This window comes from Pipistrellus hanaki, assembly GCF_964339955.1.
Source record: "Pipistrellus hanaki genome assembly, chromosome: 16".
NCBI classification, from domain to species: Eukaryota; Metazoa; Chordata; class Mammalia; order Chiroptera; family Vespertilionidae; genus Pipistrellus; species Pipistrellus hanaki.
In genome coordinates, this window is record NC_140518.1 from 37,599,230 (window position 1) to 37,742,995 (window position 143,766).

Genomic DNA, 143,766 nt, shown 5'->3' on the forward strand with positions numbered 1-143,766 from the left:
ATGTGGTATAAAAAAAATCAAGGAGAAAAGAAAACATGAGAAGTATATCCATAATAAATTAGAAATAATAATTTGCACTTATGATTTGGTATAATGACAAAGACTCAGTATCATACTGACTCCTATGTACAACAGTCAGAATTTAGATTTATGAATCAGGATTATATTTGGCAATTTTAAAAGCCTGTCATCTATTATTATTAATTTTAAAAACATGTAACAGGGTAAAAGGTCAGACCTTGCAGAATATATCAGTATCAGAGCAATTTATTTTGTGATTATAGGTTGGGTGGTTCAGGGATATATACTGTATGTTCTCATATAACTCTACTAGGGTTGGCTAGTCAAGGATAGGAGATAAAACAGGTCTGGATTTGATGAGGCTTAAGGAGATGTGGGTTTGTGGACATGCACTTCCTCTGCTCCCTGAACTCCAAATGAAACAGAACAGTGGCAAGAGGTTAATGAACTACAACAGGAACCTCAGCCAGGAGCTCAGCTAAAAGACAAAGTGTCAAAGCATCACAGGCTTTGACAATGATGGCCACTGAAAAAAAAACCCTCAGGATTTAAGAATCAGTGGGCCATAAAGAAGCTTTAGGAGAAGGTTCGTAGAAAACTAAGGCCAGAAGCCAACACCGTAGGCTCAAACAGAGAATGATGGTTAGTATATGAATCAGCGAGTGCTCATGACACTTTCTGGGACCATCCACCTGCGTTTTGGTTGATTTGGGAACTTCTCTTCATCTCTTTGAACTCGAATGTCCTTATTTTTAAAGATGTGGTACAGCAATAGCTACTTCACTGATTTTTTTTTCAAGGATTAAATGAAAGGCATTATATATTTTTGTTCTACAAGAAAAGGTTTTCCTTCGGAATGTTGGTGGTACTTAAATCACATAATTGAGAGAATCACTCTCTACTTCCTTCCACTTACAACTGGAAAGATGATGGCAAAGAATTGAATTTGGTCGCCCAAATTCTCTGCCTTTTCTTTATGCTGCTCAAACAGTAAATTATCAAGTGGTTTCAATTCTTCTATAAAATAAACTCACTTAAAGTTAAACAAAAGATTTGGCTATTGTGTATAATTCTGCTGTGGTTATAAGTGGGGAAGATTTTATTGCTTTATTTATATATTTTTAAATAATATTTGAAGTAGAAATGTGGAGAAGGGGAGCACTGTGAGAGTGACTAGAAATTTAAAAAAAGAAAAGAGTGAGAGACCTAAGCAACATGATATGTGTGTGTGTGTGTGTGTGTGTGTGTGTGTGTTTGTGTGTGTGTGTGTGTGTGTGTGTGTTTGGTGTAGGTAAAGTACTGGGAATAAAGACAGCAGAGGGAAATCCTGTTGTCAGGAGTAGCCATAAAACATTTTAACAATATGTCTTACAGTAAGTGTCATTGCCCTGGCTGTAGTAAGTGATGAAATAATCCTTCACTCCATTATGGCCAACTTTTAGAAAGCTTGTGTTGTGTGACTACATGAGCAATAACATTCTGGGAGGAATAACTTTGGGTCATTGGGGCAGAGCAGAGATCAACACCAGTAGGCAAGTAATGAGTTAGGTTGAGAAAATAATGAGGGTAAGATATCAGAACAAGAGTCAATGAATTGATGAAAGAAGAAAAAAAAAACAAAACTCATGGACACAGACAGCAGTATGATGATTACAAGAGGGAAGGGGGGATATGGGGCAGGTGGAAGAGGGTAAATGTAGGATAATAGTGATGGAAAGAGACTGTGCTTTGGACAGTGAAGCACGCAATGCAATGCACAGATGATGTATCACAGAATTGTACACTTGAAATCTATATAACTTTATTGACCAATGTAACCCCAATAAATTCAATTAAAAAGAGCTGATGAAAATAATTGTAAATAGAGCTTGGAACTATAAGCAGAGAACCCCCAAGTCAGGTAGTCTTTTCCCCCACGGCAGCTGCGTAGGCTCCATCCTCATTTGGAATTTAACCTTGCCTGCCCAAGATGGAAAGAGAAACCTAAGAAGGTCTGGTGCTGCCATTCTGGCTCAACTCTGGGACTGAGATGTCTGGGTCCCTGAGAAGTAGAGTACATCTAACATCTGCATATTTCCTTATCATTCCCCTGAGAACAGGTTTAGCTGTGGCAACCACAACTTGGCAAGGGACAGGTTTTATTTTATGTTCATTAGTAAAGTCTTAGAAGGAGTTAAGCAGCTGACATGCCTCATTCTATTGGGATTGGTGATCTGCCATGGGCCTTGAGTGCCCCTAGGTCTTCCTGCTGGGTATGCCAGAAATGCAAAGCCCGAGTCTCTTTACATGGGGCTATTTATCAAGGTTGTTTCCGCAGTGAGCAACCCTGAGTGATGAGGTCATGTTCCTGTAGACAGAGAATGGACATGGGTCTGCTTACCACAAAAGTGGTAAGTCCCCCAAACTAACAGTCCTCTCCTATAATGCAGCCCACTGTGTGTGCTGTTATTCATCTAGACTAGGGGTGTCGAACTCAATCAGAGAAGGGGCCAAAATCTAAAATCCAGCCTAAATCGCGGGCCGAATGGTTTACTGAACAGTCATAAACTGACAATGTCATAAACTGACAGCGGAGTGCAGTGATGACAGCGCGGTGCGGGCCACATTGCAAGGCCTGGCGGGCTGGATTTGGCCCGCGGGCCTTGTGTTTGACACATGTGATCTAGACCCACCTGCATCACACTCATGAGACTTGGGAGGGCATAAGGAACTGATGTGAATGTGAGCTGTGGCTATTGATTTTGATCTGAGTAATAATGTCACCTTTGTTACTGAACTTGAAGTTTTGTGTGTTCTGCCACCATCGATCACACAGCAATTAGACAAACCTGAGTAGTTTTTACATTGGGTAAAATTCCACACCAGCTATTTTTTTCTTCAAAATTAGACCCATCCTATTGGCAAAAATTAAAAAGTGATAACTTTCTATGCTGATAAGAACCTATGGTAACATGCTACAACCTTTTATGGAAGCAATTTGACAATAATATTCATTGGTGTATACTTAATGGCAAGCTTATTGAATTGTACACATGAAATATGTACAGATTTTACATCTCAAGTATACCTCAAAAAAAAAGTAGTTTTTAAATATCAGAACATCTATCTATATATACACTGAGTGGCCAAATTATTATGATCTCTGAATGCATAATAATCTGGCCACTCAGTTTATATATATTTGAGGCCCAGTGCATGAATTCATGCATGGGTGGGGTCCGGCCAGCCTGGCCAGGGAGAGGGAACATAGGCAGTTGGCCAGCCTGCCTGCTGGTCGAACTCCTGGTCAAGAGGACAATTTATATATTAGCCTTTTATTATATAGGATATACACTGAGTGGCCAGATTATTATGATCTCTGAACACCTACAGCTATTTTCTGAGCAGCCGCACACTGTCTCTAGACACACATTGTAGTGGTATCTGAGCTCTCTGGCTCAGCAGCTTCTCCTGTCTCCCCTACCCAGCACAATGGCTGTTTAACATAGTAGCTATATCTGAGCACTCTATGAGCTCTTAGCCTTACATGGTACCAGCTCTCAACACTGTTTGAGCTCTCTAGCCTTTTCCCCTAGCCCACTAGCTGGTTAACAACATGTATATTACTACTTAGACAAAAGAGACCTCTAGCCAACAATGACATCAATCATTTGGATTATAGAAGAGAACAGCAACCATGAGATTGTTGTGCTTGCACTTGCTTATGGATCTAGCCTTGAACATTTGATTAAGATTCCTATGTTCAGAGTAGCCTTGGCAATCCAGCACACTAACAAAAAGGCCTCCACACCCTTGACTATCTGGAGACTCTGGTGTGGTTCCAACAAATGGGTACAGAGTTTCGATTGTGGAAAATGAAAAAAAAAAAAAAATGAAAAAAAAAACTCTAAAGAATTACAGGCCCACCAATGTCCATATACTGAATGACACTAAACTGTAAACTAAACAAATAGTTAAAATTGTAAATGTTATGTTATGTTTATTTTACCACAAAGGAAAAAGCAAAAATGTAAGTACTTTATAAAACAAATAAACTTTAAGTCAAATAATAATTTAGACTGACCCACAACAATGCAACACATTAAATGATGAAATGGTAAAAAAAAAAAAAATAATAATAATAATAATAATAATAATGATAATAATGAATGAAAACAAAACCAGGGAAAGTATATTTGTAATAACTCAGAAATAAAATTCTACATGTATGGTGTAATTTGGTATAATTACAATGAATCAGTATCATACTGACTTCTATATACAACATTCAGATTTTAGAATTTTGAATCAGGCTTATCTTTGCCAATTATAAAAAAAATCTACCATCTTTTGGTATTTATTTTAAAAACATATGAAACAGGATAAAAGTGCAGACCTTATGGATATGCCAGTATCAGAGCAATTTATTTCATGATTGTAGGTTGGATGGTACAGGGACATACTGTATAATCTCATGCAATGCTTCTAGGATTGATTAGTCAAGGACAGTAAATAAAACATATCTGGATTTGGTGAGGCTTAAGGAGATTTGTGGTTTGTGGGCATGCACTTCCTCTGCTCCCTGAACCCCAGGGGAACCAAATGAAACAGAAGAATGGCCAAAAGTCAATGAACTACAATAGAAACTTCTGCCAACAATTTAGCTAAAAAACAAAAAAAGTCAAGGAATCACGCCCTTTGACAACCGTGATCACTGAGAAAAAAATCAGGATTTAAGAATCAACAGGCCATAAAGAAGCATTAGGGGAAGGTTCAATAGAAAACTAAGACCAGAAGCCAACACCCATAGGGTCGAATAGAGAATGGGTGGTTATAATATGAATCAATGGGTGCTCATGACACTTTCTGGGATAATCCACCTGCATTGTGGGTGCCTTGGAGGACATCACTTCATCTCTTTGATATTGAATGTTTTCATTTACTTAAAAATGGTACAGCAATAGCTACCTCAGTAAGTTTTTTTCAAAGATTAAATGAAGGATTCTTTTTTTTTTTTTTTTTGTCCCACCAGAAAAGTGAACTTAGCCATTTTTTCTTTGAGAGTGTTGGTGGTGCTTATATCATATGATTAACAGTATCACTTCCTACTTCATTCTACAATCCTGGGAAAGTGATGATGGCAAAGAATTGACCCTGTGAATGGTCTCCCAAACTCTCTCCCTTTGCTTTATGCTACTTAAACAATAAATGATCAATTGATTTTAATTCTTCTATAAAATAAAATGGGAAGAACTTTTGCTTTCCAATAATATTTGAAACAGAAATGGGAAAAGGGGGAGCAATGTGAGAGTGACTAGAAATAAACAAAAAGGAGAACAGAATGAGCCACATGGGGTGTGTCTATGTGTGTGTAATAGGAGGAGAACTGGGAATAAAGACAGCAGAGGGAAAGCCTGTTATCAGGAATAGCCATAAAACATTTAACAATGTAAATGCCTTACAGTAAGTGTCATTGTCCCGGCCATATTAGGTATTGAAATAATCATTCACTCTATTATGCCAACATTTAGAAAACAGGTGTTGTGTCACTACATGAGCAACAACATCCTGTGAGAGATAGCTTCTAAGTTTGGGAAATCAGGACAGAGCAGAGACCAACACCAGTAAGCAACTAATGAGTTAGGTTGATAAAATTATGAGGGAAAGATATTAGAACAAGAGCTAATGAATCATTGAAGGGAGTAATATATAAAAAAAAAAAACAACCCATGGACACAGACAGCAATATGGTGATTACCAGAGGGAATGCTGAAGGGAGGGGGTGGGCAGGTGGAAGAGAGTAAACGCAGATAAATGCTGGTAGAAGAAGACAAAATTTTGGACGGTGAATGCAAGATGCAATGTGCAGATGGTGTATTACAGAATTGTACATTTGAAACCTATATAATTTTATTGACCAATGTAACCCCAACAAATTCAATAAAAGTGAGTTAATGAAAATAATTATAAATAGAGCTTGGTACTATAAGCAGAGACTCTTCCCCTAAATCAGGTAGTCTTTGCCCCCTTGGTAGCCTCAGAGGACTCCATTCTCATTTGGAATTTAACCTTGCCTGTCCAAGATGGAAAGAGACATCTGAGCAGGTCAGTGCAGCAGTTCTGGCTCAGCACTCAGACTGTGAATTCCTGCCCCAATCTCTCATATTTCTCACTGCATTCTAGCCCCTCCTTTCACTATAACATCAACGTGACCTTTTATTTGTCTTGCCTGAAATTCAATTATTTATAGTTGTAGGAATTTTTGTGTGATTTTTATCAATCACAACATTATGTTCAAATATCCTGCTGACTCGAAAGATTTGTAGTGAAAAGCAACAATCAATCCCTAGCCAATTCCCAAACATAAGATCAATGTTATGTATGGCTCATGTGCTGCAATTGTTTCTGAAGTCACTTGTATTTCATTTGTATGTCTCATGTTCTCTCTTTTCATTGCTTGTCGTGTTTATGGTGATGAAATAAGATTATCTCCCCAAATGTATATTGATATTTATTTTCTGATGGTTTAACATGTTTCTTTATTCCCTGTACTTCCTACATGCTAGTAGTTATATCTATAGATTGGATGAGAAACACTAACAGTTTTACATTTGAAGGAGGCTTTTGAGTTGGTGCAAAGTATTTCTACCAGAGGCACATAATCATTGGCAATGTCTGTTTTTGTGCATTTAGCCACAGAACTATTTCTTAGATGTATTATTTTATTAGGGCTTGCAAACTGTTGATATTCTAACTCCATCATTCCTCAGTCATTTATTAGTTGGAATGTACTTAGAAGTAAAGTATTGCATAAAGATGTCTGGATTAGAAGTTGGCAAGAATGTGGAATTGGAATTGGCTTAAGGTCAGTCTATTGCTGAGTCTGCAAGAATAGGTTTAAGGGACATAGTGAAGATCAGACATAGAGGTCTGGGGGAGTGAAGTAGCTGTGATTCCACGTTGAGTCCTTTTTCTCGCGGAGGCATGCTAGATGTTCAGTGGTCACAGTACTCATGCAGAGTGCAGACCCACCAGGGCAGAGAGCCTGGGATAATAGGCTTGCTGCTTAGCATTAGATTCATGGAAAGGTGTGGATCATGCTTTATTAAAACTTAGGAGATCACCATCTTAATGTGTTCAGAACTTTCTTCTGGCCACATCTATTACTGCCTCTTTTTCTATGTATTTCCTCCTCATCACACTTAAAGTAAGTTTAACTGTGCAAACCACACCTTGGTGAGAAACTTGGGTTTTATTTTCTATTCATTATGAAGCATTAGATGGGGTTAAGCAGCTAAAACACTTCATTCGATTGGAGTTGGTGATCTCTGATGGACCCTGAGTGCCCCTAGGTCTTCCTGCTGGGTGTGTCAGAAATGCAAAGCCCTGACAGATCATTACTATTTATTTATTAAGGTTGATTAAGCAGGGGGGACCATGGAAATGAGGTAATATCCTGTAGACCACATATGTCAAACACAAGGCCCGCGGGCCAAGTCCAGCCCTCCAGGCCTTGCAGTGTGGCCCGCACCGCGCTGTCATCACTGCACTCCGCTGTCAGTTTATGACATTGTCAGTTTATGACTGTTCAGTAAACCATTCGGCCCGCGATTTAGGCTGGATTTTAGATTTTGGCCCCTTCTCTGATTGAGTTCGACACCCCTACTGTAGACAGAAAATGGACATGGATCTGCTTACCACAGTGGCCAGTTCCCCAAACTTACGGTCCTTTCCTATTGCAGCCCACTGTGTGTGCTGCCACTCACCTCGGCCCAGCTGCATCACTCTCGCTGTACGTGGTAGGGCATGAGGAACTGATGTGAATGTGAACTGTGGCTACTGCTTTGCTCCGACTAATAATATCCCCTTTGTTACCAAACAAGAAGTTTTGTATCTTCTGCTACCATTCCTCAAGTAGCAGGTAGTCAAATCTTACTGGTTTTTAAGTTGGTTAAAATCACAGACCCTTCACTGATCTTGAAAATTACATTCAACCTATTGACAAAAATTTTTTTAATTTAAAAAAAAAGCTTTCTATGCTGGTGGAGATGCAGATAAAAGGACACTCTGGTACAGCCTTTGGGGAAGCAATTTGACAATAATATATATTGGTGTACACTTATTGGCAAATTCATTGATTTTATACATCAAATATGTGTGGACTTTACATGTCAAGCATACCTCAAAATCATGGTTTAAAAGGGATAGCCAATATACAATATATACAAGCATTTTACTATGAAATCTCATTTCTGGGAATCTATCCTATGAGGGTGCATATACAACAGTGTTCATTAAAGCACTCATCACAATTAATACTGAAAACCATCAAGAGAGTAATCCTTCAAGCTTGTGAAGAGAGCAGTTAGATCTCCATCTATTGATCTGAAGATAGTCTCATCACGAATTGTTAACTGTGGAAAGCAACTTCCAAGAAAATAAATGTATAGTGTGACCATTTTTGTGGAAGAAATTACATAAATCGTATGAAACAATCTGATGAACAGGAAGACGTGGAGAAGCAAAAACAGTAGATATTGACATTGGTTGTCTGTCTAGGATGGGGGTGTGGATAGAAAACATCCGTGATGTTGAAACAGGTTTGGCTCAGTGGATAGAGCATTGGCCTGTGAAAGGTCCCAGGTTCAATTCCAGTTAAGGGCAGCATGTACCTTGGTTGCAGGCACATCCCCAGTAGGGGGTGTGCAAAAGGCAGCTGATTGATTATTTTCTCTAACTCTCTAACCCTCTCTCTTCCTCTCTGTAAAAAATAGATGAAATACATTTAAAAGAAAGAAAGAAACAAAGAAAGAAAGAAAGAAAGGAAGGAAGGAAGGAAGGAAGGAAGGAAGGAAGGAAGGAAGGAAGGAAGGAAGGAAGGAAGGAAGAAAACATCCTTGATGTCTGTTCTAGGATTATGGAGATTGCCACCTCAGGGAGAAAAGTAATGCATTAGCTACTCTAGGTGCATGGGCGCCGAAAGTCTTATTACAGGAAACACTCTGACTTATCCCTGACCTCTGAAGTTTTGCAAGAAGGGCTTTCTGTAGCCCACAATGGCAATCCCAGTGCCCCTTTGGCACACAGACCTGGTAGGTGAATAGAAAGTGAGTACAGTTGCCCAGGGGCACCAGAAACTTCAAGAAAGAAAAGGGATGGCACCCACGACCCCTTCAGAAAATGTTATTTAATACAACCAAGCGGAGGGGGGAAGGGGAGGGGGGGGGGGAGACGGGGGGGGGGGGGGGAGGGGAATGAGAACCTAGAAAGAAACTCTGGTGGAATCTCCCTGCCCCTCTCCCTCTCTGCTCCACCCAGGCTCAGCCCCTTATCTTCCTCCTGGCCTCACTTCTCAGCACTTTGCTGAGAGGAGCAGCCGCTTTCCCCCACCCTCTGGGCTAATTCCAGGTTCTGGTTCTGATGTGTCTGGGGTGGGGCCAGTCCTGCAGTGGGCTGGCACACGGAGTCCTGCTTTATTAAGCCCTGGGCTTGTGCTGAGGCAGCAGGATCAGGCCTGGCCGAGGAATCTTTGGTCCCAGTAACGAGACCTCTGCCACCCAGGAGAGCCCACCTGCTGCCATGGGCCGCTACCGCATCCGCGTGGCCACCGGGGCCTGGCCCTTCTCTGGGTCATTCAACCGCGTGCAGCTGTGGCTGGTGGGGGAGCACGGGGAGGCGGAGCTGGAGCTGGAGCTGCGTCCGGCGCGGGGCCAGGTGGGCAGGGGAAGCTGTTCAAGATACCACAGGCCTTGCCCGTGTCCTTCAGCCTCCTGGTGCAATGGGGCGTCTGAGACCCACTGGGCAGGTGTTGGGAGGAGGCAATGCTGTCCCTGGAGGCCCTGTCCTCGGACTCCACAGAGGACCCAGTTAAAGGTCCTCTCCCGGGTTCCCACTACTAAGTCTCACCGGGTTCTGGTCCCCACAGGTGGAGGAGATTGAACAGGACGTTCCCCAGGACTTGGGGCCACTGCAGTTCGTGAAGTTGCGCAAACACCACGCCCTGGTGGACGACGCCTGGTTCTGCGACCGCATCACCGTGCAGGGCCCAGGAGCCTTGGAGGAGGCCGCCTTCCCCTGCTACAGCTGGGTGCAGGGCGAGGGCCTGCTGACCCTGCCCGAGGGCACTGGTGAGAGGCCGCCTCTGGGAAGTGGGTGCAGGGCCTACGGCCTACTGGAGGTGCGGGAGCAGGGGATAGCACTGAGGAAGGTCCCAGAGGGGCTGAAAAGTACATGCTCAGCAGGTTAGATGCACAAGACAGGAAAGGGTGGAATGTGTGGTTGGGGGAAATGAGAGCCTAGAAAGGAAACTCTGGTGGACTTTCATACATAGAATGAAAAGGACTGGAAGTGGGACTGGACAAGGAAATGAGTGATGTGTGTAGATCCCACCTCTGAAAAAGGTGATCACAAGGAATGGGAGGGGCAGCCTTGCTGGAAAACAGAAGAGCCAAAGTAAAGGGGAAAGGAGATCTTTGTGACTGCGAACAAGTTAGGGCAGGAACAGGTAAGGCTAACAACACATGTGATCCCCAAAAGGAGGCAGAGAAGGGAACAAGAAGACATGAAGAGCTGGCTTGGCCGTGAAAACATGGAAGTCATCTTGTGAGGGCAGGGAGCACACTGATGGGGTGAGGATGAATGAGGACAGCAAACAGAATCTGCTACCTTAGGAAATAAGTACGAGAGACAATTGAGGGAAATTACCAGTAAGAATGGAAACATGAACTAAATGTCTTTGAGGCACAAGTAAGTAGAGGTACCGAGGAGGCAGGATTAAGCCAGGTTACCAACCATAAACTATGTGAAGTCGAGGATAGGTGAGGTGAAGCCAGGTAAATGCAGCAACATGGATCCACTATTTGGTTTGGCACACAGAGAATACCTTGTCCCAGGGAACAGGTGACTGGAAGTAGGCTGAGGTCAAAGAATGTAAGTGTGCCTAACTTGAAATATGTCATTTTGGAGAACAGCTTAAGGTGAAGACAGGGAAGGACCAGAATGGGGGAAATTAACAAATGAATGTTTGATAATATAGGATAGATGTTGAGATTTCAGCTGATTAAGAATGAAATTCATAGATAATGAATAAGATATAGATAGATAGATAGATAGATAGATAGATAGATAATAGATAGATAGATAGATTAGAGTTAAGTATTACATTAGGTTTCAAAAAATGGGATTTTCCTCTCAGGACAAATATGAGAACGAAGATTGGTAAAATGAAGAAGAGTGAGTGAAGATGAATGATTAGTAAATTACTAGTAAGTAGGGAGACTGAGCCAGTGGGGGGGAAAAGGGAGCAGGGAAGAGTATGATGCCATGCAACTAAGAAATAGGAGATTAGCCAAAACCGGTTTGGCTCAATGGATAGAGCATCGGCCTGTGGACTGAAAGGTCCCAAGTTCAACCTGGTTGCGGGCACATCCCCAGTAGGGGGTGTGCAAGAGGCAGCTGATCAATGATTCTCTCTCATCGATGTTTCTAACTCTCTATCCCTCTCTCTTCTTCTCTATAAAAAACCAATAAAGTATATTTAAAAAAAAAAAAAGAAAAAAAGAAAGAAAGAAAGAAAGAAAGAAAGAAAGAAATAGGAGATTAGAAGTAGCCAGAGCATAGCATGAGATTGCAGAAAGCATTGAAGTCAACTGCCTTAATGTCTCCCCAGCCCGCCTGGCAGGAAACAATACTTGGGATGTGTTCCAGAAGCACCGAGAACAGGAACTGGAGGAAAGACAGCAAATCTACTGGTGACCACCCTATTACAAGCCTCCCAATTGTAACCCCTTCCCCGACAACTTCCTCTCCCCTTCATTAACCTTTGTCCCCATCTGCTAGCTGGGCCACCTGGAAAGAAGGGTTACCCCTGGGAATAGCTGCAGGCAGTAAGGAAGATCTACCAGCAAATGCAAGATTCCACGGGAGGAAGAGGCTGGACTATGAATGGACAATGATTACAGGGTGAGGAAATGGTCAGAGTGAAGTGGGGCTGGTGGATCCAGAAACAGGTGGGATTTGATAAATTGATGGCTTCATCCTTGATGTCTGTTCTAGGATTATGGAGATTGCCCTTAAACATGTTTATTCCCTCGTGAGATCCTGGAACATCCTAGAAGATTTTGATGAATTATTCTGGGGACAAAAGACAGCCCTGGCTGGTCAGTGGTTTCCCCAGGTCTCCATAACAACTTGATGGCCCTGTTAATGAGCTGTCATACTCCATAGTCCCCAAAATTGCTTGCCAAAAAAAACACAAAAACTTATGCATGGGGATCTCACAGATGTCTCAGGCATGAAAACATGGGTATGGAGGAGCCATGTAATTAAATCCCTGGGTTAGAGTCTGGGGAAGAGAGAAATTGAGTTGTGGTGAATACGCTCCTCCTAACCTCCACTCTGACCCCACAGAGAAGGTTCAAAAGTGCTGGCAGGATGATGAGCTTTTTGGCTACCAGTTCCTCAACGGTGCCAACCCCATGCTGTTGAGACGCTCCACCTCTCTGCCCTCCCGGCTGGTGCTGCCCTCAGGGATGGAGGAGCTTCAGGCCCAGTTGGAGAAAGAACTGCAGGTATACCCTCCAAGCCTTTATTGTCCTTTTGTCTGGGTGAGGAGTCAAGTGGTGAAGGGGAGGGACCAAAAGTGAATCAGGGAAGGGAGGCTGTGATGAGCCACTGTCCTTGGATACAGACTTCTCTGCTAGAAATCCTATTGGAGATAAAGTATGTAGGGGAAAGCACCAAGGCTTGATACAGCCAATAAAGAAGACCATTAGGAGATATTAGGGAAAGGAACTTGGGCAACTTAACAAGGGAAGAGTCAGCATACCTATGGTACACAATCAACTGGCATACCTATACTTCTAAAACTACCTCTGGCACCAGTAAGCCACATGTCTCTAGGGAAGGTTCCTTTAATTGGGGTCCTAGCCTCCTGGTAATATGGGAGCACTTGAACCTGATGCTCCAGTGCTTCCTTCACGTCTGCCACTGGGACTCTGGTGCTGATGTAGGATAATGGCAAGAAAAGAGAGTGAATGTCTTTACATTTCTGCCCCTTTGCCTTGGCCGTGTGGAGGTATGCTTTCAACTATAACCACGGATATGGTCTTCTGTTCCTCAGAGTGGTTCCCTGTTTGAGGCTGACTTCATCCTACTGGATGGAATTCCAGCCAATGTGATCCAAGGAGAGAAGCAGTACCTGGCTGCCCCCCTCGTCATGCTGAAGATGGAGCCCAGTGGGAAGCTGCTGCCCATGGTCATCCAGGTGAGGTGATATGGGTATCCTTCTCCTAACACAGCTCTGTGTTCATCCCCAACTTCTGGCAAGGGACAAAAACAGCTGACTCTTGTCATCTACCCCTACCTCAGTCAGTGAGACCTGTCCTCATCTCCAGTTTCTCATTTCAACATTGCAACCTGCCCAATACTCACCCCAATTTGCCTTTTTAAGACTCATAATGGTCTCTGTTGGTACTCACCCTAAGGCTAATCTCTTTCTGACCTTAGAATGTGTGTAATATTCCTTCTTTCTTAGGCATCTTTATTCCCTTGGTTTTAATACATTTTCATTTTTACTGTTCTCTTCAATCAATTGGTGAGAACTGTCAGGTATTTCACACATCCAGCTTCTCTTTCCTGTTCTACCATACTAACTTACACCCTCATCAGGTTTCTCTCAGTCATACTGGACACCTCTTTCCAATTCCTCTGGCTTTGAACCTGGCCAGTAAGGCACTCACACTTCCCCACAGCTATGGTAAGGATGAGTGGATTATAACCCTCTGAAAGATAACAATCTTAGTGACCAGTGTTTCCCCCAGAATACTGAGCATGGCATCTAACCTGTGATAAGATTAATGAATGCTTAATTTATCTTCATTGCAGATCGAGCCTCCCAATCCCAGCAACCCCACCCCACCACTGTTCCTGCCCTCAGATCCTCCCCTTGCCTGGCTCCTGGCAAAGATCTGGGTCAGAAGTTCAGATTTCCAACTGCATGAGCTCTACTATCACATTCTGAACACTCACCTACTGACTGAGGTCATCATTGTGGCCACCATGAGGTGCCTCCCAGGACTGCATCCTGTCTTCAAGGTACATCCTCTACCCTCCATGTCCCATCTCTCTCACATACCAGAGAGAGGAAACACAAACTAATTCTCCCAGATTTAAAAAGTCTTAAGCATCTGGTTGGGAACATGTTAACAATGTTTCTTCTAATTAAGCAAGTGTCCATTTTATTATAACAAAAATCTTTATAGGAATGTGTAACTAGAGAAGAAGAGATGGTTGTTTCAGGACCTTGAGCCTTGTGGCTTTATTTCTAATGTTTAAATTATCTTTATTTTGAGATTATCATAGATTTTCATGCCGTTTTAAAAATAATACAGAGAGATACCATCTATTGTACTAAGTCAAATCACTTAGTATATATTCAGCATTTATTATATGGCAGCTCTGACATTCTCCAGCATAGTCTATTGTAGAGTAGGAGTATAATTTTTTTTTTAAGTACAGTATCTAGAAATAGACTTTGAAATAAAGAGAGAAAGCAATAAACACTATATTTTTATGGAGAATGTTCCACTACAACTTGGAAATAATTAAGTAGAAGACCAAGTGAATAAAAGAGCAGCCCCATACATTATTTATCCTGCCCCATGAGAGGTGCGTGGCATAGTCGTTTGAGCAATGGAAAGGAAAATGCAAAGACCTTGTGATGAGAGGAAATAGCAGATGCAGCATGCCTGGGTGCAAGATTGGAAAGAAAGCTCAGAGGTCTGAGCTTCTGCATTAACTGGGAGCCCCCTGGTAGATAGAGTTGTACTGATCTAGAAATATTGTGATTTTATAAAACAGTGAGTTTAGAATCTATTGCTAGTGAGAAGGCAGCAAAAATAACCATGTGCTTGCAAAAAAAAATGTTTTGAAATCTTGATGATACTTCACACATAGTAACAGGAGGAAAAAATGATACAGGCTTATGAATAGGAGCAATTGTCAGAAACAATGCAATAAAAAAAAATCCAGTTTGTTGGTGAAAGATAACATGTTCAGTTTTAGGTACATGGAGTTTGAAGTGGTAGCAATATATGTTAGCACATGCTAGGTAGAACATCTGAATTGTGCTTCCTCCAGGAGATCCTGTCTTTATCCCCAAACTTGTCCATTGGAAGTTATGACTCCTTCGGGTACTAGAGTAACATAGACATGGTAGACACTAACAGAATTCATTGATCTTGGATTTGATTGACTTTATAATACCTTTGCAGCACCATCTTCTGGATATCTTACTCTTCTAAATCCCCTTTTCACAGCCCCATCTACATGTGTCTCTTCTCACCATAACAACTTCTTCCTATGGCGGGCCACCCAGGAGGGCTAAGCCTGCCCATTTCATCTATTTACCTGTGCCAGCTCTGCATTCAGGCTGCTGGGATCTGAATCCTGGCCTCAGTTCTTACCAGATGTGTTCTCAGTGTTCTTATTTCTAAGTGGGGGTAATAGGAACTGCATCATTGAGTTAATGAGGAACAACAGAACAGCAGCATTGAACGAGCTAAATGCTACAAAAATTGGTAGTTCTCGCTATTATGATTAGCTCTTTGTTTCCTGATCTACTCTTGATGCAGACTTGGGGCTTTCTGTGAAACTCAGCATCTTTTTTAATCTTTCTGAAGTTTCAGACCAATGTGAGTTGCCTTGATATGTTGATGCCAATGATATCAGTTGGGTCCTTTCTTCTCTGCAGCATCACTAACTCACATAAATAATAATAATGTATGAATAGTCCCTCTCAGGATGAAAACAAAGTTGTTTAACACAAAGCAAATGCACATGAGGATCAGATGACTTTTTTATAATGACCAAGGGAAAGCAGGAGAAATGAACAGTGCCTAATTGGTGGTGAGAGGAGGTTTGACAACAGCCCCTTGGCTGATAAAGAAGATATGGTTCCTTTAATTCTGTCTGAAAGTACCCTACCCACGCAACCCCTAATCCTGAAATTCTAAAAAATGTGAGTAAAACAACTAGAGGTTAGAGGAGCAGCTTTGAAAATTAATAGAAAGGCCAGCCAGTTTAAACTGTAGGGATGTGTATGATAGAAATAATTATTTTTAAAAATCAAAAGTTAAAGGACTGATTCTCAAAGAACATCTATACTGAAGGTGGAAATAATGAAGTTAATGATAACAGCTACTATTCAAGGACATCTATGTGCTAGCCGATGTGTTGAATGCTCTCATACATTATACACAAAAACATCACCACAGCACCCATAATGCGACCATATTGTCATCCCCTGTAAAGAGATAAAGAAATGGGCCCTTAGAGTGTTTATTATCTTGTTCAAGTATGAAAGTTAGTGGTGAAATGTAAATTAAAATCCTGGTCAGTCAGACTCTAAAGCTCAACTCACAGAGCAATAGGAAAAGATGAGACTAAGAAATCAGAGAAGAATGAGACCAGCCTGCAAAGGCACTAGCAGGTAGATAAGCATCAAGAGGACAGAAAGTCTCCATGCTGACTCCCACTCCCTAATAAAGAAAGATTCAAGATGTCGTACATAAACCACCCCCTCCACCCTTCTCCATCCAGCTCCTGATCCCACACACCCGCTACACTGTGGAAATCAACACCCGGGCATGAGCTGGACTCATCTCAGATGGAGGTTTATTTGACAAGGTAAGGAGGTAATGGGGTGGCCACCTAATCATCACCTCCTGTCACTTTCAAGCTTCCAGTCCCCCTTGTGTGTATGTCCTGACCCTTAAACCCAGGAGCCTTGTCCCTTTATGCCAATGTCACTGAATCGCAAAAGCCCACATCTGACCACTGTATATGCTATGCCACGTTCTCCAGCTCTGTTTCTCCCCTCAAGACCTTTCATGTCTATTGGCACAGACAGGAAGCACAGGTGGAGGGGGGCATGTGCAGTTGCTCCATCGGGCCATGACTCACCTGACTTACCGCTCCCTCTGTCCTCCTGATGACCTGGCTGACCGGGGCCTGCTGGGAATCCCAAGTGCTCTCTATGCCCATGATGCTTTACGCCTCTGGGACATCATTGCTCGGTGGGTGAGAGTGGGAGCTGAGTAAAAAGGGGGCATTAGGAAAAATGAAAATGGGGTTTGGCCTAAGGTCAGCATGGGACAAAAGGAACATGAAATAAGAAGGTCCAGACAGGAGGAGCAGAGGACTCAATCCTGAGAATAAGACGACCGTGGATGGGATCTGAAAATGGGGAGATTGAAATAGCCAGTGTAAGTAGGCAGAATTGTGTGGGTGGGGATTTGGTAGAATCAGGGATTTTATTATGAAGAGTGACTATCAACCATATATATGGAATTTTTAAATTAATGATCCACATTTTCTCCCTTTCTAAACTAGTGTGTAGAAAGAACTAGGGGATGTCCCAAAGGCAAGTCTTGTAAGATCTGTCCCCAGATACAGTGAGAGTCAGATGGATAGATGCCACAGAAAAGGAGTAACAGTCAGAGGCTAGAGCCTTCTCCTCTCAAGGAGCTCAGCTCCCTTCTCTGGGCAGGTACGTGGAGGGGATCGTCCACCTCTTCTACCGCGGGGATGACGTCGTGAGAGGGGACCCTGAGCTGCAGGCCTGGTGTCGGGAGATCACTGAGGTGGGGCTGTGCCAGGCCCAGGACCGAGGTGAGATCCCTCCCCAGACAAGAGAACTCCTTTAACTCCATCTCAGTCTTGCCCATCTGGGGACATAACCCTAACCCCTCATCATGCCCATTCCTCCACACATAAAACATCTGAATCTTATTCCCATCTCCTAAGACCCAGGACAATTCTAGAAACTCAAGGATTGTCCTCCTCAGAGACCTTCATACTTTCTCATAGATGTCCTTAACTTTCTATAGGGACTAATGAAGCCATAACTACAGCCAGTAAGGAATCTGCCCAGGCCCTGCCAGGCTCTCTCCTAATGGTTGTCTATTTTCTTACTTAAGGATAAAAATGGAGAGATTATCCCCACCAAAGCCCATGACAGCCCATCCTAGATTTCCCTCCCTTTTCCTCCTTCCTTCTACTGTCCAGCACACAGAAAGAATCCAGACATCACACACACCTGCCACAGTGCGAGGTCATTGCTAAATGTAGTCTCAATACTGTATATATTTTGACTTAACCCCAAACTCAGTGTCATGATCCTTGGGATTCATGTTCCTTATGCAAAAGTGCCCTACTCACTGGTTAACTATCTTCAGGTCCCCTTCCCCATTTTTTATCCATAATGAAGAAATAGCCTTTCTTGAGCTCTTCCAAGATTAATATTTAAGTCCTTTAACCATTTTGAATTTATTTTTGTGTATGGTGTAAGTTGGTGACCTATTATAGTTTGTTTTTTGTTTTTTGTGGGGTTTTTTTGCATGTATCTGACCAATTTTCCCAGCACCATTTATTGAAGAGACTGTCTTGACTCCATTGTATGCTCTTGCCTCCTTTGTCAAATATTAATTGAGCTTAATGGCTTGGATTGATTTCTGGGTTCTCTGTTCTGTTCCATTGGTCTATGTCTGTTCTTGTGCCAGTACCAGGCAGTTTTGAGAACAGTGGCTTTGTAAATAGCTTGATATCTGGTATTGTGATCCTTCCAACTTAGTTCTTCTCTCTCAGGACTGCTATGGTTATTCAGGGTCTTTTATTATTATTATTATTATTCCAAATGAATTTTTGGAGAGTTTGTTTTAGGTCTGTGAAATATGCTGTTGGTATTTTAATGGGGATTGCATTGAATCTATAAATTGCTTGGATAGTATGGCCAATTTAATGATGTTGATTCTACCAATCCATAAACACGGTATGTTCTGCCATTCGTTTATGTCTACCTCTATCTCTTTTTGCAATGTCCTGTAGTTTTCTAAGTATAGGTTGTTTACATCCTTAGTTAAGTTTATTCCTAAGTATCTTAATTTTTGTGTGTGTGTGCAATGGTAAATGGGATTGTTTTTTTTTTTTTAGTTTTTCTTTCTGTGAGTTCATTATAGGTGTATTTAAAAAAGCCATAGATTTCTGGGTGTTAATTTTGTATCCTGTTACATTGCCAAATTCATTTAGTAAGTCTAGTAGGTTTTTTTATGGAGTCTTTAGGGTTTTCTATGTATAGTATCAAGTCATCTGCAAATAAGGACAGTTTTACCTCTTCTTTTCCAATTTGGATGCCTTTTATTTCTTCTTCTTGTCTAATTGCTATAGCTAGCATTTCCATTACTGTGTTGAGCAGGAATGGTGAAAGTGGGCATCCACCTCTTGTTCCTGTTCTTAGAGGAAATGGTTTTAGTTTTTGCCCATTGAGTATGATGTTGGCTGTAGTTTATCATACGAGGCTTTTATTATGTTGAGGTATGATTCCTCTATTCCCTCTTTACTGAGAGTTTTTATCAAGAAAGGGTGTTGGATTTTGACAAATGCTTTTTCTGCATCAATTAATATGATTATGTGATTTTTGTCTCTCAATTTGTTTATGTGATGTATCACATTTATTGACTTGCAGATATTGTACCATTCTTGCATCCCCGAAATGAATCCCACTTGGTCATGGTGTGTGATCTTTCTATGTACTGCTGGATCTGATTTGCTAGAATTTTGTTGAAGATTTTAGCATCTACGTTCATCAGGGATATTGGCCTGTAGTTCTTTTTCTTTGTGGGGTCTTTACCTGGTTTAAAATTAGGATAATGCTGGCTTCATAGAAGTGAGGAAGAAAAGTTTGGCAAAAAGGGAAAAGTGAGATAAAGTAAAATAATGATAAAAAAAATAAAAATAGGATGTAGAATACTAATCAAAAAAATAAAAGATTAATAATATTAATAATAGAAGTTAAAATAAAGAAAAAAACTTTTTCTTCCTTAAGTAAAATAAAAAAATAAAAGGGTGAAGTAGTGAAGTTTCAGCTGAGTTTTAATGTCCCATGGGGATGGGTTAAGACCCCTCTCTACTGCTCTGTCTGCCACTTTTCAGTTTCCTGTTAGGTAGTCAGGACCATGTTGAAGTTCCCAGAGACCTTCTGCTCCTCTGTGTCTGTCTTCAGAGGCTTGAATTTAGACATGCAGGATCAATCTGCCCGCTTTGTTTATCTCGCTGCTTTCAGTCGTATTTACACAAGTGTCTATTTCTGACACAGGCCCTAGGCAGCAGTGTTGCTGTATTAGTTTCTGGGGCCACTAGGAGGGGCTAGCTTTTCTGGATAAAAATGGATGTTTAGGGTTAGAGGGACCAGGCTGTCCCAGAGCTGGATTCCTGGTCGCCTCTCCCTGCTTTGCTCCCCAGCCTCCACCAAATACACCCTCGGTGAGTATTTGTAATTGAAAGATCCAATGTACAGGGTTTAGCTGGTAAAAGCAAGGAAAATATAAAAACAGAGCAACTGCGTCACTGCACAGTTCTCTCCCCCGCACTGCACAACCAGTGCAGAACTTCAGGCTGTCTTTCTGGGCTCAGCCTTCCATGGCTGTGGAGTTAGATCTAGTCCTCCACTGCCAGCAGCCCTTTGGACCCACTTCCACAGACAAGTGTTACATGTGTTCCCATGGGGTGCTGACTTGGTGCAGCACAGTTTCCTTCTGACCCTCTAGTCCCTGTGTTTATGTATTTTTTTTTCTCCAGCCCAGATCCCTGATCCTACCATTCTTTAGGCCACGAATTGTTTCACCAGCTGTGTTTAATTTGCCAATTCCAGGTGGATGCTATTCAATTTAGTTGTTTCTTCTGTCTGCTCTGTGGGAAGGCACAGGACACATCTGCCTATTCAGCTGCCATTTTGTCTCACCCTAGACAAACTTTTAAGGAGCTCGTGACCGGGGAGGCTAGAAGCTCTGTGTTACTGGGTTCACAGCCAAGGTAGCAGGTCCCTGCCTGGTGTGGCTGTAGGGTCCCGGGTGGTGTCTGCAGGCTCCCCAGGTGGGGGTGAGGCTGGGCTCCCCATCACAGCATCTCTCTCCTTCAAGATGGTGAGGCCTCTGAGGCAGAGTCAGCTACCCTGGGAGAGACTGCAGTGGTGGAAGAGGCCACCCACTTAGGGGAGCCTGGTTACCAGCCCCCAAAAGTCCTGTGGAATATAATTGTCACACAAGCGTGCACATGTGCATACACACACACACACACACACACACACACACACACACACACGCCCGGCAGCGCCCATGCACTCCCCTTTCGCTCCCTCAGTCACTCACACCCTCTCCTTCACTGCAGTCCTCTCGGCTGCCATTTTGGATCTCTAATCATATTATTCCATTTTGTGAATATGATAGACTTTCTTTTCTCCCATTGATGAGTATTTGGGTTGTTTCCATTTTGAGGCTATTCATGTCATTGCTGCTGTGAACAATGCCATGTGTACAATTCTGTTGGGTATGTATCTAGAAGTGAAAATGATGGTCATAGGATATGTGTATGTTCAGTTCTAGTGGTTTCCGACAGTTTTTCAATGTACTTGTATACATTTAACTCCCTCTACAGGGTATGAAGTATAGTCAGTATCTTCTCAAATATTTGAAAAAATACTTTGGTCACATTGTGAATATGTAGAACCAAAGAAGCCGAAACCGGTTTGGCTGAGTGGATAGAGAGTCAGCCTGCAGACTGAAGGGTCCAAAGTTTGATTCCAGTCAAAGGCATGTACCTTGGTTGCAGGCACATCCCCAGTAAGAGGTGTGAAGAGGCAGCTGATTGATGATTCTCTCTCATCAATGTTTCTAACTCTCTGTCCCTCTCTCTTCCTCTCTGTAAAAAAAAAATCAATAAAATATATTTTTTTAAAAAGAACCAAGGAACTTGTCCTAGATTTAGTAGCCACATGGATATCCTCCTTTGTGCAGAGACTGTTACTCTTTTGTGCCATTTTATTTTGGGCTGTCTACCTTTCTCCTGTTGCTTTTACCACTTTTTGAACACTGGATAGTTGACCAACCTGCCTCTCAGCCCTACCCACTCTCAAACTTATAACATATCTACAATGGGCTGAGGGGGTTTATATAGACTATATCCATGGACCATCCCTATATAAGGTAACAATCACTATCTCTATTCTCAGAGTAAACTAAATAGCAGCTCAGAGAACCTAAGAAGGAAGTCCAAGGTAATGCAGTTAGTCAGCAGCAAAGCAAGGACTGGTCTCTTGACTAAATTATTAACTATTCCCTTTACATCTCATATATCCTTTTCCTGCCTTACTTATATAGTTATCACTATCTAACAAACTGTGTGTACATTTTTCTTAGTTATTCTGTTTATTATCAGTCTTCACTACCACAGTCTGTTTTGCCTACCAGCATATTCCCAGTGCCTATATAGTGTCTGGTACATACTAGTTCATGACTTTTTGAATGAATGAACACTAACTAGTTCTAATATATAGACATGCCAAGATATCAGCATTTATATCCTTATCTATTTTGGAACTGCAGTTTCTAAGCTTTGCTCTTTTCTCTAGGTTTCCCTGTGTCCTTTCAGTCTCAAGCTCAGCTCTGCCATTTCCTTACTATGTGCATCTTCACATTTACTGCCCAGCATGCAGCAGTCAACTCAGGCCAGGTATGGACAACTGGAAGTCTGGGTCTCTGAGAGAAAGCATCTGGTCTAGGGGACACTTGAAGGAGAAAGCTTGAGTATAGGGTCCTGAATCAGAGTTTCTGAGTGACTCCAGATTCTTCCTCCCCCAGTTTGACTGGTTTGCCTGGGTCCCTAATGCCCCGTGCTCAATGCGGATGCCCCCACCCACCACCAAGGAGGATGTCACAATGGACACAGTGATGGGCTCACTACCTAATGTCTGGCAGACCAGTGTTCAAATGTTTCTCCCATTGCTCCTGAGCCGGCCGTCACAAGACACGGTGAGAGGGACCTCTAGAATTTTGAGGGGACTGATGGCTGACAAGGAGACTTAAGGGTGAGGGACCAGAGTTTGGGTTCCTTTGTCTTAGAAGTAGAAGTTGATTGGTCATTTATTTCTGTTTCAGGTACCACTGGGGCATCACCAAGAAGAGTATTTCTCAGGTCCTAAACCCAAGGCTGTTTTAAGGCAGTTTCAAGCTGATCTGGACAACTTGGAAAGGGAAATCGTGGCCCGGAATGAGCATTTAGACCTTCCCTATGAATACCTAAAGCCCAGCCTCGTAGAGAACAGTGTCACTATCTGAGCCCAAATTGGTCACTGTTAAAATACTTGAGGCCCCCACCATACTTAACATTTCCCTAATTTTTATTGTTTTCATGGGTCTGAATTGCTATGGCTCTATTTTCTCCTTTTGATTTCCCTACCTAAATATCTAACTAGTTTGAAGCATTGTCCTAACTTCTAGTTTTCCTAATATAATTATCTTTATCTTAAAATTGACTTCCTTAGAAATCAACTATCTATTCATATGACATTTTCTTTCTTCTGGAAATTTTGTCTTCTCCATTTGTCATAAAGTCCTTATGTAATCATATTACATTATCACTGACATAAGTGATTTAAAAATTTGTTTTATAGGTAGAACTAATATTTTAATCCAGTTGGATAAAAGTAAATTCAATGTCTTTTTTTTCTGCCCTGGATAATCAGTTACCGAAGTACTTTTCATTGAAAATCCCATTCTTCCCATGAATCTATAAGCTGACATAAATCAAGTTTGCATCTATGAATGAGTCTAGTTCTCAGCTGTCCTGTTATTATACCACATTCACATAACTACTACAGCTTTATACTTAATGTAGCCTACCATTTGATGATTTTTTCATCTAATTTGTTCTAGCCTTCCATAAAAATATTAGGATCAGCTTTTCTAATTCCAAAAATAACACTTGTTATGATTTCTATCAGAATTGCTTTGCATCTACATAATTTTTAAAATCTTAAGCCAATTTTGAATTTTTGAAAGATATACACTGTTACCTATAAGCATTGTGAATTGAATTTACTTATTTTGTTTACATACTTCACATTTATGTTCATAAATAAAATTGGGCTATAATTTTCTCTTCAGCTATCCTTGTCATTTTTTGTTTGTTTGTTTAAGAAGGCTGTCATTTCCCCAAAGAGTAGGTAGGGTGGAATTCCTCATTTGATGTCATTTGGGAACATCTATATATATATAAAAGCCAAGACACTGGAACAATAGAATGACCGGGTATTTTATGCTCACTAAGGTGGTCAACTGGCCCAATCAGGGCCCTAATCAGCACCCCCACCCTTCTGTAGCTGCTCCCCCTGGCCGGCCCCACTCCCAATTGGCCCCTCTATCCCAATTAGGGTTGGGGCCAGCTGGCCAATCTCCTGTGACCTCCCCCCACCAGCCCTGCATCTGGTTGTGCCCTCCAATCCTGATCTGGGGCAGGGCCAGTGGCCAATCTCCAGCATCCCCTCCACACCACTGGCCCAGCCCCAATCAGCCCCCATTGGGGTTGTCCAGACCCCACATGTGCACAAATGTGTGTACTGGCCTCTAGTTTTACAATAGATTTGAATTACCTTTTCCTAGAGAGTTTTATAGAATTTTACCTGTTTCCATTATCTAGGTATGGTGGCTTTTTTTATGAGAAGATTTAAAAATACATATTAACATTCTTTAACAGTTATAGGGCTATTCAAGTTTTCTATTTCCTCTTCAGTTATATTTAGCTCTACCTTTTCCTTGATTTTTTTACATTTGATTAAATTTATTGTCATTTTATTTTTTCAATATTCTTTTATTAATTATCTGCAGCAACTGCTACCATGGTTCCTTTTCATTGTGACTATGGCTGTTTTTAACTTCCTTTTTTCTTGCTCAATCTTGCCTCAGTTATACTGATATTCTGAAAGAACCAATATTTGGCTTTTTTGTTTCTTTCAACTGTGTCTGTTTTTAAATGTGTTAGTTTATGGTTTTATAGTCACAATTTCTTACGAGACCAGTGCTCTAACCCCTGAGCTATGGAGCCTATAGTCACAATTTCTTCCCCCTATACTTGTTGGGATTCTTCTTTTGTTATTTTTCTAATTTTATAAGTTAGATGCTTAATCTTTTAAAAGTGTGACTTCATTGTTAGAGGGTGTGGTAACTGGAAAGAGAACTGAAGTGAGTAGAGGGACATTTAAGATAAGGAAAATTAACATCATGCTTTAGTGCTGATGAGAATGATCTAAGAGAGACAGAAAGACTGGTGATTGCATAGGAAGCGTTAGTGATGTCTTTGAGAGATAAGGGGACCTAATTTACAAATGAAAGGTTGACCTATTTTCTGATAGGGATATTTCATCTCTAGAAAAGAGAGAGAGGGTAGCATATATCAACACTCTTTACTCATCAGGAATGGTGATAATAGTATTAGGGATAGAATTCATGATCTAGAAATAAAATATTCAAGGAATAAAGGGAATTGATTTGAGAATAAGTAGATAATTACACATGGTGAAATAGTAGTTGGTAGAAATTGATTAAAATATTCAGAACTGTTATGTTTAATAAGGAGAAAGAGGAAATGATCAAGAAGTGTCAGTGATGAACAAGGACTGTGGTATTTTGTTGTAAAAACAAAGTATACAATTCTATAACTAGATGTTAGAAATTCATTTGTTAAAACTTTGCAGTCATCCCATATAAAGCATCTAAGTAAAATATAAATATAAAAAAACTTCCTGTCTCAGTCTACTGGGATTACTATAACAAAATACCACAGACTGTAAGGCTTATAAACCACCAAATTTATTTCTCACAGTTCTGGAGACGGAAAGTTGAAGATCAGGGTGCTAGCATAGTTAGGTCAGGACACTCTTCCAGCTTACAGACGCGTATCTTCACATGGCAAAGGCACAAAGAAACTCACTAAGGCCTTTTTATAAAGGCACTAATCCCATTCATAAAAACTCTACCCTCAGGACCTAAGAATCTCCCAAAGGCGCTGACTCATAATTTCATCACATTGGGCATTAACTTTTCAACATACGAATTGAGAGAGGAAAGGTGAACATTAACATTTAGCCTGTAACAACAATTAGTCTGCCAGAAGACACAATATTAAAATTTCAACACTGGAGAAAGAGAATTGATGGGAATCATGCAAAGGGATGGACATGAACTCCTGGAGATTAGAGTTCAGGAAATTGGACTCCTTGTAACCAATTATATAAACAGGATACAGAGTGGGAAAATATTAATCTCAGTGATACAAAGGCAGATTAAGATGATGAGGTTTTAGAATGTGAGAAAGTAAGATGTAGTCTCACTTCTCAGGAACTCACTTGAAGACTGCTGACCCAGGCAAAGGGACAGTCTTATTCCAGAGCCTTGCACTTCCCTAAATCAACTGCTGCCAAAGGAACCTGGAAGAAGAGTGAACTTACTGCAAGCACTATGGAGCCATGGAGGCCTGCAGAGGAGCAATATCAAGCACTCTGCCAAAAGATTTATTGCCTTAATCAGAAAAAAAATAAAAAATACAATTTTATAACTAGATGCTAAAAATTTTTTTCATAACTATGCATCCATCCCATATAAAGCATCTAAGAAAATAGAAATATATGAAAATTTCCTTAATATGACAATATATGTAAGAAATGAATTGAAAATGTTATATTAACCAAAATCATTTCACTTAAAATCAGTACTAGGATAGAAAACACTATTCTCTCCTTTATTATTTCACATTTTTGGGGAGAATCCAATCAGGGCAATAAGAAAGGAAAAGAAGTACAGCTCACCTAGAACAACAGGGGGTTAGGGGCACTAACCCCCACCACAGCTGACCCCAAAAATAACTTAAAACAAATAGCCTTTTGTTGACCAGAAATCTTACCAAAAACATAAACAGTCAATAAACACATATTTTGTATGTTATATGTAATATGTGCTATATTATTATAATAAAGTAAGAAGAGAAAGAAATGTTAAGAAAACAATAAAGAACAGAAATTATATTTCTGCAATGCCATGTATTTATTGAAAACAATTAACATATACATAAACCCTTGAGCAGTTCAAAATCCATGTTGTTTAAACTTCAATTGTAGTTAAGTTTAGGAAAACAAACTAATAATCATTTTGAGAATATAATTATGACAAAGTTCAACAGACTCAATAAAAGATATCAGAACTAATAAGAGACAGGATATAAAATAAATACTCAAAACAATATACTAAATAGACATATTTTAAAAGAATAATTTTGCTTTTAGTTAGCAATAACCAGTTAAAATCTTGTAGGATTGGGCCTAAACAGGCAGTCAGACATCCCTCGAGGGGTCCCAGATTGGAGAAGGTGCGGGCTGGGCTGAGGGACACCCCCAACCCAGTGCACAAATTTCATACACTGGGCCTCTAGTTTACAATAACCAAAAGGTGAAAGCAATCCAGTGTCCATCAGTAGCTGAATGCATAAACAAAGTATCATATATACATATTAGAGGCCCAATGCATGAATTTGTGCATGGGTGGTGTCCAGATGGCCTGGCCCTGATTAGAAAATGGGGGGCAGGCCTGTCAGGAGGAGGAGATGGTGGGAGGTTGGCTTGTGGGCCTGCCCTGATTGGGCCTGATCAGGGCTAGGTTGGCTGGGTGGTGGGGAGACCATGGGCAATTGGCTAGCCAGCCCCACCCCTGATTAGTGGGGGGAGGGGGGCAATCAGGGGCCAGCAGCTTGGGGGAGGGACCATGGGTGGTTGGCCAGCTGGCCCTCCCCCTGATTGAAGTAGGGGGGTGGAGGGATCAGGGGTGGAGCTGGCAGGGGAGAGGGGCCATGTGTCAATCAGGGTGGTGGGGGCCCATCTGGGGTGGGGCTGGCGGGGGGAGAGGGGGGCGGCTGCAGGAGGTTGGCCAGTGGCCCTATCCCCTATTGGGGAGGGGATCCATCAAGGGTTGGGTTGGCAGAGGAAAGGAGCTGCAGGTTGATCAGGGTGGGACAGGCCGATCAGGGGCAAGGCTGGCTGGAGGTAAGGGCCATGGAGAAGGGTTTGGCCACCAGCCTCGTCCCCCTATCAGGGTGGGAGAGGCTGATCAGGGGTGTGGCTGGCTGGGGGGAGGGGCCACAGGAGGTTGGTGGCTGTCATAGCAACCAGTCATTCTGGTCATTATGGCATTGGCTTTTTATATACATAGATAACAGAATATTGTTCAGCCTTAGAAAGAAAGCAAATTCAGACACACGATATAACATAGCTTAACCTTGAGAACATTTCAAGTAAAATCAGCCAGATATACAACAGATACTGCATGTTTCCATTTACATAAGGTACCTAGTGTTGCCAAGTTTATGGAGATAGGAAGTACCATAGTGGTTGATGTGGTCAGGTCAGAGGAGGAAATGGAGAGTTTCTGTTTAATGAGTACAGAGTTACAGAAGATGAAAAAAGTCCTGGTGATGGACGGGTCCACCAATGTCAATATACTTAATGCCACTCAACTGTAAACTAAAAAGTAGTTAAATGGTAAATTTTATGGTATGTTTATTTTACCACAAAGGAAAAAGTAAAAACCTTCAGCGCTTTATAAGACAAAAAATTTGAATAATAACTTAGACTAATGAATAAGAATGCAACATAAATGGTGAAGTGATAAAATAGATCAATTAAAAAGAAAACAGAAAAAAAAAGATTATATATTTAATATTCAGAAATAAAATACTACATGTATGCTTTGGTGTAATTATAATGAATCAGTATCATAGTGACTCCTATATATAACACTCATATTTTAGAATTGTGAATCAATTTTAAAAGATCCTACCATATGTTGGTGTTTATTTTAAAAACATATGTAATCGGGTAGAAGCATAGACCCTGTGGACTATATCAGCATCAGAGCAATTTATTTTGTGATTGTAGGTTGGGTGGTACAGGGATATATACTGTACATTCTCAGATTACTCTTCTAGAATTGGTTAGTCAAGGATAGGTAATAAAATTGCCTGGGATTTGGTGAGGCTAAAGGAAATGTGGGTTGTGGACATGCACTTCCTCTGCTCCCTGAACTCCAAATGAAACAGAAGAGTGACCAGAAGTCAATGAACTACAACAGGAACCTCACCAGCAACTCAGCTAAAAGACAAAATGTCAAAGCTTCACAGGCTTTGACAACCGTAATCACTGAGAAAATAACCTTGGGATTTAAGAATCAACATGCCATAAAAAAGCTTTATAAGAAGTTTCAGTAGAAAACTAAGGCCAGAAGCCAACACTCATAGGGCCAAATAGACAATAGGTGGTTATGATCTGAATCGGCAAGTGTTCGTGACACTTTCTGGGATCATCCCTCAGCATTTCAGGTGGCTTTGGGGATATCTCTTCATCTCTTTGAACTTGAATGTCTTTCGTTATAAGAACTGGTACAGCAAGCAACCATCAACAAAATGAAAAGGGAACCCATTGTATGGGTAAACATATCCACCAATGATATATCTGATCAGGAGTTCATTTCCAAAATATATAAAGAACTTGTACAATTCAACATTAATCTAATTTAAACATGGGAAAAGGACCTGAATAGGCACTACTCAAAAGAGGACATAAGGATGGCCAATAGACATTAAAAAAAAATGCTCAACACAACAAATCATCAGAGAGATATTCTAAGAATACTGAAACACCAATCAGAAAGAATATATTAACCCCTATCATAGCAGCACTGTTCACAATAGACAAGTTCTGGAACCAGCCCAAGTGCCCATTAATAGTCAAGTGGATAAAGAAAGCTATGGTAACGTTTAAACAATGGAATACTATGAAGCTGTAAAAATAAAGGAACTCTTACCTTTTGCAATAGCATGGATGAACCTGGAGAGCATTATGCTAAACAAATAAGCCAAGTCAGAGAAAAACAAGTACTATATGATGGCACTTTCATGTGAATCTAATGAACAAAATAAACTAGTGAATAAAATAGAACCAGATACATTTATACATGGTACAGACTGACAGATGTCAGAGGTGAGGTGGTGGTGCAGAGAGGATGAAAGAAGGTGAGGAGAATGGCCTAAGTACATATACGCATAGCCCATGGGCACAGACAACAGTATGGTGAGGGCCAGAGGGAGGGGAGGGCAGAGTCTCCGTAGCGGGTGGCAAACTGGAAGGTGGAATGGGGAACATCTGTAATAATGTCAACAATAAAAGTAAAATATAATTTTTAAAAAGTGGTGCAATGAGAGCTACCTCACTGAGTTTTTGCAAGGATTAAATGAAAGGTATTTTATATTTTCGTTCCATCAGAAAACAACGTAGCCACTTTTTCTTTGAGAGTGTTGGTGGTGCTTAAATCATACAATTGGGAGAATCAATTTATACTTCCTTCTACTTACAACTGCTGGGAAAGAGGTGATGGCAAAGAACTGACCCTGTTAGTGGTCTCCCAAACTCTCTGCCTTTGCTTTGTGCTACTCAAACAATAAATGGTAAAATTATTTGAATTCTTTTTTTAAATAAAATGGGAGAATTTTTGCTTTCCAATGATAATTAAAATAAAAATGGGGAAAGGGAAGCATTGTGAGAGTGTCTGGAAGTAAAGAAAGAGAAGAGAGAGTGAGAGATCTGAGCAACATGGCATGTGTGAGTGTGTGTGTGTGTGTGTGTGTGTGTGTGTGTGTGTATGTGTGTTTGGTGTAGGGGGATTACTGAGAATAAAGACAGCACAGGGAAATCCTGTTGTCAGGAATAGCCATAAAACATTTAACAATATAAACATCTGATAGTAAGTGCAATTATGCTGACTATATTAATAAAAGCATAATATGCTAATTAGACCAGATGTCCTTCTGGACAATCTTCCAGACAAAGCCAAGACTATGAGGGAAGCCTGCCAGTACCCAGAGGAAAGCCCAGGTCCCAAGTGCCGAGAGAAGCCTGGGCCCCGTTGCCAGAGGGAAGCCGGTGATGGCAGCCGGGGGAAGGAAGGCCTACTCTTGCACGAATTTCAGGCCGATGCATCACTTACAATACCATGTTCAAACATTCTACTGACACAAAAGATTTGTAGTGAAAAGCAACAGTCCCCTGCCAACTCCCAACCCTACAATTATTGTTCTTTATGGCTCGTGCTTTGCAATTGTTTCTGAAGTCACTTGTATTTCATCTGTATGTCTCATTTTCTTTCTTTTCATTTCTTGCCATGTTTATGGTGATGAAGCAAGGTTGTTTGTCTCCTCAAACAAATTTTGCTGGTTATTTCCTGGTGCTTTAACATGTTCCCTTATCATCTGTACTTCCTACACATTAGTGGTTATAGGGGAAGGTCAATGGAGGAGGGGGAAGGAGATATATATACTAATATATGTGATACTTTAAACAATAAAAATAATATTTTAAAAAACTCAGGGGTTCACCTTCTTAATGTGTATAGGAATTTCTGTGGACTACATTTCTATACTTCCCTTTTCTACATGTTTCCTTATCATTTCACTGACAGCAGGTTTAACTGTGTGTGACAACCACACCTTAGTGAGGAACTTAGGTTTTATTTTATATTCATTAGGAAGCTCTTAGAAGGGGTTTAGCAGCTAACCCATATCATTCTAGTGCGATTGGTCATAGGCCTTGCATGCAGCTTGGTCTTCCTGCTGGGGATGTCAGAAATGCAACACCCTGACTGCCTTTACTTGGGTTTATCAAGGCTGTTTCCGCAGTGAGCAATCATAAGCAATGGGGTCATGTCCCTGTAGACAGAGAATGGACATGACCTGCTTACCACAAAGGTGCTGAGTCCCCAAACTCAGTGGTGGCCCACTGACTGTGTTGACATCCACATACACCCACCTGAATCATTCTCATGGGACTTGGAGGGGCATGAGGGACTGACGTGAATATGAGCTGTGGCTATTGCTTTTGCCCCATAAAAAATGTCCCCTTTGTTACTGAACTAAACATTTTCTGTCTTCTGCTACCATCCCTCAAACAACTAGTCAAATCTAACTAGTTTTTAAAGACCCTTCAATGTTCTTGAAATTACACCCATCCTATTGGCAAAAACTCAAAAGTAACCACTTTTTATGCTGGTGAAGATGCAGAGAAAAGCACTTGTGATAGTTAATACTGAACACCCATCAAGAGAGTAATCCTTGTCCTAGCTGGTCTGGCTCAATGAATAGAGCATCAGTCCTTGGACTGAAGGGTCCCAGGTTCAATTCTGCTCAAAAGCACATGCTGGCATTGGGTATAGATAAGGGAGAATGAGGGCCTCAGAAGAAAATTCTGGTGGAATCTCCTGGCCCCTCTCCCTCTCTTCCTGCACCCAGGCTCAGCCCCTCATCTTCCTCCTGGCCTCACTTCTCAGCACTTTGCTGAGAGGAGCAGCCAGCCTTTCCCCCACCCTCTGGACTAATCCCAGGTTCTGGTGTGTCTGGGGTGGGGCCCAGTCCTGCAGTGGGCTGGCACTCCAAGTCCGGCTTTATTAAGCCCTGGGCTTGTGCTGAGGCAGCAGGACCAGGCCTGGCCGCAGAATCTTTGGTACCAGTAACGGGATCTCTGCCACCCAGGAGAGCCCACCTGCTGCCATGGGCCGCTACCGCATCCGCGTGGCCACCGGGGCCTGGCTCTTCTCTGGGTCTGTCAACCCCGTGCAGCTGTGGCTGGTGGGGGAGCGCGGAGAGACGGAGCTGGAGCTGCAGCTGCAGCCAGTGAGGGGCCAGGTGGGCAGGGGAAGCAAGGACTCAGACACCAGCTGGGTTTGGGCTGAGAGCCTGAGGGCCTGAGGGCCTGAGGGCCTGAGGGTGGGTGGGAAACAAGAAGCTGGGAGCCAGCTGCGAGAGCAACCAGGTGGGCTGGGACTATTTGGATGAAGGGACACCTGCACCTGAGCATGTGAGAGGTTCAGAGTCAGGGCCCTGACTAGGCTCAACCCCTTTCTCCCTGTCCCTTACTTTGGTCCACTCAGCCTATACTACTTTCCCAATTAATCCCAGACCAGTGTCATTATGGGTCAATGGTCAAAAGCAAGGTCTTAGGAGACCTCGAAGGCAGGAGAGTTCAGTTAATGGACAGGAGAGTTTAGCTAATGGACAGGTGTGGGTGATGATGCTCAGTTTTCAATTCAAGACCCTGGTCTTCCCTGTGAGATGGGCATCTGAGAAGGTGCAGGTGTTGGGAGGAGGCAATGCTGTCCCTTGAGGCCTTGACCCCAGACTCCACAGAGGACCCCGCACCCTCAGTTAAATGTCCTCTCCCGGGTCCCCGCTATTAAGTCTCACTGGGTTCTGGTCCCCGCAGGTGGAGGAGTTTGAGCAGGACATTCCCCAGGACCTGGGGCCACTGCAGTTCGTGAAGTTGCGCAAACACCGCCCCCTGATGGACGACGCCTGGTTCTGCGACCGCATCACCGTGCAGGGCCCAGGAGCCTTGGAGGAGGCCGCCTTCCCCTGCTACCACTGGGTGCAGGGCGAGGGCCTGCTGACCCTGCCCGAGGGCACTGGTGAGGGGCCGCCTCAGGGAAGTGGGTGCAGGACCTAAGGCCTACTGGAGGTGGGAGGAGGCAGGGGTAGCATTGAGGAAGGTCCTAAGTGTTGAAATAATGCGTGCTCAACAGGTTAAAGGTGGCCAAGGCGAGAAATGAGGGGAAAGTTACACATACAATTACAAAGGCTGGAAGTGGGACTGGACAGGGAAATGAGTGATGTGTACATCCCAACTCTCAAAATGGTAAGCACAAGGAATGGGAGGTACAGCCATGCTGGGAAACAGAAGAGCCAAAATAAAGGGGAAAGGAGATCTCCATGTGACTGGGAACAAGTTAGGGCAGGGACAGGTAAGGCTAGCACATGGGATCCCTGAGAGGAAACAGGGGAAAGAAGTAATAAATGATATGAGGTGAAGAGCTGGCTTGACTGTGAAAACATGGAAGACAACTCTGAGGGCAGGGAGCGCACTGACTGAGGTGGGGATGAAAGAGGACACAGCAAACATCGAATCTGTTACTTTAAGAATTAAGAATGAGGGACAATTGAGGTAAAATGCAGGTAAGAATGGAAACCTAAACTAAATGTCTTTGAGGCACAAGTTAGTATAAGTATAGATGTGGTCAGGATTAAGTCGGGATACCAACTATAAACTATGTGAAGCTGAGGATGAGTGAGATGAAGTCAGGTAAAGTAGCAATGTCAAGCCATTTCTTAGTTTGTCACACATAGAGTATCTTATCCCAGGGGAGAGGCGACAGTGGAGATAGGGAAGGTCAGAGGAGGTAAGTGTACCTAACTGAAATATGTCATTTTGGAGTAGAGGCTAAGGCGTTGACAGGGGGAAACTAGCACATGGGAAATTAACAAAGTAACAAAGGATATTGTTGGATAGGTGTTGACATTTCAGCTCATTAAGAATGAAATTCATGGATCATGAAGAATAGGGATAGACAGGTAAATTTGAGTTAAATGTTATAATACAGTGTCAAAAGTGGGATTTTCCTCTCAGGACAAATATGTGATCAGAGATTGGTGAAATAAAACAAAAGGTAGTGGGTAGTGAAGATTGATGATGATGGAATTAAGCAGGGAGTCAGATCCAGAGAAAAAAGCAAAAGAATATGATGCCATATAGTTAAGAAACAAGAGACTGCAATCTCACTTCCAGGAATATATGCTAAGAAGCCCTACACACCAATCAGAAAGAATATATGCACCCCGATGTTCATTGCACTATTATTTAAAATGGCTAAGATTTGGAAATAACCAAAGTGCCCATAGTTAGGTGAGTGGATAAAAATACTGTGGTATATTTATACAATGGAATAATATGCAGCTGTAAAAAAAAAAGAAAAGAAAAAAAAAAGGGATTTCTTACTCTTTGCAAAAACATAGATGGACCTGGAGAATATTATGCTAAGTGAAATAAGCCAGTCAGAGAAAAGCAAATATCTCATGATCTTACATTCAAGTGGAATCTATGAACACACAAAAAAACTGATTAATAAAAAAGGTCAGGAGGCATAGAGGCACAGAACAGACTGACAACTCAGAAATGGGGTGGGGAAGACATGGGAAGAGATCAACCAAAGAATTTATGTATGTACACACATAACCAATGGATATAGCCAATAGTGTGGTGAAGGCCTTACATGGGTCAGGGGCTCAGAAGAAGGGAGAAAACAGGGAATAATTGGGGGACACCTATAATACTGTCAACAATTTTAAAATAAAAAACATTAAAAAAGAAGAATGGAAAAAGCCAAGGTGTAGCATGAGACTGGAGAAAGCATTGAGGATAATTGCTTTAATGTCTCCCCAGCCCACCTGGCAGGAAACTCCTTGGATGTCTTCCAGAAGCATCGAGAAAAGGAACTGGAGGAAAGACAGCAAATCTACTGGTGACCACCCTATTACAAGCCTCCCAAATGTAACTTCCTCCATCAATGACTTCTACCCTCTCCATTAACCTTTGTCCCCATCTTCTAGCTGGGCCACCTGGAAAGAAGGGTTACCCATGACAATTGCTGCAGACGGTATAGATGACCTGCCTCCAAATATGAGATTCCATGAGCAGAAAAGGCTAGACTTTGAGGGGTCAGCAATTGCAGGGTGAGAAAATTGTCAAAGTGGAGTGGGGCTGGTGGATCCAGAAATGGGTGGGATTTGGTAAATTGATGGTTTCGTTCTTGATATCTGTTCCAGGCTTATGGAGATTGCCCTCAAATATGTTTACACCCTCCCAAGCCCCTGGAAACGCCTGGAAGATTTTGATCAGATCTTCTGGGGACAAAAGACTGCCCTGGCTGGTCAGTTGTTTACCCAGGTTCCCATAACACCCTGATGACCCTATTAATGAGCTAACTGTCATACTCCATAGTCCCCAAAACTTCTTGCCAACAAAGAACTTACACCTGGGGATCTCACAGAGGCCTCATGAATGAAAACATGTGGGCTGGGTATGGAGGAGTCATGTGACTAAAGCCCTATAATAGAGCCTAACGGAGAGGAACATCAGGTTGTGGTGAATACCCTCCTCCTAACCTCCACTCCGACCCCACAGAGAAGGTTCACCAGCGCTGGCAGGATGATGAGCTTTTTGGCTACCAGTTCCTCAATGGCGCCAACCCCATGCTGCTGAGACGCTCCACCTCTCTGCCCTCCCGGCTGGTGCTGCCCTCGGGGGGTGGAGGAGCTTCAGGCCCAGCTGGAGAAAGAACTCCAGGAACAGCCTCCAGCCCTTTAATGTCTTCTTCTTCTCTGTGCGAGGGGGGAAGTGGTGGAGGGGCGGGACCAAAGTTGAGCCTGGGAAGAGAGGCTATAGTGTCCATTGTCCGTAGGTGAAGAGTCCTCTTCTAGAAGAACCTAGAGGTGATAATGTCGGAAGAGCATCCATAGTGGATTCTGCCAATAAAGGAGACCATTCAGAGATGTTGGGTAAAGGAGTTTGAGCAGCCTGACAAGGGGAGAGCTTGGCATACCTGCGGTACAGAATCAACTGGCATACTTAACCCTAAAACTACTTCTGCCAGACATGAGCCGCATGTCTCGAGGGAAGACTCCTTTCATGGGGTCTTGGCCCTCTGTGCAAAATAAGGGAACTTGATGCTCTGGTACTTCCTTTCGTTCTACCACTGGTACTCACGTAGGATAATGGCAAGAAAAGAGAGTGAACGTCTTTCCCTTTGCCTTGGCCGTGTAGAAGAATGCTTTCAACTCTAACCATGGGTGCATTCCACTTTCCTTAGAATGGTTCCCTTTTTGAGGCTGACTTCATCCTACTGGATGGAATTCAAGCCAACGTGATCCAAGGAGAGAAGCAGTACCTGGCTGCCCCCCTTGTCATGCTGAAGATGGAGCTCAGTGGAAAGCTGCTACCTATATCATCCAGGTGAGGTGTCCTGGGCAATCTCCTCCCAACACTGCTCTGTGTTCATCCCCAACCGCTTCCACTGGACAAAGACAGCTGGTTCTTGTCACCCACCCCTGCATCATTCAGTGATACCTGCCCTTGTATTCAATCTCTCCTTTATACCTTGCAGCCTACTCACTACTCACCTGGAATTGCCTTTTTGAGAGGCATAATGGTCTCTGTTGGCTACCAATCTCTTTCTGACCTTTTAGTGTATGGAATACACTTTCTTTCTCAGATGCACTTTCTCCCTTGGTTTGATGTCTTTCATTCTTATTGTTTTCATCAATCAGTTGATGAGAACTGTCAAGATCTCACATGTCTAGCTTCTCCTTCCTATTCTACCATCTTAATTCATACCCTCATCAGGGTTCTCTCAGCCACACTGGAAACCTCTTTCCAATTCCTCCAGCTTTGAACCTGACCATCTTGGCACTGACACTTCCCTCACAGCTAGTGAGAGCATGAGTGGAAGGGCTTCATTCCTCTTATTAGTTTATAACCCTCTGGAGACAATCTTAGTGTTTCCCTCCAGAATAATAAGCATAGTTTCTAAATAGGATGAAGTCAATTAATGCAAAGTTCCTCTTTGTTTCAGATCCAACCTCCCAGCCCCAGCTGCCCCATCCCACCACTGTTCCTGCCCTCAGATCCTCCACTTGCCTGGCTCCTGGCAAAGATGTGGGTCCGAAGTTCAGATTTCCATGTTCATGAGCTCCAGTATCACTTGCTGAACACTCATCTACTGGCTGAGGTTATTGCTGTGGCCACCATGAGGTGCCTCCCAGGACTGCACCCTGTCTTCAAGGTACATCCTCTACCTCCATGTCCTATCTTTCTGATATCACAGAGAAATGGAAAAAAAATCCAACAGCTACCTAAGATTTTAGAAGCCTGCCGAAACAGGTTTGGCTTAATAGATAGAGTGTCGGCCTGTGGACTGAAAGGTCCCAGGTTCGATTCCGGTCAAGGGCATGTACCTTGGTTGCGGGCACATCCCCAGTAGGGGGTGTGCAAGAGGCAGCTGATCGATGATTCTCTCTCATTGATGTTTCTAACTCTCTATCCCTCTTCCTTCCTCTCTGCAAAAAATCAATAAAATATATATATATTTTTTAAAGATTTTAGAAGCCTAAGCCTTTTAGTTGGTAACATGTTAAGAAAGCTTCTTCTAATTGAATATGCCCATGTTATGGTAATTTAAAAAAAAACTTATAACAATTTGTGAACAGTGAAGAGAAGATTATTGTATCAGGATCTTAAGTCTTATGACTTTATTTAATGTTTAAATCATTTTATTTTTAGATAATCATAGATTCTCATACAGTTTTAAGAAATAATATAGAGACATGCCATCTACTGTAATAAGTCACTTAACATATATTCAGCACTTATTGTAAGGCAGCTGTAATATTCTCCAGCAGAGTCTGTTATAGAGCAGGAATATAATTTGACAAACAAAACTATTTTTCTGATTTCATATAGTTAGTATTTAAATGGCAACACAAATGGTACACATAAAAAATGATCAGAAAACAGAATCTCAAAATACAGTTTGAAATCAAGAGAGAAAGCAACAAACACCATATTTTTTATGGAGAATGTTAAGCCACAACTTTGGATTCATTAAGTAAAAGGTCAAAGGAATAAAAGAGCATCCCAAGCAGTTATTTATTCTTCCCAATGAGAGGTGATGGCATGGTACTTAGATAAATGAAAAACAAATGCAAATACTTTGTGATGAGAGGAAATAGTTATTGCAGCATGCTTAGGTGCAAGATTGGAGAGAAAGCTCAGAGGTCTAAGCTGCTGAAACCACAAGAAGCCTACTAGGTAGATATGGTTGTACTGATCCAAAAATATTGTAATTTTATAAAACAATGAGCCTAGAATATACTACTAGCTAGAAGGCAGCAAAAATAGCCTTATGCTTGATTTAAAAATGCATGTTTTATTTTATTTAATTATTTTTTAAAATATTTTTTTATTTATTTAAGAGAGGAAGTGAGAAAGAGAGATAGAAACATCAATGATGAGGGAGAATCATTAATTGGCTGCCTCCTGCACATCCCACACTAGGGATCAAGCCCACAACCCAGGCATATGCCCTGACCAGGAATTCAACTGTGACCTCCTAGTTCATAGGTCAGTCCTCAACCATGCTGCTTCACACATAGCAGCAGGAGCAAAAATGATACAAGTTTATAGACCAGAGCAAAAACAATACAATCAGGAAAAGCCAATCTGAGGTCAATGACGAGATGTTCAGTTTTAGGTACATGTAGTTGGAAGTAGTAACAAGATGTGAGTGCATGATGGGTAAAACATCTGAATTTTATTTCTTCCAGAAGCCCAAACCTTTATCCCCAAACCTGTCCATAGTGATGACCTCTTTGGGTTCTGGGGTAAAATAGACAAGGTAGACACAAACAGAATTCATTGTTGGATTTCATTGATTTTATGATGCCTTTGCATCATCATCTCCTGCGTATCTTAGTAGTTAAGCCGACTTTTACACTTCAATATCCCCTCTTCAGAGACCCCTCTACATATATCTCCCCTCACCATAATTTCCTCCCCCTGTAAACAGTTGAGTTGTTATCAGGCCACCCAGCAGGGGTAAGCTTGCCCACTTCATAAAGGTTACCTGTGCAGGCTCTGCATTCAAACTGCTGTGTCTGGATCCTGAATCCTGGCCTCAGTTCTTATCAGATGTGCGCTAAGGGTCCTCATCTCTAAATGGTGATAATAGAACAGCATGGCACAGGCTAAATGTAGCAAAAAAAAAAATAGTATTTCTTGCCATTATGAATAGTTCTTTGTCTTATGATATTTCTCTCCTGAAGAAGACTTCGGGTTCTCTACGACACTCAGCATCTTTTTCAATCTTTCTAAAGTTGCAGAACAATGAGAGTTGCCTTAATATGTTAATTCCAATGAGCTTAGTTGGGTCTTTCCCTCTCTGCAGCATCACCAGCTCACATAAATATCAATATTGCATGAATCCTCCATCTCAGGATGAAAACAAAATTGTCTAAGACAAAAGGAAATGCACATCAGGATCAGATGGCCTTTTTTAATGGACAAGGGAAAGCGGGAGAAAGGGGCTCTACGTAACAGTGCCTAATTGGGGATGGGAGGAAGTTTGACAATGGCCCATCAGCTGATAAAGAAGCTAGATCAGTATGGCTCCTTTAATTCTGACTAAAAGTAACCTACCTACCCCAATTCTGAAATTTAAAAAATGCAAGAGAAAAACAACTAGAGATTAAAGGATTAGCTTTGAAAATTAGTATAAACTGTAAGGGTATGTATGATAGAAAAAAATATTTTTACAAAATCAAAAGTTACAGGACTGATTCTTAAAGGACATCTATCCTTAAGGTGGAAATAATAAAGGAAATTATAACAACTATTATTCAAGGGTATCTGTGTGCTAGGCAATTATTAAACACTCTCATACATAATACACACAAGCATCACCACAACATTTGTGATGAGACCCTATTGTCATCCCCTGTAAACAGATAAAGAGATGGACCCTTAGAGGGTTTATTATCTTGGTCAAGTATCAAAGTAAGAAATGAAGTGTCAATTAAAATCACGATCAGTCAGACCACAAAGCTCAACTGACAGGGCCATATGAGAACATGAGAGTAAGAAATCAAAAAGGCAAGAGGGAACCAACCTGCAAAGACTCTAACAGGGAGAAAATGGCCAAGAAGAGAGGGAGAGAAGGCTACCATGCTGAGTGCCACTCCCTAATAAAGAAGGATCCAAGTATTTCCTCCATATACCAACCTTCTCCATCCAGCTCCTGATCCCACACACACGCTACACCATGGACATCAACACCCGGGCACGGAACCGACTCGTCTCAGATGGAGGTTTATTTGACAAGGTAAGGAGGTAATGGGGTGGCCACCTAATCATCCAACTCCGCATGACCTCCTGTCACTTTCAAGATTCCAGGCCCCCCCCCTGTGTAACTGTCCTGACCCTTAAACTCAGAAGCCTTGTCCCTTTACCAATGTCATAAAATCTGAAAAGTCCACATCTGACCACTTTATATACTATGCTATGTTCTCCAGCTCTGTTTCTCCCCTCAAGATCTTTCATTTCAACTGGCTGGCATGGCTCAGTGGTTGAACATCAACCTATGAACCAAGAGATCACGGTTCAATTCCCAGTCAAGGTATATGCCTAGGTTACAGGCTCAATCCCCAGTGTGGGGTGTGCAAGAAGCAGCTGTTCAATGATTCTCTCTCATAGTTGATGTTTCTACCTTTCCCTTCCTCTCTAAAATCAATAGTATACATATTTTTCTTATTTTCTTTTTTTTTTTTTTTAAGACCTCTCATTTCTATTGTCACAGGCATGGAGCACAGGTGGAGGGGGCCATGTGCAATTGATGCATCGGGCCATGACTCAGCTGACTTACCGCTCCCTCTGTCCTCCTGACGATCTGGCTGACCGAGGCCTGATGGGAATCCCAAGTGCCCTCTATGCCCATGATGCTTTACGCCTCTGGGACATCATTGCTCGGTGGGTGAGAGTGCTAGCTGAGAAATACAGGGACATTGGGAACAGTAAGAATGGAGCTTTAACCTGAGTTCACCATGAAGGCAAAGGAATACAGACCAAGAAGGTTGAGACAGGAGAAGCAAAGGACTCCATCAAGGAGAAATGAGGAACAGTGAGGAGGTAGTGGGCCAAATCTGAGAGTGGGAAAGCTACAGGAGACAGCAGGCACCGTTGTGTGGGTGAGTAAAACCAAGGGGTCTGGTAGAATCAGGGTTTTTGTTATGAAGAGTGACCATCAACCATGTGTATGGAATCCTTTTATTTATTTATTTAATATATTTGTACTGATTTCATACTATGACATAGAGGAAGGGAGAGAGGGAGAAAGAAACATCAGTGATCAGAGAGAATCATTGATTGTCTGCCTCCTGCCTTCCCCCATACCCACTGTGATCAAGCCCGCAATCCAGATATGTGCCCCAACTTGGAATCAAAAATTAACCACCTGGTTCATAGGTCCACACTCAACCACTGAGCAACATCATCCAGGTGGAATTATCAAAACTAATAATATAAGTTTTTTCTTTCTAAACTAGTTTTTAGAAAGAATTAAGGGATGTTTCAAAGGCAAGTCTTGTCAGATCTGTCGCAAATACAGTGAGAATAAGCTGGATAGACACCACAGAAAAGGAGTAGCAGCCAGAGGCTAGAGCCTTCTAATCTACAGAAGCTCAGCTCCCTTCTCTGGGCAGATACGTGGAAGGGATCATCCACCTCTTCTACCATGGGGATGACGTCGTGAGAGGGGACCCTGAGCTGCAGGCCTGGTGTCAGGAGATCACTGAGGTGGGGCTGTGCCAGGCCCAGGACCGAGGTGAGATTCCTCCCTAAACAAGGGAGCTCCTTGCCAGCCTTGCCCTTCTGGGAGCATGACCTCAACCCCTCATCACCTCCTCTCCCTTCACACATGGAGTACCTTAATCCCATTCCCACTTCCTAAATCTCAGGATAATTCTAGAAACTCAAGGACCCCATGCCTTTTCACAGATGTACCTAACATACCTTAAGGACTTATAAGACCAGAACCACAGTCAGTGAGTCATCTGCCCAGGACCTGACAAACACTCTCCGAATGTCTGTTTTCTTACTTAAGGATAGAAATGGGGAGGTTAATACTACCAAGGCCCATGACAGCCTATACTTGCTTTCCCTCCCCTTTCCTCCTTGTTGCTACTGTACAGCACTCTCCAAGGATCCAGACATCCTTTACACCTGCCACAGTGCAGAGTCATTTCTAGATGTAGTCTCAGTATTGCATATATTTTTTACTTATACCCAAACTCATTGCCATGATCCTTGGGACTCAAGTTTCTTAGGCAAACATGCCCTCCTCACAAGTGAACTACATTTAGGTCCTCTACCCCATTTTTTTCCATAACAAAGAAATAGCCTTTCTTGAGCTCTTCCTAAGTTCATATTTCCCTCTAGTACACATAGGCCAGATGGGACTGTTTTTGAATCATCCTTTAGCTCCTTTCCACTTCATGCCAATACCTTGAATCCCTTCCATTCCCTCCATGTGATGATTGTAGCCAATAGCTAAGAGCTATTACCTGTAACCAAGCCCTGTGGATGCAAACATCAGTAAACCACAAGCCAACCATGGAGTGTAGTAACACCTCAAAGTAGCTGGGGCAAACCTTCCGCATTCATCCAACGGCACCTTGTCAGCTCTTCCAAGACCAAAATCTCTGTAGTATGTCTCAGTTCTGTCCATCAGGCTCCACGTGCTCCAAAAGACCCTCTCATTCTCTCTTTCGTGCTTCTCCCCATGAAATACCCACATCAGAGCACTTGTAAAACTTACTTGAGTATAAGCTTTAACCTCTTGCACCCACACTATATCTCTGGCAGCTTTCATGGTTCTCTTTGTACCATCCTTCTCTCATCACCGTACTAAAGGCAGAGTGTTAAGATTTTCTCTTCCCAGACCTATGGCTTGAAGAAAGTTATTTAATCTCTTTGGCTTTTAATATACTTTCTCTAAAGTGAATGTATTTCTTGTCCCAAATGAAATAATGAATGTGACAATGTTGTCAATGTAAAATGATTGTGATCATATGTCCCACTCCAAAAAATTATTCCATATGATCAGCAACTATAAGAGGTGAGCAGGTGCTTAAACTTCCTGAGCAGCCTCTCAACTGTAAAGAGTGGTTGGGACAGTGGATTTCATGCTGTTTCAGTTCCAACATCAGTCTATAACTTCTTTTTTTCTGCATTAGAGCCCAGACCTGAAACTACTTTCCAGGAATGGGAGGGCAATCTCAGTATTCTTAACCACTTTAGGGGAAGGTGGAAATTTTATTAAAATAATATAAACATAGAGAAAAAGTTAATGTTATAAATCATTGGCCTACAAATTGAACGTTTAGTAAGGTGACACACCTATGTAATGAGCACAAAGAACAAAAAACATTACCAGCTCCTATAAAGTCCCTTGTATGCTATTCCAGTCCTTTCCCATCCAAAAGTAACCACTTCATCTGCACAGGTTCATTTTCCCTGTTGGAACTTTATACAAATGAAAACACAAATGTGCATTCATTAATGTCTCCAAATATGTTTGATATATACCCCTGCTGTTGTGACATGCAGCATGTGGTTCATTGTTCTCATGTATGTTATTCTATTTTGTGAATATGACAGGCTTTATTTTTTTCCTTCCTGCCATTGATGGGCATTTGGTTTGTTTCCATTTCGAGGCTATTAATGTCATTGCTGCTGTGAACAATGTTGTGTGTACAGTTCTGTCGGGTATGTATCTAGAAGTGAAATGGGTGGTCATAGGATATGTGTATGTTCAGCTTTAGTGGTTTCTGACAGTTTTCCAGTGTGCTTGCATACATTTAAACTCCCTCTCCAGAGTATGAGGTAGAGTCAGTATCTTCTCAAATATTTGAAAAATACTTTGGTCATATTGTTAATATGTTATGTTTTCACATTATGAGTTTAAGTTGTATTCTCCCAGTGACTGGTAGAACCAAGGAACTTGTCCTAGGTTTAATAGCCACATGGATATCCTCCTCTGTGTGGAGCGAGCATGTTATTCTTTTTGTAACATTTTCTTTTGGGTTGTCTACTTCTCTCCTATTGCTTTTAACCACTTTTGAACACTGGATATTTGAGCAACCAACTTCTTGGCCCTCTTGGCCCTGCCCACTCTCCACCTTATATACATAGCTACAGTGGACTGAGGGGCTTTACATGAACCATCAATTTATAAAGTAACTTTTATTAAAACCTCTATTTTCAGAGTAAAAAAAATATAAACTCAGAGAAACTAAGCAATTTATTAGTACAATTAATTAGTCAGGAGTAATCAAAGACTGGTCTGTTGGCTAACTTATTAACTACCCCTCCTTGATTTCTCATAGCTCCTTTTCCTGACTTACTTATATTCTTATCACTAACTAACTTTTTACGTAGTTATTCTGTTTATTATCATTCTTCACTACTACAATATGTTTTGCCCACAAACATATTCCCAATGCCTATATACTGTGTGATACATACTAGTTCATGACTTTTTAAATAAATGAATGAATGGACACTCACTAATTCTAATATATGGATGGACATGCCAAGATATCAGCATTTGGAAATGCAGTGTCTATGCTTTGTTCTTTTCTCTAGGTTTCCCTGTGTCCTTCCAGTCTCGGGCTCAGCTCTGTCATTTCCTTACCATGTGCATCTTCACATGCTCTGCCCAGCATGCAGCAGTCAACACGGGCCAGGTCTGGGTCTCTGAGAGAAAGCTTGGGGATACTTGAGGAACAGAGCTGGGGTCTAAGTTCCTGAATCAGAGTTTCTGAGTGACTCCAGATTCTTTCTTCCCCAGTTTGACTGGTATGCCTGGGTCCCTAATGCCCCAAGCTCAATGCAGATGCCTCCACCTACCACCAAGGAAGATATCACAATGGACACAGTGATGGGCTCACTACCTAATGTCTGGCAGAGCTGTCTTCAAATGTTTGCCACATGGCTCCTTAGCCAGCCACAGCAAGACATGGTAAGAGGGGACCTCTGGAATTCTGAGGGGACTGATGGCTGACAAGGAGACTTAGGGTGAGGGACTGGAGTTTGGATTCCTTTGTCTTAGAACTAGAAGATGATTGATCCTTGCTTTCTGCTTCAGGTACCACTGGGGCATCACAAAGAAGAGTATTTCTCAGGTCCTGAGCCCAAGGCTGTTTTAAGGCAGTTTCAGGCTGATCTGAACAAACTGGAAAAGGAAATCGTGGCCCGGAACGAGCAGCTAGACCTTCCCTATGAATACCTGAAGCCCAGCCTCATAGAAAGTAGTGTTGACATCTGAGCCCAATTGTTCACTATTCAAATACTTGAGGCCACCACCATGGTTAACATCCCCCCTACCCCACTCTTCTCATGCATCTGAGTTGCTAAGGTTCTATTTTCTCCTCTTGGGTTCCCTACCTAAATATCTCACCTGCATGAAGCATTGTCCTTACTTCCAGTTCCCTAATAGGATGATCTTTAACTTGAAACCAACTCACTCAAAGAAATCAAATAGCTACTCATATAATGTTTCCTTTCCTCTGGAAATTTTGCCTTCTCCATTTATCAATAAATCATTGTATAATGATATTATATTTTCATTGACATAAGTGATTTAAAACATATGTTTTAATGGTGTACCTAATGTTTAATACAATGAGAGACAGAAGTTAATTCCATATTCTTTCTTTTTTTTTTTTTTTCCTGCTCTGGACGATCAGTTATCACAGCACTGTTCATTGAAAAGCCCATCCTCCCTAATCATCTATGATGCTGACATAGATTAAGTTGCCATCTTAGCTTTCCAGTATTTATACCACACTAACATAACTGTGACAGTTTTATACTTAACATACCCTGCCTTTTACTTTTATGTTTAAGTTCTTTTTGTCAAGGTTTAAAAAATTTAAATACTGAAACCATTAATTGAGGTGGCATTCAGCTTCAAACAAGAATGACTCTAGCCGGGACCGGTTTGGCTCAGTGGATAGAGCGTCGGCTTGGGGACTGAAGGGTCCCAGGTTCGATTCCGGTCAAGGGCATGTACCTTGGTTGCGGGCATATCCCCAGTAGGGGGTGTGCAAGGGGCAGCTGATCGATGACTCTCTCTCATCGATGTTTCTAACTCTCTATCTCTCTCCCTTCCTCTCTGTATAAAATCAATAAAAAATATATTTAAAAAAAAAAAAAAGAATGACTCCAACAGCAAAAGAAACCATCAACAAAAGAAAACTCACTGTATGGAGAACATATTTGCCAATGTTTCACTGATAAAGGCTTAATCTCCAATATTTACAGGGAACTCATACAACATAACAGAAGGAAGATAAACAACCCAATTAAAAAAAAGTGGGCAATGTGCCGGAGCCTGCCGGCTGATCGACCAGATAACCTGAATGAGGGGGTGAGGCTGAGAAAGAAAGACAAGAGACAGGATGGGGTTGGGAGGACTGCAGCTCAAGACTGCAGCAACTTTATTAGTTGCAAGCGTACATTTATGAGGCTTTTCTGGGCATTTCTCCAAGTGCCCCTTTCCCAGGACAAGGCCGCCCGTCAGCCCCTCAAGACATTCTTGGAAGAGATACATAGAGCAAGCGTCTGGTTAGATATCATTGAGAACAGCCTAGCTGAGAACATCCAGATAAGTCGTGCATCACGCGCACTCTCTAACAATGGGGCTATGGTCTGCCCTGTCCTTGGTTGACCCTGAAGGCTTAGGGGAGAGCAGGTAGGCGTCCCTACCCTGCGCTCAATCCCCTGTAGGAGAGCAGGTAGGCGTCCCTACCCTATGCTCCATCCTTGCCCTTGGGCCCCACGGAACACGGCTTCCCACAGCTCCCCCTTTTCTATTAATTAAGGCTAGACTCTATGTATAACTTCCAATTCCTTGGGTTTGGAAAGCAAATGCAGTTCATGCATTGCTATCTTAAGAGCTGCTACGTCTCTAGCCAGCAATCGGATAGCAAAAGGGAGCAGCAGCATTCCTAATAAAACTATCCCTGCCAAGCTCAGGAGGGCCCCCATCCCATGTTGCCAATCACTTAGCGAGGGAAATCGAGCCTGAAATCCTTCAACCATTTGTCTGGCCACTTCGGCTATGGAAGTATCCAGCTGGGGGGCCTGTCGCAGAGCAAGTATATCTTGATGTAGCTCTAACAGGTCAAGGGAAGTAGCCCCACAAGCAACATAAACAGAAACTTACATATAGCCCTTAGGCAGGAAATAACAGAAACTTGTAGATTCTGCTTCAGCTAACAAAATCTCAACTAAAGGTTAGAGCAATTAAGGTTTTTGACCAGCCTTCCTGGCTTCCTGTCAATATCTCTTTTTCAGTGGAACTGATTTGGTTTCCAGCATCTCCCCCGTTTTCTTTCCTTAAAAAATTTTGCATATGTAGACTAGAAATAAACAAAAAATGAAACAAGCAATGCTGAGAGTCAAATGAAATCAGTCTGCAGTAAGTTTCCTTCTGGGCCAACAGTTTTTGAATCCCAGATTCAATGTCAAACAGTTTTTTTAAGTCCAAATTTTAATGTCCAACAGTTCTGAGTCCATGTCAGCAATGGTGGAAAAATAGTGGCAATGCAGGTCCGACCTCTGGTTTGGTCCTGGACAACCTGCAGCGACGCACATCTGCCGACTGCTAGTATGGCAAGGCGTCGTCAGCATCTTCCATCTCTGGTCTGTTTTTCCTCCTGTCTTCATGGCTCGAGCATTCCTGCTAATTCCTCTGTTGCAGGAACCCACATGGTCTTGGAGTTTTCTGAAAATATACAAACATATCTCGACCAAAATTAATAAAGGAATCTTTTTCTATAAATTTTACTTGGGATACTTTTAATTTTTTGCCCAAACAATTTTTCTTTGACTTATTGTGGTACTATGTGTGTTTTTCATGGCTGTCTTACTGTTATCATTACAAATGAAAATTGGTTTTCAAAAGAAGAAAAATTTTTCTAGATGTAATTTACTTACAGGACATTTTTTCTTACATGGTATTTTCCACTATCCCCCTTTTTTCTATTTAATTATTAGGAGGCTTTTGGAAAAAATTTTTATAATGCTGTTTTGATAACTTAAATTGTAATTTTTTGTACAAAAACTATGACTGCTTCAGGGTTTATTGTATGTTAAACAATTTTACCATGAAATGGACTACCAATAGAAATTTTGGTTAATACTTTAGGAACAGCCTGTTGTACAATTAAATTTTCTTGAATATTAACTCACTTCATTTAGCCAATTTAAATTAATCTGAAAACGTGACTATTTTACTATCAAATTTAATTCCTCAACAACAATTTTAGTTTACTCTGTAAATATTAGTGGAAAAGATTATATGCATCCTTGAGAAAGCCCTGAGCACTCGTAGATTTAGGCTGGATTTAGATGTAGGACAGTCGCCATCAGCCACTTCTCTGTTGCCTGGGTTTCAATAAGAGCCGTGCCAAGTCTCTTGTTTGTAGCTGGGTCTCAATCTGAGCTGGACCAAATCTGTTTGTTGCCTGGTCCCAATCTGAGCTGGGCATGGGAAGCGTGAAGCAGCCATGGGGCAGGAGACATCCCTCAAAAGGGCGAGTGTTCAAGCCCCTACAGCGTTGGGGGGGTGAGGATCTGTGCCCCACCTCTGTTGGCCCCCAAGTTCTCTCCTGATGGCCCTCTGCGGCTGTGCCTGTCTTAGGTTGTCCCTCCCTTGAGGAATCTTACCCGTCATTGGCTAACCAGCCATCCTCCGGGGCCAAGCAGGGTGATGTGAGGTTCAGTTCTGTCTCCTTGGTAGCCTATGCCCCTATGGCCTCCATGCCCAGTACTGCCTTGGGATCCCCTCGCCTGCTGGCGGGGCCCCGGCATTGATCACATATCTTGGGGAACCCAGGTTTCTTCTCCAGGGAGGTCCCAGCTCACGCCATTGGGCGAGAGACGGATCCATGGTACCAGCCACCACGAGGCTTTAACCTCAGCATGAATTGAAAACTCAAGCAACAGCTGTGGGCAATTGGATTGTGACAAGAGGGTCCCTCTTTGCAAATAAGGCAAGAAAGGCCAATATAGAATGCTCAAGTGCCTTTCCAGTGAGGCTTTCCACACAGTGGAAGGGATTAAATCCTTTCATGTTCTTTTAAATTGCTTGGAGGAAGTTTATAGCCATTTAAATGCAAAATATCACATTCCTCAGCTTACTGGGAGAGTGGTTTTCCTTATTGGATCTCTACATGTCTCCCTTCTCCCAAATCCTCCTTGCTCTGGGGGAAGTTTCAGCAACAATTCTGGCCACACATGTTTTCATGCTTAAAAGATAAAGACAGGTCTTAAATTTTTTCTTTCTTTTTTGCTTTCTGAAGTAATAACTAGCACCCAATTTGGCCAAGATCAGCATTTCCCTGTGAGTTCTCTTATAATTTTTAAACAAGGCATTAAGTAGTCTTATTGCAAGTAATCTTAATGTGGGAGAGCAGATAGCCCTTCCCTCTTCAGCTGCCTGGAGGGGGGACAGCATCACTGGCCTAGCCTGCACCTTCCCCCATCCGGGATCATTCTTTTGTCCTGGCCTCGCTTGAGCCATAGCAACCATTAGCCTTTCCTCTTCCTTTAACACCTTCACCTTCTGAGCATACCCTGGTCTCTCATCCTCAGTACCGGATTCTGCCTCTGTGCTCTCCTCTACAGACTCTATCCCTGAACTCGCCGAGCTCGCCCCTCGGTCGTGACGGCTTCTTCTAGAGCGGGGGGCCCTACCTCTGGAGCTGGAGCTTGCCCTGCTCTCCTTGCCCTTTTTCTTCCCGCTTTTTTCCCCTGAACCTTCTTCCAGCTCCACTAACGGGGGTCCCTCCAGCCCGGCCATCTGCGAGGGCGTGGGCGTTGGCGCTCGAGCAAGGATGTTTTTCTGCGCTTGCTGTACCGCAGTTTGCAGTGCTTCCTGCAGCTGCCTAGTAAGCTGCTCCACTGCCTTCTGCATAGGATTTTCCTTTGTCCCTGCTTCCTCAGACAGCATGATCAAATCCTTTTCTCTCTTATACCGGGCAGCAGCCTCCTCTAAGTCCTGGGCGTTCTTAGGATCTAACTCTTCCCCAGCGGCCGACCCCACCACCGGAGCAGGTGGGGCGGTAGGGACAACCGGAGCCGGGGGAGTTCCCTGCGCAGCCAGCTTCTCCTTAATCTTAAGCTCCTCATGCCGGGGGTCTAAACAATCCCTCACCAGAGCCCAAAGAGAGAACGTCTCCACCGGTACCTTCTGAGGACCGTGCGCCTGATAATACCCCTGAATTCTTTCCCCAACCTTTGTCCATGTTTCTATACTGACCGTTCCCTCCTCAGGGAACCACGGACACACTTCCTCCACGAACTGCAAAAAAGCTTGCAGCTGTGCGGTGCTCACCTTCATGCCCCTAGAACGGAGCATAGCTTTAAGAACTTGTGCGAACAGCATTTTGCTATTCCCTTGCCCCATGATTTCTTACTCCCAACAATCGCGCTTAGCCGCTCCCCGAATTCTCCTTACCTTTTCAAGCGTGCAGCTGCTCCCGAGCGGCGGCCTCTACCGTTCTCCCAGGTTTTCAGGTCCCTGGTCGGGCGCCACCTGCCGGAACCTGCCGGCTGATCGACCAGATAACCTGAATGAGGGGGTGAGGCTGAGAAAGAAAGACAAGAGACAGGATGGGGTTGGGAGGACTGCAGCTCAAGACTGCAGCAACTTTATTAGTTGCAAGCGTACATTTATGAGGCTTTTCTGGGCATTTCTCCAAGTGCCCCTTTCCCAGGACAAGGCCGCCCGTCAGCCCCTCAAGACATTCTTGGAAGAGATACATAGAGCAAGCGTCTGGTTAGATATCATTGAGAACAGCCTAGCTGAGAACATCCAGATAAGTCGTGCATCACGCGCACTCTCTAACAATGGGGCTATGGTCTGCCCTGTCCTTGGTTGACCCTGAAGGCTTAGGGGAGAGCAGGTAGGCGTCCCTACCCTGCGCTCAATCCCCTGTAGGAGAGCAGGTAGGCGTCCCTACCCTATGCTCCATCCTTGCCCTTGGGCCCCACGGAACACGGCTTCCCACAGCAATGGACCTAAATAGTTTCAAAAGAAGACAGAGGGAAGGCCAAGAGGCATAAGAAAACATGCTCAAAGTCACTAATTATCTGAGAGATGCAAATCAAAATGACAATTTGGCTGAAACCAGTTTGGCTCAGTGGATAGAGCATGGGCCTGCGGACTGAAAGGTTCTGGGTTTGATTCCGGTCAATGGCATGTACCTTGATTGCGGGCACATCCCCAGTAGGGGGTGTGCAAGAGGCAGCTGATCGATGTTTCTCTCTCATTGATGTTTCTAACTCTCTATTCCTCTCTCTTCCTCTCCGTAAAAAATCAATAAAATATATTTTTTTAAATGACAATTCGGTACCATCTCACACCTGTCAGAATGGCCAACATCAACAAATCAACAAACAATAAGTGCTGGAGAGGATGTGGAGAAAAAGGAACCCTCTTGCACTGCTGGTGGGAATGCATACTGGTACAGCCACTGTGGAGAACAGTATGGAGTTTCCTCAAAACTCTAAAAATGGAACTCCCATTTGACCCAGTAATCCCACTTTTAGGAATATACCTCAAGAAACTAGAAGCACCAATCAGAAAGGATACATGCACCCCTATGTTCATAGCAGCACAATTCACCATAGCTAAGATTTGGAAACAGCAGATGAGTGGATTAGAAAACTATGGTACATCTACACAATGGAATACTATGCTGCTATAAAAAAGAAGTAATTCTTACCATTTGAAGCAGCATGGATAGAACTGGAGAGCATTATGCTAAGTGAAATAAGCCAGGCAATGAAAGAAAAATACCACATAATCGCACTCATTTGTGGAAAATAATTAACATTATAACCTGATGAATAAAAAGATAGATACATGCCGAAACCGGTTTGGCTCAGTGGTAGAGCATCAGTCTGCAGACTGAAAGGTCCCAGGTTCGATTCCGGTCAAGGGCATGTACATTGGTTGCGGGCACATCCTCGGTAGGGGGTGTGCAAGAGGCAGCTGGTCGATGTTTCTCCCTCATCGACGTTTCTAGCTCTAGCTCTCTCCCTTCCTCTTTGTAAAAAATCAATAAAATACATATTTTTTTAAAAGATAGATACACAGGCAGAGAAGCATCAAACAGACTGTCAAATTACAGTGGGAAGGCTTGGAAGTATTGGGAAGTGAGGGGGTGGGGAGAGAGAGATCAACCAAAGGACTTGCATGAATGCATATAAACACAACTAATGGACACAAGACACTGAGAGGTGAAATGAGGGCATGTGCCAGTGGGTAGGAGAGGCTGGGGGGAGGTCAATGGGGAAAAAGAGAAGATATATGTACCACTATTTGTAATACTTTAAACAATAAAATAAAATTTTAAATAAATAAAAGAAGAATGACTCCAGTAGGCAAGTGGTTTATTTTTGTTATGTAACCTATCTGCAGTGAGCTGTCCAAGGGGATGTCATGGCTCCTTCCATCTTACAGATCTATTGTCCTTTGTGGATTTCATCTTCATGATTACAAATGGCTTCTGAATCTCTAGGCAACATGTCCATATTACATGCAACTCTCAATGATTGAGCATCAACTTATGAACCAGGAGATCACTGTTCCCCTGCAGGCCTGGCAGAGGAAGGAAGTTGGGGGCAACTGGGTCTGCAGGAAAGGGCAGTTCTGGGGGACCCAGGCCTGCAGGGGAGATACATTTGGGGGGGGGGGGGACCAGGCCTGCAGGGGAGGGCAGTTAGGGTTCATCAGACCTGCAAGGGAGGGAGTTAGGGGTGACCAGGCCCAGTGCACAAATTCGTGCACATTGAAATGAAATTAATTAGAAGAAATATTTTAATATCACTATTTGCCCTTTATCTATAATATGTCAACCAAATTCACAATAGATAATGACAGATCAAAACACACATGTACAATTGGCACCAGCATGAGCTTTATATGTATCGCACATGTGTGAGTCAACTTAGCTTTTTACATATATATAGAATAAACTTGCTTAATTAAGCTTCCTTTCTGATTTAGCTAAACTTTTTCCAGCCCAGTGAATCACCCCAACTTCTCTTTTAGGTAATTTTCAGCAACACAGCAATAAATATCAAGATGAAGCAGATTATTATTGTAGATCATGCGGGGAGAACAAAGGGTGGAATACTTAACTGCAGCAGTGTTTGACTATATTCTGCACAGTGAGAAAACCTGAAACCATTTTCAAGGTCCACCATTTCTTACTTCTTTTCAGTCAGGTCAAGTTTCTAAGTTTTCTAAATCTCCGTTTTCCAGCTAATGAAAATAGGATTCCACCGAGTCTCTTATCTACCTACTCCAAGACTTCTGTGAAGATCAAATGAGTTTGAGGCACAGGAAAAAGCTTCACAGACATTTGGTTAAAGTGTAAAATATTTGCACCTGGCTCTAAAGCAACTGGTGTTCCTGGGCTAAAAAGCTGCAAGGAGGCTAGTAATCACTAGAGAGAGGGAGCTGGCCGTTGTGACATAATGTCATTACTGGCACCCACAGCCACCATTTCTGGGCTGGGCTGGACTGTGGGCCACATTTTGTGCCATGGGTCTTGGAAGCAATGGCTGCAATTTGGTGGGGTGTTGCTCTGGGTTGGTGGCAGGGCCTGTGTCCCACTTGGGGAAAGCCAAGTATTATTTCATGGGCATCACGCCCGTGGTGCTGTTTCTCTGTAAATGGCCAGTGTGCACCATGGCTGCTCCTGCATTGAGTGTCTGCCCCCTGGTGATTAGTGTGTATCATAGATACCAGTCAGATAGACACTTAGCATATTAGTCTCATATATATAGATAATTGTAACAATCACTCTCTACTTTCTTCTGCTTACAACTGCTGGGTAAGAGATGATGGCAAAGAATTGACCCTGTTAATGGACTCCCAAACTCTCTGCCTTTACTTTATGTTGCTCAAACAATAAATGATCAAATGATTTGAATTCTTCTATAAAATAAAATGGGAAGAACTTTTGCTTTCCAATAATATTTGAAATAGAAATGTAGGGGCATTGTGAGAGTAACTTAACATTAAAAAAAGAGTGAGAGACCTGAGCAACATGGCATCTGGGTGTGTGTGAGAGAGAGAGAGAGAGAGAGAGAGAGAGAGAGAGACAGAGAGAGAGAGAGAGAGAGAGAGAGACAGAGACAGAGACAGAGACAGAGACAGAGACAGAGGAGGGGTAGAAATACTGACAATAAAGACAGCAGAGGAAAATCCTGTTATCAGGAATAGCCATAAAACATTTAATAATATAAATGCCTTACAAGGTTGTCATCATCCTGGCTTTATTAGATGTTGATATAATGCTTCACTCCATTATGCCAACATTTAGAAAACTTGTGTTGTTTGAGTGCATGAGCAACAACATTCTGAAAGGGAAAGTTTCTAAGTCTGGGTCATCACAGCAGAGCAGAGGCCAGCACCAGTAGGCAACTAATGAGTTAGATTGAGAAAATAATGAGGGAAAGATATTAGAACAAGAGCCAATGAATCAATGAAGAGAGTAAGATAATAATAATAATAATAATAATAATAATAATAAAAAAAACACCTCATGGAACAGACAACAGTATGGTGATAACCAGAGGAAAAGGGGGGAGGTGAAAGAGAGTAAACATGGATAAATGGTGATGAAAGGAGACTAAATTTTGGATGGTGAATGCACAATGCAATGGGCAGATAATGGATTACAGAATTGTACATTTGAAACCTATATAATTTTACTGACCAATGTAACTACAATAAATTCAATAAAAATGAGCTAATGAAAATAATTATAAATAGAGCTTGGAACTATTGTATAAACAGAGACTCCTTCCCCAAATTCAGGTAATCTGCCCCCTCTGCAACTTTAATAGCTCTCTTCTCATTTGGAATTTAACCTTGCCTGTCCAGGATGGAAAGAGAAATCTGAGCAGGTCAGTGCAGCAGTTCTGGCTCAGCACTGAGACTATAAATCCCTGCCTTGATCTTTCATACTTCTCGGTGCATTCTAGCCCCTCCTTTCACTATAACATCAACGTGACCTCCTTATATTCATCTTGCCTGAAATTCATTTATTCTTTACATGAATAGGAATTTTTGTGTGATTTTTATGAATCACAACATTATGTTCAAATATCCTGCTGACTCAAAAGATTTGTAGTGAAAAGCAACAATCAATCCCTAACCAATTCCCAAACATAAGATCAATGTTATGTATGGCTCATGTGTTGCAATTGTTTCTGAAGTCACTTGTATTTCATCTGTATGTCTCATGTTCTCTCTTTTCATTGCTTGCCATGTTTATGGTGATGAAAGAAGATTGTTTGTCTCCCCAAATGTATATTGATAGTTATTTTCTGATGGTTTAACATGTTTCTTTACTCCTACATGCTGGTGGTTATATCCATATGCTCCAACTCAGCCTCAGGTGGGAACTTCTGCACAGGTGACTGGGGTCCCTCAGCCAGAGAACTGGACTTATACGGGTTGCCCACAGTACTTAACTAAAATTGACCGAGCATAAACTAAACACGGACACAAGAGTTAAAATGCATGAATACCAAGGTTTATTTACCAGAGTCCTGGTGGTTTCCAGAAGTCTAGGCAGGTCACCTGGAGATCCGCGCCGACAGACACGCACACTGGTCAGGAACACGTTGCTGCAGCGTCTCGGTCAGGAACGAGGCCTCAGAAGTTTGGCTCACAGGCAGAGTGACAGCTTCACTCAGGCAGAGTCTCATGCAGTATTTCGAACAGGGAGAAGAGAGTGGGAGAGCACGTCGGGTGGAGGAGCCTTCATGGTCTCTGCCCAGTGCCTCTAGGTCCCTTCTTTTATGGCCATTTCTGGGTGTTTCTTAATTCCTTCTGGGTGCAACCAATAGATCTTCAGTGTGTCTAATCGGGCGCTCTCCAGGTACCTTTAGCCTCAGTTTCCAACTTTTCAGATAAACACTTGTTAGGGCGTTCACACAGTTACAACTTTCCAGATAAGGACATGTTAGGGCGTTCACACAGTTAGGGGCTCAAAGTCAGTTTTAAAACTCAAGTTTTACAAAATGGATCCAAGTCACATTATATGGAGTTACAATACTTATACTAAGCCTAAAACACATTTCAAATAATTTCTTTTACTTAAAATAAAATCAGAATAAGATCAGAAATACAATTCACACTTAAACTATAAATCACTCATAAAAGTAAATGCTTTCATTCCTATTTTAAATCACACAAGTAATTATTCTTACACTGTTTTAAATCCTTAAATCATAACATTAATATAACTAAACACCATAGATTGGATAAGAAACACTAACAGTTTTATATTTCAAGGTGGCTTCTGAGTTGGTGCTGTTAACGAAAAAAAAACATTGAAACCTGACAAGCTCAGGAGAGGCCTGTGTGGCAGTCTTGCAAACTCAGAGACCTACAATAACCACAAAAGATGGTTTTAAAATTAAATATTTAAACTACAAACAGGTTATAGTGGGTAGTCATGTCCTAGGCAGATATTTTCCCTAACAAAGATCAACTTAGATCTTTACTGAGCCCATTTGCCTTCTGGCCTCTAAGATAACATATCTGTGAGATGTCTGGATAACTTGTAACTTCCCTTTTTTCTGGACCCAGGGGACACAACAAATGGCCTGGAGACATTCCCTCATTGTTATTGTTATCAAGTTAATTGTCAACTGTTAATTCCGTTAGAGTATCCTGTATCCATCTCTGTGAAAGAAGCTCACGTCCATCATTTCACCTTTTACCCTATCCCAGAGGTTTCTCCACTTTGCTCCGTCCCACCTCCCTAATCTATCACCAATGAATTTCATGTAACTCACCTACGTCCCTTTCCTTTGATTGCAATGTATAAATATAGATGTAACCCTGCATTCTCCCATATCTCAATCCATTGAGGTTGTGCTTCTTGGCATATGTCGACACTTTGGCTCAAATAAACTCACTAAAATTCTTTACAGGTTCCAATGTTGTTGTTTTTTATGTTAACAGTGCCAACTATTTCTACCAGAGGCACATAATCATTGGCAATATCTCTTTTTGTGCACTTACTGGTAGCAACAGAACTATTTCTTAGATATATTATTTTATTAGGGTTTGCAAACTGTTGGTATTTTAACTCCATCATTTCTGTGTCATTTATTAATTGAAATATACCTAAGAACTAAAATATTGGATAAAGATGTCTGGATTAGAAGTTGGCAAGAATGTGAATTGGAATTGGTTTAAGGTCAGTCTCTTGCTAAGTCTGCAAGTATAGGTTTAAGGGATCAGGCATAGAGGTCGGGGGAGTGAAGTAGCTGGTTCCAGATTGAGTCCTTTTTCTGATGGAGGCGTGTTAGAAGTTCAGTGGCCATGATACTCGTGCAGAGTGAAGACCCATCAGGGCAGAGAGCCTGGAATAATAGGGTTGCTGCTACAGCATTTGGTAGATCCATGGAAAAGTATAGTTCATGCTCTATCAAAACTCCATCTTAATGAATACAGAACTTTCTTCTGGCCACATCTATTACTTCCTTTTTTCTATGTATTTCCTTTTCGTTACACTAAGAGTAGGTTTACCAGTAACTGTGCCAACCACACCTTGGTGAGGACCTCGGGTTTTATTTTCTATTCATTATGAAGCTTTAGTCAGAGTTAAACAGCTAAAGCACTTCATTCTATTGGGGGTGGCGATCTGCGATGGACCCTGAGTGCCCCTAGGTCTTCCTGCTGGGTGTGTCAGAAATGCAAAGCCCTGACAGATCATTACTATTTGTCAAGGTTGTTTCAGCAGGGGGGAACTATGAAAATGTTCCTTTTGACAGAGAATGGACATAGATCTGCTTATCTCAGAGTGGCAAGTTCCGCAAACTTACAGTCCTCTCCTATTGCAGCCCATTGTGTGTGCTGCCACTCACCTCCGCCCACCTGCATCACTCTCGCTGTACGTGGTAGGGCATGAGGAACTGATGTGAATGTGAACTGTGGCTACTGCTTTGCTCTGACTAATAACATCCCCTTTGTTACTGAACTAGAAGTTTTGTGTCTTCTGCTACCATTCCTCAAATAGCAAGTAGTCAAATCTTACTGGTTTTTAAGTTGGGTAAAATCACAGACCCTTCACTGATCTTGGAAATTACATCTAACCTATTGGCAAATTAAAACAAAAATTATAGCTTTCTATGGTGGTGGAGATGCAGAGAAAAGGGCACTCTGGTACTATGCTACAGCCTTTGGGGAAGCAATTTGACAATAATATACATTGGTGTACACTTATTGGCAAATTTATTGAACTTTATACATCACATATGTACAGACTTTACATGTCAAGCATACCTCAAAATCATGGTTTAAAAGGGATAGCCAATATACAACATATACAAGCATTTTAATGTGAAATCTCATTTCTGGGAATCTATCCTATAAATATAAGGGTACATAAGGGTATATATATATATATATATATATATATATATATATATATAACAGTGTTCATTAAAGCACTCATCACAATTAATACTGAAAACCAACAATCAGGTAATCCGTCAAGCTCATGAAGAGAGCAGTTAGAGCTCCATCTATTGATCTGAAGATAGTCTCATCACAAATTGTTAACTGTAGAAAGCAACTTCCAAGAAAATAAATGTATAGTGTGACCATTTTTGTGGAAGAAATTACATAAATCGTATGAAACAATCTGATTAACAGAAAGAAGTAGAGAAGCAGAATCAGTAGATATTGACATTGGTTGTCTGTCTAGGATGGGGATGTGGATAGAAAGCAAAAGGGAGAAAAGTAATGCATTAGCTACTCTAGGTGCATGGGCACCGAGAGCTTATTACAGGAAACACTCTGACTTATCCCTGACCTCTGAAGTTTCGCAAAAAGGGCTTTCTCTAGCCCCCAATGGCAATCCCAGTGCCCCTTTGGCACACAGACGTGGTAGGTGAATAGAAAGTGAGCACAGTTTCCCAGAAGCACCAGGCACTGCAAGAAAGAAAAGGGATGGCACCCAGGACCCCTTCAGAAAATGCTATTTAGTATAACCAGAGGGGGGGGGGGGGGGGAGTGTGTTTGGGGGAAATGAGAACCTAGAAAGAAACTCTGGTGGAATCTCCCTGCCCCTCTCCCTCTCTTGCCCCACCCAGGCTCAGTCCCTCATCTTCCCCTAAGCCCCATTCTCAGCACTTTGCAGAGAGAAGCAGCCGCCTTTCCCCCACCCTCTAAACTAATCCCAGGTTCAGGTTTGTGTGGGGTGGGGCCCAGTCCTGCAGTGGGCTGGCACACGGAGTCCTGCTATATTAAGGCAGCAGGAGAAAGCCTGGCCGCTGAATCTTTGGTACCAGTAACGGGACCTCTGCCACCCAGGAGAGCCCACCTGCTGCCATGGGCCACTACCACATCCACGTGGCCACCGGAGCCTGGCACTTCTCTGGGTCTTTCAACCGCGTGCAGCTGTGGCTGGTGGGGAAGCGCGGGGAGGTGGAGCTGGAGCTGCAGCTGCGGCCAGCGCGGGGCCAGGTGGGCAGGGGAAGCTGGGATTCAGGATCTGGAAGGGCTGGGCTTGCCGCATAGGTCGCATAGGTCGGGCAAGGGATGCTCGGAGCCAGGAAGGGAGCATCCATGCTGGCTGGGACTCCCAGTGAGAAAGGATAACTGCACCTGGATACTTGAGAGGGTCAGAGCCAGGGCCCACTAGGAGCTCAATCCCTTTCTCCCTTCCCCCTCCACTCAGCCTCAACTCCTTTCCCAAGTAACCCCAGACCAGTGTCATTATAGGATCAGTGTTCAAAGCGGGAGGGTGCTCTGAGAGCACAGGAGCAGTGAACTAAGTTAATGGACAGTAGTGTAGGTGACAACGCTCATTCCCCCATTCAAGACACCACTGGCCCCACCATACGTCCCTCATCCTCCAGTTGCTGTGAGGCGCAGGTGTTAGGGGACGAAAGTTGTATTTGAAGGCCTTAACCACAGACTCCACAGAGGACCCCACACCCTCAGTTAAGCGTCCTCTCCCGGATCCCTGCTACTGGTTCTCACCGGGTTCTGGTCCCCGCAGGTGGAGGATTTTGAGCAGGACGTTCCCCAGGACCTGGGGCCACTGCAGTTCGTGAAGTTGCGCAAACACCACTCCCTGGTGGACGACGCCTGGTTCTGCGACCGCATCACCGTGCAGGGCCCGGGAGCCTTGGAGGAGGCCACCTTCCCCTGCTACCGCTGGGTGCAGGGCGAGGACCTGCTGACCCTGCCCGAGGGCACCGGTGAGGGGCCGCCTCGGGGAAGTGGGTGCAGGGCTTAGGGTGTACAGGGAAGAGAAAGATAGGGGATAGCACTGAGGAAGGTCTTAGGGGGTTAAAAAGCACGTGCTCAGCAGGTTAAAAGTGGACAAGACATGAAACAAGGGGAATGTTATACACAGAATGAAAAAGCAGGAAGTGGGGCTGGACAAGGAAATAAGGGATGTGTGGATCCCACCTCCCAAGGTGTGCCCTGGGAATGGGATGTGCAGCCATGCTGGAAAACAGAAGAGCAAAGTAAAGGGGAAAGGAGATCTCCATGTGACTGGGAACAAGTTAGGGCAGGGACAGGTAAGGTAGCACATGGGACCCCTGAAGAGCTGGTTTGGCTGTGACAACATCGAAAGACACCTGGGAGGGCAGGGAGCAAACTGACCGGGTGAGGAGGAATGAGGACAGCAAAGAGAGAATCTGTTACCTTAGGAAATAAGTATGAGAGACAATTGAGGGAAATGACAGGTAAAAAAGGAAACCTGAACTAAATGTCTCTGAGGCACCAGTAAGTATAGGTACCGATGAGGCAGGAGTAAGCCGGGTGACCAATTATAAACTATGTGAAGTCAAGGACAGGTGAGGTGAAGCCAGGTAAATGCAGCAACATGGATCCACTTCTGAGTTTGGCACACAGAGAATACCTTGTCCCAGGGAACAGGTGACTGTGGAAGTAGGTTGCTGTCAGAGAATGTAAGTGTATCTAACTTGAAATATGTCATTTTAGAAAACAGCTTAAGCTGTGGACAGGGAAGAACCAGAACAGGGGAAAATAACAAAAGAATTTTGGATAATATAGGTAGATGGTGACATTTCAGCTGATTAAGAATGAAATTCACAGATAATAAAGAATGGGGATAGATAGGTAAATTTGAGTTAAATATTATGATCGGATGTCAAAATGGGATTTCCCTCTCAGGACAAATATGAGATCAGAGATTGGTGAAAACAAGAAAAGGGAGTGGGTGAACTTGAATGACTAGGAAAATAAGCAGGGGAAACAGAGCCAGAGAAAAAGGCAAAAAGGTATGGTGCCACGCAACTCAGAAATGGGATATTGGAAGAAGCCAGAGCATAGAATAAAAGTGGAGAAAGCATTTAAGTCAATTGCTTTAATGTCTCCCCAGCCCGCCTGGCAGGAAACAATACCTTGGATGTGTTCCAGAAGCATCGAGAAAAGGAACTGGAGGAAAGACAGCAAATCTACTGGTAACTGCCCTATTAGAAGCCTTCCAAATGCACACCCCTTCCCTGACAACTTCCTCCATCAATGACTTCTACCCCCTCCATTAACCTTTGTCCCCATCTGCTAGCTGGGCCACCTGGAAGGAAGGGTTACCCATGACAATTGCTGCAGACGGTATAGATGACCTGCCTCCAAATATGAGATTCCATGAGCAGAAGAGGCTAGACCATGAGTGGTCAGCAAATGCAGGGTGAGGAAATGGTCCGAGTGGAGTGGGGCTGGTGGATCCAGAAACAGGTGGGATTTGGTAAATTGATTATTTCATCCTTGATGTCTGCTCTAGGTTTATGGATATTGCCCTCAAAAATATGTATGCCTTCCTGAGACCCTGGAACAGCCTGGAAGATTTTGATCAGATCTTCTGGGGACAAAAGACAGCCCTGGCTGGTCAGTTATTTCCCCAGGTCTTCATAACACATTGGTGGCCATATTAATGAGCTATCTGTCACACTCTCTAGTCCCCAGAACTGCTTGCCCAAAAAGAACTTATACAAGGGAATCTCACAGAGGCCTCATGAATGAAAATATATGGGCTGGATATTGAGGAGTCATGTGACTAAATCCTTGGGGTAGAGTCTCAAGGAGAGGGACATTGTGCTGTGGTGAATACCCTCCTCCTAACCTTCACTCTGACCCCACAGAGAAGGTTCACCAGCGCTGGCAGGAAGATGAGCTTTTTGGATACCAGTTCCTCAATGGGACCAACCCCATGCTGCTGAGGCGCTCCACCTCTCTGCCCTCCCGGCTGGTGCTGCCCTTGGGGATGGAGGAGCTTCAGGCCCAGCTGGAGAAAGAACTCCAGGTACACTTCCCAGCCCTTTATTGTCTTCTTGTCTGTGTGAGGGGGTGAGGAGGAGGGACCAAAGGTGAGTCAGGGAAGGGAGGCTGTAGAAACCATTGCCCTTGGGTGCAGAGTTCTCTGCTTGAAAAACCTAGAGGTGATAAAGTATGTAAGGAAAAGCATCAAGGCTTTATATTGCCAATAAAGCCAGCCATTAGGAGATGTTGAGGAAAGAAGCTGACAAGGGGAGAATGTGGCATACCTGTGTTACACACTCAACTGGCATACCTACTTCTAAAACTACCTGACACCAGCAAGCCCCATGTCTCTAGGAAAGACTCCTTTCATGGGGTCTTAGCCTCCCGGTAAAAATGGGAGCACTTGAACCTGATGCTCTGGTGCTTCCTTCACTTCTGCCACTGGGACTCTGGTGCTGATGTACAATATGGCAAGAAAAGAGAGTGGATGTCTTTACATTTCTGCCCCTTTCTCTTGGCCATGTGGAGTTATGCTTTCAACTATAACCGTGGATATGGTCCTCTTTTCCTCAGGGTGGTTCCCTTTTTGAGGCTGACTTCATCCTACTGGATGGAATTCAAGGCAACATGATCCAAGGAGAGAAGCAATACCTGGCTGCCCCCCTTGTCATGCTGAAGATGGAGCCCAGTGGGAAGCTGCTGCCCATGGTCATCCAGGTGAGGTGTCCTGGGTATCCCATTCCCAACACTGCTCTGTTCATCCCCCACTCTGCCAAGGGACAAAGACAGCTGGTTCTTGTCATCTATCGCTGCCTCACTCAATAAGACCTATCCTCATCTCCAGTCTCTCTTTACAACCTTGCAGCCTGCTCAATACTCACCTGAAATTGCCTTTTTCAGAGTCTTTGTTTGTTCTCACCCTAAGGCTACCAATCTCTTCTGACCTTTGAATCTCACCAATCAATTGATGAGAGCTATCAGGTTTCTCACACGTCCCGATTCTCCTTTCTATTCTACCATCCTAACTTATACCCTCATCGGGTTTCTCTCAGTTCTACTGGTCACCTCTTTCCAATTCCTCTGGCTTTGAGCCTGACCAGTAAAGCACTCACGCTTCCCCACAGCTAGTGAATGGATGAGTGGAACGTTCCTCATTCCTCCTACTAGATTATAACCTGGGAGATAACAATCTTAGTGACCAGTGTTTCGCCCAGAATACTAAGCATATTGTATAACATATACTAATGTTAATGGATGCTTAATTTATCTTCATTGCAGATCGAACCTCCCAATCCCAGCAACCCCATCCCACCACTGTTCCTGCCTTCAGATCCTCCACTTGCCTGGCTCCTGGCAAAGACCTGGGTCCGAAGTTCAGATTTCCATCTACATGAGCTCCAGTATCACTTGCTGAACACTCACTTATTGGCTGAGGTCTTCACTGTGGCCACCATGAGGTGCCTCCCAGGACTGCACCCTGTCTTCAAGGTACATTCTCTACCCTCTATTTCCCATCTCACATCCCAGAGAAAGGAAATGTGCAACAGTTCTCCAGGATTTAAAAAGCCTAAGCCATCTGTTTGGGAACATATTAACAAGGTTTCTTTTCATTGAGCAAGTGTCCATGTTATTGTAACAAAAAAAAAAATCTTTATAGGAATTTGAGAATGGAGAAGAGGAGATGGTATTGTCAGGACTTTGAGCCTTGTGACTTTATCTCTAGTGTTTAAATTATCTTTATTTTGAGATTGTCATAGATTTTCATGCAGCTTTTTTAAAAAAAAAATGCAGAGAGATGCCAACTATTGTATTAAGTCAGCTCACTTAGCATATATTTTGCATTTATTGTAAGGCAGCTCTGATATTCTCCAACAGAGTCTGGTGTAGAGAAGGAATATAATTTGATTTTCAAAAAGTATTGCTCTGTGTTCAGAAAGTTAGCATTTAACTGGGAAAACAAATGGTACACATAAAAAATAACCAGATGACAGTATCTAGAAATAAACTTTGAAATCAAGAAAGAAAGCAATAAGCACTATAATTTGGATAGAGAATGTTCCACCACAACTTAGGAATCATTAAATAGAAGATGAAAGGGATAAAAGAGTAGCCCAAGAGGTTATTTAACCTGCCAATGAGAGGTTCGTGGCATGGTAGTTAGATAAATGGAAAGGAAAATGCAAAGACCTTGTAATGAGGAAATGGTAGTTGTGGCATGCCTGGGTGCAAGATTGGAGAGAAAGCTCAGAGGTCTGAGCTGCTGCAACCATGAGGAGCCAACTTGGTAGATACTTTTTAACTGATCTAGAAATATTGTTGTTTTTTTTTTTTTTTTTTAAGTGAGCCTAGAATCAATTGCTAGCCAGAAGGCAGCAAAAATAGCCTTACACTTGAAAAAAAAAAAATGTTTTTGGAATCTTGATGACACTTCACATATAGAGCAGCAGGAAAATAATACAGGCTTAAGATCAGGACCAATTAATTGTCAGAAATAATACAAACGAGAAAATCCAGTTTAAGGTGAAAGATGAGATGCTCAGTTTTAGGTACATGGAGTTTGATGCTCACTGAGTCTGCCTCTTGAATGCGTCACTTATGGATATAAGGAGTTGAAATCTGGTGTCATCTCACACTGACCACTAGGTACACTGGCTTCTGGATCTCCAATGGGATGCAGGTCAACTACTGTCTGAGGCCACCCAGCAGGAGCTACAGCATGATCTGCAGATTTGTCCTCTTTGGTTGGAGGTTTTGGAGCTGTCTGACCAGAGCTGCAGTTTGTTAGGTTAAGTTGCGATAGGGTAGGCTATTTATATGCAAAAGCCGCTGTGCAGGGCTTGGGTGGGTTTGTAAATTGGGCGGGGTGGGGTCTCAGGGAATCACTAGGTTAGGGCGTGGCAAACAGCAATGGCTGTCAGTCAGCCGTCTTTGAGTCTCCAAGTTTCCACACCCCAACGCAGTAAACAATGATTTCTGCACACACCTCTGCAAGAAAGTCAGCCTCACTTTCTGACCTGATGGCAGACAGTCCAGCTTCTCCCCATAGGAGTTTGGGTTCCCAGAGTGTCACCAGAAACTGGAGTTCAGAATAATGGAAGCTTGTGTCTCCCCTCTGGTTGAAAAAAAAACAAAACAGCATGTCCAGCTGCCAGCTGCCAGCCCAATTTGCAAGATTCACATGCCTCCCGTACCTTAGCTTTTTGGTGCCTGTGCATGTCTCAATGCTCTTTTCTCTTTCCTTCTAGTTGTCTGACTTCTACTCAGCCAGCTTTCAGAAGGTTCTGGGTGATAGACGTTTTGTCTTTTAGTTGTAGTTTTGGTGTGGTTGTGAGAGGCAGCATGTTCAGGTGTATACATTATGCCGCCATCTTGGTTTTTTTCTGGTTCCTTTAATTCTAAAAGTACCCTACCCTCTGCCAGGGCCAGCCTGACAGGTTGGACCAGGCTGAGGTAGGGAGGTGGGAATTGAGAAAAGAAAGAAAGTCAGGAAAGCGGGATCAGGAGGACTGCAGGTAACCATTGACCGACTGCAGCATCTTTATTTACTGTGTAATGCCTTTTATACACAAACACTTGAATAGGAAGTCTGTCAAGAGGAATGTACTCTTTGTTCCTCTTAATATTTAAGGGAGAGACAGAGCAGAAGGACAAATTCTTGGTATAGCAAATCTCAGTAAATAGTTACAGACTTCTTGGCAAGCCATGAAAGGTTGTTCTCATTCTACTGATAGTCACCATCCAAACAAGTCTGGAAAAACTGTGTGGGTAGTGGGCTAGCTTTGCTAGCCCCATTCAAGTTCAAGGACCCTGTCAGCTTACACCCGGTCTCCAGCAACCCACCCCACCCCTTACCCTAAAATTTAAAAAATTCAAGAGTCTGTCAGCTTACACCCAGTTTCCAACAACCCATCCCACCCCTTACCCTAAAATTTTAAAAATTTAAAAAAGTAAAATAATTAGAAATTGAAGGAACATATTTGAAAATTAGTAGAAAGACCAGTTGAAACTATAAGGGTATGAATGATAGAAATATTATTTTTTTAAATCAAAAGTTAAACGGCTGATTCCCATAGAACATCTATACTCAAGGGGGAAATAATAAATGTAATGATAACAGCTATTGTTCAATGATGTCTGTGTGTTAGGCAATGTACTGAACACTCTCATATGTTATACAAAGAAGCATCACCATAGCGCCTGTGATGAGACCTTATTGTCATCCCCTGTAAAGAGATAAAGAGTTGGATGCTTAGAGAGTATATTATCTTGGTCAAGTATCAAAATTAAGTGGTGAAGCGTATATTAAAATACAGGTCTCATATGCCAAAGCTCAAGTCACAGGGGAATAGGAGAACATGAGACTGAGAGAACAGAAAGACAAAAGCAGACCCGCCTGCAAAGGCACTAGCAGGTACGAAAGTATCAAGATGAAAGAAAGTCACCATGCTGAGTGCAACTCCCTAAATAAGAAGGACCCAAGTATTTCCTCCATAAACCACCCCTCCAACCTTCTCCATCCAGCTCCTGATCCCACACACATGCTACACCCTGGACATCAACACAAGGGCACGGAACCAACTCATCTCAGATGGAGGTGTGTTTGATAAGGTAAGGAGATAGAGTGTGGGAATACCTAATCATCCAGCTCTGCATGACCTCCTGTCACTTTCAAGATTCCAAGGCCCCTGGGTGAATGTCCTGACCCTTTAACCCAGGAGACTTGTCCCTTTATCCCAATATCTTTGAATCTGAAAAGGCCACATCTGACCACTTTATATACTATGCCATGTTCTCCAGCTCTGTTTCTCCCCTTAAGACTTCTCATATCTATTGGCACAGGTAACCAGCTCAGGCGGAGGGGGCCATGTGCAATTAATGCGTCGGGCCACAACTCAGCTGACTTACCGCTCCCTCTGTCCTCCTGACGATCTGGCTGACCGAGGCCTGATGGGAATCCCAAGTGCTCTCTATGCCCATGATGCTTTACGCCTCTGGGACATCATTGCTCGGTGGGTGAGAGTGCTAGCTGAGAAATACAGGGACATTGGGAACAGTGAGAATGGGGCTTTAACCTGAGTTCACCATGAGGGCAAAGGAATACAGAACAAGAATGCTGAGATAGGAGAAGCAAAGGACTCCATCAAGGAGAAATGAGGAACAGTGAGGAGGTAGTGGGCTGAATCTGAGAATGGGAAAGCTACAGGAGACAGCAGGCAGCGTTGTGTGGGAGAGTAAAACCAAGGGGTCTGGTGGAATTGGGGATTTTGTTAAAGCGACTATCAACCATGTGTTTGGAATTCTTAAAATTAATGATCCACATTTTCTTCCTTTATTAACTAGTGTGTACAAAGAACTAGGAGATGTCCCAAAAGGCAAGCCTTGTCAGATCTGTCCCCAAATCCAGTGAGAATCAGATGGATAGATGCCGCAGAAAATGAGTAACAGTCAGAGGCTAGAGCCTTCTCCTCTCAAGGAGCTCAGCTCCCTTCTCTTCTGGGCAGGTACGTGGAGGGGATCGTCCACCTCTTCTACCACGGGGATGACGTCATGAGAGGGGACCCTGAGCTGCAGGCCTGGTGTCGGGAGATCACTGAGGTGGGGCTGTGCCAGGCCCAGGACCGAGGTAAGATCCCTCCCCAGACAAGAGAACTCCTTGGACACTCTGCTGAGAACCCCTTCTCAGTCTTGCCCTTCTGGGGACATGAACCCAACCCCTCATCATTCCCATTCCTCCATACATGAAACATCTGAATCCTATTCCCATCTCCTAAGGCTCAGGACAATTCTAGAAACCCATGGATTGCCCTCCTCAGAGACCCTCATGCTTTTTCATAGATGCCCCTCACCTGCCAGTGGGAATTATAAGTCAAAAACCACAGGTAAGGAATCTGCCCAGGCCCTGCCAGGCTCTCTCCTAATGATTGTCTATTTTCTTACTTAAGGATAGAAATGGGAAGATTATTCCCACCAAAGCCCATGACAGCCCATCCTAGATTTCCCTCCCTTTTCCTCCTTCCTTCTACTGTCCAGCACACAGAAAGAATCCAGACATCACACACACCTGCCACAGTGCAAGGTCATTGCTAAATGTAGTCTCAATACTGTATATATTTTGACTTAACCCCAAACTCAGTGTCATGATCCTTGGAATTCATGTTCCTTAGGCAAAAGTGCCCTACTCACTGGTTAACTACCTTCAGGTCCCCTTCTCCATTTTTTATCCACAATGAAGAAATAGCCTTTCTTGAGCTCTTCCAATATTAATATTCCTCTCTCTAGTGCACATAGGCAGCTGGGACTGTTTTGAAACAACATTTAACTCATTTCCCCTTCACACTTCACACCAATACCTTGAATCCCTTCTACCCCCTCCATGCTATGACTGTAGCCAATAACTTAGAGTTTTTACCAATAACTGGGCCCCAGGATGCTAACATCAGTAAACCACATGCTTACCCTAGAGTGGAGTCTTACCTCAAAGTATTTTTTTTTAATCAATCTTTATTGTTCATATTATTACAAAGGTTCCTCATTTCTTCCCCCCTCCACCAGGTTCCCACCCCACCCTCCGCCCCCTCCCCATCCCCCATTGTCCTCATCCATAGGTGCACAATTTATGTTCAGTCTCTTCCTCCCTCCGTTACCCCGATAGTAAATCCCTTTTCAGATAGTAAATCTGTTACTTAGCATTTTCTCATATCAATAATACCTCCTCATGCCCAATGATACACTTCACACAAAAGACATTTCCAAATAGGTCAAACAGCCTCATCCAGGCCCCACCCAAGGTACTCACAGATCAACACCCCAGCGCTATACTAACTCAACACAACCAGATCTAAGCCTTCATCACTTGATTCAGCAGACCCTCGAGTTCCCGCAAAAGTTTCCAGTCATGTCTGAGAGGCAGCTGTGGGGCAGGGGCAGGCAAGGAGCGAGCTGTTCCGGGCCTGGCTGCTCCGAGCATGGCCTCTGTTGCTCTGGTTCGTTCCACAACCAGCTGCTCTGGGTCTGGTCACTGCCGTTCCCGACCTAGTTGCTCTGGACTTGGCCAATGCTGCTCCAGGCCTGGCCACACCCGACCAGGCTGCTCTGGGCCCGGCTGCTCCGGGCCCGGCCGCTCCGGGCCTGGTCGCTCCCAGCCTGGCAGCTGCTGCTCCGGGCTTGGCTGCTCCCAGCCTGGCAGCTGCTGCTCCTGGCCTGGCCACACCAGACCTGGCTGCTCCGGGCCTGGCCACTCCCAGCCTGGCAGCTGCTACTCTGGGCCTGGACACACCAGACCCGGCTGCTCCGGGCCTGGCCGCTCCCAGCCTGGCAACCGCTGCTTCAGGCCTGGCCACATCAGACCCGGCTGCTCCGGGCCTGGCCGCTCCCAGCCTGGCAGCTGCTGCTCCGGGCCTGGCCGCACCCGACCCAGCTGCTCCGGGCCTGGCTACTCCCAGCCTGGCAGCCGCTGCTCCGGGCCTAGCTGCTCCCAGCCTGGCAGCTGCTGCTCCGGGCCTGGCCGCACCAGACCCGGCTGCTCTGGGCCTGGCCGCTCCCAGCCTGGCAGCCGCTGCTCCGGGCCTGGCCACACCCAGCCTGGCGGCTGCTGCTCCGGGCCTGGCTGCACCAGACCCGGCTGCTCCGGGCCTGGCCGAACTAGGCTCGGCTGCTCCGGGCCTGGCCACTCCCAGCCTGGCAGCCGCTGCTCCGGGCCTGGCCGCTCCCAGCCTGGCAGCTGCTGCTCCGAGCCTGGCCGCTCCCGGCCTGGATGCTCCGGGCTTGGCTACTTCTGTTCTGGGCCTGGCTGCTCCCAACCCAGCTGCTCTCGGCCCGGCTTCTCCGGGCCCGGCCACAACGGGTCTGGGTGTTCCTGGACTGGCCACCCTGCGCTTGGCCACCTCCGCCTCAGGCCTGGCTGCCACTGCCCCAGGTCTGGCTGCTCCAGTGCTGGCTGTTGATGATCTGGTTCAGGCTGCTGCTGCTCTGGGGCCTGGCCGTTGCTGCTCCAGGCCCGGCTGCCACTGCCTTGTGCCTGGCCACTCTAGGCCTGGCCGCCACCGTTCCAACATTCTGTCCTTTTTTTTTTTTTTTTTTAAAAAACGCATTTATGTTGCAATGTTGGCTGGTGAGTTGAGTTCTGACTTAGTCTTTGATTTTTCAAGATCTTCTTTGTATTCTTTCTTAAGTAATTTTACTATCTTTTGCTCTCACTTGATTTCTTCACATTGAGAACTTCTTTGGTTTCTTCCTCCTTGTCCTGGGAGCTCAGCAGGTTGGCCTGTGGCACCCCTTTGTTCTCCGCGGGCTCCTGCACTGCTTCAGCCTGTTGCTGGGGTCGGCGCCACCCAGGAAGCAGCCCCCGGCCTTGGCTCCATTGCCTGCGCTCAGCGGTCGAAGGCTCAGGGGCACCCCCCCCCGGGGGGGCCCCGTCGCCCAGCTCCTTGCTGGTGCCCGGCTGGCCGGTGTCTGGCAGGGGCTCCTGCTCCTCGTCGCATTCCTCCAGTCTGGAGCTTTTTTTCTCCTTCCTGCTAGGGGAGTCTACGATCAGAGTCAACAGACTGTCCTCTGCGCGCAGTGTGCGCGACCCCGGGGGCTCCGCTTTTCGCAGCTCCCCTGGGATTCCGCCTCACAGCATCAGTCAACATTCTGTCCTCTGCATGCATTGTGTGCGTCTGCGCGCAGTGTGTGCGACTCTGGGGGCTCCGCTTTTCGCTGCTCCCCTGGGATTCCGCCTCACAGCCCCATCTCCCCCTGCCTGAGCCTGGGTCCCCAGGGTCTGGCCTAGGACTGGGGTTCAGAGCAGTCGAAACTAGGGCCCAACACCACCGGAGATTTTGTTTCTTCCCGCCAGGGCAATCCCGCATCAGAGTCAACATTCCTTCCCTTGCAAGCAATGTGCGCAACTCCCGGGGCTCGGCCTTTCGCCGCTCTCCCAGGACTCCACCTCACAGCCCCGTCTCCCTCTGCTTGAGCTTGGGTCCCCAGGGATTGGCCTATAACTGGGGTTCAGAGCAGTCCGGACTGAGGCTCAGCGCTGCCGGAGGCTTTGTTTCTTCCAGCTAGGGTAATCCAGCATCAGAGTCAACATTCAGTCCTCTGCGCGCAGTGTGCGCACGACTCCGGGGGCCCTGCTTTTTGCTGCTCCCCTGGGATTCCGCCTCACAGCCCCGTCTCCCCCTGCCGGAGCCTGGGTCCCCAGGGTCTGGCCCATAACTGGGGCTCAGCGCTGCCGGTTCGGGGGTTCAGCCCAGGCTGGGGGTTTTATTTCCTTCCTGCTAGGGAACGCCAGGCAGCACCCAGCCCTCTCCTCCTCTCCGGCTACGACCTCTCCGCGCGCACGCATGCGTGCAGGCGCGCAACATGTCTCCGTACCTTAGGCTTTTTTTCAGCTCCTCTGATTTTCCTTCTGGTTTTCTCTTTCCTTCTTGTTGTAGAATTTTCAGTCAGTTGACTACCTGTAGCTCTGGGCAATGTCCACTCTACATTTTAGTTGTATTCCATTGAAATTGTTGTGTGCTGCTGCAGTTAGATGTCTACCCGAGCAGACATCTTGGATCCTCCTCTTACCTCAAAGTATTTAAGGCTGTACTTTCACCATTCATCCAACAGCACCTCAACGATCCTTCGTGATCAAAATCTCTGTAGTATGTCCCAGTTCTGGCCATCGGGCTCCACATGCTACAAAAGACCCTCTCCTTCTCCCCTTCGTGCTTCTCCCCATGAAATATCCACATCAGAGCACTTGTAAAACTTATTTGACTGTGAGTTTTAACCACTTGCACTCACAATCTTCTCCCTGAGCTTTCATGGTTCTCTTTGTGCCATCATTCTCTCATCATTCTCATTAGAGACAGTGTGTTAATATTTTCTCTTCCCAGACCTATTTATTGAGAAAGCCATTTAATCTCTTTGACTGTTAATATCCTTTCTCTGAAGTGAATATAACTCTTATCCCAAATGAAATAATGAATGTGAAAAGTAGACACATGTGTAAAGCGATCAATGTAAAATGATTGTGTTCATATGCCCCGCTCCAAAAACTTACCTCCCCAATTTGACCAGCAAATATAAGAGGTGGGCAGGCCCTTAAACTTCCTGAGAATCATCTCTACTGTAAATTGAGTGAATAGGACAGTGGGTTTGGTGCTGTTCCAGCTCCAACATGAGTCTATGACTTCTCTTTTCTTCTGCAATATAGCCCAGATACCTGAAACTATTTTCTGGGAATGGGAGGGAAACCTTGGTATTCTTTTGTTTTTGTTGTTAATCCTCACTGGAGGATATTTGTCCATGGACTTTTAGAGAAAGTGGAAGGGATGGGGAGAGACTCAGAAAGAGAAATATCTATGTGAGAGAGACACACTAATTGGTTGACTCACACACATGCCAGGACCTGGGTGGGGATCAAGCCTGCAACTGAGGTACATGTCCTTGAAAGGACTGAACCCAGGACCATTTGGTCCATGGGCCCATGCTCTGTCCACTGAACCAAACCAGCTAGCACAATCTTGGTATTCTTAATGACTTTGGGGAAGAGTAAGACTTTTATTAAAATAAAACAAATATGGAGAAAAGTTAATGTTATAAATCATTGACCTACAAATTGAACTTTTAGTAAGGTGACATACCTATATAATGAGCACAAAGAACAAAAATCATTACCAGCTGCCCAGAAAGCCCCTTGTATGCTATTCTAGTCCTTGCCCAACCAAAGGTAACCACTTCATCCTGCACAGGTTAGTTTTACCTGTTTGAACTTTACACAAATGAAAATACAAACATGCAATCACTAATGTCTCAAAATACTTTTGAAATTCACCCATGCTGTTGTGACATGCAGCATGTAGTTCATTGTTCTCATTGTATATTATTCTATTTTGTGAATATGACAGGCTTTATTTTTTCCTTTTTGCCATTGATGGGCATTTGGATTGTTTCCATTTCGAGGCTGTTAATGTCATTGCTGCTGTGAACATTGTTGTGTGTACAATTCTGTTGGGGAGGTGTCTAGAAGTGAGCTCACTGGATCGTAGGATAGTGTGTGATGTTTAGTTTTAGTGTTTTCTGACACTTTTCCAATGTGCTTGTATACATTTAACTCCGTCTACAGAGTATGAGTTATAATCAACGTATTCTCAAATATTTGAAAAAATACTTCAGTCATATTGTGAATATGTTGTCCTAGGTTTAGTAGCCACATGGATATCTTCCTTTGGGTGAAGCCTGTTATTCTTTTGTGCCATTTTATTTGGGGGTGTCTACCTCTCTCTTACTGCTTTTAACCACTTTTTTTTTTTTATTTCCATTTTTATTTGATGTTTCCAAATATATATATATATATATAAAAAAAGTCAAGATTCTTACACCAATTATCTCAATGAGACCATGCAAAGCAATTCAAGTGTATTCAACAATCACCCCCCCCTTCAGTTTTGTTTCTTTATACAACTGTGGTCAACACCGGAAAATTGAATAGCTGTCTGGTTGGAAAATTTCACCTGTAACAAAAACCAAAAAACCAACAACATGCAGGCTAGTTGCTACTTTGTGTCTGCAAGTCACTTTACAAACTTATTTTAATTAGGAGGCACATGGGACTGAAAATTTTAGCTGTCCAATTTTATCCAAGTACCCCACAGAAAGCACAAACAATCCCAACACTCCCGAGAGTTGAGATAAGTAGACACTTTTTGTTATCCATCGTAGAGTGAACTGTTGAGCCTGAAAATGTAGGCTTTTTCTCTGAACAGAAATCCTGAGGGCCCTTCCTTTAATTTTGCTAGAATAGCCAACAACCCCTCAAGAAACTTAAAGCATGAAAAATATAAATCTTCTGTTGTATCATTCAAATTTTGCTAGTTGCATAGACTAAAGACAGCTGGTTTGCTAAATGGCACTGAAGAAATCCTGACTCGAGTGGCACTACTTCATCCAAATGTTTCTGACCAAAGAAATTATACAACAATATTTATAGGCTCACTTTTAAGAGATGGCTGACATTAATACTGTACATATTTTACAGGTCAAATACATAATCTAAGAGTTTATAAAATAATTTCATGCATTAACTCTCAGAATGTCATATACAAGATACCCACTTCCCCTCCCCACAAGCACTGTGACAGCATTTCAGGTGAACACATTCCTATATACAAAAACAATCCAGTTTCTCTGCTGTGTTAAGTCTGTAATTTAAAGAAATTTAAGAGATTACTGAGAACAAATATCTTAGAAATCTTAGTCCATTTAAGATTGATAGAAAGTGTCAATCTGTGGAATTTAAACTCCCAGAATACATAACCTCTGTACAAAGAAAAACAAACATTCTGGACGATCGTGTTTGACCACACCACATAATTTAGAATGAAGTGTCAATGGTTAATTTACTCATTCCTTTGACAGCATTAATTTGTGAACTAATGTTTATATCTAGTTCATCTGCATTTATGGCACAAGATCTCATTTTATAAAGTGGCACCAATTTTCCTCAAGTGTAACAGCACTCTATTTTTAGCAGCAATTATATTTTTTAAGGTTAATAATTTGTAGGACAAATGTATAACTATACTTATTTTCTACTTTATATTCACCAGTTACAATATTTACAAAAGGCTAATGTTTACATACAGAATGATCTTGCCTTCATCCCCCACCCCACATCTTATTCAAAGGTTTCATTCCTGGCCTGTTTGGGGGAAATACATAAGTTTCAGGAAAGGTACCTATATATTTTAGATAGGATTCTTGATTTTAATATATAAAGACAAATATAAGACACAGTAATTTTTAGTTCTGGTATGTTCCAGTGCCCCAAAAGTATGTGATATGATAAATAGTACCTCTTGACAACCTATAAAAGATTAGACATTCTAAAGGTACCCTAACAATCTTAAGTCTGTAACAGCTGAACAGCAAGAAGGCCATTTTAATTGTGAAGCCGTCATCAATGATTGGCATTTGAGGTTATAGATTCCAAACCTAGGTGGATTGGTTATCGGTGACCAACAAGTTTAAAGAGGTGTCACTAAATTCAAAAACTGAAAATATATTTTTAAAAAGCAATTTACATTGAGGGAAATTTAGTTCTCAGATATTTGGTGTAAACAGATTATGGATAAAAGGAATTGGCAATTGGGTGTGCTAACTCAAATGCCATAAATCCAGATTTCATGATAAGATGAAGTATTTGCTACATGTGTTTTGCTTACAATACCTCCCTAAAAATTGCCAACTCTAATAGTTAAAATTTTGTGTTAAAGGGCTATTGAGCAATGTTAGCGACATAATATCAGTTGTAAAGATGGAAACAAATTAGCTGGCAAATTCCTGAAAATAGCAAATTAGGTCCTTTGTCAAAATATTGGGCCATAAAGAAATATTTCAAATATGAAATTTATGAATTAAAATTGTGATACTATGAAAAAGTTTTCCTTTAATATCAAGAATTATTTTTGCAAATTCCCACAACAGAAGGATTTGTTGAATACATTAATGCTGTGAATGAGAAAACAAATTGGGGGGTAAAACATACCCACAAGTAAGGTGATCTGACAGAAACCACTGACTGACATCAAAAGGAAGAAAAACTGGAGAAACAAAAATGACAACCAAAATAACACAGAGGGTGGGAGGGTCAGGGCACAGTTAAGGCATCTAAAACAAAAACAAAAACAAAACTCCACGTGGCTTTGGCTTATTAAAATATTTTACACTATTAAAAAAAAGATACAAAGCATCTGAAAAACATGCAAATTGTTTGAAAACCTTGTATGGCAAATTCAGACAGTTTGCAAGTGTCATTCAGATGTTTGCCAAGGAAAATGGAGCAGCCTCTCCCCATGAGGTTGCACATTCTATCTTATAGTAGATGGCAAGCCAGGGGTCTGTGCAGCAGTTACAAACAAGGGGTTATTATCTGGAAGAGAAGGGACTGTGGAATTTCCATTGGATGGAGAACAACCCAGCTTCAGTTTTTCCAGATACTCTGCATGTACAGGCTTATGACATTGGAGAACTTTGATAGCATCTTCTACTTTGAACCATTCTCTCTTCCTTCCTATATTAACAGAATCTTCCCAATCTTCTAATATTTCAGTGACAGTAAGAACGTAGACATATGTTCTGTGCTTTCGGTCATGGTTCTCAAATATGCCTAGGAGTCTGCCCAATTTTCCTTTGACTCCAGCCTCTTCATAAACCTCCCTCACGGCAGCACCGCCAGGCTCTTCCTCGGGCTCCATTCCTCCTCCTGGTACAATCCATTGGTCTGGGTACCGACTGCTGCTCACCAACAGCACCTCGTCCTCCTGCTCGCTCCGGAAGCACAGGCACGCCGCCCGCTTCTTGAAGCCCTCGCGGTCGTAGGTCCGCGTCTGGTTGGGCTTGAACTTCATCATAGAGGCGGATTCTGGCGGCCGCTGCTCCTCCAGGCGCCGCGGCGGGGGCCCGGCCGCCGCCACCCCGCCGGGGAGTGGGGCCGAGGCGAGGCGGGCGCAGGGGTGCCGGGCGGCGAGGCGTCGGCGCGGGGTGGGCAGGCGGCGAAGCCGGTCGGCCCCGGGGCCGGCGGCCGCTCCGACGCGGGGCGAGGCGCGAGCGCGGGTCACTGGAGCCCGGGTGCCGCGGAGGAAGCGCCGCCTGTGCTCCGGCGTCCGCCGCTCTCCATGGAGTCCGCCGCCCGCTCGCTTCTGCTCCCTCCAGTCGCCGCCCGCCGCCGCCACGCCGAGTGCGAGGCTCGAGGGTCGCACCACGAGGAGACAGTTGCGGAGACGCGCTCGGACTCACTTTTTGAATACTGGATGTTTGACCAAACAGCCTCTCAGGCCGTCCCACTCTCCACCTTATAAACATAGCTACAATGGACTGAGGGACTTTATATGGACTATCTCCATGGACCATACCCTTTATAAGGTAACTATTGTTATCTCTGTTCTCAGAGTAAACTAAATAGCAGCTCAGAGAAGCTACGCAGTCAGTCTGAGGTAATGCAGTTAGCAGCAAAGCAAGGACAAGTTCCTTGACTAAATTATGAGCCACCCCACCTTTTACATCTCATATCTCCTTTTTCTGCCTTACTTATACAGTATACTTATCACTATATAACAGTGTGTAATTTTACTTAGTTATTCTGTTTATTACCATTCCTCACTACACAGATTCTCTTTTGCCCACACGAATTCCCAATGCCTACATAGTGTCTAGTACATACCCTGTTTCCCCGAAAATAAGACAGTGTCTTATAATAATTTTTGCTCCCAAAGATGTGCTAGGTCTTATTTTCAGGGGATGTCTTATTTTTCCATGAAGAAGAATATGGTACACATTTATTGTTAAATGAACATAAAGGAAATTTATTACCTATATACGGCAACGGTAGTACGGTAGTTGTCAACACAAACCAGACAACTGTGAATCCTATAGTATCAAGAATTTACTCATTTATTCAATGACAATCACGTCATCATCTTCTGCAACATCATCATAACAATCCAATTCCTGAATTTCCTGGTGAATTTCTTGTGACTCCATTTCTTTCAGAATCAGTGGACCAAATCTCTCATGTTTAGCCTAGGGGGGAGGGGGCTTATTTTCGGGGGGATGCCTTATATTTCACTCAGAAGGAAACCTGTAAGTAGGTCTTATTTTCAGAGGATGTCTTATTTTCGGGGAAACACGGTAGTAGTCCATTAATTTTCGAATAAATTAACATTATCTAGTTCTAATTTGTGGATATGTCAAGCTATCAGCATTTATTTCCTTATCTCCTTTGGAACTGCAGTGTCTATGCTTTGTTCTTTTCTCTAGGTTTCCCTGTCTCCTTCCAGTCTCGGGCTCAGCTCTGTCATTTCCTTACCATGTGCATCTTCACATGCTCTGCCCAGCATGCAGCAGTCAACTCAGGCCAGGTATGGACTGAGACCCTGGGTCTCTGAGAGAAAGCTTCTGGGCTAGGAGACACTTGAAGGAGAGAGTTGCGGTCTGGAGTCCTGAATCAGAGTTTCTGAGTGACTCCAGTTTCTTCCTCCCCCAGTTTGACTGGTTTGCCTGGGTCCCTAATGCCCCGTGCTCAATGCGGATGCCCCCACCCACCACCAAGGAGGATGTCACAATGGACACAGTGATGGGCTCACTACCGAATGTCTGGCAGACCAGTCTTCAAATGTCCATCACATGGCTCCTGGGCCGGCCCCATCTAGGCATGGTGAGAAGGAACCTCTGGAATTCTGAGGGAACTGATGGCTGACAAGGAGACTTAAGGGTGAGGGACTGGAGTTTGGGTCTCTTTGTCTTAGAACTAGATGATTGGTCCTTTCTTTCTGCTTCAGGTACCACTGGGGCATCACAAAGAAGAGTATTTCTCAGGTCCTGAGCCCAAGGCTGTTTTAAGCCAGTTTCAGGCTGATCTGGACAAACTGGAAAAGGAAATCGTGGCCCGGAATGAGCAGCTAGACCTTCCCTATGAATACCTGAAGCCCAGCCTTGTAGAGAGCAGTATCACTATCTGAGCCCAAATTGGTCACCGTTCAAATACTTGAGGCCCCCACCATGCTTAACATTTCCCCCTGATTTTTACTAATTCCATGCATCTGAGTTGCTATGGTTCTGTTTTCTCCTCTTGAGTTTCCTACCTAAATACTTCACCTGCATGAGGCATTGTCCTTACTTCTAGCTCCACTAATAGAATGATCTTTACCTTGAAACCAATTCCCTCAGAAATCAAATATCTACTCATCTAACATTTTCTTTCCCCATGAAAGTTTGTCTTTTCCATTTGTCATAAAATCATTATATAATGAAATTACATTATCAATGACATAAGTGATTTAAAATTTGTTTTTATGGTGTAATTAATTTTTTTAATATAGTAGGAGTTAAAAGTTAATTTCTCTGCTCTGGATAATCAGTTATCACAGCATTATTCATTGAAAAGCCCAATAATCTATAATTCTGACTAAATCTTGTTTGCATCTATGAATGAGTCTAATTCTTAACTGTCCAGTCATTAATTATACCACATTCACATAACTAATACAGCTTTTTACTTAATGTACCTGCAGTTTTATGACAAACTCATCCAAATTGTTCTTTAGAGGTGCTTTGACTTTGCTTGGCCTCCTAGCCTTCCATAAAAATATTAGGATCAGTTTCTCTTGTTCCAAAAATAAATCCTCTTATGATTCTTATTGGAATTGCTTTGCATCTACATAATTTTTTAAATCTTAAGCTAATTTTGAATTTTTGAAAAATACACACTGAGTTACCTATAACCATTGTGAATTGAATTTACTTATTTTGTTTATATAGTTCACATCTATGTTCATGAATAAGATTGAGCTATTAATTATCTCTTGATCTATCCTTGCCATTATTTTTGTTGTTATTAAGAAGGCTGTCATTTCCCCAAAGAGTAAGTTGGGTAGTGTTCCTCATTCTGTGTTATTTGGGGAAAATTTCACCTAAGGGAAGAATTACCTTTTCCTGGAGTGTTTTATACAATTTCACCTATTTCTTTTTTCAATTTCACATTATCTAGATCTGGTGGTGTTTTTCATGGGGGAAAATTTAAACATACAAACTAAGCTCTAGCTGGTTTGGTTCAGTGGGTAGAGCATTGGCTTATGGAATGAAGGTTTCTGGGTTCAATTCCCATCAAGGCACATGTCCAAGTTGTGGGCTCCTTCACCACAAGGAGGCCTACAAGAGGCAGCTGATCAATAATTCTCTCATCATTAATGTTTCTCCTCCGTTCCTCTCTGAAATCAGTGCAAGTATATATATGAAGAATGAAACTTGGGAGAACACAGCGATAATGGAGTAATTAATGGAGAGATCTCTACCAAGATCCATCTCAGCACCTTTCAAAACTGCACAGTCTCACTCTGGCTGGTTTGGCTCAGTGGGAAGAGCATTGGCCTGTGAACTGAAGGGTTGCAGGTTTGATTCCCAGTCAAGAGCACATACCTTGGTTGCAGGTTTGAACCCCCAGAAGCAACCAATTGATGTGTCTCTCTCATGTTGAAGTCATTCTCTCTCTCTCTCTCTCTCTCTCTCTCTCTCTCTCTCTCTCTCTCTCTCTCTCTCTTTCTCTCTCCCCTCCCTTCTCCCCCCAATGACAAAAATATCCTCAGAGGATTTAAAAAAGAACCACACACACAAAAAGAAAATGCACATCCTCTATAGAGCCAATTATTTCATAGTCCAGATCATGTTCTCCAATATTGTCCACAGAAAATCCTACAGAAGCAGATTCTCAGAGGCAGATGTTAGAAAATATCCTAGGGGTCAAGAGACTGAATGAAGAAAGAGGCTGACAACTCCAGTATTACATCAAGAGTTCATTAAGGGAACTTACATATGAGGCACATCTTAAGTGACAGCAAGACAATATGGGTCTCCTCTATACTTATGTCTTTGCTAAAGAATTTGGCAGGAGCTAAAGAATTATTCAGAACAGGACAAGATGGACAGGGGCCTGGAATGTGACTCATCTGGAATGAGTGAAAATGCTTCATCATGCTTGCCCAGGGTAGGGCAATGGCCTGTTCCAGGAAGCAGCACACGTAGGGCATAGATAGTCTCTGAGGAGATGTACTGCAGGAAGCAATCCCAGTTCCAGCCAGATCTAGTTCAAGGGTCCTGCAGAGGCCACATCATGAAACAGTCTCTCCTCCATAGCAGGGATGAGTCCTCCTTTTTATTTATTTATTATGTATTATGTTTGTTTGTTTGTTTGTTTGTTTGTTGAGAGTATGTTCATTAAAGCTGGGGGAAGTGAAACAAGGAAGGGCTTAGGGTAGAAGAGGCAACAGGAGAGAGCCTAGGTGGGACTGCTTTGGTACTCTAGAAACGTTATGAGGAAGAAATGGGTGTAGGGGAGGCTACTTTGAGTCGCAGGGAAGTCAGAGAAAAGGGGGCCTTGGAGACAAGATCAGGAGGTTAACCAATGCTCCCTTCATTACAAGTCTTGTGGGGACCCTTAGAACTTGTGAGAAAAGGCACACCTGAAGGGGAAGAAAGGCGTGGGTGTGGACATGCTCCCCAGAGGGAGTGTGCCCAGAAATGCTCAACATAAATTATTTTCTCAGTGTGGGAGGTAAAGACGAACAGGTCTAACTCAGATTGGGTACATTCTTCTGTGTTCATGAAAGATAACATTAGATATGCAATACGAAGCCCAGGCTGCTGAGGCTCAGTGGGTTGGAGCGTCATGCCAGGCACCAGAAGATCATGGGTTCGATTCCTGATCAGGACACATGCCTAGGTTAGAGGTTTGATCCCATGTCTGGGTGCATACAGGAGGCAACTGATCAATGTTCCTTTCTCTTTCTTTCTCTCTCTCTCTCTCTCTCTCTCTCTCTCTCTCTCTCTCTCTCTCTGTCTCTCTCTCTCTCTCCCTCTCTCGTTTTTCTCTCTTTTCCTCCCTCTCTTAAATAAATAAAATATTTAATGCAATACTGAGTGATTAATATGAAGACCTTAACAATTGAGCCATTCCTCTTTTTATGCTTACAGCATGAACTTTTTAAAGTCATTAAATGATAAGTATGAATTATATCAAACACAAAAAAAGTATAAGCATTTTATATAAATCTCACAAGATAAATCTCTCATTGCTGTCTTATATCTACTTATAGTATATTGAATTACTATTATTTTTTCAATCTAAAAGATTTGACGAGCCAGACAAGACAAATACTGCATGGTTTCACTTATACATGTGGAATCTTAAAAAAAAAAAAAAAATTTAAAGTCAAACTCCTAGAAACAGAGAATGGAATGGGAGTTGTCAGGGGTTAGGAGTTGGGACAAGTGGGGAAAGATTATAAAAGGGCATAGATTCAGTTATAAAGTAAATAAGGTCTGAGGATCTAATATATAATATGTTTATTATAGTTGGTCATACTGTATTGCATAATTAAAATTTACTAAGAAAGTAGAACTTAAGTGTGTACATCAAAAAATAAAAGGTAACTATGGGAGGTGATGGGTATATAAACTTAATTATGGGAATTTGATATATTTGTAAATATATATCAAATCATCATGATATACACTTTAAATATATTACAATTTTATTTGTTAATTATACCATAATAATGCTTTAAAAAATTGGAAGCCAAAGTACTTTTATGGAGTTAGCCATTTCCCTCTTATCTTACTATACACAACATGTTCACCATTCTTTTTCATTGGCTTATTAAATATAGCCTACTAGCAATTTTTTCTTAATGCCAAAACAACCCATGTCCATTGTAGAAAATGTTGGTAACCTGGATTAACATAAAAGAGTAAAAAAATAATATAAAAATTACCCAAAACTCTACAACCTAGAGATGTTACCTTTATGTACATTTCCTTTCTGTGTAACCAGGGAGAAGGCCTACAGTGCTTATTCCTCCTTCAAAAGGAATTTATCCTTGTATAGCCCCTGTGCCTACTGCTGTCTTAGTTTATGCTATGCAATCCCATTCCGCAAGTCACTCAGATTAGACCAAAGAAGATGAGCACACTATTTGTGCTAGTCAGGTTTGGTCAGGTAAAAAGACACTACCTTGGGTTTTATAAGCCAACTAAAGGGAATTGGTTACACAGGAAATGGAAAAAGCTCAGAAGCCAAATACAAGATGGTGAGGCCACTGAGAGATTAGAAACCACTCTCATCAAAAGACACTAAAAAGACAATCCACAGACTAGAAGAAAGTATTTATAAAGCATGGAGCATCTAATTAAAAATTTGTATTCTGGATGTAAAAAGAACTTTTACAACTCCATAATAAGACAAACAGCCCAATAAAACAAAGTAGACCAAATGTTTTCAGAGACACATTACCAAAGAAAATATATGAATGGCAAATAAGCACCTGAAAAGATGTCCAACATCATCAGTCACCAGGGACAAGCACATTAAAACTAGGATGTCTAAAACTTGAAAGACTGTTGATACCACATGTAGATGAGGATGGAGAGAAATTGGAACACTGAGGATCAGAAAATAAAATGGTATAATTACTTTGGAAAACAGTTTGATAGTTTCTTATAAAGTTAAAGGTTTAATTACCATATGATTCAGCTATTCCCCCTCTAAGTGTTTATTCAAGATAAATAAAAACATCTGTCCACACAGATGTGATGACAGTCAGCCGGCATGGGTATGGTTGAGCATGGACCTATGAACCAGGAGGTCACAGCTCCCTTCCTGGTCTAGACACATGCGCAGATTGCAGGCTGGGGGTGTGTAGGAGGCAGCCAATCAATGATTTTCTCTTATCATTGATGTTTCTATCTCTCTCTCCCCCTTCCTCTCTGAAATTAATTTTTAAAAACGTATTTGAAAATATTTTTTAGAATTAGAAGAAAAACTTGATTATATATGTTCATAAAAATAGTGAATCATGTTCAAAGCAGCATTTTTCATAAATCCAAAATCTGGAAACAAATCCAAATGTTTATAAATAGGTAAGTAAATAAACAAATTGTGGTGTTTCTATACAATGAAGTGTTATTAGGCAAAAAAAAAAAAAAAAAAAAAAAAAGCAATGGACTGAAGAAAAGATGAATACACTTCATCCTATACTATTCACTAAATACAGTTAAAGTTCATGAACATTACACATAAAGCAAATATAAGACTCTAAAGGGTAGAGATAAGAAGAAGACCAGCTCAGAAATGACACGACAGTGAGTTCCCTGGGTTTTCTTTTTTGCCTCATATATCTGGGTCTGGGTGCTGGAGAAGCTGCCAACCTAAAACACCAGTGGGCACAAACAAATAAAAATCACCAAATCTCTCTGGCCAAAGGAAGAGGAAAGGGGCCAACTAGCAAAGCAGAAAACTTTTAGATATATAATCGCTGTGTCCCAGCCAAAAATCATAGAAAGAACCACAGTCCTATCATCCCCTCCCCATCAGCAAATGCTGAATGGGATTCTAGACTTCCACTCTTGCCTGGCTGTACCAAGGCACCTCTCACATTTCCCTCCTGGAGATGGGGGTGGAGGGAGATATCAAGAAGATTGGGTATATTTTGCCAACATAAATAAATGATCTTCAAAATTAATTCTCAGGCATCGCTTTTTTTTTATTAATGTCTATAAAATGAAAAAGAGCAGAGCTTGACTTTCTTAATATTCATACACTGCCACCCACATCTCCAAAAAAAGATAGGCAATTGGCTAACAATCCAGGTTGTGTGTGTTATGTGTGTGTGTGTGTGTGTGTGTGTGTGTGTGTGTGTGAGAGAGAGAGAGAGAGAGAGAGAGAGAGAGAGAGAGAGAGAGAGAGAGAGAGACGGAACAGAATGAATGTGTGTACTTTAATCTTATAAAACAGAGTAGATCTTATCCCTGCTTTATGCGTGAGGGGCTAAAGTTGAAGGAGGGGAAGGAGAATGGGTGAACTAGCCCAGAAAGTGTCATGGCCTTGATTTATATTGTTAACACCCATTCTCTGACACTTAGTGTCACCTTTTGTCCTTGTCAGTTTGATGAATCCACTCCCAAGTTTTATTTATGACTTCTTCATTCTTAAAGCACATTCTTAAATTCTTATGTGCTCATTGTTTTAATAGTTTCTGTTGCTTTGATTAGGACTCCTCCTAGGATGTACAGGGTTCAAAGCAAATAATTTTTTGCAGGCCCTTTATCTATATAAACAACTCGATTAAAAATACATAACACAATTAAAATACATAACACAATATATCTTGCATATTTGAAAAAATATCATTATTCAACTCACACAGGCATACTCTTTCAGCCAGCAATTCCATGTAACAGAACTTTTAAGCAGCACTTGCCTAGGAGATAGCAAAACTGAATGCTGGTATTCACAACTGTTTCTAGCAAGCTGGAGATATTAAATAACCATGAATATCGAGTAACACTGGTATACCTCACCCTTAGGGGAACCAAGACTCTGTCAACTAATGAACAACAGGTCCTAGCCAGTCTGGCTTAATGGATAGAGCATCAGCCTGCAGACTCTAGGGTCCTGGGTTCAATTCTGTTTAAGGGCATGTACCTCAGTTTTCCAGTCTGATCCCTGGTTGGAGCACAAGCAGAAGGCATGCAATTGATGTGTTTCTCTCACATCAGTGTTTCTCTCTCTTTTCCTCTCCCTTCCATTCTCTCTAAAAAGCAATGGGAAAATATCTGAAGGTATGGATTTTAAAAAAACAAAAGAACAACAGGAGTTGCTTCAACCAACTGTGTATCAACCTGTGTAGTCAATCTGCCCTGCCTGTCATAGTATAAGCTTTCAATTTTAATTAGTGTAAACATTAGGAACACCTTTTTTAAAAAATGCTTGACTTACTCCTCTCCAAACTCAGCCAATGTCTTTTGTGGTCCATTCCTCTGTCTGAAAAGTAAAGACAGCTGTGTTGTTTTTCTGGGGGGGGGGGGGTTGTTTGTTTGTTTGTTTTTGTTTGTTCGGGGGTTTTTTCCTTTGTTTTTTTTTATTGTTTGAAGGATTACAAATAGTAGTACATATGTCTCTTTTTCCCCTCTCTTGACCTCCCCCCAACCTCCCCTACCCCCCCCCCCATATGCCTTCACCTACGTGTCTTGTATCCATCGGTCATGTTTATAGGCATGCTTACAAGTCCTTCGGTTGATATCTTACAGGGCCCCCCCCCCAAAAAAAAAAAAAAACCTCCCTTGTCTTCCCGCTATAGTTTGACAGTCTGTTCAATGGGTCTTTATCTCTATAACTATTTTTCCCCATTTCTTTTCTTTGAAAAATCTTACAACTGCAGACTAGAAATAAACATATAATAACAAAAAAGTTTGAGTCCCAAGTTCAGTGTCCTTGTTTTTCTTTTGTTTGTTTGTTTTGCTTTGTTCCTGGGTAGTTTTCTATTATGGTAGCCTATATCCTTTGCATCCTTTCCTTGGGCTCTAACCCAGAGAAGCAAAATTGTCAAATACATAAGGATGTTAAGTACAATCAAGCCCATTGTAGCCTTCAGTGGAGGCCAGGACTGGCCAGGAAGCTTGGCTTCCTCCATCGCCAAGGAAACCCAAGCCTCCTGCTCACTCCGTGGCCACAGCCATCTTGGTTGGGTTAATTTGCATACCTGCTCCTGATTGGCTTATGGGCATGGCTTGTGGGTGTAGTAAAGGTATGGTTAATTTGCATGTTTCTCTTTTATTAGTGAAGATGTAGTTTTGCAACTTAGAGCAAGGAGCCCATCTCAGTTAGGCTCCCACCTTCTCACAGAAACTGGGAGATAGGGCTGCTGTCTTCCTAGATTTAAAAAAGTTGGTTCCCAGGTCCTTAGGAAAGACATTCTTTTGGCACAAAACTGACAAGAAACTTATTTAGATCTATACACATTTCAAAGAGACAAAGAACTTACAATTACAAGTTTGCTAAAGTAAATGCTCTAAGAAAAGGGAGGGTGGGGAAAATCTGTTTAACAGGGAAAATCAAGCCTCCCATTTACCATGTTTGATTTGTCCTTACAGTTAGTGTTTTTCCTTATGTGAGCCACAGGAAGGACCGAGGGCTTGACTTTCCTGGGCCTTTTGCAGCAGGGAAGCCCACATCTGCCACATGTGCAAGCCAAAGCTAAACCCCTTTTCTGCATACTCCCAGGGCCCTGGTCTCTGTGCCAGTAACTGACTCCCACGTTCTCATTACCTCTCTTTGCAGAACAAGTTAGCTTCTTGATCAAAGTTGCTCTCACTGTTATTCCCCAGAGGGTATGGGTGAGAAGGATGGATCTTACATTTCATAGGCAAAAAAGATTGTTTAAAAAAGGAGTTAAAAAAAAGATTGTTTAAAAAATATATACACTGCATGGTATACATTTTCTGGAAGCTTGCTTTTCTCACTCAAGAGATAGATATCTTGGAAAGCTCTACAGTTCAGTAGTTATGCGTCTGACTCATTCTTTTAAATGGCTGCATGGTGCTCCCCAGTGCACCCAGCCATTCCTCTGTTGATGAGCATTCAGATATTAAAATATTTCTTCTAATTAATAATTAATTTTCCTTTCAATGTGCATGAATCCATGCACTGGACCACTAATTTTGTCATAAATATATAAAAAACTTCCCAGCCAGAGTAGCTCAGTGGTTGAGCATCAACCTACAAACCAGGAGATCTAGGTTCAATTACCGGTGAGGCGAGTGCAAGAGGCAGCCAATCAATAATTCTCTCTCATCATTGCTGTTTCTATCTCTCTGTCCTTCTCTGTTTTTCTCTGAAATCAATAAAAATGTGTATTTTAAAAAAGATATAAGAACTTCACTTTTTCTATAATTAAGCCTATTAATTATGCAGATGGTCACCAATTACCATGTGAAGTTAGAATAAACCATGTGTGACAAATGGTAGTATCAAGCCCCTTGAGGAGCAGTTTTGTCTATCTTGAGAACATGTGTGCAATGTTGTATCTGCTTGGCTACATAAAAAGATGAGATGTCTCTATCTTTACAATCTCATTGGTTAATGCTTATTCAATAGTAAGTCCAGTCGGGCTGGTATGGCTCAGTGGTTGAACATTGACTTGTGAACCAGAAGGTCGGGGTTCAATTCCTGATCAGGGCATATGCCCAAGGTTGTGGGCTCAATCCCCAATGTGGGTTATGCAGGAGACAGCCAATCAATGATTCTCTCTCATCATTGATGTTTCCATCTTTCTCTCCCTCTCCCTTCCCTTCTAAATAAATAAAATTAAGTAAATAAAAATATTTTTAAGTAATAAGTCCATTCTCTTTCTTTACTACCATCATGGAGAGGTTTTTCAGGATTGGGAAACTGTTTTTGATTATTTTCCCCACAGCATAATGTGTGAACTTAAAAGGAAAAGAGAAAAAGTGGGAGGAAGGGTCTGAAGTAGTGAGACCTGGGACCTGGAGGGACATGGAGAAACAGTATGTGGTGGCAAAGGCAAAGCAGAGGCATTTCTGGAGGAGTGAAGCTGGCATTCAGTTGGAAATTGTTTCCACTCTGCAAATAACAGAATACTAGCAGCTAATACACACCAGGACTATGTGCCAGGCACTGTTCTAAGGGTTTAAACATGAACTCATTTAGCTCACACAGTAGCTTGGATTACTGTTCTTGGGTATTCACCCCTCAATGCCCTGTGACCTCATAGCACAGTAGAGTGGTGAGGAAGTACCACCAGCACCCGGCCTCAGAGGCAACCCTCTACCCTTACCCCACCTCTGCCCAGCTGCTCTGGTAAACAAAACCCTCCATTGCAGCAGCCGGGGGCCAGCCAAGAGGCGAAGGTGGCGACAGTGGCAGGTGGTTCAGCCTTGTTTTGAATAGATGAAAGAGGCCACCTACACAGGAACCCCAATTATCAGATCTCCCTCCTCCCTATCACTCCAAATCAAAAGGGGAAGGACGATGAGCGTGAGGGGGTGGGAATGGAGGAGGAAGAGGAGGAGGAAGGGGACCCACTTTCACAATGGGAAAGTGAAACACTAGCCGCACCCAATCTCTCCAGTCCTCCCCCTCCCCCTGCTTAGCTCCGCCCACCTCTCCTCCTCGGGCCCTCCCCGAGATGCCAGCTCCGCACAGAAGCGCTCTCCTGAAAAGGAGGACCAGGAGGAAGCCACGCCAGAGCGCACAGGGCTTGTCTCCGCTGCCTCCTCGCTGCACCGGCTGCTGGAGCGAGCCCGCCTCGTGCTGGCCATCAGGGGGAGGAAGGCCTATTCTTGCACGAATCTTCGTGCATCTGGCTTCTAGTCTTTAAAGACCCAAACTGACCCTAGAGCTTCTGCACTCCCGCCCTGCGTGATCCCGAGAATCGCAGGACGCGGCTCCCATCACTTGGCTACTAGAGTCCCGCCATGGGCCGCTACCTCATCCGCGTGGCCACCGGGGCCTGGCTCTTCTCCGGGTCGTTCAACCTCGTGCAGCTGTGGCTGGTGGGGGATCGCGGGGAGGCGGAGCTGGAGCTGCAGCTGCGGCCAATGAACGGCCAGGTCAGCGCCGGGAGCCCGGACCCCAATCCCTGCCGGGCTCACGGCAGGAGGACGGGAGCCAGTAATGGCGCGAACTCGCCCACTGGGACTTCCAGGAGTTAGGACGCCGGCCCCTAAGCGGGGAGAGGGCCGGGCGGGGCTCAACCCCTTCCTTCCTCCGGCACCGACCTTGGTCCTCGCAGCCTCTGCTACTTTCCCAGGTGACCCCAGGCCAGTGTCCTAGGATGAATGGTCACAGGGAAGGTCCCAGGAGAGCGGGGCGCGGGGAGAGCTCAGTTAGTGGACCGGGTTGGTGATGATGCTCCTCGTTCCATTCAAGTCACTCAGGGCCTCGCCCCAAGTTCCCGTCTTCCCGGTGAGATGGGGCATCTGAGACGGTGCAGGTGTTTGGAGGAGGCAATGCTGTCCCTGGAGGCCGTGCCCCCGAACTCCACAGAGGACCCCGCACCCTCAGTTAAGCGCCCTCTCCCGGGTCCCCGCTACTGGTTCTCACCGGGTTCTGGTCCCCACAGGTGGAGGAGTTTGAGCAGGACATTCCCCAGGACTTGGGGTCACTGCAGTTCTTGAAGTTGCGCAAACACCACTCCCTGGTGGACAACGCCTGGTTCTGCGACCGCATCACCGTGCAGGGCCCGGGAGCCTTGGAGGAGGCCGCCTTCCCCTGCTACCGCTGGGTGCAGGGCGAGGGCCTGCTGACCCTGCCCGAGGGCACCGGTGAGGGGCCGCTTGGGGAAGTGGGTGCAGGGCCCAGGGATAAGAGGAGGGTTGGGGGAGGAGAATTGCGCTGAGGTTTGAAAAATTGCGTCCTCAGGAGGTTAAGGTGGGCAAGAGAGAGATGGGGAAGTTATACTTCAAATTAAATAGAGTGGAAGTGGGACTGGACAGGGAAATGAGTGATGTGTAGAATGTGAGCAGAGGGAATGGGGGAGGGGCAGCCATGCTGGGAAGCAGAAGAGCCAAAGAGAAGGGGAAAGGAGATCTCCATGTGACTGGGAACAAGTTAGGGCAGGGACAGGTAAGGCTACCCTGTTTCCCCGAAAATAAGGCAGTGTCTTATATTAATTTTTGCTCCCAAAGATGTGCTAGGTCTTATTTTCAGGGGATGTCTTATTTTTCCATGAAGAAGAATACGGTACGCATTTATTGTTAAATGAAAATAAAGGAAATTTATTACCTGTATATGGTACGGTAGTACGGTGGTTGTCAACACAAACCGGACAACTGTGAATCCTACAGCATCAAGAATTTACTCATTTATTCAATGACAATCATGTCATCATCTTCTGCAACATCATCATAACAATCCAATTCCTGAATTTCCTGGTGAATTTCTTGTGACTCCATTTCTTTCAGAATCAGTGGACCAAAACTCTCATGTTTAGCCTAGGAGGGCCTTATTTTCGGGGGGGGGGGGGTGCCTTATATTTCACTCAGAAGGAAACCTGTAAGTAGGTCTTATTTTCGGAGGATGTCTTATTTTCAGGGAAACACGGTAGTACATGGTACCCCTGAGAGGAGGCAGGTAAGAGGAGCAATAAATGATATGACCATGAAGAGCTGGTTTGGCTGTGACAACATGGAAAGACACCTGTGAGGGCAGGGAGCACACTGACTGGGGTGGGGGCGAATAAGGACAGCAAATATTGAATTAGTTGCTGTGGGAAATGAGAGAGGAATACAGAGACAATGAGGGCAAGAACAAATATGGTTGGAAATATAAAATATATGATTTTGATATAGGTGTAAGTAGTGATAAGAGTAGGAAGAAGCCAGTAACTATAGAAGCACTCAGGGCTTCTGAGGTGTGGCAGGTGAGGTTCAAGAAGTGAATATTTATCAAATATATAGTAGAAAAAAAGATATGGGCATAGGGGTGATTAAGATTTTATCACCATAATCCAGGTGATTTATTCAACCATAGATATTGATGAAATAGGACCAGGTAGGGAAAGATGAATTAAGGGACAAGAAAATGGTGGCAAGCATGAAACTTTGGTCTCAAGGCAAGAGATGAGGCTGAGGTAAGTGAGACCAGGAGGGCAAAGTTGGGATAAAAGTGTCTGGGGTCTCAGTGAACTGAGGCACAGTCAGGAATAAAAGCGACAGAGCACAACTGAACCATGGACCACGATATGATAAAGGACGGTGAGGACAAGCAGCACAGGACCACACAAAACTGTGGCCGATTGTCTTCATGTCTTCCCAGCCCGCCTGCCAGGAGACAATGCATCGGATGTGTTCCAGAAACATCGAGAGAAGGAACTGAAGGAAAGACAGCAAATATACCGGTGACCACCCACCCATATTAGACCCCAAGTTTCACCCCCTATCCCCTGACCCTGCCTACATCACTGACCCGAACCCTGTCCCCATGTCCTAGCTGGGCCACCTGGAAGGAGGGCTTACCTCTGACAATAGCTGCAGGCAGTGAGGATGATCTACCTCCAAATACAAGATTCCACGAGAAGAAGAGGCTGGACTTTGAGTGGACACTGAAGGCTGGGTGAGGAAAAGCTGGAGCTCAGTAGAGTAAGGGCTGGGAGACCCAGGAATGGTGGTAAATAGTGAGGGGCTGAGGAATCAGCTAATGGGTTCATGCCTCAATGCCTGTCCTAGGGCACTGGAGATAGCCCTCAAGCGTGTTTACACTCTCCTGAGCTCTTGGAATCATCTGGAGGATTTTGATCAGATCTTCTGGGGTCAGAGGAGCTCCCTGGCTGGTCAGTGATTCCCCCAGGTGTCTATAACCCCTTGATTGGCTGGAGGAAAGACATTGAGTTATGATGAACATACTCCTCCTCTTTGGGGTGATGAACATACAATATACAGATGAAGTATTATAAAATTATACACCTGAAACCTATATAATTTTATTAACCAATAAAATATATCAATTTTTTTAAATCCTCCTCCTTACCCCACTCCGACCCCACAGAGAAGGTTCACCAGTGCTGGCAGGAAGATGAGCTTTTTGGCTACCAGTTCCTCAATGGCGCCAACCCCATGCTGCTGAGACGCTCCACCTCTCTGCCCTCCCGGCTGGTGCTGCCCCCAGGGATGGAGGAGCTTCAGGCCCAGCTGGAGAAAGAACTCCAGGTACAGCCTCCAGCCCTTTATTGTCTTCTTGTCTGTGTGGGAAGAAGTGGTAAAGGGGAGGGACTAAAGGAAGGAGGCTCTGGCAACCCACTGTCCCTGAATGCAGAATCCTGTGCCAGAAAAAAAGCCAGAGATGATAAAATATGTAGGAGAAACTAAGAGGAACTCCTAGCATAGATGTCTAAGGCACATACAGGTGGGGCCAGAGATGTGATCTGGGACAATGACATTCCCTGGCTGATGTAAGTACTCCCAATACCAAGGATGAAGAATGCACTGCCAGGTGGGGAGAACTGAAGAGTTTCAGGGAGGAGGAAAGCTGGATACAGAAAAAATGAGTTGGTGGTAAGGCAGATGAACAAAGCAGGATGTGAGCATGTCTGTGTGCCTGTGTCTGGATCCCATGGCAATGGTGGTCAGGGAACCTCTGTGGATTACTTGGCAGAGGAGGTGAGATTTGGACAGCGAGTGGAATAGTGTTTGCTGAGCTGATGGGCGCCCAACACGAGAGCAGAGCACTGGGGACACTGGGGAAGGGGCACAGCCATCTTGACAACGGGAGAGTTTGCAATGCAGACTGGACTGAGAGCCCAGGTTCTAAACCCAGACCTGCCACCACAAAGCCTGCACAACCCATCAAACCACACTAGGTTGTTTCTTCATTTATATAAAATGAGAGGAATTGGAAACCTGGCTGGTTTGGCTCAGTGGATAGAGCATCTGCTCACAGACTCAAGATCCCAGGTTCGAGTGCAGTCAAGGGCACGTACCTCAGTTGCAGGTTCCCTGGCTCTGGTTACAGTGTGTGCAGGAAGCAACCAATCAATGTCTTTCTCGCATCGATGTTTCTCTGACTTTCCCACTCCCTTCCACTCTCTCTAAAAATTAATGGAAAAATATCCCCAGGTGAGGGTTAATAAACAGCAAATGAGAGGAATTGGACAAGAAGCTCTGGTTCTGCCAATAGAACTCTGGTACTGAATAGGATAATGGCAAGAAGTATATAAATATCTTTATTTTTAATTAAATTTATTGGGATGATATTAGTTAATAAAAGATAAATGTCTTTATCTTTCCCCCTTTGCCCTGTTCCTCTGGAAGTCGATCTTGAACTCTAACCATGGATATGTTCCTCTGTTCCCCAGAACGGTTCCCTGTTTGAGGCTGACTGCATCCTTCTGGATGGAATTCCAGCCAATGTGATCCGAGGAGAGCAGCAGTACCTGGCTGCCCCCCTCGTCATGCTGAAGATGGAGCCCAGTGGGAAGCTGTTGCCCATGGTCATCCAGGTGAGGCACCTGGGGCATCCGCCTCCCAACACTGCCCTCTGTTTACCCAACCTCTGCTCCCAGGGGCCCATCCCCCAGCTCTGGGCTCCCAAATGCCATCCTCACACAGTGAGATGTGTCCTCCTGTCAGTCTTTGCTTACAGCCTGGTTTTCCTTGACTCACCCAACTGGAAGTACTTGTTCAAGAGTCATAATGGCCTCTTGGAGTTCTCACCCTGTACTCAGTGGTTCTCAAACTTTAGTGTGCGTTAGTTAGAACCACGGGAAGGGCTAGTTAAAACACAGGTTCTGGGTCCACCACCAGATTTTCTGATTCAGTAGATCTCGGGTGGGGACTGAGAATTTGCCTTGCTAACAAGTTCCAAAGTGATGCTGCTGCTGCTGGTTTGGGAACACACTCTGAGAATCACTATTTACTCTCTCGGTAGCCTTGACTCTAAATATACATTGTTTCCTGAATATCTTTTCTCCCAAAGTTCTCAACATTCAGCAAATACTGTCAACTATCTAACACATCCAGCTTCTCCTTTCAGTGCCCCCACCCTAACTCAGAACCTCACCACATTTCTCCCAAACCACTGTTAGAATCTCTTTACTGGGCTCCTGCTTCTGACTCTCCTGCCTTCAACCTGACCATCATGGCTCGGGACTCATATGGCCGCACAGCCAGTGAGAGGCTGGGTGGAAAGGTCCTTGTTCCTCCTACTAGATTACAACTTCCTGGATAAGAATAACCTTACTCAGTCCTCTTTGTTCCCCCAGTAAGGTGACCATAATGTCATTCATAAAGTAGAAGTTCAATAAATGTTCAATTACTTTTTTCCAGATCCAGCCTCCCAGCCCCAGCTCCCCCACCCCACCACTGTTCCTGCCTTCAGATCCTCCACTTGCCTGGCTCCTGGCAAAGTCCTGGGTTCGAAATTCAGATTTCCAACTGCATGAGCTCCAGTATCACTTGCTCAACACTCATCTGCTGGCTGAAGTCATCGCTGTCGCCACCATGAGGTGCCTCCCAGGACTGCACCCTGTCTTCAAGGTACATCCTCTACCCTCCATGTCAGATCTTGCTGGCCAATATCAAATGATACTACAGCAGAAAAAAAAAAATTTTTATACCAACTTGTGAAAGAAAGAGAGAAGAGTAGAAGGAAGAATGTATCTGTATTTTAAGACATATTTAAATTGCATCAAGTCACCTACTGTTTCTTCAGGACATGTTATAAAGGAACCCTCTGAAATTCCAGAGACCTGGCAATCTAGCAATGAGCCTGGAGTATTGCTGGACTGTTGTTAGGAAAACAAACCCTTGTTCCTGTCATAGGAGATTTATTGTTTATCCAGGAAGACAAGTGATGCCTATAAGAACCAACCAGTGAATAACATCAGGAACTAGAATTTAAAATCATGAGACAGCCTATAAACACCATCGTATTGATGGAAAATACCCCACCCCAACTGAGGAGTCTGTAGTAGGAATGAATCAAAAGACAAGGAGAGCAGTCCAGTGGGTTACTTATACCTGCCCAGGAAATAGGTGGAGAAAGACATGCAAGGTGGCTTCAGGAATGACAAGAAAACAGATTAAAGACTTAGAGGAAACAGCAGGTGCACATGCCTGTGAATAAGAGTGAAAAGGGAAAGGTCACAGGTCTAAGCTGTAACTCCTTAGAGTCCACAGGATGGGTGGGTTGTAATTTTTTAAAACAGGATTTCAGTGTCTACTGCTAGGCAGAAGGCAGCAAAGTAAGACTTGTGCTTGCTTGAAAGTATTCTCAAAAAATTGATGACACCTTAGATACAGGGAACATGGCAGAGAAGGGACAACACTGAGACAAGCCTGTGAACCAGAGTAACTGTCAAAAACAGCAAAGTCATGAGAGGAAGCCAGTTTGGAAGCAAACACAAAGCAAACACAAGGTGTTCAGGGTCAGGTCCCCGGAGTTTGAGGTGTGGGCAAAATATGCATATGAGTATCTGGGTAAGGAGAACTGAACTGTGTTTCAAGCTGAGGGTTTACACCCTGACCCAAAAACCTGCCCAATAGTAGCTATGGCCTCAGTAAGTCTGGGGTAAAATGGACGAGATGGAATCCAGTGTGATTAATAGAATCTTGGATTTCACTGACCTCATGATGCTCCTCCCTCACAATCTGCTGCTCAACCCCCTTTACTAGTTCATCCCTTTCCACACCTCCATCCGCTCAACAAAACAGCTTCATCTCCTGGCAAACCGCTAAGCTGTCATCAGGACACAGGAGAACTACCCTGTACATGTAGGTAGGCTCTGGATTCAGACTGCCAGCATCTAATCCTGAATTCTGGCCTCAGAACTGACCACAGTCTTGCTTCAGTGTCCTGATCTCTAAATGAGGACAACAGGAGCCCCACCGTGGGTTGGTGAAGGATAAAATGACATAACAATGTAACACAAGCTGAAAGCTAGAAAAACCATTAGTTCTTGCAATTGCAATTATTATTACTCTTATTAGGAATTGACTGTCCTCAGGTATCTTCTCTCCTCATGTGGAGTTGGACTTGCTATGACACTCAGCCTCTTTCATCAACTTTCTGAAAAATTTCAGACCATGAGCTGTTTGACACCAGAGATATCACTTGGGTCATTCCCTGTATCTAGGATCAACTCAGATAAATACAAACTCTACAAGAGACCTGTGTATAAACTGAGTCGAAATGAACACAAAATAGTCTGAGATAAAAAGAATTGTATGTGAGTATCAGGGGGCCTTACCTAAGGAACGCTATTTTTTTAAAAGCTATTGTATTAAAGCCCTCGCTGGTTTGGCTCAGTGGATAAAGCATCCGCCTGCAGACTAAAGGGTCCCAGGTTTGATTTTGGCCAAGGGCATGTGCCCAGGTTGCAGGCTCAATCCCAGTACAGGAGGCAGCCAATCAATGGTTCTTTCTCGTTATTGATGTGTTTATCTCTCTCTCCCTCTCCCTTCCTCTCTGAAGTCAATTAAAAACTAAGAATTTTTAAAAGCTGTTAAAGATAGACGGGACCTAACTGCCTAACTGGGGGTTGGGCAGATTTGACGACAGCCCCTCTGCTGCTTAAATAAGTAGTTCAGAATGATTCCTCTCATTCTGAGGAGAGGTGCTCACCCCCTAAAAGCCAACAGTGAAGTGGCCAGCGGATAAGGGTGTGGCTTTGATAATGAGTAGAAGGGTAATTATAAACTATGAGGATACAAATGATAGAACAAAAGAAAATTAAAAGGGCTGTGCTGATTCTTTAAAATCAAACACTCGAAGTAGAAATAATGAAAACAAATGATACAGCTGAGACTTCAAGTCTTCTGTGTGTACTAAACCCTCTTCATACATCACTCACCTAAGCATCACCACTGCCTCCTGAGATAAAAAACCCTATGATCACCCCCTGTTGGCAGATGAGGTGATAGGTAGGGAATGAGACAGATTATTATTAGAGGGTCCATTACTTTGGACAGGGATCAAAGTGTAGATTGAAACCCAGGTCGGTCTAGTTCTAGAGCCTGACTCACAGGGGAATAAAGAGCATGAGAATGAGTGACCAGAGAATCAGAAGGAGACCAGCCTGCAAAGGCACTAGCAAGGAGGAAAGCATCATGGACAGGAGGCCACCATGCTGAGCACCACTCCCTGATAAAGAAGGGCCCAAGCAGCCAAAACCGGTTTGGCTCAGTGGATAGAGCGTTGGCCTGTGGACTGAAAGGTTTTGGCCAGGTTTGATTCCAGTCAAGGACATGTACCTTGGTTGCGGGCACATCCCCAGCAGGGGTATGCAAGAGGCAGCTGATCAATGATTCTCTCTCATCGATGTTTCTAACTCTCTATCCTTCTCTCTTCCTCTCTGTAAAAAGACAATAAAATATATTTTTAAAAAAGAAGGACCCAAGCATATCCTCCACAAACCACCCCTCCACCCTTCTCCCTCCAGCTCCTGATCCCACACACCCGCTACACCATGGAGATCAACACACGGGGACGAGGCCAGCTCATCTCAGATGGAGGTGTGTTTGATAAGGTAAGGAGGTAATGGAATGTGGAGCTACCTAATCATACAACTCTGCATGACCTCCTGTCACTTTTAAGATCTCAGACTGACCTGGCTGGTGTGGCTCACTTGATTGAGCATTGTCCCATGGACCGGGAGGTGACTAATTGATTGCTGGTCAGGGCAATCTCTCCCTCTCCCTTTTTCTCTATTTTTTAAAATATATTTTATTTATTTTTTACACAGGAAGGGCGAGAGTTAGAGATTTAGAAATATCAATGAGAGAGAAACATCAATCAGCTGCCTCCTGCACACACCCTACTGGGGATGTGCCTGCAACCAAGGTGCATGCCCTTGACCAGAATTGAACCTGGGACACTTCAGTCCACAGGCAGATGCTCTATCCACTGAGCCAAACCAGTTAGGGCCCTTTTTCTCTCTTTAAAATCAATAAAAACATTTATTTTTAAATCCCAGACCAATTTGTGTGAATGCCCTGACCCTTAAGCCCAGGAGCCTGGCCCTTTTTACTCATGTCTTTAAATGTGAGAACCTCACATCTGAGCCTCCTGTACACTATGCTCTTTCTTCTTCCTCAGGGCTTCTCCTCTCTTTGTTCCAGGCTATGAGCACAGGCAGAGGGGGCCACGTGCAGTTGATGCGTCAGGCCATGGCTCAGCTGACCTACCGCTCCCTCTGTCCTCCTGACGATCTGGCTGACCGGGGCCTGCTGGGAATCCCAAGTGCCCTCTATGCCCAGGATGCTTTACGGCTCTGGGACATCATTGCTCGGTGGGTGAGAGTGGGAGCTGAGAAAGGAAGGGCCATTGGGGACAATGAGAATGGGGCTCTGGCCTGAGGTCAGCATGGGGCACAGGAAACATGAAAAAAGAAGGATCAGACATGAGGAGCAGGAGACTCAATCCTGGGAGAGAAGAGGAAGAATGAGGAGAAGGTGGGTATGGTTCGATAGGAATAGACTAGGATGGGGGTAGAGAGCATCAGCTGGGATAGCCGTGAATGAGGAAAGAGATCTGGACAAATCAGTGTTTTTGTCAGGAAGAATGACTACACCTTATATAGAGAATTTCTAGAAATGATGACCCACATTTTCATTCTTTTCTATGCTAATGTGTAGAAAGAGCTGGGGAATGTCCCAAAAGACTAGTCTTGAAGGATCTACACTCAGACACAGTAAGAGTGTGTTGGGCAGAGGCCACAGAAAAGAATTAATGGTCAGAAGCTAGAGCCTTGTTCTCTCAAGGAGCTCAGCTCCCTTCTCCTCTGGGCAGGTACGTGGAGGGGATCATCCACCTCTTCTACCACGGGGATGACGTCGTGAGAGGGGACCCTGAGCTGCAGGCCTGGTGTCGGGAGATCACTGAGGTGGGGCTGTGCCAGGCCCAGGACCGAGGTGAGATCCCTCCCCAGAGAAGGAAGCTCCTCAGACACTCTGCTTGGAGCCTCTTATCAGCCATGTCCTTCTGGGGACATGATCCCAACCTCTCATTACCCTCTCTCCCTCTAAACATGAAGTATCTGAATCCCATTCCCACCTCCTAGGTGTTAGGACCATCCGAGAAGCCCAAGGATTATTCCCCTCAGAGACCTTGACCATAAACTTTTATGTCCCTCCCCTTTGCCTCCAACCTGCCACAGCATTAGGCCCAGTGGGTCCAGAACAGCCAGTGGGTAGGGGATCTGCCCAGGCCCTACTAGAGTCATCTCTCCCATGGTGTCTATTTTCCTGCCTGAGGACATGAATGGGAAGATTTTTCCATCATGACCCACGCTGGTTTTCCTCTCTTATCCTATCTGCTACTATCCAGCGCACACAGAGGGTCCAGGCATGCAAGGTCATTCTAAGTGCAAGCTCAATACTATACCTTTGGCTCAAATCTAAACTCAGTTCCCTGTCCCTTGGGAATCATATTCCTTTTGCCAATCTATCCTCTCCCGGCCACCTCACCCCTGCTAGGATCTAGCCACTGGCTTAAGATCTAGTCATTAGCTATAGCATACCCTAATCACACTTAACTGCTGGGGAAGAAATTGCCTTTCTTGAGTTCTCCTAGTTCATCCTCCTCTCTCCAACACGCGTGGACCAACCTTGACCACTTCAAATCGTCCTTCAGTCCCTGCTCCTCATACTTCACACCAGCATCTGCCTCTGTATAACACCTACTGACATTTATTGGGGGGGGCCAGCATGGCCAGACCCTGGTGATCCAGTGAGCAATAAACCAACACCTGCACTCTGGAGGGGCCCCTCCCTGCGGAATCTGAGGCTGCATCATCCCCACCCTCCCAGGACCAACTCTCTACAGGGGTCCTCAAACTTTTTAAAGTGGGGGCCAGATCACGGTCCCTCAGAGAGCTGGAGGGCCGGACTATATGAACTACTAATTCCTACTGTAACACCTTGGCTGCGCTCACTGCCCAAAAAACCTGGCGGGCAGGATCAGACTCCCCTGGGGGCTGCATGTGGCCCGCGGGGCGTAGTTTGAAGACCCCTGCTAGTAAGACATCTCCATACTGTTCCTTAGGCTCCACATGCCCCCAAAAGTCTCTACTTCCTCTGCCTGGCCATCTTTTCCTCAACTAGTATCAATAACAACTTTCACATGTTAACTTTAACCTCCAGCTAACTACCTCTCATTCTCTCCCCCTAGTTCTCATACCTGACTTTTACCCAATTTTCCCAACAGACTTGTGGAGGAAATGTGCTAAGATTAAAAACTATCAGAAATTAGCAGTCAGCCCGAAACCAGTTTGGCTCAATGGATAGAGCGTCGGCTTGGGGACTGAAGGGTCCCGGGTTCCATTCTGGTCAAGGGCATGTACTTGGTTGCGGGCATATCCCCAGTAGGGGGTGTGCAAGAGGCAGCTGATCGATGATTCTCTCTCATTGATGTTTCTAACTCTCTATCTCTCTCCCTTCCTCTCTGTAAAAAATCAATAAAATATATATATTTTTTTTAAAGAAATTAGCAGTCAGAATCCCGAGTTCAAGGTCAGCCTCTGCCTTTTCCCAACTGTGTCCATTTTATCTATAAAAAGAGAGTGATTACACTTGTTCCACTTGACTGATAGAATTATTAGGTGGCCTGGGACAATTTTTGGAAAGCCTCTCTTGGCTATGACACTAGAAATCATGACTTCTCTTATTCCTCACCTTATAATTTAGGCACTTATAATTCCCTATCTGGGAATAGGGGAAGCAACCCTAAATTCTTAACCATTTTTTAAGACAGAAGATATTTGATTAGTCAACCTTTTCAGCCCCCAACCCTTCCATAATGACAATAATTACTACTTACTAAGCAGTTAAATCAATATCTGATACAGCATCTCATTTAGAAGGTAAGTATCATCCACACTTTATAGGTGAAGAAACTGAGGTCAGAGAAATTAATTGGCCTAACATGTCCAAACTAGATTGCTTGAGCCTGAACTGAAAATCATGTCTGATGCAAATATATTTGAATAAATGAACCAACACCCATCAATTCCAATAGGCAGACATCCCAAGACATCAACCTTTATTTCTCTCCTCTCATGCTGTAGGCTGTGAATCCTGTTTCTTTCCTCCCCAGGTTTCCCTGTCTCCTTCCAGTCTCGGAATCAACTCTGCCATTTCCTTACCATGTGTGTGTTCACGTGCAGTGCCCAGCATGGGGCCATCAACAAGGGCCAGGTATGGACACATGAAAGCCCAGGGCCCTGAAAGCAAGTGAGAGATAGGGGTTCAAACACTAAGTGCCAGGATCCTAAGGTTGTACTTTCTTTCCCCAGCTGGACTGGTATACCTGGGTCCCCAATGCCCCATGCACAATGCGAATGCCCCCACCCACCACCAAAGAAGATGTGACAATGGCCACTGTGATGGGCTCACTCCCTGATGTCCAACAGGCCTGTTTTCAAATGGTCATCACATGGCATCTGGGTCGACGCCAGCCAGACATGGTAAGTGAGGACTCCAGGGAAAGAGAAATGATTATGGGAGGGGAACATCAGAGTAAGGAGCTAGGCTCAAGGTGCTTCAGCCTTCAGACTAGAAACTGGTTGATCTTTTGTTCCTTCTTAGGTTCCTCTGGGGCATCACAAAGAAAAGTATTTCTCAGGCTCCAAGACCAAAGCTGTACTGGACCAATTCCAAGCAGATCTGGAAAACTGGGAAAAGGAAATGACAGCCCGGAATGAGCAGCTTGACCTTGCCTACGAATACTTAAAGCCCAGCAACATAGAGAACAGTATCACTATCTGAGCTCTATGGTGCCCCCACCTGGAGACCTTCAGCTCTCCCAAATAAATTCTCTACTTCAGTATCCCACGGGCAGGCCACACAGTCTCTGTCACAACTACTAATCTTCTATTGTAGCAAAAATTAGCCAATATCTGCCCTAGCCAGTCAGCCTACAGATTGAAGGGTCCCTGGTTCAATTCTGATCAAAGGCATATGCCCAGGTTGCAAGCTTGATCCCCAGTAAGGGGCATGTTGGAAGCAGCTGATCAATGATTCTCTCTCATTATTGATGTTTCTATCTCTCACTCTCCCTTCCTCTCTGAAATCAATAAAAAAAATATATATTTTAAAAAAAAGTCAATATAAAAAATGAATGAGTGTGAATGTGGTCTAATAAAACTTTATTCATAGTTTGTGAAATGTAAACTTCAGGTGTCACAAAATATTCTTCTTTTGGTTTACAACATGTAAAAATACAAAAACCTGGCCTGAGGCACTGACACTACTTGCAAACATCCAGAGGATGCTCTCAGGGGTGAGTGGAAAGATTTATTGTAGAAATGAACTACCTCAACAAATTCTTCTTTCTCAGGAGCTAGACTTCATGTTTGGTGGCCAACTTAAAAATTCCTGATTCTGTTCCTTTGCAACTTTCCCTCCATCTCTACTTCTCCTATTCAGACACCTACAATGGAATAAAAAAGATGCTCCTAGAGCAGACTAAAATCTTTTTGCTTACTTCCCCAAAGAGTCTCAAACCAAAGAGACATGAAATGTCATTTTCCCAGTCCCTTTAGTACACTGGAGTCACTACATGTGATCCAGGTTCTATGTTTTCTTTCACCACCCTTTTTAGAACAATATGCACAAAATAAATGGAAAAGTACCACAAAATTATGCTGTTTGTCTAGTTCCAGAGTCTTGGGTTCAAAATGACCCCTTTCAATTATGCTTTGATCACTGTCTTCACTAGACTGGGTACAAGCTCAGAACAGAACTGTGTTCTTCAAACATGCATTTCCCTGAATGATTATTACAAACCAGTCTCTTGCCAGGGAAGCATACAAACTTTTTCTTTGGAGTGAATGACTTACTCATATTCTTAAAATCATGTCCCCTACCATATTCAAAGGGCCTAAAATCCACTCCCTTAGTTTACAGCAGGGAAGCAAAGTGACTTTTTGTGCACTATTTCTTTCTCCAGTGCATTTAGCAGGACCACGCACCTTCACATCCTATTCAGAGTCTACTTTCCCTAGACTTTTCCCAACAGCCCATATCTTTCCTGGATTTGGCGTCCAAAACCACTTAGTATTCCATGTTTGGTAACAAAATGTTACTTAATTATTCCCAATGCCAAGAACGCTCTGCAATTTTATTCATTTTTTCATTTTAGTATTTTAATTCAATTTTCTATAATAATAAAAGCATAATATGAAAATCAACCAAACAGCAGAATGACCATCCAGAAAACCACACTATGACATGCACTGGCGCCAGACCAGCCAAGGTGGCTGTGATGCAACAGGTCGGGGGGCCCGCCATTGCCCCATGAGGCCCACAGAGGGAGGCTCAGGCCACTGGCCAGTGGGACAATTAATGGGGGTGGATCCATGATCACCCAAAGAGGGAGGCCCAGGTCATCAACCGTTGGTACTGCAGATGGGCAGGGCTTCCCTCTGAGGAGCAATTGATCTCAAGGCTCCTGGACTGCGAAAGGGTGTCGGCCAACCAAAATCATTTCACTTAAAATCAGTACTAGGACAGAGATCACTATTATCACCTCCATTATTCTCCATTCTTGGGGAGAATCCAATTAGGACCATAAGAAAGGAAAAGAAGTACAGTTCACCTAGAACCATGGTCGACCAACTGCAGCTCATGAGCCACACGTGGCTCTTTGGCCCCTTGAGTGTGGCTCTTTCACAAAATACCATGGCCTGGGTGAGTCTACTTTGAAGAAGTGGTGTTAGGGGAGGCCAAGATGGCGGCCTAGGTAAACACACCTAAACTGCTGCCGTGCACAACAATTTCAAAACTACAACTAAAAGACAAAACATCTATCACCCAGAACCACGGGAAAGCTGGCTGAAAGGAACCTCTACAACTAGACTAAGAGAGAAGAGCATTCAGGGCACAGCAAGGAAAAACTGAGGTACAGGGGCGCACACGCGATATGGGCAGGCGGTGGATCCCGGCTGGCAGAGGACGTAGCTTTCTTCAACCCAAAGAGAGACAATCTCACAATCTATCTGAAATCCAGTTTCTGGGAAGAAGCTAGACTGTCTGCCATCAGGTCGGAAAATGAGGGTGGCTTGCTTGCAGAGCTGCTCGCAAGAATAATTGTTTGCTGTGCAGGAAGCGGGGTGGGAGGGAGGTAGGAAAGACATGGTCAGAGAGGCAGAGACGCCTGACAAGCAGCCATTGCTGTAGGCCATGCCCCAGCCCTGAGACTCCTCCCTGAGACTCTGCCCCGCACAATCTACAAACACACCAAAGCTCCAAGCAGCATCTTTTGCATATGAATGGCCTTCTCTAGTGCAGTGTAACCTAGCAAACTTGAAACCTGGTGCAGAAAGCTCCAAAGCCTCCAAACTCCAAGCAGGGAGGAGAGGACTGTGATTCTCGCTGTAGCTCTTGCAGGGTGGCTTCAGACAGTAGCTATATTGGAGATCCAGAAGCCAGTGTTCCTAGTGGTCAGTTTCTACTCCTCACACCCATAAGTGACACATTCGGGAGACTGACTCAGTGAGCACCAAAGCCCCACTAAAACAAAGCATGTCTCCAGCGCAGCAGTTCTTCCTTTTTAGACACAGTGGGTCCTCACAGCCAATTTGCCTGGAGGTCAATTCCTCCCAGTGGACTAACAGCAATCAAGGCTTAATTATACCAAGACTTTGCACTCAACCCACAAAGGAGTGTACCAAGAGCGACCATTTCAGGAGATTGGGAAAGCTGAGCTACTGGACCCTATAAGTCACTAAACACACAAAGCCACTCCATCAACACAGGGAGGCAGCCAAAATGAGGAAACACAGAAGCATATCACGAATGGGAGAGATGGAGGAAAGTAAACTACTGGATGACACAGAGTTCAGAACCACATTTATAAGGTTACTCAAGAATCTTTTAAAAAACCTTTGAGAAACTTGATGAGACTTCCAAGAAGCTTAGTGAGACCTTCAAGGACCTTAATGAGAATACAAAAAAAAATGGAAAAGGACCAATCAGAAATTAAGTATACACTGTCTGAAATAAAGAATATACAGAAACTCAACTGTAGCAACATACCCCAAGAGTCAAACCAAAAATCTGGAATATGAGGAAGCAAAAAGCATACAACCAGAGAAGCAGAAAGAAAGAAGAATCCAAAAGTGTGAGGATAGCATAAGGAGCCTCTGGCTTTAAGTGTACCAACATTCGGATTTTTGGGATGTTAGAAGAAGAGAGAGAGAGCAGGATATTGAAGGCCTATTGGAAGAAATAATGACAGAAAACTTTCCCTACCTGGTGAAAGAAATAGACTTACAAGTTCAGGAAGTGCATAGAACCCCAAACAAGAGGAATCCAAAGAGGACCACACCAAGACACATCATAATTAAAATGCCAAGGGCAAAAGACAAAGAGAGAATCTTGAAAGCAGCAAGAGAAAAACAGTTAGTTACCTATAAGGGAGTACCCATATGACTGTCAGCTGATTTCTCAACAGAAACTATGTAGGCCAGAAGGGAGTGGCAAGAAATATTTAAAGTGATGAACAGCAAGAACCTACAACCAAGATTACTCTACCCAGAAAAGCTATCATTCAGAATTGAAGGTCAGATAAAGAGCTTCACAGACAAGAAAAAGTTAAAGGAGTTCATCACCATCAAACCAGGATTACATGAAATGTTGAAGGGCATTCTTTAAGAAGAGGAAGAAGGAAAAAAAGGTGAAGGTAAAAAGTATGAACAACAAAAAGACATCAAATACATACCTACCAACAAGTGAATCTAAAAATCAAGTGAATAAAAAATCTGAAGAACAAAATGGACTGGTGGATATAATAGAATCAGGGGCATAGAAAGGGAGTGCATTAACAATTCTCAGGGTCTGAGGGGTATGGGAAAAGATTGGACAAAAATCTTACACCTATGGATGAGGACAGTGGCAGGGGGTAAGGACATGGGGTGGGGAATCAGGTGGATGGGAGCTATGTGGGGAGAGGGGGAAAGAGGAACACCTGTAATAATCTGAACAATAAAGATTTATTATAAAAAAAAAAAAGAAGTGGCATTAGAAGTTTAAAAATTTGGCTCTCAAAAGAAATTTCAATCGTTGTACTGTTGATCTTTGGCTCTGTTGACTAATGAGTTTGCCAACCACTGACCTAGAACAACAGAGGTTAGGGGCACCAATCTCATCACAGTTGTCTCCCCAAAACTTAACTACCAAGAGCCTACTGTTGACCAGAAGTCCATAACATAAACAATCAATTAACACACATTAGTACATTATATACTATATCATTACAATGAATAAGAGAAAGAAATGTTAAGAAAAGTATAAGGAAGAGAAAATACATTTTGGCACTGCATTTATTTATTTTAAAGAAATTCATATACAGGTGAACCCCCATGCATTTCAAGCCCATGTTGTTCAGGGGTCCCATGTAGTTAAGTTTAGAGAAACAACAAAAGAATCATCACTTGCAAATATAATAATGTTACTAGAAAGTTCAAGAGACAAAGATATAAGAACTAATAAGAGATAGGATACAAAATACTCAAAACTAAACACTAAGATACTAAATAAACAGTTTAAAGCATAATTTTTCTTTTAGTTAGCAATAATCAGCTAAAAATTAAAATAGAAAATGACTCCATGTTGTTACTAACACATTATGAAATAAGAGTAAATTTAATAAGACAGAAACAAGTCATCTGTAGAGAAATATATATCATTCTTTTGAAAGATATTTAAAAAAGAAATTAATGAATAGAGAAACCTTCATTTCTGGATGGAAAGAATTCATTTGTGGAGACACTGTCCCATAGACATGAAAAGCATGGGCCCTGGTGTCACACCATTTGAGCTAAAATCCAAATAGAGTGTATTGCCAGCAATAAAAGATGGAGATGTATTCATTCCCCTTACTTTTCAACCAGGTTGCAAAATGGCAAGATACAAAATCAACCCACAAAAGTCAGTTGTATTTTTGTACATTAGCAAGCAATAATACAAAGGAAATTAACAACTCCATTAGAATAGCATCAAAAATATAAGAAATAGTTTGTAGGGATAAATTTAACCAAGGGGCAAAAGATTTATATAATTAAAGCTACAAAACATCAATGAACAAAATTAAAGAAGACCTAAATAAATGGGAAAATACCCTGTATTCATTAATTGGAAAACTTACTATTTTAAAGATGACTACTACCCAAAGCAATGTACAGATTCAATGCAATTCTATCAAAATCCTAAGGACTTTTTTGTGGAAATAGAAAACCCATCCTCATATTTACATGGAATTTCAAGGGACATAAAATGGGAAAAACATCTTTTTTTATATATAAATCTTTATTATTCATATTATTACAGATGTTCCTCTTTCCCCCCTCCCCCTCCATTGCTCCCCTCCACCAGGTACCCACCCCGCCCTCTGCCCTTTCCCCACCCCTCATTGTCCTCATCCATAGGTGCACAGTTTATGTTCAGTCTCTCCCCACATTCCCCTATCCCCTTTTCCCCGAGAATCGACAGTTCACTCCCCTTCCATACCTCTTATTCTATTATATTCCACAGTTAATATTGTTCATCAGATTTTTTTTTTTTTTTTGGTTTTTAGATTCACTTGTTGATAGTTACGTATTTGTTGTTCATAGTTTTTATCTTTATTTACTTTCTCTTCCAAAAGAACCCCCTTCAGCAATTCATATAATTCTGGTTTGGTGGTGATGAACTCCTTTAGCTTTTTTTTTCATTGGTGAAGCTCTTTATCTGGCCTTTGATTCTGAGTGATAGCTTTGCTGGATAGATTATCTTTGGCTGGAGGTTCTTACTATTCATCACCTTGAATATTTCTTGCCATTCCCATCTGGCCTGCATGGTTTCTGTTGAGAGATCAGCTGACAATCGTATAGGTGCTCCTTTATAAGTAACTACCTGCTTTGCTCTTGCTGCTTTTAATATTCTCTCTCTGTCTTTTGCTCTTGGAATTTTAATTATGATTTGTCTTGGTGTGGTCTTCTTTGGATTCCTTTTGTTTGGAGTTCTGTGAACTTCCTGGACTTGTAAGTCTAATTCTTTCACCAGGTGGGGGAAGTTTTCTGTCACTCTTTCAGTATGTTTTCGATATCTTGCTCTCTCTCATCTTCTGGGACCCCCATAATTCTGATGTTGGTTCGTTTGAAATTGTCCCAGAGGTTTCTTACATTATCTTCAATTTCTGGATTCTCTTGCCTTATTGCTTCTGCAGAGGAGTGTCTTCTGGCTCTTTATGTTCCAAATCTTTGACTTTATTCTTGCAATCTTCCATTCTGTTTTTAGGACTCTGTATAATATTTTTTATTTCAGACAATGTATTCTTTATTTCTTGTTGATCCCTTATTATTTCTTGTTGATTCCTTATTATTTCCAGTTGATCCCTTATTGTTTCTAGTTGATCCCTTTTCATATCCTCATAGGTGTCATTTATTTTATCAGCCTTTTCTAGGAGATTCTTGAACAACCTTATAAGTGTGGTTTTGAACTCTATATCCAGTCACTTTTTGTCCTCCATTTCTTTCGTTTGTGATCTATTTCCTTGTCTTGGCATTTTCGCAACTTCCCTGAGTTGGTAGCCTTAAAAGTCTCTGTGTTCTGCCTGGATGAGGCACAGTTTCAGGGTGGAGCCTACAGCTTTGGTTTCTGTCAGCCATGCCCTATGCAGCTCCTGAGTCTCCGTATTCCTCAGGGTTCTTCAGCACTCGTTGCAAGCACCTCTGAGAGAAAGGTGCCCTCAAGTCTAGTCTCTCCCCAATAAGCCCGGAACTGGGTTCAGTTCAGTTGGAAGTGGGATTGGAAGTGGGGTTCAGAGCAGTCTGGAGCTTTTGTCTCCTTCCTGCCAGGGCAATCCCGTGGCACAGCCAACCGTCCCTTCTCTGCATGCAATGGGCGCACCTCCAGGGACTCTGCCTTTCACCGTTCCCCTGGGTTTCAACCTTACAGCCCAGTCTCCCTCTGTTTGAGCCTAGGTCCCCGAGGTCTGGCCTAGAACTGGGGTTCAGAGCAGTCAGAACTGGGGCTCAGCAAAGTCTGGAGCTTTTGTCTCCTTCCCCCTAGGATAATCTGGCAGCAGAGTCAACAGTCCATCTTCTGTGCGCAATGTGCACGCCTCCAGGGGCTTTGCCTTTCGCCGCTCCCCTGGGATTCCGCCTCACAGCCCAGGCTCCCTTTGTTTGAGAGTGGGTCCCCAGGGTCTGGCCTAGAACTGGGGTTAAGCACTGTCAGGTCTGGGGTTGAGCACAATCCGGAGCTTTTATCTCCTTCCCGCTAGAGAACGCCAGCCAGGCACTCAGCCTCCCCCTCCTCTCCGGCTCCGTCCTCTCCACGCACCGCGTGTCTCCATACCTTAGGCTTTTACAGCTCCTCTGATTTTCCTTCTGGTTTTCTCTTTCCTTCTTGTTGTAGAATTTCCAGTCAGTCAAATTTCCTGTAGTTCTGGGTAATGTCCATTTTATATTTTAGTTGTATTTTATTGAAATTGTTGTGTGTGGCTGCGATTAGGTGTTTACCTGTGCAGACATCTTGGATCTCCCGGGCAAAACATCTTAAAAAACAAAGGTAGAAGACTCACACTTTCCCATTTCAAAATTTCCTATAAAACTATAGTGATTAAACGAGTGTGTTACTGGCATGAGGATAGGCATAGACCAATGGAACAGAATAAGGAGCTCAGAAATAAATCCTCGTGTATATAGTCAATTGATTTTTTTTGAAAATTTAGACACAAATGAATACTTATTCATTTTTTAACTGTATTTTTGTTGTCAACACTAAATAGAGGTTCCCATTCCCCACTCTTTGATTTTTTTAACAAGGATTCCAGGACCATTCAATGGGTAAAGGACAGTTCTTTCCACAAATGAACATGATGAGGACACTGGATATACACATACCAAAAAATAAAGATGAAACTTTACATAACACAATATAAAAAATTAACTCTCCTCTCCAGGGAGCTTTTGGTGAGTTCCAGGACCTGGTAGATATCCAGCGCTTCGCCCAGGGCAATCCCCTATCTCCTTTCCATCCTGGGTGGGGTTGGAGGGGGTTTTACAGTCCATGGTCCCTTCCTTCATGAGACACCAGTTAATGTTGATGGCACTGAAAAAGGTGACTGACTGGGGCAGGTGGTGGAGACCCAGTCTGTAGGCAAATATGCACCTGGTCAGCTCTGCTCTGGTGAAGCTCATCTGGTGCTCGGGGGCTCACCCTCAAGCTTTCAGCTGTGCTTTCCCAGTAGCAAGCCCTGTCCAGAAGGATCTCCTGTCACAGAAGGTGCAGCTGACTTCAAAGGGTTCAGAACCAAGAAGCCAACATTACTGCAGGGTGTTGGACAAGGGGGTAGTGTTGCTTGTGGGTAAACAGAAAGCAGAAGCCCCAAAGTGCACATTAACTCAGGCATTTCGTTTCTTTTCTCCTTTTCTTCTTGGCTGGTGCTTTGTTCTGTGCCCCGTGCTCTGATTGGTGTCCTAGAAGAAGTAACACTTCGAGTGACCACCCTGCTCAGAGACCCAGAAATAAACACATCTTTTCTCTACTTAAAAAAAAAAAAAATTAGCTCTACTTATCAACAAAACAGAAAATAAGTGCTGACAAGGATGTGGAGAAACTGAAATCCCTGGCACTGATGTAGGAAACATAAAATAGTGCAGCCACAGTGGAAAACAGTGTGATGAATCCTCAAATAATTAAAAATTGAATTAGCATATGATCCAGTAACTCCACTGCTGGTATGTAGCCAAAAGGGTTCAAAGCAGGGACTCATCTGTCATTTATACACTTATATTCACCGGGACATTACTGACAATGGCCAAAAGGTAAAAGCAACCCAGTGCCCATCGGTAGCTGAATGGATAAACAAAATGTGACATATACATACAATAGAATATTATTCAGCCTTAAAAAGGAAGCAAATTCAGATACATGGTATAACATGGCTTAACTTGAGGATATTTGGTTTAAGAAAAATCAGCCAGTCGCAGAGAATAATGCATGTTTCCATTTATATGAGGTACCTAGAGTATCTTTGGGAGCAAAAATTAATATAAGACACTGTCTTATTTTCAGGGAAATAGGGTATCTCTTTTTTCAGTGTCCTGTAGTTTTCCATGTATAGGTCTTTTATCTCCTTAGTTTATTCCTAGGTATCTTAATTTTTTTTGGTGTGATGGTAAATTGGATTGCTTTTTTAGTCTTTCTGTAAGTTCACTATTGGTGTATAGAAATGCCAGATTTCTTGGCGCTAATATCCTGCTACATTGCCGCATTCATTTATTAAGTCTATTAGTTTTTTGATGGAGTCTTTCAGGTTTTTTATGTATAATATCATGTCATCTGCAAATAAGGTAGTGTTATTTCTTATTTTTCAATTTGGATGCCTTTTATTTCTTCTAGTCTAATTGCAATGGCTAATACTTCTAGTTCTATGTCAAACGGGTAGTGAGAGTGAGCATCCCTGTCTTGTTCCTGTTCTTAGGGGAAATGTTTTTAGTTTTTGCCCATGAGTATGATGTTAGCTGTGGGTTTATCATATATAGTTTTTATTATGTTGAGGTATGATTCTTCTCTTTCCACCTTGTTGAGAGTGGAACCTCTTTGTGGAAGTTGGATAGCCGATTTCGGTCTGATCCCCGAAGGCCAGGCTGAGGGACCCCACCAGTGCACAAATCCATGCACTGGGCCTCTAGTATCCTATATAATAAAAGCCTAATATGCAAATTCTTCAACTGGGAGTTCAACCACTTACTATGACATGTGCTGACCACCAGGGGCAGAATGGAACATGGTGGGCTGCAGCTGCTGGGACCATAGGGGACAGTCAGGTTCCTTATGGGTTCTTACAGGTGCCTGCCTATGAGGCTGACCAGGAGAGGACATGCTGCCCACCCGGTTTCAGCGTGGTGCTGCTGGGCAGCCCAGAGGCCCATGGGCCTCGGCTTGTGGCATCCAGCAATGCTCACCGTATCTCTGCGTGGGGACTCAGGTGGGGGTAGAGGGTGAGTGGGGCCCGGGGACCCAGGTGCTACTCAGGGCCCAGAGGTCAGCTGGGGCCTGCCCTTCCATGTCAGACGTTTGTGCTTCAATCACTGGCCAGGCCTAGGGACTGCACCTATGCATGAATTTCATGCACCAGGCCTTTAGGAAGCCAGAAGCCCAAGGAAAGCTAAAGTACCTCAAAAGAACAAATTGGATGAATATGTCAGTAAAAGGCAGACTATGTTAAGTATAAAGCTGTGGTAATTATGTTAGTGTGGTATAAATACTGGAAAGCTAAGAACTAATTCATTCATAGATGGCAACTTAATCTATGTCAGCATTATAGATGATTAGGGAGGATGGGCTTTTCAATGAACAGTGCTGTGATAACTGATATCCAGATTAGAAAAAAGGAATGGAATTAACTTCTGTCTCCCAAAGTATTAAAAATTAGATACACCATTAAAAATAACTTTAAATCACTTATATCAATGATAATGTAATGTCATTATATAATTTATTGACAAATGGAGAAGGCAAAATATCCATAGGAAAGAAAATGAGTAGCTATTTGATTTCTCTAAGGGAGTTGGTTTCAAGGTAAAGATCATTCTCTTAAGGAAACTGGAAGTAAGGACAATGCCTCATGCAGGTGAGGTATATGGTGGGGAACTCAAGAGGAGAAAAACAGAACCATAGCAACTCAGACCCATGAAAACAGTAAAAATCAAGGGGAAATGTTAAGCATGGTGGGGGCCTCAAGTATTTGAACGGTGACCAATTTGGGTTCAGATAGTGACACTACTTTCTATGCGGCTGGGCTTCAGGTATTCATAGGGAAGGTCTAGCTGCTCATTCCGGGCCACAATTTCCTTTTCCAGTTTGTCCAGATCAGCCTGGAACTGGCTTAAAACAGCCTTGGGCTCAGGACCTGAGAAATACTCTTCTTTGTGATGCCCCAGTGGTACCTGAAGCAGAAAGAAAGGATCAATTATCTTCTAGTACCAAGAAAAAGGAACCAAAACTCCAGTCCCTCACCCTTAAGTCTCTTTGTCAGCCATCAGTCTCCTCAGAACTCCAGAGGTCCCTTCTCACCATATCTAGCGAAGACCGGCTAACGAGCCATGTGGCTAACATTTGAAGACTGGTCTGCCAGACATTAGGTAGTGAGCCCATCACTGTGTCCATTGTGATATCTTCCTTGGTGGTGGGTGGGGGCATCCGCATTGAGCTTGGGGCATTAGGGACCCAGGCATACCAGTCGAACTGGAAGAAGAATAATCTGGAGTCACTTAGAAACTCTGATTCAGGAACTTAGACCCCAGCTCTGTTCCTCAAGTATCCTCAAGCTTTCTCTCAGAGACCCATACCTGGCCTGTGTTGATTGCTGCATGCTGGGCAGAGCATGTGAAGATGCACATGGTAAGGAAATGACAGAGCTGAGCCCGAGACTGGAAGGACACAGGGAAACCTAGAGTAAAGAGCAAAGCTTAGACACTGCAGTTCCAAAGGAGATAAGGAAATAAACGCTGATAGCGTGTCATGTCCGTGTGTGTGTGTGTGTGTGTGAATATATATATGTCATGAACTACTATGTACCAGACACTATACAGGCACTGGGAATATGTTGGTGGACAAAACAGACTGTAGTAGTGAAGAATGATAATAAACAGAACAACTAAGTAAAATTATACACAGTGTGTGAGATAGTGATAAGAATATAAGTAAGGCAGGGAAGGAGATATGCGATGTAAAGGGGATAGCTAATAATTTAGTCAAGAGACCAGTCCTTGCTTTGCTGCTGACTAACTCATTACCTTGGACTGACTGCTTAGCTTCTCTGAGCTTCTGTTTATTTTACTATGAAAATAGAGATGATAATAGTTACCTTATAAAGGGACAGTTCATGCAAAGCCCCTCAGTCCATTGTAGGTATGTTTGTTTATAAGGTAGAGAGTGGGCAGAGCCGAGAAGCTGGTTGGTCAACTATCCAGTGTTCAAAAAGTGGTTAAAAGCAACAGGAGAGAGGTAGACACCCAAAATAAAATGATACAGGAGAGTGACAGGCTCCACACAAAGGAGGATATCCATGTGGCTACTAAACCTAGGACAAGTTCCTCGGTTCTATCAGTCACTGGGAGAATACAACTTAAACTCAAATGTGAAAACATAACATATTCACAATGTGACCAAAGCATTTTTTCAAATATTTGACTATACCTCATACTTTGTGGAGGATGAGTAAATGTATATAAGCATACTGGAAAACTGTCAGAAACCACTAAAGCAGAACATACACATATCCTATGATCATCAATTTCACTTCTAGATACAACCCAACAGAACTGTACACATGACATTGTTCACAGCAGAAATGACATTAATAGCCTCGAAATGGAAACAAACCAAATGCCCATCAATGGGAGAAAGGAAAAAACTAAAGTCCACCATATTCACAAAATGGAATAATATACAATGAGAACAGTGAACTACATGCCACATTTCACGGCAGCATGGGTAAATTTCAAACAATTTGGAGACATTAGTGAGTGCATGTTTTTGTGTGAAGTTCAAACAGGTAAAACTAACCTGTGCAGTATGAAGTGGTTACCTTTGGATAGGTAAGGACTGGAATAGCACAAGGGGCTTTCTGGGGAGCTAGCAATGTTTTGTTTTGTGTTTGTTTTTTTTTTTTTTTGTAATTTGTGCTAATTACACAGGTATGTCACCTTAATAAAAGTTCAAGTTGTAGCCTATGATTTATAACATTAGCTTTTCTCTAGGTTTATGTTATTTTAATAAAATTTCCAACCTCCCCCAACACGATTAAGAATATGAGGTTGCTCTCCTAATTTCTGGAAAACATTTCAGGTATCTGGGCTATGATGCAGAAAAAAAGAGAAGTCATGGACTCATTTTGGAACTGGAACACCATCCAATCCACTCAATTTACAGTTGAGATGCTGATCAGGGTGTTTAAGGACCTGCTCACATATTACACTTGCTGACCGTATTCAGGAGGTAATTTTTTGGAGTGGGGCATAGGATCACAATAATTTTATATTGTTTGTTTTACACGTTTCAACCTAGTCACATTCATTATTTCAATTGGGACAAGAAATACATTCATTTCAGTGAAAGGATATTAAAAGCCAATGAGATTAAATAGCTTTCTCAAGCAGAGGTCGGGGAAGAGAAAATCTTTTCTTTTTAATATATATTATTGATTTTGTACAGAGAGAGAGAGAGAGAGAGAGAGAGAGAGAGAGAGTTAGAAAAATCAATGATAGAGAGTCATCAATCAGCTGCCTCTTGCACAACCCCCACTGAGGATATGCCTGCAACCAAGGTACATGCCCTTGACCAGAATCGAACCTGGGACCCTTCAGTCTGAAAGCCGACACTCTATCCATTGAGCCAAACCAGTATTGGCGGAAGAGAAAATCTTAATACACTGTCTTTAATGAGGGTGATGAGCGAAGGATGGCACAAAGAAACCGTGAAAATTGCTGGAGACACAGTGTGGGTGCAAGAGGTTAAAGCACACATTCGAATAAGTTTTACAAGTGCTCTGATGTGGGTATTTCATGGGGAGAAGCACAAAAGAGAGAATGAGAAGGGTGTTTTGGATCAGGTGGAGCCTGACTGCCAGAAATGAGACATACTACAGAGGTTTTGGTCGTGAAGGATTTTGGAGGTGTTCTTGGATGAATGGGGAAGGTATAGCCCCAGATGCTTTGAGATAGGACTCCAATCCATGGTAGGCGAGTGGTTTATGATGTGTGCATCCTCTGGGCCTGGTTATAAGTAACAGATCTTAGCTGTTGGTGACAGTTATTGCCCATAGGGAGTGTAAAGCATTCAAGGTATTGGTGTGAAGACTGAAGGGGGAAGGAGCTAAAGGATGATTCAAAACAGTCCCCTCTGGCCTATGTGTACGAGAGAGAGAAATATGAACCTAGGAAGAGCTCAATAAAGGCTATTTCTTAGCCTTTTATCAATATAAAATGGGGCAGGGGAACTACAGGTGGTTAGTTCACTGGTGAGGAGTACACTTTTTTTAAAAAAACTTCAGTCCCAAGGATCATGACACTGAGTTTGAGTTTAAGTCAAATATATACAGTACTGAGACTACATCTAGAAATGGCCCTGCACTTGGCAGGCGTGTAGGATGTCTGGATCCTGTGTGAGTGCTGGACAGTATTAAGAAGGAGGAAAAGGGAGGGAAAGCTAGGGTAGGATTTCATGGGCCCCCCATTTCTATCCTTAATAAAGAAAACAGACAATAATTAGAAGAGCCTGGCAGGGCCTGGGCAGATCCCTTACTGACTATGGTTCTGGCCTATTAGTCCTTTTGGCAGATTAGGGGCCTCTATGAAAAGGAGGGGGAGGCCAATTCTTGGGTTTCTAGAATTGTCCTGAGACTTAGGAAGTGGAAATGGGAATAAGATGCTCCATGTGTGGGGGGACAGGGGCTGATGAGGGGTTGGGGTCATGGTCCCAGAAAGGCAAGGCTGAAAAGGGCCTCTGGTCAGAGGGTCTAGGAGCTCCCTTCTCTGGGGAGGGATCTTACCTCGGCCCTGGGCCTGGCACAGCCCCACCTCAGTGATCTCCCGACACCAGGCCTGCAGCTCAGGGTCCCCTCTCACGACGTCATCCCCGTGGTAGAAGAGGTGGACGATCCCCTCCACGTACCTGCCCAGAGGAGAAGGGAGCTGAGCTCCTTGAGAGGAGAAGGCTCTAGTCTCTGGCTGCTACTCCTTTTCTGTGTTGTCTATCCAGCTGATTCTCACTGCACCTGAGGACAGATCTGATAAGACTTTCCTTTTGGGGCACCCTGAAGGTCTTTCTACACGCTAGTTTAGAAAGGAAATGTGGGATGTTAGTTTTAAGAATTCTGCCTGGCCAGTGTGCCTCAGTGGTTGTGTGTGGACCTATGAACCAGGAGGTCACAGTTCAATTCCCAGTTGGGGCACGTGTCTGGGTTGCTGGCTAGATCCTTAACAGGTGGCAGCTAATCAGTGATTCTCATTATTGATGATTCTGTAACTTTCTCCCTCTCCCTCTCTGAAATCAATATAAATAAATATATAATAGCATTGCAGACACATGGTTCATAGTCACTCTTCATAACAAAATGATCTACCCTCTTTAACTTTAGTATAGATGTCTGATTCCACCAGATCCCATAGTTTCACTCAACCACACAAATCTACTTACTTACACTGTTTATTTCAACCTTCCCATCCTCAGACCTTACCCACCATCTCTTCACTGTTCCTAATCTCTTCTCAATTGACTCCTTTGCTTCTCCTTTCTGGACTTTCTTCTTTCATATTCCTTTGGCCTCATGGTGATCTTAGGTTAAAGCCCCATTCTCACTGTTCCCAATGACCTTTTATTTCTCCAACTCTCACCCACCGAGCAATGATCTCCCAGAGCCGTAAAGCATCATGGGCATAGAGGGCACTTGGGATTCCCAGCAGGCCCCGGTCAGCCAGATCGTCAGGAGGACAGAGGGAGCGGTAGGTCAGCTTAGCCATGGCCCGACGGAGCACCTGTATATGGCCCCCTCCACCTGTGCTCCATCCCTGTGACAACAGAAATGAGAGGACTTAAGGGGACAAACAGAACTAGAAAACATGGCATAGTATGTAAAGTGGTCAGATGTGGCCTTTTCAGATTCAATGACATTGGTATAGGGACAAGGCTCCTGGGTTAAAGGGTCAGGACAGTCACACAGCGGGGCCTGGAATGTTGAAAGTGACAGGAAGTCATACAGACTTGGGTGATTGGGTGGTCCCACAATCCACCTCCTTACCTTATCAAATAAGCCTCCTTCTGAGATGAGTTCATTCCGTGCCCGGGTGTTGATGTCCATGGTGTAGCGGGTGTGTGGGATCAGGAGCTGGATGGAGAAGGGTGGAGGGGTGGTTTATGGACAACAAGCGTAGATCCTTCCTTATTAGTATGGGGCACTCAGCATGTGGCTTTCTATCCCTCTTCTCTTGATGCTTTCCTACCTGCTGGTGCCTTTGCCAGGTAGTCTCCTCCCTCTCTGATCTCTTAGTCTCATATTCTCCCATTGCTCTGTGAGTTGAGCTTTGGAGTCTGATTGACCTGGACTTTAATATACACTTCACCACTTACTTTGATACTTGACCAAGATAATAAACCCTCTAAACACCCATCTCTTTATTTCTTTACAGGGGATGGCAATAGGGTCGCATCGCAGGCGCTGTGGTGATGCTTATGTGTATAACATATGAGAGTGTTCAGTACACTGCCTAGCACACAGATGTCCTTGAATAGTAGCTGTTATCATTATTATTAGTCCCACCCTGTGTCATTTGAGAATCAATCCTTTATCTTTGGATTTTTCAAAATAATTTTTCTATCTTATACATCTTTATAGTTTATTTTTTTTTTTAAGTGTGAGACAGCCTTGCATCGTTAGATGACATAATTTTTAAAATATATTTTATTGATTTTTTTACAGAGAGGAAGAGAGAGGGATAGATAGTTAGAAACATCAGCTGCCTCCAGCACACCCTCCACTGGGGATGTGCCCACAACCAAGGTAGATGCCCTTGACAGGAATCAAACCTGGGACCTTTCAGTCCACAGGCCGACGCTCTTTCCAAACCATTTTCCAAACTGAGCCAAACCGTTTCGGCCACATCCTTACAGTTTAAACTAGCCTTTCTATTAATTTTCAAAGTTGCTCCTCCAACCTTAGTTATTTTACTCTTGCATTTTTAAAATTTCAGGGTTGGGTTGGGCAGGGTACTTTCAGTCAGAATTAAAGGAATCTTATTGATCTACCATCTTTAACAGCAGAGGGGCTATTGTCAAATCTCCTTCCACCCCCAATTAGGTTTAAACTAGCCTTTCTATTAATTTTCAAAGTTGCTCCTCCAACCTTTAGTTATTTTACTCTTGCATTTTTAAAATTTCAGGGTTGGGTTGGGCAGGGTACTTTCAGTCAGAATTAAAGGAATCTTATTGATCTACCATCTTTAACAGCAGAGGGGCTATTGTCAAATCTCCTTCCACCCCCAATTAGGCACTGTTAGTTAGGGCTCTCTCTCCTGCTTTTCCTTTGCCTTGAAAAAAGGCCATCTGATCCTCATGTGCATTTCCTTTTGTCTTAGACATTTTTTTCTTCATCCAGTGATGGGGGATTTATGCAATATTGTTATTTATGTGAGCTGGTGATGCTGCAGAGAGGGAAGGACCCAGTTGATACCATTGGTACCAACATAGCAAAGCAACTCACATTGGTCTAATACCCTTGAAAGACCACTAAAGATGCTGAGGGTCATAGGACACCCCAAGTCCACATGAGGAGGGAAGAAACCAGAAGACAAAGAACTAATCATAATAGCAAAAACTATTATTTTTTTGTCACATTTAGCCTATGTAATGCTGTCAATCACCTCCATGATGATGCATCTATTATTGCCATTTAGAGATGAGGACCCTGAACGCACATCTGGTAAGAACTGAGGCCAGGATTCAGAATGCAAACACCAGCAGTCTGAATGCACAGCCTTTATGAAGGGGGAAGGCCTAGCCCTCCTGGTGGCCTGATAACAACTCACGTGTTTGCTGTGGGATGAAATTGTTATGGAGAGGGGAGACAGCTATAGAGGGGGCTGTGGAAGGGGGGGGGTTTTGAAATGTAAAAGTTGGTTCAATCATCAAGATAGAGAGCAAATGGTGATGAAAAAGCATCATAAAGTCAATTAACTCCAACATCAAGGAATTCTGTTAAGGGCTATTTTGTCTATGTTATCCCCGGCCAAAGGGGTCATTGCTACCAATGGATAGGTTTGGAGATGAAGGTTGGGACTCCTGGAAGAAACACAATTCAGATGTTCTACCCAGCATGCATACACATATCTTGCCACCACTTCCAACTCCATGTACCTAAAACCGAACATATCATCTTTGACTTCAAAATGAGCTTCTGCTGACTGTATTGTTTCTGACAATTGTTCTGGTTCATAAGCTTGTACCTTTCTTGCTCCTGCTGTTAGTGTCATCAAGATTTCACAAATGTTTTGTAGGCTAGCAACAGGCTATTTTTGTTGCCTTCTGGTTAGTAATAGATACTAGGCTCATTACTGTGTATAATTACAATGTTTCTGGATCAGTACAACTATCTACAGGGTAGTCTAGTGGTTGCAGCAGCCCATACTCCTGAGCTTTCTCTCCAATCTTGCCCTCAGTAATGCTGCAACTACTATTTCCTCTCATCACAAAGTCTTTGCATTTTCCTTTCCATTGCTCTAACGACCACGTCATGCACCTCTCATTGGGCAGGTTAAATAAGCCTTTGGGCGGGTCTTTTATTCCTTTGAGCTTCTACTTAATGAATCCTAAGCTGTGGTGTTGATTGTTTTCTGTTTTGATTTCAACTTTATATCCAGATTCTGTTCCATGGTTGCTCTTATTTAAAAAAAAAAAAAAAGTTAAATTCTTTATAGTTTAAAGAATTATGTAAGTCTCCTTTCCCCCACCCTGCATTGATCTCTCCCCAGCTGATTGGTTATTTTCCATGTGTACCGTTTGTCTTGCCAGTTAAATGCTAACTCTGTGAAGCAGAGCAATACTTTTTATTTATGTAATTACATTTCTGCTCTACAGCAGACTCTGCTGGAGAATATCAGAGCTGCCTTGCAATAAGTGCTGAATATTTGCTAAGTAATTTGACTTAATAGATGGTATCTCTGTATTATTTCTTCAAACTGCATAAGAACCTATGAATATCTCAAAATAAAATAATTTAAACTTTAGAAATACAGCCACAAGTTGCAAAGTCCTGACACGATAATTGCCTCTTGTCTGTTTACAAATCACAAATATTTTTTTTATTACAACAATGCAGATACTCATTCAATTAGAAAAAGCTTGGTTAACTTCTTCCCAAACAGGTGGCTTATGCTTTTTAAATCCTAGAGAATTGTTGTGTTGTTTCCTTCCTCTGGGATGTGAGGGAGATGGGACAAGGAGGGCAAAGGATGAGAGGATGTACCTTAAAGACAGGGTGCAGTCCTGGGAGGCACCTCATGGTGGCCACAGCGATGACCTCACCCAGCAGATGAGTGCTCAGCAAGTGATACTGGAGCTCATGCAGTTGGGAATCTGAACTTCGGACCCACATCTTTCCCAGGAGCCAGGCAAGGGGAGGATCTGAGGGCAGGAACAGTGGTGGGGTGGGGCAGCTGGGGCTGGGAGGCTGGATCTGAAATCAAGAGGAGCTAAGCATTCATTGGCTTCTTCCTATGTTAGAAGACACGCTTATTATTCTGGGGAAACACTGGTGACTGATTGTTGTCTCCCAGGGATTACAATATAGTTGGAAGAATGAAGGCCCTTCCGTTCATCCTCTCAAGTGCTATGGGGAAGTGTCAGTGCCATGATGCTCTGGTTCAAAGCAGGAGGAATTGGAAAGAGGTGTCTAGTATGACTGAGGGAAACTTGATGAAGGTGTGAGTTAGGATGGTAGAATCAGAAGGAGAAGGTGGACATGTGAGATAAATAACAGTTCCTATGAACTGATTGATGAGAACAGTTAAGTGTGAAAACACATTACAACCAAGGGAGAAAATATGTCTAAGAAAGAAGGGATATTCCACAGAATCATAGGTGGAAAAAGATAGTCTTATGGTGAGAACTAACAGCATTCTGACTCTCAAAAAAGTAATTCCAGGTGAGTAGTGAGTAGGCTGTAAGGTAGAAAGGAGATATTGGATACAAGGATAGATATCACTGAATGATGCAGGGGTGGGTGACAGAGCCTGCTGTCTTTGTCCGCTGTCTTTGAACATAGAGCAGCGTTGGGCAGAGGTTTCTGAGGACACCTCACCTGGATAACCATGGGTAGCAGCTTCCCACTGGGCTCCATCTTCAGCATGACAAGGGGGACAGCCAGGTACTGCTTCTCTCCTTGGATCATGTTGGCTGGAATTCCATCCAGTAGGATGAAGTCAGCTTCAAACAGGGAACCATTCTAAGGAAAGAGGAATGAATCCAGAGTTAGAGTTGAAAGCACACATCCACAGGTCCAAGGCAAAGGGGAAGAAATGTAAAGACATAACTCTCTTGTCATTATCCCCTATCAGTATCTGAGTCCTATTGTAGTTGCAGAACTGAAGGAAGCACCAGAGCATCAAGTTCAAGTTCTCTTATTTTACAGGGAGGGCTAAGACCCCCATGGAAGGAAGCTTCCCTAGAGACATGCAACTTGTCTGTGTCAGAGGCAGTTTTAGGACTAAATATGCCCATTGATTCTGTCCCACAGGTATGCCCAGCTCTCCCCTTGTCAGGCTGCCTAAGCTCCTTTCTCCACCATCTCCGAATGGTCAGCTTTATTGGCAGAATCCAGCTTCGATGCTTTCTCTACATTTTCACCTCTGCCAGGTTTTCCCAGCAGAGGACTCTACACCCAGGGATAGTGGGTTACCACAGCCTCTCTTTCCAGACTCAACTTTGGTTCCTCCCCTTCACCACCTCACAGACAGGGAGAAGACAATCAGGGGCTGGAGGCTGCACCTGGAGTTCTTTCTCCAGCTGGGCCTGAAGCTCCTCCATCCCTGAGGGCAGCACCAGCCTGGAGGGCAGAGAGGTGGAGCGTCTCAGCAGCATGGGGTTGGTGCCATTGAGGAACTGGTAGCCAAAAAGCTCATCTTCCTGCCAGCGCTGGTGAACCTTCTCTGTGTGGTCAGGAGGAAGATAGTCACCATAACCTGATGTTCCTCTCCTTCAGACTCTACTAATCGAGGATTTAGTCACATGACTCCTCCATACCCAGCCCACATGTTTTCATTTATGAGGCCTTTGTGAGATCCCCAGCTCTCAAGTTATTTTGGCAAGAAGTTTGGAGACTATGCAATGTGACACATACCTCATTAATAGGGTCATCAAGGGGTTATGGGGACCTGGACAAACAACTGACCAGTCAGGGCAGTCTTTTGTCCCCAGAAGATCTGGTCAAAATCTTCCAGGCGTTTCCAGGGGCTTGGGAGGGTGTAAACATATTTGAGGACCATCTCCATAATCCTAGAGCAGACATCAAGGATGAAACCATCAATTTACCAAATCCTGTTTCTGGATCCACCAGCCCTACTCCACTCTGACCATTTCCTCACCCTGTAATCACTGTCCATTCATAGTGAAGCCTCTTCTGCTCATGGAATCGCATATTTGAAGGCAGATCATCTATAGTGTCTGCAGCAATTGTCATGGGTAACCCTTCCTTCCAGGTGGCCCAGCTAAGATATGGGGACAAAGGTTAATGGAGGGGGTAGAAGTCATTGATGGAGGAAGTTGTCAGGGAAGGGGGTACAGCTGGGAGGTTTCTAATAGGGTGGTTACCAGTAGATTTTCTGTCTTTCCTCCAGTTCCTTTTCTCAATGCTTCTGGAAGACATCCAAGGTATTGTTTCCTGCCAGGCGGGCTGAGGAGACAACAAAGCAATTCTCCTCAATGGTTTCTTCAATCTCATGATATGCCCTGACTCCTTCCAGTGTTCTGTTTATTTTTATTTTTAAATTGTTGACAGTATTATAGATATCCCTCAATTATTCCCTCCATTCTATCCCCCTCTCTACCCTCACCTTACTTGAGGCCTTCACCACACTATTGGCTGTATCCATAGTTATGCATGTATGTATATAAGTTCTTTTGTTCTAATCTTTTCCCATCTCCCTTCACTCAACACCCCACCTCTGAGTATGTCAGTCTGCTCCATGCTTCTATATCTCTGGATCGATTTTGTTCATCAGTTTATTGTGTTCATTAGATTCCACTTATAAGTGAGATCATGTGATACTTGTCTTTCTCCAACTGAGTTATTTCACTCAGAAAAATATTCTTTAGGTCTATCCATGCTGTTGTTTGGGTAAGAAATCCTTCTTGTTTATAGCTACAAACTATTCCATTGTGTAAATATACCACAGCTTCTTTATCCACTCATCTAATGATGGACACTTGATCTGTTTCCAGATCTTAGGCATTATAAATAATGTTGTAATGAACATAGGGGTGCATATATTCTTTCTGATTGGTGTGTAGGGCTTCTTAGGATATATTTCTGGAAGTGGGATCATAGTCTCCTATTTCTTAACTGTATGGCATCATATTCTTTTGATTTTTTTCTCTCTGGCTCTGCTTAGTCCCCTAGTCATTCATCTTTTCTCACTCCCTTTTCTTAATTTCACCAATCTTCAATCTCATATTTTTCCTGAAAGGAAAATCCCATTTTTTGGTCACCCTATTGTAAACCTTAACTAAAATTTTCCTATCCACTGCTTTTCTTCATCACAAGGGCTATAAATTTCTTAATCAGCTGAAAAATCCATACTTATCTGACATTACTCCATATTCCTTTGTTAATTTCTCCTGTCCTGGTCCTTCCCTGTCCACACCTTAAGCTGTTCTCCAAAATGACGTATTTCAAGTTAGGCACACTTACATCCTCTGACCTCAACCTACTTCCACAGTCACCTGTTCTATGTGTGCCAAACCCAATAGTGGATCCACATTGCTATTTTATCTGACTTCATCTCACCTGTCCTAGACTGCACATAGTTCATAGTTGGTCACCTGTCTTAATCTTGCCCTCATTTTACATATTCTTACTTGTGCTCAAAGATATTTAGTTTAAGCTTCCATTCTTACCTGTCATTTTCCTAAATTGTCTCTCATACTTATTTCCTAAGGTAGCCGATTCTCTCTTTGCTGTCCTCATTCATTTCCACCCTAGTCAGAGTGCTTCCTGCTCTCACAGTTTTCTTTCATGAAAACATGGAACTCAACTCTTCACAAACCAGCTCTCCACATCATATCATTTATTTGCTCCCCTTCTCTGCCTCCTCTGTGGGATCATATGTCCCTGCCCTAACTTGTTCCCAGTCACATGGAGATCTCCTTTCCCCTTTACTTTGGCTCTTCTGTTTCCCAGCACTGCTGCACCTCCCTCTAACTCTGCTCACCTTTTGGGAGGTGGGATCTACACATCCATTATTTCCTTGTCCAGTCCCACTTCCAGCCTTTGTAACTCTATGTATAACTTTTCCCTATTTCCTGTCTTGGCCAACTTTAACCTGCTGAGCATACAGTATTTCAACTCCTAGGGCCTTCTATAGTACTACCCTCTGCCTCCCCTCACCTCCAGTACTCCCTGAGTCCCACACCCACTTCCCTGAGGTGCCCCCTCACCAGTGCCCTCGGGCAGGGTCAGCAGGCCCTCGCCCTGCACCCAGCGGTAGCAGGGGAAGGCGGCCTCCTCCAAGGCTCCCGGGCCCTGCACGGTGATGCGGTCACAGAACCAGGCGTCGTCCACCAGGGAGTGGTGTTTGCGCAACTTCACGAACTGCAGTGGCCCCAAGTCCTGGGGAATGTCCTGCTCAAACTCCTCCACCTGTGGGGACCAGAACCTGGTAGACCTGGAACTCGGGGTGAGGCCTGAGTGTTTTTTATTGAGGACTGAGCATCATCACCTACCCTGTCCATAAACTGAGCTTTCACTGCGCCTAAGCTCTTGGAGATCCTTCCCTTTGACCATTGATCCCAGAGTGATACTGGCCTGGGATCACTTAGGGAAATAGTGGAGGATGAGAGGACCACAGTCTCAGACAGGGAGAGACAGGTTGAGCCCAGCTGGGTTCTGGCTCTGAACCTATAACCCACCCAGATGCTGGCGTCCCTTCTCACTGGAAGTTCCAGCATGAATGCCCATCACTGGCTCCTAGCCTCTAGCGTCCTGCCCGCCCTCATGCATTGAGCCCCACCTGGCCCCGCGCTGGCCTCAGCTGCAGCTCCAGCTCCGCCTCCTCGCGCTCCCCCACCAGCCATAGCTGCACGCGGTTGAATGACCCAGAGAAGGGCCAGGCCCCGGTGGCCACGCGGATGCGGTAGCGGCCCATGGCAGCAGGTGGGCTCTCCTGGGTGGCAGAGGTTCCGTTACTGGTACCAAAGATTCCGCGGCCAGGCTTTCTCCTGCTGCCTCAGCACAAGTCCAGGGCTTAATAAAGCCGGACTCCGAGTGCCAGCCCACTGCAGGACTGGGCCCCACCCCAGACACACCAGAACCTGGGATTAGCCCAGAGGGTGGGGGAAAGCAACTGCTCCTCTGAGCAAAGTGCTGAGAAGTAAGGCCAGGAGGAAGATGAGGCACTGAGCCTGGGTGGGGCAAGAGAGGGAGAGGGGGAGGGAGAATACACCCTGGGCCCTCATGTCCCCTTCTCTCTATTTCCGGGGCAGATTTACAACTGATAGCATTTTCTGAAGGGGCCCTATTCTTGCTGGCAGTGCCTGATGTCCTTGGACGATTGTACCCACTTTCTCGTCACCTACTTGCTAAAGGAGCATTGATATTATCATTGTGGGCCATAGAAGGCCCTTCTTCTCCTTTTAAAAAAATATTTTTTTAATTTATTTATTTATTTATTTATTTTTGTTAATCCTCTCTTGAGGATATTTTTTCCAATGATTTCTAGAGAGAGTGGAAGGGAGAGAGAGAGACATATATAGAGAGAAATATCTATGTGAGAGGAACACATTGATTGGTTGCCTCCCACAGGCACCCGGACTGGGACTTGGATAGAGTCTGCGATAGAGATAGGTGCCCTTGATGGGAATTGAACCAGGGACCCTTCAGTCTGAGCGCTGATGCTCTATCCACTGAGCAAAACTGGCTAGGGTTAAATATGTTTTCTATTGATTTCAGAGAGAGGGAGGGAGAGGGAGAGAGAGAGATAGGAGAGAGAAAGAAACATCCGAAATGAGAGAGAATCATCCATCAGCTGTCTCCTGAATGCCCTCACTGGGGATTGAGCCTGTAGACCTGGCATGTGCCCTGATGGGAATCAAAAGGTGACTTCCTGCCCTAACTAACTGGTTTGACTCAGTGGATAGAGCATTGGCCTGCGGACTTAAAGGTCCCAGGTTCGATTCTGATCAAGGGCATGTACCGTGGTTGTGGGCACATTCTCAGTAGGAGGTGTGCAGGAGGCAGCTGATCAATGTTTCTCTCTCATCGATGTTTCTAACTCTCTCACCCTCTCTCTTCCTCTCTGTAAAAAATCACATATATTACTCAGACCAAAATCAATAGTTCATATTCATATCAGTTCCTTATGCCCTCCCATGTTCCATGAGTGTGTTGCAGGTGGGACTAGGTGAGTGACAGCATATAGAGTAGGCTGCATTTTAGGGGAGGACCACTGAGTTTGGGGAACTCACCACCTTTGTGGTAAGCAGATCCAAGTCCATTCTCTGTGTACAGGAACATGACCTCACACTCAGGGTTGCTCACTGCGGAAACAACCTTGATAAATTTCTGAAGTAATGAGATCTCAGGGCTTTGCATTTCTGACATACCCAGTAGAAAGACAAAGGGCATTCAGGGTCCATGGCAGATCACCCATCCCAATAGAATGACATGCTTTATCTGCTTAACTCCTTCCAAAAGCTTCATAATGAATATAAAATAAAACGTAAGTTCCTAACCAAGGTGTGGTTGCCATAGTTAAACCTACTCTTCATTTAATGAAGAGGAAATACATAGAAAAAGGAAGTACATAAATGCGGCCAGAAGAAAGTTCTGTACCCATTAAGATGGCAAACCCATGAGTTTTGATAAAGCATGCCTTATAACTTTCTGTGAATCCAGGACTATAGCAGCGAGGCTATTATCCTAGGCTCTTTGCCCTGTGGGGGGTCTTCACTCTACACAAGTCCTGTGACCACTGAACTTCTGGCACACCTCCACCAGGAAAAGGGCTCAACATGGAACCACAGTTACTTCACTCCCCTGGACCTCTAAGCTGATGTTCACTATGTCCCTTAAACCTCATACTTGCAGACTCAGTAATAGCCTGACCCTTCAGTAAATTCCAAGTCTACATTCTTGCCAACTTTAATCTAGACATCTTTATGCAATATTTTGTTTCTTAGTTATATTCAGGCTAATGAATGACACAGGAATGATGGAGTAAGAATACCAACAGTTTGCAACCCTTAATGAAATAATACACCTAAGAAATGGTTCTGTGGCTAAATGCACAAAAAGAGACATTGCCAATGATTATGTGCCTCTGGTAGAAATATTTTGCACCAACTATGAAGGTACTTTGAGACATAAAACCATTAGTGTTTCTCATAGAATCTATAGATATAAACTACCAACGTATAGGAAGTATAGGGAGTAAAGAAACATGTTAAACCATCAGAAAACAACCGGCAATATATATTTGGGGAGAAAAACAATCTTGTTTCATCAGCATAAAAATGGGAATGAAAAGAAAGGAAAATGAGTCATACAGATGACATATAAGTGACTTCAGAAACAATTGCAACATATGAGCCATAAGAAACATTGATTTTGTATTTTGGAATTGTCTGGGGATTGTTGCTTTTAACTACAAATCTTTTGTGTCAGTAGAATATTTGAATATAGTGATAAAAATCACAGAAAATGTCTACAATTGTAAATAATAAATGAATTTCAGGCAAAATGAATATAAGAAGGTCATAATAATGTTATAGTTAAAAGGGGCTAGAATGCAGCAGAAAGTGTGAGAGATCAAGGCCAGAATTCATGGTTCAAGAGCTGAGCTAGAACTGCAGCTCCAGGGTGTCTGATTTCTCTTTACATTTTGGACAGCCAAAGTTAAACTGAAAATGAGAATGGAGCCCACCTAGGCTGCAGAGGGGGCAAAGACTACCTGATTTAGGGGAAGAAGTCTTTGCTTATAGTTCCAATATCTATTTATAATTATTTTCATTAGCTCGTTTATACTGAATTTATTGGGGTTACATTGGTATATATGTGTGTGTGTATATATATATATATATATATATATATATATATATATATGCCAAGTGGACAGAAAAACTGGAACGACCAGTTGCTATGATGCACACTGCAGTGGCCAACCAGCAGATTTGGGCTCCAATTGGACACCCCCAACCTCCTGTGGCCGGCCAACTGCCCGAGGCCCTTCCCCTCAGCTGGCCCTAGCCCTGATTGGCATCCCCCCCCTCATACACCATTGGGGTGGACCGGCTGGATTTCACCCATGCATGAATTTGTGCACTGGGCCTCTAATAAAATTATATAGGTTTCAAGTGTACAGTTCTATAATACATCATCTGCAAACTGCATCACCACCCAAAGTTTAGTCTTCTTCTGACATCATTTATCCCCAATTTACTCTCTTCCACCTGCCCACCTGTCCCCTCACTGTTCCCCACACCACCCCCTGCATTCCCTCTGGTAATCACCATACAGTTGTCTGTGTCCATGAGCTTTTTTATCTTACACCCTTCACTGATTCATTAGCTCTTGTCTAATAGATTTGCCTTAGTATTTTCTCAAGCTAATGTATTACTTGCCTACTGGTGCTGGTCTCTGTCCTTTTGACCCAAACTTAGAAGCTACCCCTCCCAGAATGTTGTTGCTTATGTAATTACACAATACATTCTCTAATGTTGACATAATGGAGTGAAGAATTATTGCAACACCTCATGCAGCCAGGTAAGTGACACTTAGTACTGGAAAGCACTTATATTGTTAAATGTTTTATGGCTATTCCATAAAATAGGGTTTCCCTCTGCTGTCTTTTTTCCAGGTACTTCCCCTACACCAACCAGACACACACACATACACACACACACACACACACTCCATGTTGCTCAGGTCTCTCACTCTCCCTTATCTGTTTCTTGTTTTATTTCTAGTCACTTGCTCTCCTTCTTCCCATTTCCATTTCAAATATTGTTAGAAAGCACAAATTCTTTCCATTTTATTTTACAGAAGAATTCAAATAATTTGATCATTTATTGTTTGAACAGCATAATGTAAAGGTAGAAACTTTGGGAGACCATTAATAGGTTCAATTTTTTACCATTATCTGTTTCCCAGGAGTTGTAAATAGAAGGAAGTAGAGAGTGATTTTCTCAATTATCCTACCTAATAAGTGAGTAATATGCAAATTAACCATACTCTGCTATGCCCACCAGCCACACCCACCAGCCAATCAGAGGGAGTATGCAAATAAACCCAACCAAGATGGCTACAGCCACAGAGAGCAAGGAGGAGGCTTGGGTTTCCCTGGTAATGGAAGAAGCCAAGCTTTCCACCTGCCCTTGCCTGCCTAGGCCTCCACTCAAGGCTACAAAGTTTCAATTATAGAAGGTAAACAAATTTAAACAGAAATGGCTACCAGCCATGGATTGAGCAGGAGGCTTGGCTCTGCACCAGGCTATAAAGTTTCAATTGCAGAAGGTAAATAAATTCCAGATACCAGGGCCTCCACTTGGGTCACCATGGGGCATGGCTGGCCTGAAAACCACCACAGGGCCCTTGCTCAGGCCGGCCCATGTCCCAAGGGAACCCCACCCTGATCTGGGACACCCTACAGGGCAAATCAGCTGGCCCACACCCATGCACCAGGCCTCTATCCTATCTAATAAAAGAGTAATATGCAGATTGACCATCACTCCAATACACAATAACTGCACCCATGTGGTCAAAGATCCTGCCCCCATGTGGACACAAGATGGCTACCACAAGATGGCCAGCAGGGGAGGGCAGTTGGGAGGGACCAGGCCTGCAAGGAATGGCAGTTGGAGGCAATCAAACCTGCAGGGGAGGGCAGTTAGGAGTGACCAGGCTGGCAGAGGAGGGAAGTTGGGGGCAAACAGGCTGGTAGGGGAGCAGTTAGACATCAATCAAGTTGGCATGGGAGTGGTTAGGGGGTGATCAGTCTGGCAGGCAGAAGCAGTTAGGGGCAATTAGGAAGGCAGGCAGACAAGCATTTGGGAGCCAGCAGTCCTGGATTGTGAGAGGGGTCCCAGATTGGAGAAGGTGCAGGCTGGGCACCCTCCCTCCCCCCAGCTCTGTGCACTAATTTCATGCACCAGGCCTCTAGTATGATATAAGTGTCACCAACATTCAAAGAAAAAGTGGCTAAGTTCACTTTTTTGTTGGCTGGTGTAGGAGGGTGGGTGGGTGGGAGGTAATCAACCAAAGACCTCGCATAACCTGTGGACACAGACAATAGGGTGGTGAAAGCCTAGGGTGAGGGCAGGGCAGGCTGGAGGGGATCACTGGGGCAACAATGAAGATTTAAAAAGATACCTTTAGTCTTTGAAAAAATGTCGTGAAGTAGCTATTGCTGTACCATTTTTAATAAATGAACATTCAAGTTCAAAGAGATGAAGTGATGTCTAAAAAGGCATTCAAAATGCTGGTGGATCATCCAAGAAAGTGTCATGAGCACCCACTGATTCGTATCATAACCACCCATTCTCTATTCGACCCTGTGGGTGTTGGCTTGGGCTTTAGTTTTCTACTGAACCTTCCCCTAATGCTTCTTTATGGCCTCTTGATTTTTAAATCCCAACTTTTTTCTCAGTGGTCATGGTTGTCAAAACCTGTGATACCTTGGTTTTTTGTCTTATAGCTGCATTGTTGGCAGAGGTTCCTGTTGCAGTTCATTGACCTCTGTCCATTCTCCTGTTTCATTTGGAGCCCCTGGGGTTCAGGGAGCAGAGGAAGTGCATGTCCACAAACCCTCATCTCCTTAAGCCTCACCAAATCCTGACCTGCTTTATTTCCTATCCTTGACTAGCCAATCCTAGAAGAGTATATACAGTATATAACAGTCTAACACCTAACCTACAATCATGAAATAAATTGCTCTGATGCTATTATATTCCACAAGGCCTGTGATTTTATTCTTTTACTTATATTTTAAAAATAAATACCAGAATATGGTAGGTCTTTTATAATTGGCAAAGATAAACCTGATTCAAAATTCTAAAATATGAGTGTTATATATAGGAGTCAGTATGATACTGACTCATTGTAATTACACTAAATCATATATGCAGAATTTTATTTCTGAGTTATTACAAATACACTTCCCCTGTTTTATTTTTTCATTAATTTGTTTTGCCACGTCATCATTTAATGTGCTGCATCGTTGTGGGTCAGTCTAAGTTATTATTTGACTTATTTTTTTGTTTTTGTTTAATGCAGCAGAGGGTGGGAGGGGGATGATAAGAGATCAACCAAAGGGACTTGTATGCATGCATATAAGCATAACCAATGGACACAGACAGTAGGGGGAGGGGGAAGGACCTATGCTGGGAGAAATCAATGGTGGGAAAAGGAGACATATGTAATATGTTCAACAATAAAGAATTAAAGAAAAATAAAAGATAAAGAAGCACTACACATCAGGCTAAGCTTGTAAACTGAAGCTTGGTAGGCATCCAATACATACGGGGGGTGGGGGGGGCGGGGAATTGAAATTAGGAATCTCTCTTCCCGCCCCCCCAGTTTTTTGTTTTTGTTTTATAAACTTAAATTTTTTATTTTTCCTCTGTGGTAAAATAAACATAACATAAAATTTACCATTTTAACCGTTTTTTAGTTTACAGGTTAGTGGCATTAAGTATATTAACATTGGTGGACCCATCCATCTAAGAGCTTTTTTCATCTTCCATAACCAAAACTCTGTACCCATTAAACAAAAACTCTTCATTTCTTCCTTCCACCAGACCCCACCAACCACTATTGTACTTTCCATCTTCATAAATCTGACAACTTTAGGTACCTCATATAAATGGAAACATGCAGTATCCTCTCTGACTGGCTGATTTTTCATAAACTAAATATCCTCAAGTTAATCCGTGTTATACCATGTATCTGAATTTGCTTCATTTTTAAGGCTGTTGTGTGTATATGTCACATTTTGTTTATCCATTCAGCTACTGATGGACACTGGATTGAATTTTGAATCAGGTTTATCTTTGCCAATTATAAAAGACCTACCAGTGGCTCCAAATGAAACAGGAGAATGGGCAGACGTCAATGAACTGCAATAGGAACATCTGCCAACAATGCAGCTATAAGACAAAAAACCAAGGTATCACAGATTTTGTCAACCATGACCACTGAGAAAAAAGTTGGGATTTAAAAAATCAAGAGGCCATAAAGAAGCATTAAGGGAAGGTTCAGTAAAAAACTTTTTGGGATGATCCACCAGCATTTTGAATGCCTTTTCAGACATCACTTCATCTCTTTGAACTTGAATGTCTTCATTTATTAAAAAATGGTACAGCAAAAAAAAAAAAAAAAAAAAAAAAAAAAAAAAAAAAAAAAAAAAAATGGTACAGCAATAGCTACTTTAGTACATTTTTTCAAAGATTAAATTAAAGGTATTTTTTTAAATCTTCATTATTGAAATTATTACATATGTTCCTTTTTTTGCCCCAGTGATCTCCACCCCAGACCCTCCCCATCCTATTGTCTGTGTCCACAGGTTATTCGAGGTCTTTGGTTAATTACCTCCCACCCACCCACCCTCTTCCACCAGCCAAAAAAAAGTGAACTTAGCCACTTTTTCTTTGAGAGTGTTGGTGGCACTTATATAATTGGGAGAATCACTCTCCACTTCCCTCTATTTACAACTCCTGGGAAACAGATAATGGTAAAAAATTGAACATGTTGATGGTCTCCCAAAGTCTCTACCTTTACATTATGCTGTTCAAACAATAAATAGTCAAATTATTTGAATTCTTCTGTAAAATAAAATGGAAAGAATTTGTGCTTTCTAACAATATTTGAAATAGAAATGGGAAGAAGGAGAGCATTGTGAGAGTGACTAGAAATAAAATAAGAAAAAGACAAGGGAGAGTGAGAGACCTGAGCAACATGGAGTATGTGTGTGTGTGTGTGTGTGTGTGTGTGTGTGTGTGTGTGTCTGGTTGGTATAGGGGAAGTACTGGGAATAGACAGCAGAGGGAAATCCTGTTGTCAGGAATAGCCATAAAACATTTAACAATAGAAGTGCCTTACAGTACTAATAAGTGTCACTGACCTGGCTGCTTCACGTATTGCAATAATCCTTCACTTCATTATGTCAACATTAGAGGATGTGTTATGTAACTACGTAAGCAATAACATTCTGGGAGGGATGGCTTCTAAGTTTGGGTCAAAAGGACAGAGACCAGCACCAGTAGGCAAGTAATACATTAGGTTGAGAAAATACTAAGGCAAATCTATTAGACAAGAGCTAATGAATCAGTGAAGGGTGTAAGATAAAGAGCTCATGGATACAGACAACTGTATGGTGATTACCAGAGGGAATGCAGGGGGTGGTGTGGGGAACAGTGTGGGGACAGGTGGGCAGGTGGAAGAGAGTAAACTGGGGATAAATGATGACAGAAGAAGACTAAACTTTGGGTAGTGATGCAGTTTGCAGATGATGTATTATAGAACTGTACACTTGAAACCTATATAATTTTACTAGAGGCCCAGTACACAAATTTATGCATGGGTGAGGTCCAGCCAGTTCACCCCAATAGGGGATGATAGAGGATGTGGCAATCAGGGCCAGGGCCAGCTGAGGGGAAGGGCCTCGGGCAGTTGGCCGGCCACAGGAGGTTGGGGGTGTCCAATTGGAGCCCCAATCTGCTGGTTGGCCACTGCAGTGTGCATCATAGCAACTGATCATTCCAGTCGTTTCGTCCACTTGGCTTTTATATATAGAGATTGATCAATGTAACCCCAATAAATTCAGTATAAATGAGCTAATGAAAATTATTATAAATAGATCTTGGAACTATAATCAAAGACTTCTTCCTCCAAATCAGGTAGTCTTTGCCCTCTCTGCAGCCTAGGTGGTTTCCATTCTCATTTTCAGTTTAACCTTGCCTGTCCAAAATGTAAAGAGAAATCAGAGACATCCTGGAGCTGCAGTTATGGCTCAGCTCTCAGATCATGAATTCTGGCCTTGATCTCTCACACTTCTTGCTAAATTCTAGCCCCTGTTCACTATAACATCATTGTGACCTCCTTATATTCATTTTGCCTGAAATTCACTTATTATTTACAGTTGTAGGCATTTTCTGTGATTTTTATCACTATGTTCAAATATTCTACTGACACAAAAGATTTGTAGTTAAAAGCAACAATCCCCAGACAATTCCAAAATACAAAATCAATGTTTCTTATGGCTCATATGTTGCAATTGTTTCTGAAGTCACTTATATGTCATCTGTATGACTCATTTTCCTCTCTTTTCATTCCCATTTTTATGCTGATGAAACAAGATTGTTTTTCTCCCCAAATGTATATTGCCGGTTATTTTCTGATGGTTTAACATGTTTCTTTACCCCCTATACTTCCTATATGTTGGTAGTTATATCTATAGATTCTATGAGAAACACTAATGGTTTTATGTCTCAAGGTACCTTCATAGATGGTGCAAAATATTTCTACCAGAGGCACATAATCATTGGCAATGTCTCTTTTTGTGCATTTAGCCACAGAACCATTTCTTAGGTGTATTATTTCATTAAGGGTTGCAAACTGTTGGTATTCTTACTCCATCATTCCTGTGTCATTTATTAGCCTGAATATAACTAAGAAACAAAATATTGCATAAAGATGTCTAGATTAGAAGTTGGCAAGAATGTGGACTTGGAATTCACTGAAGGATCAAGCTATTGCTGAGTCTGCAAGTATGAGGTTTAAGGGACATAGTGAAGATCAGGCATAGAAGTCCGGGGGAGTGAAGTAACTGTGGTTCCATGTTGAGCCCTTTTCCTGGTGGAGGTGTGACGGAAGTTCAGTGGTCACAGGACTTGTGTAGAGTGAAGACCCCCCACAGGGCAAAGAGCCTAGGATAATAGCCTTGCTGCTATAGTCCTGGATTCACAGAAAGTTATAAGGCATGCTCTATCAAAACTCATGGGCCACATTTATGTACTTCCTTTTTTCTATGTATTTCCTCATTAATCGAAGAGTAGGTTTAACTATGCAACCACACCTTGGTGAGGAACTTACATTTTATTTTATATTCATTATGAAGCTTTTGGAAGGAGTTAAGTAGATAAAGCATGTCATTCTATTGGGATGGGTGATCTGCCATGGACCCTGAATGCCCTATGTCTTCCTACTGGGTATGTCAGAAATGCAAAGCCCTGAGATCTCATTACTTCAGAAATTTATCAAGGTTGTTTCCGCAGTGAGCAACCCTGAGTGATAAGGTCATATTCCTGTAGACAGAGAATGGACATGAATCTGCTTACCACACAGGTGGTGAGTTCCCCAAACTCAGTGGTCCTCCCCTAAAATGCAGCCTACTCTATGTGCTGTCACTCACCTAGTCCCACCTGCATCACACTCATGGAACATGGGAGGGCATAAGGAACTGATATGAATATAAATTGTGGCTATTGATTTTGGTCTGAATAATATATGTGATTTTTTACAGAGAGGAAGGGAGAAGGTTAGAGAGTTAGAAACATTGATGAGAGAGAAACATTGATCAGCTGCCTCCTGCACACCTCCTACTGGGAATGTGCCCACAACCACAGTACATGCCCTTAATCAGAATCGAACCTGGGACCTTTCAGTCCGCAGGCCAATGCTCTATCCACTGAGTCAAACCAGTTAGTTAGGGCAGGAAGTCACCTTTTGATTCCCATCAGGGCACATGTCAGGTCTACAGGCTCAATCCCCAGTGGGGGCATTCAGAAGACAGCTGATGGATGATTCTCATCACAGATGTTTCTATCTCTTTCCTATCTCTCTCTCCCTCTCCCTTCCTCTCTCTGAAATCCATAGAAAACATATTTAACCCTAGCTAGTTTTGTTCAGTGGACAGAGCATCAGTGCTCAGACTGAAAGGTCCCTGGTTCAATTCCCATCAAGGGCACCTATCTCCATTGCAGACTCTATCCAGGTCCCAGTCCGGGCGCCTGTGGAAGGCAACCAATCAATGTGTTTCTCTCACATAGATGTTTCTCTCTGTGTATGTCTCTCCCCCTCCCTTCCACTCTCTCTAAAAATCAATGGGAAAGTATCCTCAAGAGGGGATTAACAAAAATAAATAAATAAATTTTTTAAATTTAAAAAAAAACATTTTTAAAATATTTTTTTTAAAAAGACGGGCCTTCTATGGCCCACAATGACAATCCCAATGCTCCTTCAGCAAGCAGACCTCATAGGTGAAGAGGAAGTGGGTACAATCGCCCCAAGACATCAAGCACTGCCAGCAAGAATAGGGCCCCTTCAGAAAATACTATCAGTTGTAAAACTGCCCCAGAAGTAGAGAGAAGGGGACATGAGGGCCCAGGGTGTATTCTCCCTCCCCCTCTCTCTCATTCTTGCCCCACCCAGGTTCAGCCCCTCAACTTTTTCCTGGTCTCGCTTCTCAGCACTTGGCTGAGAGGAGCAGCTGCTTTCCCCCCACCCCCCGCCCTCTGGGCTAATCTCAGATTTGCGTTGTCTGGGGTGAGGCCCAGTCCTGCAGTGGGCTGGCACACCGACTCTGGCTTTATTAAGCCCTGGACTCGTACTGAGGCAGCAGGAGAAAGCCTGGCCGCGGAATCTTTGGTACCAGTAACGGGACCTCTGCCACCCAGGAGAGCCCACCTGCTGCCATGGGCCACTACCGCATCCGCGTGGCCACCGGGGCCTGGCCCTTCTCTGGGTCTTTCAACCGCGTGCAGCTGTGGCTGGTGGGGGAGCGAGGGGAGGCAGAGCTGGAGCTGCAGCTGAGGCCAGCGCGGGGCCAGGTGGGCAGGAAAGAGGGGCTCAATGCATGAGGGCGGGCAGGACGCTGGAGGCTAGGAGCCAGTGATGGGCATTCGTGCTGGAACTGCCAGTGAGAAGGGACCCCAGGAGCTAGGTGGGTTAGAGATTCAGAGCCAGAGCCCAGTTGAGCTCAACCCGTCTCTCCCTGTCCGAGACTGTGGTCCACTCAGCCTCCACTACCTCCCTAAGTGATCCAGTATCACTCTGGGATCAGTGGTCAAAGGGAAGGTCCTCTGAGAGAGTGAGTGCGGGGAGAGCTCAGTTTATGGACTGGGTAGGTGATGATGCTCAGTCCTCAATAAAAAACACTCAGGCCTCACCCCGAGTTCCAGGTCTACCAGGTTCTGGTCCCCACAGGTGGAGGAGTTTGAGCAGGACATTCCCCAGGACTTGGGGCCACTGCAGTTCGTGAAGTTGCGCAAACACCACTCCCTGGTGGACGACGCCTGGTTCTGCGACCGCATCACCGTGCAGGGCCCAGGAGCCTTGGAGGAGGCCGCCTTCCCCTGCTACCGCTGGGTGCAGGGCGAGGGCCTGCTGACCCTGCCCGAGGGCACTGGTAAGGACCACCTCGGGGAAGTGGGTGCAGGGCTTAGGGTGTACAGGGAAGAGAAAGATAGGGGATAGCATTGAGGAAGGTCCTAGGGGTTGAAATAGTGCATGCTCAGCAGGTTAAAGGTGGACAAGATAGAAAATAGAGAAAAGTTATACATGGAATTACAAAGGCTGGAAATGCCACTGGACAGAGAAATGAGTGATGTGTAGATCCCACCTCCCAAAAGGTGAGCAGAGGGAAAGGGAAGTGAAGCCATGCTGGGAAGCAGAAGAGCCAAAGTAAAGAGGAAAGGAGATCTCCGTGTGACTGGGAACAAGTTCGAGCAGGGACAGGTAAGGCTAGCACAGGGACCCCTGAGAGGAGGCAGGGAAGGGGAGCAAATAAATGATATGATGTGGAGAATTGGTTTGTGAAGAGTTGAGTTCCATGTTTTCATGAAAGAAAACTGTGAGAGCAGGAAGCACTCTGACTAGGGTGGGGATGAGTGAGGACAGCAAAGAGAGAATCTGCTACCTTAGGAAATAAGTACGAGAGACAATTTAGGAAAATGACAGGTAAGAATGGAAGCTTAAACTAAATATCTTTGAGGCACAAGTAAGTATAGGTACAGATGAGGGCAGGATTAAGCCAGGTAACCAACTATAAACTATGTGCAGTCTAGGACAGGTGAGATGAAGCCAGATAAAGTAGCAATATGGATCCACTATTTGGTTTGGCACATAGAGAATATCTTATCCCAGGGAACAGGTGACTGTGGAAGTAGGTTGAGGTCAGAGGATGTAAGTGTGCCTAACTTGAAATATGTCATTTTGGAGAACAGCTTAAGGTGTGGACAGGGAAGGGCCAGGACAAGGGAAATTAACAAAGGAATATGGGTTGGTGTAGGATAAGTGTGGACATTTCAGCTGATTGAGAAATTTATAGCCCTGTGATGAAGAAAATCAGTAGATAGGAAAATTTTAGTTAAGGTTTACAATAGGGTGACAAAATAAATTAAATTTTCCTCTCAGGAAAAATATGAAATTGAAGATTGGTGAAATTAAGAAAAGGGAGTGAAAAAAGATGAATGACTAGGGGACTAAGCAGAGCCAGAGAGGGGAAAAAAAAAAAAAAAAAGAATATGTTGACATGCAGTTAAGAAATAGGAGACTGTGATCCCACTTCCAGAAATATATCCTAAGAAGCTCTACACACCAATCAGAAAGAATATATGCACCCCTATGTTCATTACAACATTATTTATAATGCCTAAGATCTGGAAACAGATCAAGTGTCCATCATTAGATGAGTGGATGAAAAAGCTGTGGTATATTTACACAACAGAATAGTTTGCAGCTATAAACAAGAAGGATTTCTTACCCAAACAACAGCATGGATTGACCTAAAGAATATTGTTCTGAGTGAAAGAATAAGTATCACAGTTGGAGAAAGACAAGTATCACATGATCTCACTTATAAGTGGAATCTAATGAACACAATAAACTGATGAACAAAATCGATCCAGAGATATAGAAACATGGAGCAGACTGACATACTCAGAGGTGGGGTGTTGAGTGAATGGAGATGGGAAAAGATTAAAACAAAAGAACTTATATACATACATGCATAACTATGGATACAGCCAATAGTGTGGTGAAGGCCTCAAGTGGGGTGGGGGCAGAGAGGGGGATAGAATGGAGGGAATAATTGAGGGATATCTATAATACTGTCAACAATTTAAAAATAAAAATAAACAGAACACTGGAAGGAGTCAGGACATACTATGAGATTGGAGAAACCATTGAGGAGAATTGCTTTGATGTCTCCACAGCCCGCCTGGCAGGAAACAATACCTTGGATGTCTTCCAGAAGCATCGAGAAAAGGAACTGGAGGAAAGACAGAAAATCTACTGGTGACCACCCTATTAGAAACCTCCCAGCTGTACCCCTTCTCTGACAACTTCCTCCATCAATGACTTCTACCCCCTCCATTAACCTTTGTCCCCATATCTTAGCTGGGCCACCTGGAAGGAAGGGTTACCCATGACAATTGCTGCAGACACTATAGATGATCTGCCTTCAAATATGAGGTTCCATGAGCAGAAGAGGCTTCACTATGAATGGACAGTGATTGAAGGGTGAGGAAATGGTCAGAGTGGAGTGGGGCTGGTAGATCCAGAAACAAGATTTGGTAAATTGATGGTTTCATCCTTGGTATCTGCTTTAGGCTTATGGAGATGGTCCTCAAATATGTTTACACCTTCCCAAGCCCCTGGAAACGCCTGGAAGACTTTGACCAGATCTTCTGGGGACAAAAGACTGCCCTGGCTGGTCAGTTGTTTGTCCAGGTCCCCATAACCCCTTGATGACCCTATTAATGAGGTATGTGTCACATTGCATAGTCTCCAAACTTCTTGCCAAAAAAATAATTTGAGAGCTGGGGATCTCACAAAGGCCTCATAAATGAAAACATGTGGGCTGGGTATGGAGGAGTCATGTGACTAAAGCCCTATAATAGAGCCTAACAGAGAGGAATATCAGGTTTTGGTGAATATCCTCCTTCTAACCTCCACTCTGACCCCACAGAGAAGGTTCACCAGCGCTGGCAGGAAGATGAGCTTTTTGGCTACCAGTTCCTCAATGGCGCCAACCCCATGCTGCTGAGACGCTCCACCTCTCTGCCCTCCAGGCTGGTGCTGCCCTCAGGGATGGAGGAGCTTCAGGCCCAGCTGGAGAAAGAACTCCAGGTACAGCCTCCAGCCCCCGATTGTCTTCTCCCTGTCTGTGGGGTGGTGAAGGGGAGGCACCAAAGTTGAGTCTGGAAAGAGAGGCTGTGGTAACCCACTGTCCCTGGGTGTAGAGTCCTCTGCTGGGAAAACCTAGAGGTAAAAATGTAGGGAAAGCATTGAAGCTGGATTCTGCCAATAAAGCTGACCATTAGGAGATGGTGGGGAAAGGAGCTTGGGCAGCCTGACCAGGGGAGAGCTGGGCATACCTGTGGGACAGAATCAATGGGCATACTTAGTCCTAAAACTGCCTCTGACACAGACAAGCATGTCTCTAAGGAAGCCTCCTGCCTCCTTTCATGGGGTCTAGACCTTTCAGTAAAATACAAGAACTTGAACTTGATGCTCTGGTGCTTCCTTCACTTCTGCCACTGGGACTCAGATACTGATAGGGGATAATGGCAAGAGTGGATGTCTTTACATTTCTTCCCCTTTGCCTTGGACCTGTGGATGTGTGCTTTCAACTCTAACTCTGGATTCATTCCTCTTTCTTTAGAATGGTTCCCTGTTTGAGGCTGACTGCATCCTACTGGATGGAATTCCAGCCAACGTGATTCAAGGAGAGAAGCAGTACCTGTCTTCCCCCCTTGTCATGCTGAAGATGGAGCCCAGTGGGAAGCTGCTCCCCATGGTCATCCAGGTGAGGTGTCCTCAGAAACCTCTGCCCAACACTGCTCTGTGTTCATCCCCAACCTCTGCCAGCGGACAAAGACAGCAGGCTCTGTCACCCACCACGGCCTCATTCAGTGACACCTGTCCTTGTATCCAATATCTCCTTTCTACCTTACAGCCTACTCACTACTCACGTGAAATTGCATTTTTGTGAGTCATAATGGTCTCGTTTGCTTCTTACCTTACGGTTATTTAATCTCTTTCTGACCTATAAATCTATGAAATATTCCTTCTTTCTTAGACATCTTTTCTCCCTTGGTTATAATGTGTTTTCACTCTTACTGTTCTCATCATTAATAAGAACTGTCAGATATCTCACATGTCCAGCTTCTCATTCCTATTCTACCATCCTAGCTCTCACCCTCATCAAGTTTCTCTCAATCATACTGCATTCTCTCTTTCCAATTCCTCCTGCTTTGAACCTTGACCATCATGGCACTGACACTTCCCCACAGCACTTGAGAGGATGAGTAGAAGGGCCTTCATTCCTCCAACTATATTATAATCCCTGGGAGAGAGTAATCTTAGTCACCAGTGTTTCCCCCAGAATAATAAGCATAGTTTCTAACATAGGATGAAGCCAATGAATGCAAAGTTTCTCTTTGTTTCAGATCCAGCTTCCCAGCCCCAGCTGCCCCACCCCACCACTGTTCCTGCCCTCAGATCCTCCACTTGCCTGGCTCCTGGCAAAGATGTGGGTCCGAAGTTCAGATTTCCACGTTCATGAACTCAAGTATCACTTGATGAACATTCATCTGCTGGGTGAGGTCATCGCTGTGGCCACCATGAGGTGCCTCCCAGAACTGCACCCTGTCTTCAAGGTACATCCTCTATCTTCCATGTCTCCTCTCTAGGATTTAAAAAGCATCAGCCACCTGTTTGGGAGGAAATTAACAAAGCTTCTTCTAATTGAATGAGTGTCCATATTATTGTAATAAAAAATCTTTATAGCAATTTGTGAACAGAAAAAAAGGAAATCATTGTGACAGGATCTTGCCCTTGTGGCTTTATTTCTAATGTCTAAATTATTTTACTTTGAGATAATCATAGATTCTTATACAGTTTGAAGAAATAATACAGAGAGATGCCATCCATTGTATTAAATCAAGTTACTTAGCATATATTGAGCACTTATTATAAGGCAGCTTGATATTCTCCAGCAGAGTCTGCTGTAGAGCAGGAATGTAATTTAATAAACAAAACTTATTGCTCTGCTTTCACAGAGCTAGCATATAACTGGCAAGACAAATGCTACACATAAAAAAATAGCTAGAGAGCAAAACCTGAATATAAAGCAGAAATAAAGACAGAAAGCAATAAACACTATATTTTTTTGGAGAATATTCCACCACAATTTAGGATTCATTAAGTAGAAGGTCAAAGGGATAAAAGACCAGTCCCAAAGGTTATTTTACTGACCAATGACAGAGGTGCATGACATGGTAGTTAGAGTAATGGAAAGGAAAATGTAAAGACCTTGTGATGAGAGGAAATAGTAGTTGCAGCATGCTGAGTACATGACTGAAGAGAAAGCTCAGAGGTCTGAGCTGCTGCAACAACTAGGAGCCCACCCAGTCGATACAGTTGTGCTGATCCAGAAATACAATAATTTTATAAAACAGTGAGTCTAGAATCTATTGCTAAGCAGAAGGCAGCAAAATTAGC

General features: G+C 43.4%; 7 protein-coding genes and 1 long non-coding RNA gene across 8 annotated transcripts in view; 5 read left to right on the forward strand and 3 right to left on the reverse strand.

The window, feature by feature from the left end:
* Positions 1-9,579: 9,579 nt before the first annotated feature.
* Positions 9,580-23,168, forward strand: LOC311611263 (polyunsaturated fatty acid lipoxygenase ALOX12-like; the record flags this gene model as incomplete). The annotated part of the gene is given in 15 exon segments (XM_084863286.1): positions 9,580-9,714; positions 9,926-10,127; positions 11,669-11,750; positions 11,839-11,961; positions 12,055-12,158; positions 12,409-12,569; positions 13,121-13,264; positions 13,885-14,094; positions 16,600-16,647; positions 16,651-16,686; positions 16,906-17,075; positions 17,549-17,670; positions 22,463-22,563; positions 22,692-22,862; positions 22,989-23,168. Coding segments are annotated over 15 exon segments (1,989 nt in total).
* A 9,301-nt stretch (positions 23,169-32,469) lies between these two features.
* Positions 32,470-45,683, forward strand: LOC311611272 (polyunsaturated fatty acid lipoxygenase ALOX12-like; the record flags this gene model as incomplete). Its single annotated transcript, XM_084863297.1, is given in 16 exon segments — positions 32,470-32,604; positions 33,182-33,383; positions 35,192-35,270; positions 35,359-35,481; positions 35,575-35,678; positions 35,933-36,051; positions 36,053-36,094; positions 36,618-36,747; positions 36,750-36,760; positions 37,380-37,589; positions 40,596-40,682; positions 41,157-41,326; positions 42,058-42,179; positions 45,002-45,102; positions 45,207-45,377; positions 45,504-45,683. Coding segments are annotated over 16 exon segments (1,986 nt in total).
* A 2,330-nt stretch (positions 45,684-48,013) lies between these two features.
* LOC311611304 lies at positions 48,014-56,343 on the reverse strand. The gene is made up of 3 exons (XR_014793096.1): positions 55,990-56,343; positions 50,883-51,012; positions 48,014-48,146 (listed from the first exon to the last, which is right to left on the reverse strand). It is a non-coding gene; the product is annotated as an uncharacterized lncRNA (long non-coding RNA).
* Positions 56,344-59,795: 3,452 nt separating this feature from the next.
* Positions 59,796-79,189, forward strand: LOC311611266 (polyunsaturated fatty acid lipoxygenase ALOX12-like; the record flags this gene model as incomplete). Its single annotated transcript, XM_084863289.1, has 14 exons — positions 59,796-59,930; positions 60,469-60,670; positions 61,825-61,906; positions 62,011-62,133; positions 62,227-62,330; positions 62,585-62,745; positions 63,276-63,419; positions 63,981-64,190; positions 67,224-67,310; positions 67,542-67,711; positions 68,204-68,325; positions 78,489-78,589; positions 78,715-78,885; positions 79,010-79,189. 14 exons carry the CDS (start codon positions 59,796-59,798, stop codon positions 79,187-79,189), a joined length of 1,992 nt encoding a protein of 663 aa, XP_084719415.1.
* On the reverse strand, positions 73,974-77,459 carry LOC311611297 (diphosphoinositol polyphosphate phosphohydrolase 2-like). The gene has a single exon (XM_084863329.1). The coding sequence runs from the start codon at positions 77,081-77,083 to the stop codon at positions 76,541-76,543; it is 543 nt and encodes a 180-aa protein (XP_084719455.1). The 5' UTR covers positions 77,084-77,459; the 3' UTR covers positions 73,974-76,540.
* A 10,045-nt stretch (positions 79,190-89,234) lies between the features above and the next one.
* Positions 89,235-102,573, forward strand: LOC311611257 (polyunsaturated fatty acid lipoxygenase ALOX12-like). Its single transcript, XM_084863279.1, has 14 exons — positions 89,235-89,630; positions 90,143-90,344; positions 91,837-91,918; positions 92,011-92,133; positions 92,247-92,350; positions 92,566-92,726; positions 93,872-94,015; positions 94,842-95,051; positions 97,955-98,041; positions 98,634-98,803; positions 99,304-99,425; positions 101,608-101,708; positions 101,807-101,977; positions 102,099-102,573. Exons 1-14 carry the CDS (start codon positions 89,496-89,498, stop codon positions 102,276-102,278), a joined length of 1,992 nt encoding a protein of 663 aa, XP_084719405.1. The 5' UTR covers positions 89,235-89,495; the 3' UTR covers positions 102,279-102,573.
* A 10,587-nt stretch (positions 102,574-113,160) lies between these two features.
* Positions 113,161-126,415, reverse strand: LOC311611261 (polyunsaturated fatty acid lipoxygenase ALOX12-like; the record flags this gene model as incomplete). Its single annotated transcript, XM_084863284.1, is given in 15 exon segments — positions 113,161-113,449; positions 113,577-113,747; positions 113,852-113,952; positions 117,055-117,176; positions 117,903-118,072; positions 118,303-118,389; positions 121,522-121,731; positions 122,356-122,499; positions 123,042-123,202; positions 123,445-123,548; positions 123,638-123,760; positions 123,864-123,898; positions 123,902-123,945; positions 125,709-125,910; positions 126,281-126,415. Coding segments are annotated over 15 exon segments (1,989 nt in total). The 3' UTR covers positions 113,161-113,269.
* Positions 126,416-137,954: 11,539 nt separating this feature from the next.
* Positions 137,955-143,766, forward strand: part of LOC311611267 (polyunsaturated fatty acid lipoxygenase ALOX12-like) — a gene marked incomplete at both ends in the record, with an annotated part of 14,118 nt that continues 8,306 nt past the window's right edge. The window contains 8 exons of the mRNA XM_084863290.1: positions 137,955-138,089; positions 138,466-138,667; positions 140,475-140,556; positions 140,659-140,781; positions 140,871-140,974; positions 141,230-141,390; positions 141,926-142,069; positions 142,713-142,922. Of these exons, the coding sequence (XP_084719416.1) occupies positions 137,955-138,089; positions 138,466-138,667; positions 140,475-140,556; positions 140,659-140,781; positions 140,871-140,974; positions 141,230-141,390; positions 141,926-142,069; positions 142,713-142,922 (1,161 nt within the window). The remainder of the gene's footprint in view (positions 138,090-138,465; positions 138,668-140,474; positions 140,557-140,658; positions 140,782-140,870; positions 140,975-141,229; positions 141,391-141,925; positions 142,070-142,712; positions 142,923-143,766) is intronic.

What these genes read in the sequence shown, in the direction of transcription:
- LOC311611297 (XM_084863329.1), bottom strand. Translation starts at nt 77,083, where the DNA reads ATGATGAAGTTCAAGCCCAACCAGACGCGGACCTACGACCGCGAGGGC.
- LOC311611257 (XM_084863279.1), top strand. Translation starts at nt 89,496, where the DNA reads ATGGGCCGCTACCTCATCCGCGTGGCCACCGGGGCCTGGCTCTTCTCC. An exon ending in TGTTGCCCATGGTCATCCAG is followed by an intron (nt 94,016 to 94,841) that starts GTGAGGCACCTG and finishes ACTTTTTTCCAG; the next exon opens with ATCCAGCCTCCCAGCCCCAG. An exon ending in GGGCCATCAACAAGGGCCAG is followed by an intron (nt 101,709 to 101,806) that starts GTATGGACACAT and finishes TTCTTTCCCCAG; the next exon opens with CTGGACTGGTATACCTGGGT.